Genomic DNA, 144179 nt, shown 5'->3' with positions numbered 1-144179 from the left:
TGTGTGGAAAATTATTGAAGACTGAGACTCTCCAATACAACCAAGCATTGCAGAGTTATGAGCATCCTTTCAAGCACACCCTTCTCATTAACCTGTGGTGAGTTATTCACAATTTTCGATTAACAAATACGGTTTCATATGTAAGATGGTTAAATAAAGAGCAAAATTATTGATTATTATTATTTGTGCCCTGGTCCTATAAGAGTTCTTAGTCACTTCCCACGAGCCGGGTTGTGACAAAAACTTACACTCATTCTTATGTTTAATAAATGTATCATATACTGTGTGTGTGGCAGGCTTACAATGATGGCAAAAAACTACATCTGAGAGTTTGCTGACCTTGGTGCTAGAGGGGGTATGCAGCTGGAGGTTGAATGTTTGAAGGGGTATGGGACTATAAACATTTGGGGAACCACTGCTCTACACCATCTCAATACTGAGCCAGCTAACGGTAGCTGCTAAGCTAATAGCAACCCTATAGGCTTGACAGGCTAGCGTTAGTGCAGTTAGCTTAGCGTTAGCGTATAGTCTTTCTCAATGGGTGGGGAGATGTCAGCGTCTAGAAAATATAAACAGAGTAGAAAATAAACCACCATATTACTTTAAAGGAGCTATAAATCAATAAGTCCAAATCAGAATATTAGCTGGCAACATTTTTTCTTATGGGCTGGCCTAGCTTAGCCGCAAACCCAGTCATCTCTATCCTTCTGAGACCCTGCAATTCATTTTTGTCATCTCAGTTCTGGGTCCGTATGTTTGAGCCTATACAAGTCCTGAAATGAATGTAGGAGAATATAACACATTAGATCTGGTAAAATATAATACAAACAAAATAAATGTGTTTTCGAATTAATGTTTTTGTTCCAACATCTTTGAAATGCCAAAAAAAAGAAGAAGAGAAGGCCATATATTGAATTAGATTTTGTCCACAAGATGGCAGCAAAGTGTCTGCACAGTTTCAGGCTGACAGGATGAATAATTACATCACAATATTTTGTACCAAGTTTTTTTTATTACATTTTTTATTTAACCTTTATTTAGCTAGACAAGTCAGTTAAAAACAAATTGTTATTGACAATGACGGCCTACCCCGGCCAAACCCAGATGACACTGGGCCAATTGTGCACTGCCCTATGGGAGTCTGCCAGGAGTTTGCCCAAATGTGCCGAATCTGTCAATTTATATATTTTCAAGTACATAACTATAGAGAACATACAAAAACGCTATAGTAATACACATTTTTTCACATTAAATAAGAGTTAAATAAGAGCTTGTCAAGAAATGTCTTCTGTAGTGGGCACCTGGATGCCGCAACTATGTTTTTCACCAACTCACTGACTGTAATGTACATTTTTTTTATATGTACATCCCAATGACCAACACAGAGGACAATTTTGCACTTACAATAAAATATAAATAACAATATATTAAATAAAAAAATGATTATGTTGCCTAACACCAAATGCAATTAGAAAATAATGAATCTCTACGTGTATATTGTTTTTAAATATACGCCATTCTGGAATACTTTTCAAAGCAATAAATGCATTGAACAAAAAAACAAATGTTCTGAGTGCATTTTGCATGATGAAAATACAGTTCCACATTATTACTTTTTGTATGGGGTGGGGGATTTATATACGTTATTAAAATATATAATCATATATTTTAAAATGTCTGTCACATTTATGTGTTTTAAATATATGATAATATATTTTAAAATATACATTACCAGTCAATAGTTTGGACACAGCTACTCATTCAAGGGTTTTTCTTTATTTTTACTATTTTCTACATTGTAGAATAATAGTGAAGACATCCACACTATGAAATAACATATGGAAACATGTAATAACCAAAAGTGTCAAACAAATCAAAATATATTTGAGATTCTTCAAAGTATCCACCGTTTGCCTTGATTATAGCTTTGCACACTTTTGCATTCTCTCAACCAGCTTCATGAGGTAGTCACCTGGAATGCATTTCAATTAACAAGTGTGCCTTGTTAAAAGTTAATTTGTGAAATTTATTTCCGTCTTAATGCTTTTGAGCCAATCAGTTGTGTTGTGACAAGGTAGTGGTGGTATACAGAAGATAGCCCTATTTGGTAAAAGAACAAGTCAGAAACTTTCTGTCCAAAAATGACGCAGAAAAATTAATCCATGCCTTTGTTACTTCTAGGTTGGACTACTGCAATGCTCTACTTTCCGGCTACCCGGATAAAGCACTAAATAAACTTCAGTTAGTGCTAAATACGGCTGCTAGAATCCTGACTAGAACCAAAAATTTTTATCATATTACTCCTGTGCTAGCCTCCCTACACTGGCTTCCTGTTAAGGCAAGGGCTGATTTCAAGGTTTTACTGCTAACCTACAAAGCATTACATGGGCTTGCTCCTACCTATCTTTCCGATTTGGTCCTGCCGTACATACCTACACGTACGCTACGGTCACAAGACGCGGGCCTCCTAATTGTTCCTAGAATTTCTAAGCAAACAGCTGGAGGCAGGGCTTTCTCCTATAGAGCTCCATTTTTATGGAATAGTCTGCCTACCCATGTGAGAGACGCAGACTCAGTCTCAACCTTTAAGTCTTTACTGAAGACTCATCTCTTCAGTAGGTCCTATGATTAAGTGTAGTCTGGCCCAGGAGTGTGAAGGTGAACGGAAAGGCTGGAGCAACGAACCGCACTTGCTGTCTCTGCATGGCCGGATTCCCCTCTTTCCACTGGGATTCTCTGCCTCTACCCCTATTACGGGGGCTGAGTCACTGGCTCACTGGTGTTCTTCCATGCCGTCCCTGGGAGGGGTGCGTCACTTGAGTGGGTTGAGTCACTGACGTGGTCTTCCTGTCTGGGTTGGCGCCCCCCCTTGGGCTGTGCCGTGGCGGAGATCTTTGTGGGCTATACTCGGCCTTGTCCCGGGATGGTATGTTGGTGGTTGGAGATATCCCTCCAGTGCTGTGGAGGCTGTGCTTTGGCAAAGTGGGTGGGGTTACATCCTACCTGTTTGGCCCTGTTTCATCGGATGGGGCCACAGTGTCTCCTGACCCCTCCCGTCTCAGACTCCAGTATTTATGCTGCAGTAGTTTATGTGTCGGGGGGCTAGGGTCAGTCTGTCACATCTGGAGTATTTCTCTTGTCTTTTCCGGTGTCCTGTGTGAATTTAAATATGCTCTCTCTAATTCTCTCTTTCTCTCTTTCTTTCTTTCTCTCTCTCGGAGGACCTGAGCCCTAGGACCATGCCTCAGGACTACCTGGCTTGATGACTCCTTGCTGTCCCCAGTTCACCTGGCCGTGCTGCTGCTCCAGTTCCAACTGTTCTGCCTGCAGCTATGGAACCCTGACCTGTTCACCAGACGTGCTACCTGTCCCAGACCTGCTGTCCCAGATCTGCTGGAACCCTGACCTATTGACCGGACGTGCTACCTGTCCCAGACCTGCTGTCCCAGACCTGCTGGAACCCTGACCTATTCACAGGACGTGCTACCTGTCCCAGACCTGCTGTTTTCAACTCTCTAGAGACAGCAGGAGCGGTAGAGATACTCTCAAAGATCGTCTATGAAAAAGCCAACTGACACTCTTGTGTTACTGACTTGTTGCACCCTCGACAACTACTATGATTATTATTATTTGACCATGCTGGTCATTTATGAACATTTGAACATCTAGGCCATGTGCTGTTATAATCTCCACCCGGCACAGCCAGAAGAGGACTGGCCACCCCTCATAGCCTGGTTCCTCTCTAGGTTTCTTCCTAGGTTCTGGCCTTTCTAGGGAGTTTTTCCTAGCCACCGTGCTTCTACACCTGCATTGCTTGCTGTTTGGGGTTTTAGGCTGGGTTTCTGTACAGCACTTTGAGATATCAGCTGATGTAAGAAGGGCTATATAAATACATTTGATTTGATTTGATTTGATTGGAGAACCTTCCAGAAGGACAACCATCTCTGCAGCACAACACCAATCATGCCTTTATGGTAGAGTGGCCAGATGGAAGCCACTCCTCAGTAAAAGGCCATGAGAAACAAGATTCTCTGATTTGATGAAACCGAGATTGAACTCTTTGGCCTGAATACCAAGAGTCACGTCTGAAGGAAACTTGGCACCAACTTGGCACCATCCCTACCGTGAAGCATGGTGGTGGCAGTATCATGCTGTGGGAATGTTTTTCAGTGGCAGGGACTGTGAGACTAGTCAGGATCGAGGGAAAGATGAACGGAGCAAAATACAGAGAGATCCTTGATGAAAACCTGCTACAGATTGCTCAGGACCTCAGATTGGTTCAAAGGTTCACCTTCCTACAGGTCCTCGACCCTAAGCACACAGCCATGACAATGCAGGAATGGCTTCGGGACAAGTCTCTGAATGTCCTTGAGTGGCCCAGCCAGCGCCAGGACTTGAAATCGATCAAACATCTCTGGAGACCTGAAAATAGCTGTGCAACAACTACAACAACAACTGCAGAGAAGAATGGGAGAAACTCCCCAAATACAGGTGTGCCAAGCTTGTAGCGTCATACCCAAGAACACTCAAGGCTGTAATCGCTGTCAAAGGTGCTTCAACAAAGTACTGAGTAGCTGTCTATTTACCACCACAAATCGATGCTGGCACTAAGACGGCACTCAACGAGCTGTAGAAGGCTATACGCGATCAAGAAAATGCTCATCCAGAGACGGTGCTCCTAGTGGCCAGGGACTTTAACGCAGGGAAACTTACATCTGTTTTACCTCATTTCTACCAGCATGTTAAATGTGCAACCAGAGGGAAAAAAACTCTAGACCACCTTTACTCCACACACAGAGACCCATACAAAGCTCTCCCTCGCCCTCCATTTGGCAAATCTGACCATAACTCTATCCTCCTGATTCCTGCTTACTAGCAAAAACTAAAGCAGGAAGTACCAGTGACTCGCTCAGAAAGGATGTGGTCAGATGATGCTGATGCTAAGCTAGCACAGACTGGAACATGTTCCGGGATTCTTCTGATGGCTTTGAGGAGACCACCACATCAGTCACTGGCTTTATCAATAAGTGCATCGATGACGTCGTTCCCGCAGTGACCGTACGTACATACCCCAACCAGAAGTCATGGATTACAGGCAACATCCGCACTGAGCTAAAGGTTAGAGCTGCCGGTTTCAAGGAGCGGGACTCTAACCTGGACGCTTATTAGAAATCTCACTATGCCCTTCGACGAACCATCAAATAGGCAAAGCGTCAATACAGGACTAAGATTGAATCGTACTACATTGGCTTCAACGTTCGTCGGATGTGGCAGGGCTTGCAAACTATTACAGACTACAAAGGGAAGCCCAGCCGCGAGTTGCCCAGTGACACGAGCCTACCAGACGAGCTAAATAACTTCTATGCTCGCTTCGAGGCTAGCAACACTGAAGCATGCATGAGAGCATCAGCTGTTCCGGACGACTGTGTGATCTATCTCTCCGCAGCGAATGTGAGTAAGACATTTAAACAGGTCAACATTCATAAGGCCGCAGGGCCAGACGGATTACCAGGACGTGTACTCCAAGCATACGCTGAACAACTGGCAAGTGTCTTCACTGACATTTTCAACCTGTCCCTGACCTCCCGTACTCCATTTTCGCCAATGACTGTATGGCCAAGCACAACTCCAACACCATCATTAAGTTTGCCGACAACACAACAGTGGTAAGCCTAATTACCAAAAATGATGAGACAGCCTATAGGGAGGAGGTCAGAGACCTGGAAGTGTGGTGCCAGGATAACAACCTCTCTCTAAACGTGATCAATACAAAGGAGATGATTGTGGACAACAGAAAAAGAAGGACCGAGCAGGTTGGGGCTGTAGTGGAGCGGGTTGAGAGCTTCAAGTTCCTTGGCGTCCACATCACCAACATATTATCATGGTCCAAACACACCAAGACAGTCGTGAAGAGGGCACGACAATGCCTATTCCCTCTCAGGAGACTGAAAAGTTCAACAGCTGCATCATCGAGAGCATCCTGACTGGTTGCATCACTGCCTGGCATGGCAACTGCTCGGCCTCCGACCGCAGGGCGCTACAGAGGGCAGTGCGTATGGCCCAGTACATCACTGGGGCCAAGCTTCCTGCCATCCAGGACCTCTCTGCCAGGCAGTAGAGGAAGGCCCAAAAAATTGTCAAAGACTCCAGCCACCCTGGTCATAGACTGTTCTCGCTGCTACCGCACGGCAAGCAGTACCGGAACGCCAAGTCTAGGTCCAAAGGGCTTCTTAACAGCTTCTACCCCCAAGCCATAAGACTCCTGAACAGCTAATCAAATGGCTACCCGGACTATTTGCATTGGCCCCACCCCCCATTTTTACGCTGCTGCTACTGTCTGTTTATTATCCATGCAAAGTCACTTTTTACCTCTACCTACATGTACATATTACCTCAATTACCTCGACTAACCGGTGCACATTGACTCTGTACCGGTACCCCCTGTATATAGCCTTGCTACTGTTATTTTATTGTTGCTCTTTAATTTTTTTTTTGTAAATACTTTCTTAACATTTTTCTTAACTGCATTGTTGGTTAAGGGCTTGTAAGCATTTCAGTGTAAGGTTGTATTGTATTGAATACCTGTTGTATTCGTCGAGTGTGACAAATACAATTTGAATAAAGGGTCTGAATTCTTATGTAAATGTTATATTTCCATTTTTTTTTTTAAATATAAATTTGTAAAAATGTCTAAAATACTGTTTTTGCTTTGTCATTTTGGGGTATTGTGTCTAGATTGATGACAAAAAAAACTATTTCATATATTTTAGAATAAGGCTGTAACGTAACAAGATGTGGAAAAAGTCAAGGGGTCTGAATACTTTCCGAATGCACTGAATAATCACTAAATAGATTTAGCCACTAAAAACGATGAAAATATACAGCATATGGAAATAATGACCGTTATGATAGAAGAGAGACACAACTCATGCTTCATATCCTCAAGCATGACTGATTACCTCCAACTAGTTACGGATGATCTTATTTTCCCCTTCTTGTACAACCCCTCCCCCCCACCATCCTCCTAGTCAATATGCTTACATTGCCTATGTCTCTAGTCCAAGCATTTTGCGCTGATGACAGACCCTCCAGTCTCTCACATCCATGATCAGGTCACAAGCCTGTCTCCTCGAGATAATCTACACCTTTTGCCCTGAAGTGCTGGATAAGAGCGTCTGCTAAATTACTAAATGTAAAGTGCACAGCTGACAACTTTCAAATCCCCATGTCAACTTGTGTTCCAAATTGTAGATTCTGTGTGGCTATCTTATTCCACAATAAAGCCTTTTTGGGCGTCTCCATAAGAGAGTGTATGTAATATTTCCATCCCTACTGTATCTATTATGTGGTGATGAAAGAGAACCTCAGACCAGTCCAACCAGACGACAAAGTCTGTAAGCCGCAGGAACAGGACTGGAGTCAGACTCCCACCGACTGACTGGTGTACACTTCTTGTCCTAGTAAAGCCTCGCTGGGGGGAGACCTCTGTCTCCCCTGAAACCTGCTTTTGACTCTCATCCAAGTTCCAAAATCCGTCCTCAAAATTATGTTATGAGATGTGGATTGTTACTGAGGGTAACTTTTATTTAGAGATTGATGCTATTTGACATGACCTATACAGTAAGAGAATGTAATGTGGTGGCCAACTATGACTGCCCCTTCACAGGAGTGTCTCTGAAATGTAAAGAACATAAATGGCACAGCCTACTGGGCTTATTATAGTGTGGCATACTGGAGCTCCACAATGGGCATGTGGTGTGGAGTTTTACATATTAATATAAACAATATTTCACAGGGGAATTAAACGCACAACAGCCACTCTCCAGTTAATTCCATGTCTTGAGGCATGTCTTGCTGATCATGAGGAAGATTTTATGCAAACAAATACTTAATCACAGAAATGACAGAATTAACCCAAACGGCAGCAATATTGCATACAGTAAAGAATATTCTATAAAATGAAGACTCAATTTAAAGTATTTCACAGATACAGTAATAGTACTGTGTGTACACAATACATATATACATTTAACACAGATAAAATAAAGACCTCTGTATCATCGTACATTGTGTCTCTGTTGTTCACTACACTCTTAGAAAAAAAGAGTGCTATCTAGAACCTAAAAGGGTTCTTCGGCTGTCCCCATAGGAGAACCCTTTAAAGAACTATTTTTGGTTCCAGGTAGAACCCTTTTGGGTTCCATGTAGGACCTATTCCACAGAGGGTTCTAACTGGAACCAAAAAGGGTTATCCTATGGAGACAGCTGAAGATTCCTTTTGAAACCGTGTTTCTAAGAGTGTACAGTCAAGTGATAATAGGCTAACAATACCAAGTAATACTGAATAATGCTGCTCATGTATGTCTTAGTTCACTGCCTCTTGCGCAGGTGAACATACAGGACTCCACTGAAGAGCAAGAGCGGTACACAGGACCAGGCCAGAATGAAACAGTAGCCAAAGTGGCCAATGCTCAGTTCTCTGGAGTCTTCCAAGATCTTCTTACGGTGGAATGTGAAGATGAGACAGGCGGCAAATGATGTGAAACCTGGGGGAGCAGAGCAGAAAGAGGACAGGGAGTGTAAATGCCCCTTTAGAGAACTTCTCTAGGTTAACTATAAAACCTCGCAAATAGTATACAGTAAGTACACACATGAAAGAACTGGGTGTCATAAACTGGTAAATTCTTGTCCAGTACAGTACCTGCAAAAACCTGACAGAGGCCTGTGAAATAGAAGAGCCCTCCTTTAGACATGGTGAAGAGCTGACCCAGGAAGACCAGGAAGGAGATAGAGGAGAAGACCACTGAGAGGATCATCAGGGACTGGACTGCCTGCAGCCAGTCTGGAGAAACAAGAGAGGATCAATGAGACTCCATGTCATTGGGATCAACACACAGACAAATTGAATAGGACTATACAGCCTATCGGGAGGAGGTCAGAGACCATGTGGTATCAGGAAGCAACTTCTCCCTCAACGTATTGATGAAGCCAATGATTGTGGACTACAGGAAAAAGAGGACCGAGCACGCCCCCATTCTCATTGACGTGGCTGCAGTGGAGCAGGTTGAGAGCTTCAAGTTCCTTGGTGTCCACATCACCAACAAACTAACATGGTCCAAGCACAGCAAGACAGTTGTGAAGAGGGAACGACAAAACCTATTCTGTACCAGTACCCCCGCATATAGACTCACTATTGTTATTTTACTGATGCTCTTTAATTACTTGTTACTTTTATTTCTTATTCTTATCCATATATTTTTAAACTTCATTGTTGGTTAGGGGCTTGTAAGTAAGCATTTCACTGTAAGGTCTACACCTGTTGTATTTGGCGCATGTGACTAATACAATTTGATTTGATTTATTGAAAATACAAAAACATGCACATGACCATATATTGGCATAAACAGACAGAATAATCCAAGGTTATAAAAAGAGAGATCCTCAATCTAAGTAGACTAGATATCATAAAAATAACATAATTTTCCACTTGATTTACCATTTTCGTTAGAGGCAGCACACAGCCAGTTTCCCGTTACGTTGTCATGAATGCAGTTAGACCAGAGGTCTGTGATTTCAGCATCGGACCATATCCACCAGGACTAGAGAGAGACAGGTTAAGTTCAGCTGGCAGGTTCTGTGTGCATGGCAATCTGACCAAACCATAAAACTGGGTACCCACTGTGCGATTCCATCAGAGCTTTCGAAATAATAAAATATCCATAAATCTAATTCCTGCATATTTTATAAGGTCACGCTGGGTTTTTCTTAAGCACCATAGTGCTATCAGTAGGTTGATATTCAACATGGTTGTGGTTTCTCTTCTCAGACTTTGATACTCATATTAACCTAGGCCGTCACTGTAAATAGCACGTCACTGTAAAGGCCGTCACTGTAAAGGCCGTCACTGTAAAGGCCGTCACTGTAAAGGCCGTCACTGTAAATAGCACGTCACTGTAAATAGCACGTCACTGTAAAGGCCGTCACTGTAAATAGCACGTCACTGTAAATAGCACGTCACTGTAAATAGCACGTCACTGTAAATAGCACGTCACTGTAAATAGCACGTCACTGTAAATAGCACGTCACTGTAAAGGCCGTCACTGTAAAGGCCGTCACTGTAAATAGCACGTCACTGTAAATAGCACGTCACTGTAAAGGCCGTCACTGTAAAGGCCGTCACTGTAAAGGCCGTCACTGTAAAGGCCGTCACTGTAAATAGCAAGTCATTGTAAATAGCACGTCACTGTAAATAGCACGTCACTGTAAAGGCCGTCACTGTAAAGGCCGTCACTGTAAATAGCACGTCACTGTAAATAGCACGTCACTGTAAAGGCCGTCACTGTAAATAGCACATCACTGTAAATAGCACGTCACTGTAAATAGCACGTCACTGTAAATAGCACGTCACTGTAAAGGCCGTCACTGTAAAGGCCGTCACTGTAAAGGCCGTCACTGTAAAGGCCGTCACTGTAAATAGCAAGTCATTGTAAATAGCACGTCACTGTAAATAGCACGTCACTGTAAATAGCACGTCACTGTAAATAGCACGTCACTGTAAATAGCACGTCACTGTAAATAGCACGTCACTGTAAATAGCACGTCACTGTAAATAGCACGTCACTGTAAATAGCACGTCATTGTAAATAGCACGTCATTGTAAATAGCACGTCACTGTAAATAGCCCGTCATTGTAAATAGCACGTCATTGTAAATAGCACGTCATTGTAAATAGCACGTCATTGTAAATAGCACGTCACTGTAAATAGCACGTCACTGTAAATAGCACGTCACTGTAAATAGCAAGTCATTGTAAATAGCACGTCACTGTAAATAGCACGTCACTGTAAATAGCACGTCATTGTAAATAGCACGTCACTGTAAATAGCACGTCACTGTAAATAGCACGTCACTGTAAATAGCAAGTCACTGTAAATAGCACGTCATTGTAAATAGCACGTCATTGTAAATAGCACGTCACTGTAAATAAGAATTTGTTCTTAACTGACTTGCATAGTTAAATAAAGGTTAAATAAGATCAAAATAAGCCATGAAAGGGAGTGCCACAGAGACAGATTGGCTAACAGTGGAGAGTGTCTCACCTTCTCCATGGTGGCGATGAACAGCAAGGCCAGAGTGAACAGATGAAGCACAGTCACAGACATGAGCAGAAGAACCATGATGGCTGGGAGCTTCCACTGAGGCTACACTCAGGTGTCCTGGACACAGACAGAGTTTTGAGACAGTGGCCTGAAACATCTCTCTCTCTCTCATCATGCTCCTCAACATCTGTCTGCAGTGACTATCTCTCTGCTCATCTGTCAACCCACAACAGGCATCTCAGCCAGGGGAATGTCACTCTATCTACAGAGCCAGGATTGCCTCTGAAGAACATAGCAGAGCAAACATCCTGTCTCTTGTCTGAAACCCCTGTCTGCTGCTACTATTATAATAACTGTTATCATTTAAATCAGGCTAGAAACATGTATGTAGACATGTGTTACAGAAGTCTTCTGGAGCTCAGTTGGTAGAGCATAGTGCTTTCAACACCAGTATTGTGGGTTTGATATCCACTGGGGCCACCCACATGGAAAAGGTTTGCACACACTTTGGCTAAAAGCATCTGCTAAATGGCATTTATTATGTTATATTCAGTTCCAGAATAGGGTGGACTGCACTGTTCTTCTCCTGTCTAAATCTAAGCAACTCCATTTTCCTTGTATGAAACAACAAGAGTGAGATTTGTTTCCATTAGATTGATAATGAGTATTCTAAAAGGTATGTGTCTCGTCACATTCTTCATCTGGTTTGCATTAGGCTTTTTCACCGATGAGAAAACTGTACGGTTTGTGGTACCTGGTACAAAAAGGAGCAAACATGAGGACTGAGCATAGTATGAGGGAGAGTAGTTCAGGGACATAGAATGAGGGAGAACTTTTGAGTGACAACAAAATATATTGACTCTAAAAACACTCCAGATTGAGAATAACAAAACATCTATATTTAATTATTTACTTTCACTGATTCTCAAATAATCTATTTCAAAACACACATAATAATGTTGGTATACAGTATGGCATATTTGCGTGTCTTGAATTCCATACACACTGTTCATTCCAAATCATAACAAATATTTCAATCCTCTAGATAACATTGTAACCAAAGCTTAATGAAAAATTCCAAGTACTTTTCACGCCTTTGATATTGTGACTTACCTTAAATTTCAGTTCCTGGGGAACTATGACTGGTTCTGTAACCCTCAGTACCCCTCTCTCCTCTGCCACTCCTGCTTTTCTCACAGACGCCACTCCTCCCCTTTACTCTTCCTCTACTCCCACACTATCTCCAAAGCAAAGATAAAGACAGGGGTTGGAATGCAGAGTGGGATATAGGGGGAGTTCTCAACATCTATTTTCTCTGCCCTCACCCAGTCTACAGTCCGGACAACGGACCAAAAATTACTACTGACTAGTCACTGGACTGGACCCACCCAAAGTCAGAAACAGAGTCAACCACATGAAAAATGACATGTTGTAAACATTACATTTGAAATCTGCATGATATATATACAGTACATCTGGGAATCATTAATACCTCATTTTAGACCAGTTCCATAACCCTACAGAAAATTGAAAGATTAGAAATATGGAATATACACTGAACAAAAATATAAACGCAACATGTATAGTGTTGGTCCCATGTTTCAAGAGCTGAAATAAAACATCCCAGAAATGTTCCATATGCACATAAAGCTTATTTCTCTCAAATGTTGAGCAACAATGTGTTTACATCCATGTTAGTGAGCATTTCTCCTTTGCCAATTGAAAAGTGTGGCATATCAAGAAGCTGAATAAACAGCATTATCATTACACAGGTGCACCTTGTGTTGGGGACAATAAAAGGTCACGCTAAAATGTGCGGTTTTGTCAGACAACACAATGCCACAGATGTCTCAAGTTTTGAGAGAGTGTGCAATTTGCATGCTGACTGCAGGAATGCCCACCAGAGCTGTTCCCAGAGAATATAATATTGACTCCAATGTCGTTTTAGAGAATTTGGCAGTAAGTCCAACTGGCCTCACAACCGCAGACCATGTGTATGGCGTTGTGTGGTAGAGCGTTTTGCTGATGTCAACGGTGAACAAAGTGCCCCATGGTGGTGATGGGGTATGGTATGGGCAGGCATAAGCTAAGGACAATGGAAACAATTGAATTTTATCGATGGGAATTTTAATGCACAGAGATACTGTGACAAGATGCTGAGGGGCCCATTGTCCTGCCATTCATCTGCCGCCATCACCTCATGTTTCAGCATGATAATATACGGCCCCATGTCGTAGGGATCTGTACATAATTCCTGGAAGCTGAAAACATCCCATGATCTGCATACTCACCAGACATGTCACCCATTGAGCATGTTTGGGATGCTCTGGATCAATGTGCACGACAGTGTGTTCCAGTTCCTGCCAATATCCAGCAACTTCACACAGCGATTGAAGAGGAGTGGGACAACATTCCACAATCAACAACCTGATCAATTCAATGTAAAGGAGAGGTGTTGCGCTGCATGAGGCAGATGGTTTCCTGATCCACGCCCCAAGCAATTTTTTAAAGGTATCTGTGACCAACAGATGCATAACTGTATTCCCAATCATGTGAAATCCATAGATTAGGGCCTAATGAATGTATTTCAATTGATTGATTTCCTTATATGAACTGTAACTCAATCAAATCTTTGAAATTGTTGCATATTTTTGTTCAGAATATATGTGGATTGTCCATTTTGAGCTCAAAACCCACACTCCCTCTCAGAGACTGAGCATGGTCTTAACATTCACTTTCCACAAATTACATTGAAAATCTGTCAGATTAACATACATTATTATTCCATTTGTCAACAGAAAATTACCACAGATTTGTTTTATAGAGTTGAATCCAAAGTCTACTATTCGACTATAGTCGAATAGTAGAGCAGCGGTTTAAAGTGATCCATGACTTTGATCTAGGGGCGCCTGTGTGGGAATGTGGAAGATGTACTGTACAACTCATTGTGTCAGTCTGACATACAGTCATTGGTCTGATCAGTCTCTAGTACAGTACAGTAGGCTACTGTTGCCAGGCTGGATTCCGTCAATGGGAGGAAATGACTTCTCATTAGAGACCACTTTTGATGTCTAGTGAGTGAGAGAACTTAGACCACCCAAGAAACCTAAACAAGTAGGCTAAAAGTTAATAAAATAACACAAACCATAATATTTTCACAACACAAAATGTGTTTTATTTTAATGTAAAGCCTAAGACAATATGACAAATAACAATAAAATAATCTTAAAGGAAATCAAATGTTTATTTTTCCATAAAGTGCACTTAAACTTTAACAGTGCTGCCTTGATAAAATTCAGTGTAATTCAATTCCATTAAACTGACCATTGATGTTTATATACAGTACCAGTCAAAAGTTTGGACACTGTCACGCCCTGATCTGTTTCACCTGTCTTTGTCTCCACCCCCCTCCAAGTGTCGCCCATCTTGCCCATTATCCCCTGGGTACTTATACCTGTGTTTTCGGTCTGTCGGTGCCAGTTCGTCTTTGCTATAGTCTCTGTTTTCCAGTTTCCCGGTTTTGACCTTTCCTGCCTGCCCTGACCCTGAGCCTGCCAGCCGTCCTGTACCTTTGCCTCTACTCTGGATTACTGACCTCTGCCTGCCCTGACCCTGAGCCTGCCAGCCGTCCTGTACCTTTGCCTCTACTCTGGATTACTGACCTCTGCCTGCCCTGACCCTGAGCCTGCCAGCCGTCCTGTACCTTTGCCTCTACTCTGGATTACTGACCTCTGCCTGCCTGCTGTTCCGGTGCCTTACACCTTCTCTGGATCATTGACCCCTGCCTGCCTTGACCTGTCGTTTGCCTGCCCCTGTTTAAATAATAAACGTTTGTTTCTTCAAAACTGTCTGCACCTGGGTAATACCTTAAAACGTGATAGACACACCTACTCATTCAAGGGTTTTTCTTTATTTGTACTATTTTCTACATTGCAGATTAATAGTGAAGGCATCAAAACTATGAAATAACACATATGGAATCATGTAGTAACCAAAAAAGTGTTAACCTGTTATGGCTAGGGGGCAGTATTTTCATGGCTGGATAAAAAACGTACCCGATTTAATCTGGTTACCACTCCTACCCAGTAACTAGAATATGCATATACTTATTACATATGGATAGAATGGTGTCTGTGAGTATAACAGAACTCATATGGAAGGCCAAAATCTGAGAAGGTTTCATTCAGGAAGTGGCCTGTCTGACAAGGTGTCGTTCTTCTTGTCTCTGTTTATTGAAGAGTGAGGATCTTAGCTGTCCCGTGACACTTCCTACAGCTGCCATAGGGTCTCAGAAGGCGGTAAAAAGCTGAATCGTGGCTTTGCAGGCTCTGGCTGAAAAAAAGTAGCGCGTTTGGGTAGTGGCTGGTTACAGTACTGTGAGACTCAGGCTCGTGCCCGCGTCGACCGAAAGCTTTGTTTACTTTCCTCTGTTTAGCTAAATGGACATTCCCGGTCGGAATATTATCGCTTTTTTACGAGAAAAATGGCATAAAAATGGATTTTAAACAGCGGTTGACATGCTTCGAAGTACGGTAATGGAATATTTAGATTTTTTTTGTCACGAATTGCGCCATGCGCACGACCCTTATTTACCCTTTCAGATAGTGTCTGGAACGCACGAACAAAACGCCGCAATTTGGATATAACGATGGATTATTTTGGACCAAACCAACATTTGTTATTGAAGTAGCAGTCCTGGGAGTGCATTCTGACGAAGACAACAAAAGGTAATCAAACTTTTATAATAGTAAATCTGATTTTGGTGAAGGCTAAACCTGCCGGGTGTCTAAATAGCTAGCCCGTGATGCCTGGGCTATGTACTTAGAATATTGCAAAATGTGCTTTCATCAAAAAGCTATTTTAAAATCGGACATATCGAGTGCATAGAGGAGTTCTGTATCTATAATTTTTAAAATAATTGTTATGCTTTTTGTGAACGTTTATCGTGAGTAATTTAGTAAAATGTTAGCAAATTCCTCCGGAAGTTTGCAGGGGTAAATGCTAGTTCTGAACGTCACATGCTAATGTAAAAAGCTGTTTTTTGATATAAATATGAACTTGATTGAACAAAACATGCATGTATTGTATAACATAATGTCCTAGGTGTGTCATCTGATGAAGATCATCAAAGGTTAGTGCTGCATTTAGCTGTCTTCTGGGTTTTTGTGACATTATATGCTAGCTTGAAAAATGGGTGTCTGATTATTTCTGGCTTGGTACTCTGCTGACATAATCTAATGTTTTGCTTTCGCTGTAAAGCCTTTTTGAAATCGGACAGTGTGGTTAGATAAAGGAGAGTCTTGTCTTTAAAATGCTGTGAAATAGTCATATGTTTGAAAAATGGAAGTTTTTGTATTTTTGAGGAATTTGTAATTCGCGCCACGCCTATCATTGGATATTGGAGCAGGTGTTCCGCTAGCGGAAGGTCTAGATGTAAGAGGTTAAACAACTCAATATAGAGATAATTATATATTTATTTTATACTTGAGATTATTCAAAGTAGCCACCCTTTGCCTTGATGACAGCTTTGCACACTCTTGGCATTCTCTCAACCAGCTTCACCTGGAATGCTTTTCCAACAGTCTTGAAGGAGTCCCCACATATGCTGAGCACGTGTTAGCTGCTTTCCCTTCACTCTGCGGTTCAACTCATCCCAAACCATCTCAATTGGGTTGAGGTCGAGTGATTGTGGAGGCCAGGTCATCTGATGCAGCACTCCATCACTCTCATTCTTGGTGAAACAGCCTTTACACAGCCTGGAGGTGTGCTGGGTCATTGTCCTGTTTGAAAAACAAACCCTAACCCACTAAGTGCAAACCACAAAGCACCCCCACACCCTCACACCTCCTCCTCCATGCTTCACGGTGGGAAACATTACATGCAGAGATCATCTGTTCACCTACCCTGCATCTCACAAAGACATGGCGGTTGGAACTTGTGTTTCTTGGCCCAAGCAAGTCTCTTCTTATTGGTGTCTTTTACTAGTGGTTTCTTTGCAGCAATTTGACCATGAAGGACTGATTCACACAGTCTCCTCTGAACAGTTGATGTTGAAATGTGTCTGTTACTTGAACTCTGTGAAGTATTTATCTGGGCTGAAATTTCTGAGGCTGGTAACGCTAAAGAACTTAACTCTGCGTCTTCCTTTCCTGTGGTGGTCCTCATGAGAGCCAGTTTTATCATAGAGCTTGACGGTTTTTGCGACTGCACTTCAAGAAACTTTCAAAGTTTATGATGTTTTCCGGATTGATTGAACTTCATTTCTTAAAGTAATAATGGACTGTCATTTCTCTTTGGTCTTTTACCAAATAGGGCTATCTTCTGTATACCACCCCTACCTTGACACAACACAACGCTTTAAGAAGGAAAGAAATTCCACAAATGAACTTTTAAGAAGGCACTGTCAAACCCTGATCAGTTTCACCTGTCCTCTTTATTGTCTCAACCCCCTCCAGGTGTCGCTTGTTTTCCCCAGTGTATTTATCCCTGTGTTTCCTGTCTCTCTGTGCCAGTTCGTCTTGTATGTTTCCAAATTAACCAGCGGTTTTCCCGTTCTCCTGCTTTCTGCATTCTACTTTTTCTAGTCCTCCCGGTTTTGACCCTTGCCTGTTTCTGGACTTTGTACCCGCCTGCCTGCCCATTCTGCCTGCCTTGACCACAAGCCTGTCTGCCACTCTGTACCTCCTGGACTCTGATCTGGTTTTGACCTATTTGCCTCTCCAAAACAATTCTCATGCCTACCCGTTTGGATTAATAAACATTGTAAGACTCCAACCATCTGCCTCCTGTGTCTGCATTTAGGTCTTGCCTTTAAATGCATTCCAGGTGACTACCTCATGAAGCTGGTTGAGAGAATGTCAAGAGTGTGCAAAGCTGTCATAAAGGCAAAGGGTGGCTACTTTGAATAATCTCAAATATATATATTTTTGTTGATTTTTAACACTTTTTTGGTTACTACTGTACATGATTCCATATGTGTTATTTCAGTTTTGATGTCTCACTATTATTCTACAATGTAGAAAATAGTAAAACTAAAGAAAATCCATGGAATGAGTAGGTGTGTCCAAACTTTTGACTAGTACTGTATATATAATCCTGTGTAGCACCATTAACATGAAGAAAAAAATCCCTAAACAAAAAACTATTTTTCTTTCTTCACAAAATTCAAATGACACTGCAGTTATCACCAAACTACCACTAACAGATCCCGATCATACTCATAACATATATTTTTAAATAACATAACAATGCTGTAGGTTTTTATTTTATTTTTATTTCACCTTTAATTAACCAGGTAGGCTAGTTGAGAACAAGTTCTCATTTGCAACTGTGACCTGGCCAAGATAAAGCAAAACAGTTCGACACATACAACAACACAGAGTTACACATGGAATAAACAAACACACAGTCAATAATACAGTAGAAAAAGTCTATATACAGTGTGTGCAAATGAGGTAGGATAAGAGAGGTAAGGCAATAAATAGGCCATGGTGGCGAAGTAATTACATTATAGCAATTAAACACTGGAATGGTAGATGTGCAGAAGATGAATGTGCAAGTAGAGATACTGGGGTGCAAAGGAGCAAGATAAATAAATAAATACAACATGGGGATGAGGTAGTAGGATGGGCTGTTTACAGATGGGCTATGTACAGGTGCAGTGATCTGTGAGCTGCTTTGACAGCTGGTGCTTAAAGCTAGTGAGGGAGATATGAGTCTCCAGCTTCAGAGATTTTTGCAGTTTGTTCCAGGCATTGGCAGCAGAGAACTGGAAGGAGAGAATTGGCTTTGGGGGTGACCAGTGAGATATACCTGCTGGAGCACGTGCTATGGGTGGGGGCTGCTATGGTGACCAGTGAGCTGAGATAAGGCGGGGCTTTACCTAGCAGAGACTTGTAGATGACCTGGAGCCAGTGGGTTTGGCGACGAGTATGAAGCGAGGGCCAGCCAACGAGAGCATACAGGTCGCAGTGGTGGGTAGTATATGGGGCTTTGGTGACAAAACGGATAGCACTGTGATAGACTGCATCCAATTTGTTGAGTAGAGTGTTGGAGGCTATTTTGAAATGACATCGCCAAAGTCGAGGATCGGTAGGAGAGTCAGTTTTACGAGGGTATGTTTGGCAGCATGAGTGAAGGATGCTTTGTTGCGAAATAGGAAGCCGATTCTAGATTTAATTTTGGATTGGAGATGTTTGATGTGAGTCTGGAAGGAGAATTTACAGTCTAACCAGAGACCTAGGTATTTGTAGTTGTCCACATAATCTAAGTCAGAACCGTCCAGAGTAGTGATGCTGGACGGGCGGGCAGGTGCAGGCAGCGATAGGTTGAAGAGCATGCATTTAGTTTTACTTGCATTTAAGAGCAGTTGGAGGCCACGGAAGGAGAGTTGTATGGCATTAATGCTCATCTGGAGGTTAGTTAACACAGTGTCCAAAGAATGGCCAGAGGTATACAGAATGGTGTCGTCTGCGTAGAGGTGGATCAAAGAATCACCAGCAGCGAGAGCGACATCATTGATGTATACAGAGAAGAGAGTCGGCCCGAGAATTGAACCCTGTGGCACCCCCATAGAGACTGCCAGAGGTCCGGACAACAGGCCCTGCGATTTGATATACTGAACTCTGTCTGAGAAGTAGTTGGTGAACCAAGCGAGGCAATCATTTGAGAAACCAAGGCTTTTGAGTCTGCCAATTAGAATGTTGTGATTGACAAAGTCGAAAGCCTTAGCCAGGTCGATGAAAACAGCTGCAGAGTAATGTCTCTTATCGATGGCGGTTATGATATCGTTTAGGACCTTGAGTATGGCTGAGGTGCACCCATGACCAGCTCTGAAACAAGATTGCATAGCGTAGAAGGTACGATGAGATTCGAAATGGTCGGTAATCTGTTTGTTTACTTGGCTTTCAAAGACCTTAGAAAGGCAGGGTAGAATAGATATAGGTCTGTAGCAGTTTGGGTCTAGAGTGTCTCCCCCTTTGAAGAGGGGGATGACCGCGGCAGCTTTCCAATCTATGGGAATCTCAGACGATAAGAAAGATAGGTTGAACAGGCTAGTAATAGGGGTTGCAATATTTTCGGCAGATAATTTTAGAAAGAGGGGGTCCAGATTGTCTAGCCCGGCTGATTCGTAGGAGTCCAGGTTGCTTATTTAAATGCTTATTTAAATTCTCAATTATTGTGGATTTATCGGTAGTGACAGTGTTTCCTAGCGTCAGTGCAGTGGGCAGCTGGGAGGAGGTGCTCTTATTTTCCATGGACTTTACAGTGTCCCAGAACTTTTTTGAGTTTGTTCTACAGGATGCAAATTTCTGATTGAAAAAGCTAGCCAACAGAAGCTAGTTGCTAGTTACACTGTAAAAAGGTATTTTTACAGCATTATACTGGCACCCGAGTTGCCAGCTTAATACTGTAATTTTGCTTTACAGCAGAAATGCTGTAATATATTTTACAGTACTATTTTCCTTACTGTAAAACATGACAGCATCCCTAAATGTTCACACCCCTAGTTCAACATTTGGTAATGTATTTAGGTTGACTTTTTAAGTGTTCTTCCACTTGAATTTTTTTTTTTTTACACGTGACAAATGTGTGTAGAAAAAGGCTAGGTTATTTGTACTTTATTTTACATTTTAACATTTTTAGTCATTTAGCAGACGCTCTTATCCAGAGCGACTTATAGTAGTGAATGCATACATTTCATACATTTAATTTCATGCATTTAAAAAAATATATTTTTTATTTATTTTGTTTTGTACTGCCCCCCGTGGGAATCGAACCCACAACCCTGGCATTGCACACACCATGCTGGCGTTGCAAACACCATGCTCTACCAACTGAGCCACAGTTGGTAGACCACAAACCATTCTAGAAAATACTGGATTATGTAAGAAAAACAAACAATCAAAACAGATCAATGAAAAATGGGGGGAAAAAATAACAGTCGAACAGGGAGAAAAAAAAATAAAAATAATAAAAACTGCTGGAGAGAGAGATGCCACAGAGACACGCCAACTCCATCAGGATTCCACACAGGCTCCGGGATGGCGCTAGCCAAGCATCTGCTGCCCCGACCCACATGGCAAGATTTCTGCGAGAATGAGAGATGCGAACAAGGAGGCGCGAACAAGTCTCGGTGGCATACAGATTATCACACCGATCTTTGAAACTCCAGTCCTCAGCTCTGATACCTCACCTAGGCCAAACATGGAAATACAAAGAGAGAGAGAGACAGATGAAAACAGTCAAATCAAGCTTATGTGTTCATCAGGTACTTACATATTGGAGTTTTCCCACTCAAACTACTTCAGCTCTGCGAGGAAACAGGTAAAATGGGGGTTAATTGGTGTTGGCTTCCTCTGAGCGACCTTTCCAGTCTTGCGGCTCACTCCTGCTTTCGCTGTGCACTTGGTCCATTCAGACATTATTCGAACCAGGAACCAGCATTACCTAACATAGAATATATTAAATCAGTTGAGGCATTGAACAAATAACAATAAGAAATACAATTGCAAAGTAACTGTAACACATGCTAAATGTAATTGTTGGATCAATGAATGTTCAATGCTTACCTCTGTATCAGCTCCAAGGTTACGGAGGCCGACTCCTGGTATTCTATGTTAAAAGCAAGTCCTGAAGAGCACAGAGAGGGCAGCAGCAAAGTTGGGCTGTCCAAAACACAGACCACTCTCGCCTCGATCGACACCATCCACTTTGAGGAACCCAATAGGGTATTTCCAGAAATACACAAACGGGTGTTTTTCCATACTCACTAGATATCACTAAGTAAGTACCACAATACTATATAAATCTGTTTCACCTTAAATAAAATAATTGTTTTACCAAGCATGATCAGCCTTGGGGTGTCTGGCAAAAAGATTTGCGCTTCGACATCATCCCGAGTTGCAGTGACCGAAAAATCACAAAACACATACACAACAAAAAAATTGATTCAAATAATGTGTAATAGTACAGTATTAACATAATGAATCATATATACACTTTATAAGTATAAGAAAGCTATTCCTTACATCTGCCAAGAGGAACAGATATTCCTCCTTCTCTTTGAAGTAGGTCATCAACCAAAAAATATCTGTTAGATCATCATTGCCTCTGATGTTACTGTCGATTTCATTCAGCAGGCAATGGATCTCTCCTCTCCACTTGGTATTTTGGCAATTCTCTCACCCTTGTTCAGGAGAGCTTGAGTCAGGTTACTGTCAATCTTGATGCCAGTGAGGGTATTGAAGTGGTTGCAGAGTCATAACTTGGTGAAAAGGAAAGCCCAGTGTTCCTGGAGGTCACGGATGCTTGGAGGAGGACCAGAGTTGATCATGTGGAGTTGATAAGTGTGTCAACTTCATTAGGTCATCCACTTCCCTCTTGTCTGCACCTCCGGGGCACACATAGCTGAACATATTCTCCATCCCCTGTCTCCTGTTTTCCAGGGAGTCTGGTGTTTCTCTCTGGAAGGTCCTGTGGTTGCCAGTTGATGCAGAATGGTGCAGGAGAATGGTGCCGATTTACGGGCTCCTAACCAATTATGCTATTTAGTGTGGTTTTTTTTGCGTTGTTTGTAACTTATTTTGTACATAATGTTTATACCACCGTCTCTTATGACCGAAAAGAGCTTCTGGAAATCAGAACAGCGATTACTCACCTCAAACTGAAGGAAGATTTTTTCTTTAACTTCTATGGGCCTAGTCAACAGCCAGTGGAATCGCGTGGCGCGAAATACAAATACCTAAAAAATGCTATAACTTCAATTTCTCAAACATATGACTATTTCACACCATTTTAAAGACAAGACTCTCGTTAATCTAACCACATTGTCCGATTTCAAAAAGGCTTTACAGCGAAAGCTAAACATTAGATTATGTCAGGAGAGTACCCTGCCAAAAATAATCACACAGCCATTTTCAAAGCAAGCATATATGTCACAAAAACCAAAACCACAGCTAAATGCAGCACTAACCTTTGATGATCGTCATCAGATGACACTCCTAGGACATTATGTTATACAATACATGCATGTTTTGTTCAATCAAGTTCATATTTATATCAAAAACCAGCTTTTTACATTAGCATGTCATGTTCAGAACTAGCATACCAACCGCAAACTTCCAGTGAATTTACTAAATTACTCATGATAAACGTTCACAAAATACATAACAATTATTTTAAGAATTATAGATACAGAACTCCTTATGTGTCTTCTGATCCCTCCTGTCTCAGCCTCCAGTATTTATGCTGCAGTAGTTTATGTGTCGGGGGGCTAGGGTCAGTCTGTTACATCTGGAGTATTTCTCTTGTCTTATCCGGTGTCCTGTGTGTATTTAAACATGCTCTCTCTAATTCTCTCTTTCCCTCTTTCTGTCTTTCTCTCGGAGGACCTGAGCCCTAGGACCATGCCTCAGGACTACCTGGTATGATGACTCCTTGCTGTCCCCAGTCCACCTGGCCGTGCTGCTGCTCCAGTTTCAACTGTTCTGCCTGCGGCTATGGAACCCTGACCTGTTCACCGGACGTGCTTGTTGCACCCTCGACAACTACTATGATTATTATTATTTGACCATGCTGGTCATTTATGAACATTTTAACATCTTGACCATGTTCTGTTATAATATCCACCCTGCACAGCCAGAAGAGGACTGGCCACCCCTCATAGCCTGGTTCCTCTCTAGGTTTCTTCCTAGGTTTTTGGCCTTTCTAGGGAGTTTTTCCTAGGGAGTTTTTCCTAGCCACCGTGCTTCTTTCACATGCTTTGCTTGCTGTTTGGGGTTTTAGGCTGGGTTTCTGTACAGCACTTTGAGAATATCAGCTGATGTACGAAGGGCTATATAAAAATACATTTGATTTGATTTGATTTTGATTTGACTTATGCAATCGCAGTGTCAGATTTTAAAATAGCTTTTCGGCGAAAGCACATTTTGCAATATTCTGAGTACATAGCTTGGCCATCACGGCTAGCTATTTTGACACCCACCAAGTTTGGGACAACCTAAACGCAGAAATACTAGTAGAAAAACTTGATTACCTTTGCTGTTCTTCGTCAGAATGCACTCCCAGGACTTCTACTTCAACAACAAATGTTGTTTTGGTTCCAAATAATACATAGTTATATTCAAATAGCTCCGTTTTGTTCATGCGTTCAGGTCACTATCCGAAGGGTGACGCACGAGCGCATTTCGTGACAAAAAAAATCAAAATATTCCATTACCGTACTTAGAAGCATGTCAAACGCTGTTTAAAATCAATTGTTATGCTATTTTTCTCGTAAAATAGCAATAATTGTCATGTCCTGGCCAGTATAAGGGTTAATTGTCATTGTAGTTTGGTCAGGACGTGGCAGAGGGTATTTGTTTTATGTGGTTCGGGGTGGTGTTTTGGAAAAAGGGCGTTTGATTTAGTATTTCCGGGTTTTTGGTTTATGGTCTATGTTTATGTATTTCTATGTGGAGTCTAGTGAGTGTGTTTCTATGGTTGATTAATTGGGGTTGGGACTCTCAATTGAAGGCAGGTGTTTTCTCTTTGCCTTTGATTGAGAGTCCCATATATTAGGGTGTGTTTGTCATTTGTGGGAGATTGTTCTTTGTCTAGCATGTATGAGCCTGAGAAGACTGTCAGTATATCGTGAGTTTGTTTTGTTGTTTTTGGTAATCATTTTGAGTTAATAAATGTTCAAAATGAACAAAACCAGTCCTGCTGCATATTGGTCCTCCTTTTCCGACGATGATTTCGCCATATCGTCTGACGACGACGAAATCCCTGACAATAATATTCCAACCGGGCAACGTTGTATTCATTCAAAGGCTGAAAGAAAAAAAATGGAGTAGTCTCATGAACGCGCATCTCAGTGTCACTGTCCCCAGGCTGACCACTCACAAACAGAGCTGCTGTTCTTTGCCCAGAGACAGCAGACACCCCATTCCACTTTCTGGCAGCAATGGAAGCCTTAGAAAATGTCACGTTACAGCACAGATGCTGTATTTTCGATAGAGATGCAACAGAAGGACAAGAAATTGTCAGACAGGGCACTTCCTGTATGGAATCTTCTCAGGTTTTGGCCTGCCATATGAGTTCTGTTATACTCACAGACACCATTCAAACAGTTTTAGAAACTTTAGAGTGTTTTCTATCTAAATCTGCTAATTCTATGCATATTCTCGTTTCTGGGCAAGAGTAGTAACCAGTTTAAATCGGGTATGTTTTTTATCCGGCCGTGCAAATACTGCCCCCTAGCCCAGACAGGTTAAGCTAGACATATCATGGGCTGCATCTCAATCCACCGCATCCGCCTATGGCGTCCTTCCCATCTTTTTATTTTATTTTATTTATTTATTTATTTATTTCACCTTTAGGCTAGTTGAGAACAAGTTTTCATTTACAACTGCGACCTGGATGGAAATCTGCGGTGGAAGGTGGCAGAGCTACAGCAGTGTTTGTCAGACCATGAAACATCCCGAAAATCAGTCTTCTCATGAAAACGTCTGTAGCGTCCGAACGGTTTGGTCTACAAACTATTGTGACCACTCTAAGGTTTGCTCTACGACTCCCACAAGTGCCCCAGGACTCGTCTGAAGGTAACCCATACAAACGAATGGAAGTACGGAGGTAGTTTTGTGCCAACAAAAATAGGCGTTAAATATGTGTCCAAAAAAACAAAAATATTTGTTATTTATGAATGTGTTATTCAGTATGTTTCTATGGGTTATGGTAGTAAAGGCCAAATGGTATGACAATCTTAAAACAATTCCATATGTTAGCTCTTAAGATCTTTGCAAACATCTTATATGCACAAACAATAAAAATGTCAGACAGCAAGGATATTGTCTACAAGAGGAAAAAGGTAGCAGGAGGAAAACAGGTGGTGCTCATCAGGATGGAAAGCAATGTTATTGGACTTCTGCCCTGCCATGCTAGGGGTCCTACATAAATGACCCTGAACTCTCTGGAATAGAGACTACTGATTGGCTAATATAAGAATGACTGGCGTGACTTTGGCCGATAAGAAAACTAAAGGTGATTAGAGTCTGAAAAATAGTAGACTAAGCCGCCTGACTTAACCAACAGTATCAGACGACCTCTCAATCTCATCACTATCAAACAACCTTTCAGTACGATCACTTGTTGTAACACTGGGGGTGTTGTCACTCAAGTTACCCTCTACACTAGTTTCAATAGAAATGTCAGATGTTCGCTAAACTTTGCCAGAGCTAAAACATCCACATGGAGTTTACGCCACAGTTTATGATAAGCCATAGCTAAATTACAGTAGTCCAACAAACAATCAAACTAAGTCCCATTAGCATTCATAGGTGACTAAATGATTGTGTCTTACTACCTCTTCAGCGATCGTCTTCTTCTCCACAGGGCTTGATAAACTTGAAAGTGGTTGTGCTCTGTGTTAATTATCGTAGGCTACCCATACTAATAAGGCAATCAGGTCAATCTGGTGAAGCTGTTAGACGACGTCTCGAACGGCTTGACAAGATATGTTTTTCACTAGTTTGGCAACACTTCTTGCAATGTAAATCACAAAACATAATTTGGCACCCTAGCTCTATAAATAAAAAGTCAAATTCACGAAATTAATATAAAAACCTTTACATTTGGATATTGTCTTATCCATATATACTATGAATAACATATTTATAAAACACTATCCAAAGGTAAAAGTGTATTATTAATATCATGAATATGGCATCTTATTTATTGGGCTAATGGTAACTAGTTCTAAACTCAATCATGAATGAATGAATGAATGAATGAATGATAGTATACAATTCATTGAATGTAGCCTTCATAAACCCAACCTCACTCCAAATGTACTTTCACATAGCTTGTGTAAAACAAGTTAGAGGTGTTAGTTACAACTACTCAATGTTATACAGCTAGAGCGTAACTAGTACAAATGAGTAAGGACGCTGAACAGTATCCATATGTGTTGACATGATAGCTCAGCAGAAACAAACACAGCTTGTTTCTAAAACTAAGCAGGGTACATAGAGGTAGGCATCTGAACGGTAGACTCGTTCTCACTGAAATACATTACCCCTCCTATAACAGGAGTCACTGTTTAGGCTGGTATTGTTGGACTGTGGCTTCAGATTTGATTTCAACATAGGTATCTCTTTATTTAAGTTGATGTCATGACGTTGATTCAAACATACCATTTTACTATCAACATTGAAACAAGGTCAAATAAAATGTCTAATCAAATATGAAATTCAACATAATTTCAACCACCCAATATACAGTATATTGAATATAGGAGGAAAACAGATGTTGATTAAACAGTGAGAATATGCTAAAATGTCAACATCAAAAATATGAAGAAAATGTGATGTGGAACTGATGTTGCATGTTCAACATATTTACAACAACACATGACATAAATTGTGTTGCAATTTCTATGTTTGAAAGTGAGTGAGACCATCTGTGCACTGATCTGTGGCATACAAGTTAATGAATTGGGATCAAGTTAAGGAATTGGCTGGCTGGAGAATTATTGACTGGATGCGGATTTCTCAGATGGAACAGAAAACAAGATGCCCATCTTTGCATCATAGGCTTAACCGTGATAAACAAGTGTTTTAATATGGCTTAGGATGTGTCTCAACCAATCACAATGCTTGCTGGACCAACCCGTTGTAGAATTGCTCTTTAAGATGAGGATGACTGCGATCAGTCTCATGATGTAGTATTAGACTGTAGCCACTAGGAGGGGCTACAGAATTAGTGTGAATGGGTTAGGACCTAGTCTACTGTCAATGCCAATATTCCTCTTACTTGTAAATGGAATGAACATTCAAGTTTGATAGAATAGTAACATAATATAGACCGATCTCACAACAAATTGATTAAAACCCACCTTACAATTCATTTGAAAAATCACCTTAAAATGATAATCCTCTTTTCTGACTACATTTCCTAAGAGCTGCTGGAGTGACCCAGTTCTATTTGTACTGTGTACATCCCGCACAATGACTTATTGAAAGCAGCTGTGTTTTTCATGCCTTCTGCGGGTGTTTATTTTACACAGCAGCTGGGTTGTACTGCCTTTACTTAATGTCAGCCACAATGTGTGCCACAGACAGTGTTGATGTGCATTGTTGCAGTGGGCACAGGCCTGCTGTTGATGTTGCCTGTGTACCCAAACTCCTTGCTCCGGCCAAACGCTCCGCCACACCCACAGACGTTAGTTTCTTCTCCGCAATGAGTTTGGATCTGATTACCTCCCAGACAACTGTACTGATTGGTCCCCGAAACCGATGGGTTGGGCCAGAACACACGTGGGTAAAGCATTGTTTTGAAAATGTTATTTTTGATACATTTGATACTCTGATTGGTTAAAGATCATCCAATTGCTGATTATTTGTTTTGTACAACACCCCTCATCTGACGTCACAGCAAACAACTTCAACGATGGCAGTCTCAGACTGAAGTATGTAGCGAACATAGACCAGCGGAAGAATTCAGTTTGAGTCGTCAGGCAAGTGTTGATGGTCAATGGACATCATGTGTTTTAGGCAGGGTTGGGTACGTTACTTTTTAAATGTACTCCGTTAGAGTTACTAGTTACCTGTCCAAAATTGTAATCAGTAACATAACTTTTGGATTACCCAAACTCAGTAACGTAATCTGATTACATTCAGTTACTTTTAGATTACTTTCCCCTTAAGAGGCATTAGAAGAAGACAAAAATGTATGTTACTAATTGAACAACATCTATTGCAGGATAAATCAATGTTAAAGTTTACATAGCTGGACATATATGGATGTTACATTTTACTTTATGGGTTGATTATGTAGGCTTCTTCTAACCCATCACTTTCTACTACATATAATAATACGATTCAATTATTTATTTACATTGAAAACCAAAGTCTATCAGAATTTCAGTAATTCCAATAAATGTTATACCCCTTGATCTTCTTTACCTGAGCATAACCCCAAAACAAAGGACTTATTAGCCAGCCCTACTCTGTTGTCATTGAGGACTGATTGGGCTAATTGATTCTAGTTGGAAAATAAATGCTGCACTCATGGAATGCCATGCTTTGAGCACTACTGAAAAGGGCTATTTATATGTGAAAAATGAATGCCATATGCTGCATTTGCTATAGGCCTATTGTTTAACTTTTTGTTGGTGACACTTTGATTCTTGATAATATGCAGCTGTTTAAAGGGCAAATCCACAGATGAAACAATAACAAAAAGGACACCCCGCCTCTGTTTTGTTAAAAAGCTGTGAGATGGGCCTGGAGAAATGTAACCACTCTCAGATTAATAATCAAATCAAAATCAAATCAAATTTATTTGTCACATACACATGGTTAGCAGGTGTTAATGCAAGTGTAGCGAAATGCTTGTGCTTCTAATACACAGAGCTATGGATGCAAGGACAGACCATCCATGATATCAAAATGATTGTTTTAACCATGTTATGAAGCTATACAGTGTTTATTTACAATGTTAACAAACATTGGAGAAAAACAAGCTTATATTTTGGGTTCTCATGGAGTGTGACTGTTGAACTAAGCTCATGAGGCATTTATAAGTTATATTCTTCAAGAATCAATGGATATACAGTACTAGTCAAAGGTTTGGACACCCATTCAAGGGTTTTTCTTTATATTTTCAATGTTCTACATTGTCGAAAAATAGCGAAGACATCAAAACTATGAAATAACAAATTCGAAATCATGTAGTAACCAAAAAAGGTGTTAAACAAATCAAAATAGCCAACCTTTGCCTTGATGACAGCTTTGCACACTCATGGCATTATCTCATCCAGCTTCATGAGGTAGTCACCTGGAATGCATTTCAATTAACAGGTGTGCCTTGTTAAAAGTTAACATGTGGAATTTCTTTCCTTCTTAATGCATTTGAGCCAATCAGTTGTGTTGTGACAAGGTAGGGGTTGTATACAGAATATAGCCCTAATTTGGTAAAATACCAAGTCCATATTATGGCAAGAACAGCTCAAATAAGCAAAGAGAAACGACAGTCCATCATTACATGAAGGTCAGTCAATGCGGAACATGTCAAGAACTTTCACAGTTTCTTCAAGTGCAGTCGCAAAAACCATCAAGCGCTATGATAAAACTGTCTCTCATGAGGACCACCACAGGAAAGGAAGACCCAGAGTTACCTCTGCTGCAGAGGATAAGTTCATCAGCCTCAGAAATTGCAGCTCAAAAAAATGCTTCAGAGAGTTCAAGTAACATAAACATCTCAACATCAACTGTTCAGAGGAGACTGTGTGAATCAGGCCTTCGTGGTTGAATTGCTGCAAAGAAACCCCTACTAAAGGACACCAATAATAAGAAGAGACTTTCTTGGGCGAAGAAACACGAGTTCCAACCGCCATGTTTTTGTGAGACGCAGGGTAGGTGAACGGATGATCTCCACATGTGTGGTTCCCACCGTGAAGCATGGAGGAGGAGGTGTGAGAGTGTTGTGCTGGTGACACCGTCTGTGATTTATTTAGAATTCAAGGCACACTTAACCAGCATGGCTACTACAGCATTCTGCAGCGATACGCCATCCCATCTGGTTTGCGCTTAGTGGGACTATCATTTGTTTTTCAACAGGACAATGACCCAACACACCTTCAGGCTGTGTAATGGCTATTTTACCAAGATGGAGAGCGATGGAGTGCTGCATCAGATGACCTGGCCTCCACAATCACTCAACCTCAACCCAATTGAGATGGTTTGGGATGAGTTGGACTGCAGAGTGAAGGGAAAGCAGTTAACAAGTGCTCAGCATATGTGGGAACTCCTTCAAGACTGTTGGAAAAGCATTCCAGGTTAAGCTGGTTGAGAGAATGCCAAGAGTGTGCAAAGCTGTCATCATGGCGAAGGGTGGCTACTATGAAGAATCTAAAATAGATTTTGATTTGTTTAACACTTTTTTGGTTACTGCATGATTCCATGTTTTATTTTATAGTTTTGATGTCTTCACTATTATTCTACAATATAGAAAATAGTAAAAATTAAATTAAAATAAAAACCCTTGAATGAGTAGTTTTGTCCAAACCTTTGACTGGTACTGATAAATGGATGTAGCAATTACAAAAGTGTGTGAGTTTGAGCACGTGTCCATTAGGCCTATGGATTTTTTAAAAATCAGAATGAATTAGATTGAGCAATAAAAGCCCCACTTTTATTCCATAGGCTGGGATCCACACTATGCAGCTGTTGCAAGAGCGCATTTTTCACTGGCTGTCCACTGTTCTTAAAAACAGTGATTGATAGGCACCTTAAACTTCTTGAATTCAACCATTATTGGGTTCAAATACACATTTAGATTTGTGAACAGCCATCCACAACAACCACAATCCGTAAGGCTCAAATAGCTAAATGAGAGCAGCAGTGTGATTCACATCAACTACTATGTTGATATATAGACTACACCACTGCTGTCATCCTTACCTCCAAGTGTTTATTCAGTTTGGATAAATCTTTGGATGCCGACAGCAGTCGCACAATTGGAAGACATAGCCTGGACTGTAGCCTACAAAAGCCTGCTCTTTTCCCGCAATCCATCAAACACATTTGGTATGTTCCACTCGCCCAGTTGGAACAAACATTAAACTTGCACCTTTTTTCAATGCTGATTTGAATGTCATTGAGAAAACAGAAAAGTGACAATGTATTTTTTTTGCAAACATCCTTTCTTAAGTTAAAAGCAATCCTCAAAGTAATCATCTAGTTTTTCAAAAGTATCTGTAATCTGATTACAATAGTTTTGCTGGTAACGTAACGGATTACAGCTACCGTTTTTTGTAATCCCTTACATGGAACGACATGTAATTCGTTACTCCCCAACCCTAGTTCTGGGTCATAGCTGGGGAAGAAGTGTACCTGTTTTATTCCCGTGATAGAGGAGATATTACCCTAAAAACCAGAACCTATTTAAAGCTAACATTCCACTTCATTCCCAGCTAGCACATTTGGCTCCTTGGAAGTTGTGGGAACAGATTTTTTTTTTTACGTTCTGAAAACGGAAGTGAACATTTTGCCTGTTCTGGGATCATACATTTTTAGGTTACAGGGAGGTTCCGAGAACATTTTGCTATGGGTCCCTGGAAATTTACCTAGGAGGTTTTTTTAACGTTCTGAGAACTGAAATTATAGGTTATTTGAAGGCAATTAAATAACATTCTGAGAACATGTTTCAATATGACCTTAAAAAAAGATATGCTAGCGCCGTCCTGGCAGTGTAGTACACTACTTCCATGGATAGAGAACAGAAGATCATAGGTTTGAATCTCACTGATGCCGTGCCACAATAAAAAATAAATGTTTGCATGCCTAAGCAAAATAATTTCTGAGCTCAGCTAGAAGTGTTATTAAACTCATACAAAGCTGTTAATTTTAGTCTATTCAAACAGACCCCATTTCAGAGGAAACAAGCACTCATTAAGATCAGGTGTGGCCAATTAGTGGGCGTTGCCAAGACACCTGAACACACTTAAAACTTCTTAGGGCTAGGCGTCCCGACAACATCCGATGAAATTGGAGGGCGCGCAATTCAAATAAATTACCGTAATATTAAACATTTATGAACATACAAGTATCTTATATCGGTTAAAAGATGACATTCTTGTTAATCTAACTGCATTGTCTGATGTACAATAGGCTTTACAGCGAAAGCATTCCATGCGAATGTTTGAGGATGGCGCCCCACATCAACATTTTTCAACCAGCACAGGCTTCATAAAATCACAAATAGCGATTAAATAATCACTTACTTTTTGGAAATCTTCCTCTGTTTGCAATCCAAAAGGGTCCCAGCTACAACATGCATGGTCGTTTTGTTAAAATCCTTCTTTATATACCAAAAAGTATGTTTAGTTGGCGCCATCGATTTCAGTAATCCACTCGTTCAAAATGCAGACAAAGAAATCCAAAAAGCTACCACTAAACTTTGTTAAAACAACTCAAACTACGTTTCTATTTAATCCTCAGGTACCCTAAAATGTAAATAAAATATAATATTTCATATGGAAAGAAGTATGTTCAATAGAAAAATAAAATTCGCAAGTCCTCTTCGTCTCGCGCCCACAGACTGATTTTCAACTGTGACTCCCGGTACCAAAACTCAAAATTCTTCCTTGTTTTGGAAGAAACAAGCCTGAAACCTTGAACAAAGACTGTTGACATCTAGTGGAAGCCATAGGAATTGCAATCTAGGAGCTGGAAGTGCTTAGGACACATAGCTTTCCAGTATAGCTATTCCCACCGCAAGGCAATCAAACAAGCTACGCGTCAGTATAGAGACAAAGTAGAGTCACAATTCAACGGCTCAGACACGAGAGGTATGTGGCAGGGTCTACAGTCAATCACGGACTACAAAAGAAAACCAGCCCCGTAGCGGATCACGATGCCTTACTCCCAGGCAAACTAAACAACTTCTTTGCTCACTTTGAGGACAATACAGTGCCACCGACACGGCCCGCTACCAAAACCTGCGGAGTCTCCTTCACCGCAGCCAACATGAGTAAACCATTTAAACATGTTAACCCTCGCAAGGATGCCGGTCCAGACGGCATCCCTAGCCGCGTCCTCAGAGTATGCGCAGACCAGCTGGCTGGTATGTTTACGGACATATTCAATCAATCCCTATCCCAGTCTGTTGTTCCCACATGCTTCAAGAGGGCCACCATTGTTCCTGTTCCCAAGAAAGCTAAAGTAACTGAGCTAAATGACAATCGCCCCGTAGCACTCACTTCCGTCATCATTGGGTGCTTTGAGAGACCAGTCAAGGATCACATCACCTCCACCCTACCTGACACCCTAGACCCACTCCATTTGCTTACTGCCCCAATAGGTCCACAAATGACACAATCGCAATCACACTGCCCTAACCCATCTGGACAAGAGGATTACCTATGTAAGAATGCTGTTCATCGACTACAGCTCAGCATTTAACACCATAGTACCCTCCAAACTCGTCATTAAGCTCGAGACCCTGGGTCTCAACCCCACCCTGTGCAACTGGATCCTGGACTTCCTGACGGGTGAGGGTAGGAAACAACATCTCCACCCCGCTGATCCTCAACACTGGGGCCACACAAAGGTGCGTTCTCAGTCCCCTCCTGTACTCCCTGTTCACCCACGACTGCGTGGCCATGCACGCCTCCAACTCAATCATCAAGTTTGCAGACGACACAAAAGTGGTAGGCTTGATTACCAACAACGATGAGACGGCCTACAGGGAGGAGGTGAGGGCCCTCAGAGTGTGGTGTCAGGAAAACAGCCTCACACTCAACGTCAACAAAACAAAGGAGATGATCGTGGACTTCAGGAAACAGCAGAGGGAGCAGCACCCTATCCACATCGATGGGACAGTAGTGGAGAAGGTGGAAAGTTTTAAGTTCGTCAGCGTACACATCACAGACAAACTGAAATGGTCCACCCACACAGACAGCGTGGTGAAGAAGGCGCAACAGCGCCTCTTCAACCTCAGGAGGCTTTTGAAATTTGGCTTGTCACCAAAAACACTCACTTTTATAGATGCACAACTGAGAGCATCCTGTTCGGCTGTATCACCGCCTGGTACGGCAACTGCTCCGCCCACAACAGCAAGACTCTCCAGAGGGTAGTGAGGTCTGTACAACGCATCACCGGGGGCAAACTACCTGCCCTCCAGGACACCTACACCACCCGATGTCACAGGAAGGCCAAAAAGTTCATCAAGAACAACAACCATCCGAGCCACTGCCTGTTCACCCCGCTACCATCCAGAAGGCGAGGTCAGTACAGGTGCATCAAAGCTGGGACCGAGAGACTGAAAAACAGCTTCTATCTCAAGGCCATCAGACTGTTAAACATCCATCACTAACATTGAGTGGCTGCTGCCAACATACTGACTCAAATCTCTAGCCACTTTAATAATGAAATTGGATGTAATAAATGTATCACTAGTCACTTTAAACAATGCCACTTTATATAATGTTTACATACCCTACATTACTCATCTCATATGTATATTCTGTACTCTATACCATCTACTGCATCTTGCCTATGCCGTTCGGCCATCGCTCATTCATATTTTTATATGTACATATTCTTATTCATTCCTTTACACTTGTGTGTATAAGGTAGTTGTTGTGAAATTGTTAGATTACTAGTTAGATATGACTGCGTGGTCGGAACTAGATGCACAAGCATTTCGCTACACTCGCATTAATATCTGCTAACCATGTGTATGTGACCAATAAAATTTGAACATTTGATTTGATTTTGAAGAGCATGGGATCTCCAAAAAATTAAATAATTCCGGTTGGTTTTTCTTTGGATTTTCGGCTACCATATCAATTGTCTTATAGTCTCTTATAGTCTTATAGTGGAAATTCTGAAAAAAAGGACCTTAGCCCTAAGATAGAAGATAGAGAGAGTTTTGTTGAGAACGGAATGTATATCATTTTAAATAACATTCTGAGAACACTCAACGTTACTAAAGTTGTGTTTTAAAAAAAAAAGTTTAAAAAAAATGACTTTCAATAGAACCATGAGGAGACATCATGCTTAAGTACTTTAATTCCCACAGAATAACGTTGTTTCTTAACGTTCTCTGAACTATTTGAGAACATTCCCAATGTCAAACCAGTTGGACAACGTTCCGAGAACATTAGCAAAATTGAAATTAAAAGTAACCATGTTTAAACTTTTAGGAAATGTTCTGTTAAAGTAATGAAATACCAAGAAAATGTAAATATTGTCAAGTTCCTTAATAAATGTGTTGAGAATGTTCCAGAGCCAAGCAACTATCCTGCACCATTCCCAGAACGTTGTGGTAAGGTTGTAAAATAACCAAAGGACAACCACGCTCACACAAAGCTCTAAGAAACCTATGTTTTCAGAACATTATGTGCCAGCTGGGTAAACCTTTTTTATGCTAAAATCAAGGAGTGGAATGATAGCAAAAACAGACTAGTACCCAGGCTAAAGAGATAGTTAATCCATGCTATGATTAGAAAACAACCAGTTTTTTAAATATACTCTGGGGGTATTTTTACACTTTATTGAGAGTTATGAAAATTACAGAGGGGAAGACAGGTTTGTGGGATTAACAGTTTGAAGGGTTGGAGTAGGGATTTAAACCCTGGTCTCCTGTGGGTAGAGGAGTGGGGAATTAAACCCTGGTCTCCTGTGGGTAGAGGAGTGGGGAATTAAACCCTGGTCTCCTGTGGGTAGAGGAGTGGGGAATTAAACCCTGGTCTCCTGTGGGTAGAGGAGTGGGGAATTAAACCCTGGTCTCCTGTGGGTAGAGGATTGGGGAATAAAACCCTGGTCTCCTGTGGGTAGAGGAGTGGGGAATTAACCTGTTAGGGCTAGGGGGCAGTATTGACACGGCTGGATAAAAAACGTACCCGATTTAATCTGGTTACTACTCCTGCCCAGTAACTAGAATATGCATATAATTATTAGAAAACACCCTAAAGTTTCTAAAACTGTTTGAATGGTGTCTGTGAGTATAACAGAACTCATATGGCAGGCAAAAACCTGAGAAGATTCCTTACAGGAAGTGCCCTCTCTGACAAGATCTTGTTCTTCTTGTCTCTGTTTATTGAAGACTGAGGATCTTTGCTGTAACGTGACACTTCCTACGGCTCCCATAGGCTCTCAGAGCCTGGGAAAAAGCTGAATGATATCGAGGCAGCCCCAGGCTGAAACACATTATCGCGTTTGGATAGTGGCCGGTCAGAGTACTCTGAGACTCAGGCGCGTGCACGAGGGCACGAGGTGTTTTTATTTTCTCTCTCTTTGTACGTATACACGCAGATTCCCGGTCGGAATATTATCGCTTTTTTACGAGAAAAATGGCATAAATTTTTTTTTTAAACAGCGGTTGACATGCTTCGAAGTACGGTAATGGAATATTTAGAATTTTTTTGTCACGAAATGCGCCGTGCTCGTCACCCTTATTTACCCTTTTAGATAGTGTCTTGAACGCACGAACAAAACGCCACTATTTGGATATAACAATGGATTATTTGGGACCAAACCAACATTTGTTATTGAAGTAGAAGTCCTGGGAGTGCATTCTGACGAAGAACAGCAAAGGTAATAACATTTTTCTTATAGTAAATCTGACTTTGGTGAGTGCTAAACTTGCTGGGTGTCTAAATAGCTAGCCCTGTGATGCCGGGCTATCTACTTAGAATATTGCAAAATGTGCTTTCACCGAAAAGCTATTTTAAAATCGGACATAGCGAGTGCATATAGGAGTTCTGTATCTATAATTCTTAAAATAATTGTTATGTTTTTTGTGAACGTTTATCGTGAGTAATTTAGTAAATTCACCGGAAGTGTTCGGTGGGAATGCTAGTCACATGCTAGTCACCTGCTAATGTAAAAAGCTGTTTTTTGATATAAATATGAACTTGATTGAACAGACATGCATGTATTGTATAACATAATGTCCTAAGATTGTCATCTGATGAAGATCCTCAAAGGTTAGTGCTCCATTTAGCTGTGGTTTGGGTTTATGTGACATTATATGCTAGCTTGAAAAATGGGTGTCTGATTATTTCTGGCTGGGTACTCTGCTGACATAATCTAATGTTTTGCTTTCGTTGTAAAGCCTTTTTGAAATTGGACAGTGTGGTTAGATTAACGAGAGTCTTGTCTTCAAAATGGTGTAAAATAGTCATATGTTTGAGAAATTGAAGTAATAGCATTTCTAAGGTATTTGAATAACGCGCCACGGGATTCAACTGGCTGTTGAGTAGGTGGGATGCAAGCGTCCCACCTAGCCCAGAGAGGTTAATTCCTGGTCTCCTGTGGGTAGAGGAGTGGGGAATTAAACCCTGGTCTCCTGTGGGTAGAGGAGTGGGGAATTAAACCCTGGTCTCCTGTGGGTAGAGGAGTGGGGAATTAAACCCTGGTCTCCTGTGGGTAGAGGAGTGGGGAATTAAACCCTGGTCTCCTGTGGGTAGAGGAGTGGGGAATTAAACCCTGGTCTCCTGTGGGTAGAGGAGTGGGGAATTAATCCCTGGTCTCCTGTGGGTAGAGGAGTGGGGAATTAAACCCTGCTCTCCGGTGGGTAGAGGAGTTGGGAATTAAACCCTGGTCTCCTGTGGGTAGTCAGTCTATGTCATGGAAAGACCAGGTGTGCTCATTGTTTTGTATACTCAGTGTATATGTGTCTATGCCTGGAGTGTTATCACAAGACTACAACCTCTGCACTAGAAAAACACAGTGCCACTGTTCGCCCACCATTGCCTTTATTGTTTTAGTTGTTGTTGATGAAGCAGAGGAGAGGAGTGTCTGGCAGCGTGTGGACATTTTTTGCAGAACATATTCTGGTGTTCTATCGTGCACACAATGATGTCCGAGGGGGAAAACAACAGTTGTTGTAATATCCCAAATGGATGTGGCCCTTTGCTGGGCAACTTACATGATTTAACAAGGTAAATATGGTAAAACTTGAATTAACAGCCCAGGCGTTTATTTGCTTAAATCACTGAACACAACAGGCGCTTACATAACATATCAAACATTAAACAATTCATGGTTACCTTGAAAACAATTCATTTAGCCCTGGCATTTATTTGAAACAGTTGTTCATTTTCTGAAATGTGTGCTGTTGCCCGGCTATTAAAAGGGACAGGTGGGTTTCATTGAAGTTGAATGACATTCTGCACGTGGCTAATAGGAAAGAAGAAACGAAGAAAGATGCTATGCTGATGATGATACAGTGCATTCGGAAAGTATTCAGACCCCGTTTCTTCTCATCAATCTACACACAATACCCCAAAAACAGTTGTTTTTTTTACATTTTGCAAATGTATTCAAAATAATAACTGAAATCACCCTTTACTCAGTACTTTATTGAAGCACCTTTGGCAGCTATTACAGCCTCGAGTCGTCTTGGGTATGACGCTACAAGCTTGACACACCTGTATTTGGGTAGATTATCCCATTCTTCTCTGCAGATCCTCTCAAGCTCTGTCAGGTTGGATGGGGAGTGTCACTGCACAGCTATTTTCAGGTCTCTCCAGAGTTGTTTGATCAGGTTCAAGTCCGGGCTCTGGCTGGCCCACTCAAGGACATTGAGACTTTTCCTGACTTTTCATTTTCCTGTGCTTAGGGTTGTTGTCCTGTTGGAAGGTGAACCTTCGCCCCAGTCTAGATGTCCTAAGCGCTCTGGAGCAGGTTTTCGTCAAGGATCTCCCTATACTTTGCTCCGTTCATCTTTCCCTTGAGCCTGCCTAGTCTCCCAGTTCATGCCACTGAAAAACATCCCCACAGCATGATGCTGCCACAAATGCTTCCCCATAGGGATGGTGCCAGGTTTCCTCCAGACGTGACACTTGACATTCAGTTCAAAGAGTTTCATCAGACCAGATAATCTTGTTTATCTTGGAGTCCTTTAGGTGCCTTTTGGCAAACTCCAGGAGTTGCTTCTGTCTGGCCACTCTACTATAAAGGCCAGATTGACAACCATCTCTGCAGCACTCAACCAATCTGGAAGGTTCTCCCATCTCCACAGAGAAACTCTGGAGCTCTGTCAGAGTGACCATCGGGCCCTTGGTCACCTTCCTGACCAAGGCATGTGGTGGAAATTCTAATCAACAATGAGGAGAGACAAGGTCAATCACCAATCAGGATATTACTTTTTTCAAAACGTATCAATAAGGAAAGCATAGAGTAAGTGCTTCTATAATGATGAGGCTGGTCGGCTCAACACTTCCAAGAATACAAATATATTTTATAGAAAAGATACACCCTTTTAGAGAGAGAGAGAGAGAGAGTGTGAGTTGGACAAGGTGCACAAAGGTTTTCATGATGACCAAGGTAAACGCTACAGGTCTGTAGTCGTTCAGGCCAGTCACCTTTTGTTTCTTCGGAACAGGGATGATGGTGGAGGATTTGAAACAGGCAGCTACAGTGCATAGTTCCAGAGACTGATTGAATGTCAGTGAAAACCGGGGAAAGCTGGTCAGCGCAGTGCTTTAGTGTGGTTGAGGAGACCCTTGAAGAGCTTGTTCACTTCCTGTTCTGTGTCCAGCTTGGGGAAGGCTGGACAGAGGGGAAGGTTGGGAGAGGGAAGGAGGGGGTGACATGGAAGAGACTAGTCAGGAGAGGGGTTGGGGGAGGGTGGAAGTAGATGGGATCGGGGCAGGGTAGTGGGGGGGGGGGGGGGTTGAAGGGGGGGTAGAATCCTGATGGCGGAGCGTGTTGTCAGCTGAGGGGCAAGATGGCTGAGGAGTCTTGATGGCTGAGGTCTCTGTGATTCAAAACGACAGTAGAACTCTTTCAGCTGGTTTGGCAGTAGTGAGTCGTCTGGTGCCTTGGGGGTTCTTTGTGTGTAGTTTGTGATATGCTGGAGACCCTTCCAGACAGGAAAGCAGTTGGTGGTGAAATGCTGTTCTATGCGCTCCTTTTTACAACTTTTAGCCACTTCAATCCCCTTGTTGAGCAGCTGTTTAGCAGTTCTATAGGCCTCTTTGTTGTTGCTCCTATGTGCCACCTCTTTGGCTGAGCGCAGAGCTCTGAGTTCAGCAGTGAACCAGGGTTTGTTGTTGAATTTGACAAAAGTTCTGGTTGGAATACAGTTTTCCTCAAATACACAGATTTCCCCTTCAGACCTTTTTTGTAGATGATATGGCTGCACTGTGAATGTTTATGTATATTTTCCTACATCCAATTACAACATTTCTATCAGTTTTATACCCCAAAGCATCCATTTTCGTAAGCGTTACTGTGCAATAGGAAGTAACTAAATGCACCAAAATGTCTCACATTTTCTACATTACATGTCACCATGATACCTAAATGCTATTTATCAAGTTTATTCTGCTGATCTGTGTATTTGTATTTATATTGTATACCGTTTTTCAGGTCCGTACCCCTCCCAATCCACCAGGTAGTGTATGCGACCACCCAAGCGCTTGGAGTCAAGGAGGGCTTGGACGGAATAAGCTGGTGCACCGCCAACATCAGAAGGGTGCGCCACAGGAGAATGGAGAGGGCTGTACCCCATAGGCTTGAGAAGGGACACATGGAAGGATGAGGAGATCCGGTAATGGCGGGGCAACTGGAGACGGTAGGTGACAGGATTGATGCGGTGTGTTATTTTGAAGGGACCAATGAACCGGAGACTGAACTTTTTGCAGGGGTTACGAAGCCGGATGTCCCGGATAGAGAGGCACACACGTTGCCCAGCGTGGAAGAGTGGAGTAGGTCAGGGGCGCCGGTCAGCAAACCGTTTCTGGGAGAGAGAAGCTTGATGGAGGTGCCGATGTGCAGTCTCCCAAACCTGCTCGCTCTGTCAAAACCACTCATCGACGGCAGGCACAGTTCTGGGTTCTGTCTCCCATGGGAACACGGGGGGGTTGGTATCTGAGGACACACTGAAAAGGAGTGAGATGGAGTGAGGAATGCACCAGGGAGTTCTGTGCGTATTCGGCCCAGGCTAGATAGCAACTCCACTCGTGTGGTTGGTGGGTGCAGTGTTGGCAAGGTACTTCCCTATTTCCTGATTCAGGCGTTCTGTCTGCCTGTTGGTTTGGGGATGGTATCCGGAGGATAGGCTGATGGAGACCCCCAGTCTGGGGTCCCCGATCCAAAAATGTCTTCCGGGACCCCATACAGACAAAACACCTGTTGGAACATGTACTCAGCCATTTCCATGGCATTAGGTAGATGCGCAACATTTCAATAGGCTTTGCAATTGTGTGAGAAAACAGAGTGATGGCCTCTGCTGCAAAGAGGAGGATCAGCTACCTATAGCCTAGGCCTACTATATTTATTTTTCAACAGGAGTATAGCCTACCTGGATGGCATGAAAATAAACCACGGGGAAAAGTGTCCTCCATTTGCTATTTAAGTGCATGGATGACATGTATTTTTCCTGCTGCCCCTGTTTTGACACAGGTGTATGATAATGGTCCTTTCTGATTTAAAGCAAATTTCACACATATATTATATCCAGAGCATGGAGGCGCTACCAGGAGACAGGCCAGTACATCAGGAGACGTGGAGGAGGCCGTAGGAGGGCAACAACCCAGCAGCAGGACCGCTACCTCCGCCTTTGTGCAAGGAGGAGCAGGAGGAGCACTGCCAGAGCCCTGCAAAATGACCTCCAGCAGGCCACAAATGTGCATGTGTCTGCTCAAACGGTCAGAAACAGACTCCATGAGGGTGGTATGAGGGACTGATGTCCACAGGTGGGGGTTGTGCTTACAGCCCAACACCGTGCAGGACGTTTGGCATTTGCCAGAGAACACCAAGATTGGCAAATTCGCCAGTGGCGCCCTGTGCTCTTCACAGATGAAAGCAGGTTCACACTGAGCACATGTGACAGACGTGACAGAGTCTGGAGATGCCGTGGAGAATGTTCTGCTGCCTGCAACATCCTCCAGCATGACCGGTTTGGCGGTGGGTCAGTCATGGTGTGGGGTGGCATTTCTTTGGGGGGCCGCACAGCCCTCCATGTGCTCGCCAGAGGTAGCCTGACTGCCATTAGGTACCGAGATGAGATTCTCAGACCCCTTGTGAGACCATATGCTGGTGCGGTTGGCCCTGGGTTCCTCCTAATGCAAGACAATGCTAGACCTCATGTGGCTGGAGAGTGTCAGCAGTTCCTGCAAGAGGAAGGCATTGATGCTATGGACTGGCCCACCCGTTCCCCAGACCTGAATCCAATTGAGCACATCTGGGACATCATGTCTCGCTCCATCCACCAACGCCACGTTGCACCACAGACTGTCCAGGAGTTGGCGGATGCTTTAGTCCAGGTCTGGGAGGAGATCCCTCAGGAGACCATCCGCCACCTCATCAGGACCATGCCCAGGCGTTGTAGGGAGGTCATACAGGTACGTGGAGGCCACACACACTACTGAGCCTCATTTTGACTTGTTTTAAGGACATTACATCAAAGTTGGATCAGCCTGTAGTGTGGTTTTCCACTTTAATTTTGAGTGTGACTCCAAATCCAGACCTCCATGGGTTGATAAATTGGATTTCCATTGATTATTTTTGTGTGATTTTGTTGTCAGCACATTCAACTACGTAAAGAAAAAAGTATTTAATAAGATTATTTCTTTCATTCAGATCTAGGATGTGTTGTTTAAGTGTCCCTTTATTTTTTGAGCAGTATATTAATCACTTAAGAATGATGCCCAGCATAATAAACAATGCCTTTTTTGTAACTTTTTCGATTGATAGTTGCACTCCTCATGTAGCCTGGCCCATAGGCCTATATGTTTTAATTAGGTTTGTATAATGTGAAGAAATAGCCTATTAGTTTATCAACATTTTAAGTTAAATGTTTGGATCTGTTGCGTCAGCCTTACTGCTTAAAAAGTTTTTTGATGCTAGTGGTTGTATTCATTTGGGATCTATCGCATCCCACAACTGTCCCAGACTATGTTTGAATATTTATTTCTCGCTCAGAATAGGTCAACTTTTGTACTATGGGGGATAGTAGATTGACATAGGCTAGTGCTTTTGCTGTTCGTTAGGCGTACTCATCTTGTTGGCTGACGAAAAGTAAATGTGTACAGTTCTTCAAATATCTTCAATATGAACCTTGGAATTGGATAAGGACGAGCGCCGTTGCGAGCCTGATGTGTCTGTCTTCATTTGTAGGCTGTGAGAAAGACCCAATCACGTGATGGAGTGCCCTATGAATGAGATGAGAGGTGCTTTGGAGTGGGCAGCATTTAGGTAGAAGGGCTGCAGATGGCAGATTTTTTAGGGTGTGTTATGGCCACACAAAGGGGAGACCGCCAGGAAATTCGAGGCATTATCAAGTGCTTCTCAAATTGTGAAAGAGACCGACGGTGTGTACAGCCTGCACAAAAAAACTAAGCAGAGCTCATGCCTTTCAAATCATCATTAGAGTCGCATCGTGGAGCCTTACAATGTATAAAAAATCTAAACATATAGCCCAACGTTAGTACAACTAAAGTTAAATTGATAACTCTAAATTAAGCATATAGGAGTACATATTTCTTTGTTATCCTCTCCACACAAAATAACCGCATGTGCACAGTCCCTCAAATTGTTTGGACAAAGTATCCTTTCTATTTTATTGAGCTTTGTTCAATTGTATTCTTCATACTATAAAATAATGCCACAGAATTCTAAGCTAATCCTGTCTGCTAAATGAACTAGTTGCCCACAACAATTTGGCATAACCAGGTCAGGACCTAACATAAGGACAACTGAGGGTATGCTATTCTGTTCTTCTGAAATAGTCTACATATCACTGTGGTTTCCTCTCCTCTTCCGTCACTCACCCCTTCCGCTTCTCTGCATGTGTGTGACATTTTCTGTGACATTTTCTGTGACTTCTGTTGTGCAAGCAGCTTCTCCCACTCATTTGCAAAAAGTCGCTTAATGCTATTAAAACCCTCTGACAGCCTGAAAAGTAGTCGCTAGCAATTTGAAAACTGGGTAAGGTAGTCAAGAAACAGCTCCAGTCATGTTTTACACATTTTCACGTTTCCGCAAATAGTATCCCTTAGAGCCCAGACTTATCCTGCATGCATTCTTGGTAAATGGAATTTGTTGTATGATTTAATCTAAGACCTGAAACAAAGCACATAGAGAGAAAGAGAGAATAATTGATTGTGTGTGTGTGTATGAAGATGGATAAAGTTGTGGCTGGAGAATGTTCGCTTGGGATGCAGGATGTGGTTTAAAGTGCAGGCCATTGCATGAGGTTGCAAGGGGTATTTTTGACTCATCATAATGTCTGTAAAACCACAATGAGGACATAGACCTACTGAGCAAGTTTTCATTAATCATTGGGTACATCGTACGAAGAACATCAGAGTAATCTTAAATAGGGGCATAATTTATGTTCAAATTCACAACATAACATATATAGGCATTTCATCATTAAGTCCTTTAGGAAATAATGTCTGGAGGGTGAAAATCCCCAAACATTCTCTTTTACTCAGAGTATTATTAATGTCACCTCCCCTGTCTGATATCTTAACTTTCTCTATGCCACAAACTCTAAAATATAGACATGTCATGTGTCATGACGTTGCCCTCTCTCTGGGTACAGAGAACACAGTTGACCCCCCTCCCTCTGCACCAGGCCTTTTCTATGCACCATACCTACCTCCACCCAGGCTGTGGTGAGAGGGGTCGTAAAATTCCAAAGGAGAATGTCCGGCCTTATGGCCCAGTTGAGACAGAGAGGGGTTTCATAGAGAGACAAAGGAATTCTTCCAACTCACATAATTGGGGAACCAAACAACATTTATGTTCTGGAGAATGTATAAAAGATCGGTGAAGAATCCAGCTCCGAACTGGTCCGCTTGGTACAATTATGTGATACTCATTAGAGACTATATTACCATACTAAGGTTTATATAATAGCCTCAGCTATGGGACTTGCATCTAAATGGTTGTATACAATGATTTAATAAGATTAAAGCTATTTGGAATATGCTATGTACTGATGTTAATGTGATAGAATTGTATTTCTGTTCAAAGCTTAACTCAGTCATCGGCACGCCCCCAGGGACACAGACAGGACAAGGCGTCATGTGACAGTTTTTCTACGTTCAGTATATAAGCCCACCCAGGGTTACTTTCTACAGACCAGTATACCTCAGAAGAGAGAGCCAAGGTTTGACCATGCATTCCTCTACTGAAGTTTAACCATACCACGTGGTTAACCTGTTAGGGCTAGGGGGCAGTATTGACACGGCTGGATAAAAAACATACCCGATTTAATCTGGTTACCACTCCTACCCAGTAACTAGAATATGCATATACTTATTACATATGGATAGAAAACACCCTACATTTTCTAAAACTGTTTGAATGGTGTCTGTGAGTATAACAGAACTCAAATGGCAGGTCAAAACCTGAGAGATTCCTTTACAGGAAGTGGCCTGTCTGACCATTTCTTGAACTTCTTTTCCATCTCTATCATTTACTAAGGATCTCTGCTCTAACGTGACACTTCCCACGTCGTCCATAGGCGCTCAGAGCCCGGGAAAAAACAGAATGTCGTCATTCCAGCCCCAGGCTGAAACACATTATCGCCTTTCTCAAGTGGCCGATCAAGGGACACTGGGCTTATGCGCGTGACCCCGACCGCCCCCGCCTTTGGGATTTTTTCCTCTGTTTGCCGAAAAGGAGATTCCCTGTCGGAATATTATCGCTTTTCTACGAGAAAAATGTCGTAAAAATTGATTTTAAACAGCGGTTGACATGCTTCGAAGTACGGTAATGGAATATTTAGAATTTTATTGTCACGAATTGCGCCATGCGCGCGACACTTCTTTACTATTTCGGATAGTGTCTGGAACGCACGAACAAAACGCCGCTATTCGGACAACAAAAGGTAATCAACCTTTTATAATAGTAAATATGATTATGGTGAGTGCTAAACTTGCCGGGTGTCTAAATAGCGAGCCCGTGATGCCTGGGCTATGTACTTAGAATATTGCAAAATGTGCTTTCACCAAAAAGCAATTTTAAAATCGGACATATCGAGTGCATAGAGGAGGTCTGTATCTATAATTCTTAAAATAATTGTTATGCTTTTTGTGAACGTTTATCGTGAGTAATTTAGTAAAATGTTAGCGAATTCCCCGGAAGTTTGCGGGGGGTATGCTAGTTCTGAACGTCACATGCTAATGTAAAAAGCTGGTTTTTGATATAAATATGAACTTGATTGAACAAAACATGCATGTATTGTATAACATAATGTCCTAGGGTTGTCATCTGATGAAGATCATCAAAGGTGAGTGCTGCATTTAGCTGTCTTCTGGGTTTTGGTGACATTATATGCTGGCTTGAAAAATGGGTGTCTGATTATTTCTGGCTTGGTACTCTGCTGACATAATCTAATGTTTTGCTTTCGTTGTAAAGCCTTTTTGAAATCGGACAGTGTGGTTAGATTAACGAGAGTCTTGTCTTTAAAATTGTGTAAAAATCGCGCCACAGGCTGGCAGTGGCTGTTACGTAGGTGGGACGCAAGCGTCCCACCTAGCCCATAGAGGTTAAACTTTTAGACTATACCGACAGAATAACAACAAGTCTGATATTAATTAATAGTCTGCAGCTAGAAATTTGATATCATCGAACGCGAAGACCGACGAAACATCCATTCTATAACGACATTAATGAATGTCGCTTTGAAAGATCCATTCTAACCGAGAGAGAGAGAGAGAGAGAACGCAGACAAAAACTCTCCAACAGGACAAAAACTCACCAACAAGGATCCCGACGACACACTGAGCGTAAATATATATTGATTGCAATTGTTCCCGAATGAGTGAGCATTCATGTGCAAAAGATTAGCACATCAATTGTTAATATTTATCAACTCTGTAGGGTCTTCTCAGCTGACCCCCCCTTGTTTGTTTAACAAGCCGCCATGCCGGTTTAGCCCACTAGGGCACATTACTCTACCAATTCTTTGTGACGATAACTACTGTTTGTATGCTTTCTGTGAATTACTTTGTTTAGTAAATAAATGATTTTAAGACAGTTGATGTATGGATGACTTAGTGAAGACTGGGTACGTGCAGATACAACAATTTATGACGTTTGAAATGAGACTGACGAGGTAAAGAATACACCATTTAAACCAGAAGATAATCGGTCAGATACTATAATATAATATATAATGTTATAATATAGGAAAGTTATATTAGAAAAATTATAACTTTGTAATCTGAATATTTTCCTTGGTGCCCCGATCTCCTAGTTAATTACAGTTACACGATTAATCAGTTTAATCGTGTGATATTAATTACAGGGAGTTATTTTGATAAACATGTCTTCAGTTTAATGGTGCCCAAAGATACGACACATGCTTTAGGTCATTAAAATGTACTGCGATTGGATAATCCCTGTCGTTTCTCCTGATTGAACTTTTATGTTCACTGATTCTCTGTTTGAGAGAACGAAATAGTTACACGTCAAAACATATATTCAGCCAGCTTTAGAATAAAGTTTGTTGGTGGATATTCAATAGTATCTCTGTCTCCCAAATAGTGAGCTAGGGCTGCCAATCACTAAAGGTCTTAATGATTAAATGCCTATGTATGTTGTGTTATTCCTACTTATTCTAGTTACTAGTAAGCACGCACCCATTAAGAAAAGGACTGTAAAAACTGATAAATCCCCTTGGATTGATGAGGAATTGAAAAATTGTATGGTTGAGAGGGATGAGGCAAAAAGTACGGCAATTAAGTCTGGCAGCCCAAGTGATTGGTAAACGTACTGCAAATTAAGTATTCATGTGAGTAAACAAAAAAAAATATATATATATATATATATATATATACACACACACACACTATGAAACAAAGAAATTATATAAAGAATGATAGTAAAAAGCTTTTGGGCACCTTAAATGAAATTTTGGGAAAAAAAGCCAACTCGGCGCCTTCATTCATTGAATCAGATGGCTCATTCATCACAAAGCCCACTGATATTGCAAACTACTTTAATGACTTTTTCATTCGCAAGATAAGCAAACTTAGGGATGACATGCCAGCAACAAACACTGACACTACACATCCAAGTATATCGGACCAAATTATGAAAGATAAGAATTGTACTTTTGAATTCCGTAAAGTCAGTGTGGAAGAGGTGAAAAATGTATTGTTGTCTATCAACAATGACAAGCCACCGGGGTCTGACAATCTGGATGGAAAATTACCGAGGATAATAGCAGATCATATTACCACTCCTATTTGCCACATCTTCAATTTAAGCCTACTAGAGAGCGTGTGCCCTCAGACCTGGAGGGAAGCTAAAGTCATTCCGCTACCCAAGAATAGTAAAGCCCCCTTTACTGGCTCAAATAGTCGACCAATCAGCCTGTTACCAACCCTTAGTAAACCTCTGGAAAAAATTGTATTTGACCAGATACAATGCTATTTTACAGTAAACAAATTGACAACAGAATTTCAGCATGCTTATAGGGAAGGACACTCAACAAGCACAGCACTTACACAAATGACTGAGAGAGATTGGCTGAGAGAAATTGATGATAAAATGATTGTGGGGGCTGTCTTGTTAGACTTCAGTGCAGCTTTTACATTATTGATCATAGTCTGCTGCTGGAAAAACTAATGTGTTATGGCTTTACACCCCCTGCTATAATGTGGATAAAGAGTTACTTGTCTAACAGAACACAGAGGGTGTTCTTTAATGGAAACCTCTCAAATATAATCCCGTTAGAATCAGGAATTCCCCAGGGTAGCTATTTAGGCCCCTTGCTTTTTTCAATTTTTACTGACATGCCACCTACTTTGAGTAAAGCCAAAGTGTCTATGTATGCGGATGACTCAACACTATACACGTCAGCTACTACAGCGACTGAAATGACTGCAACACTCAACAAAGTGGTGCAGTTAGTTTCAGAGTGGGTGGCAAGGAATAAGTTAGCTCTAAATATTTCTAAAACTAAAAGCACTGTATTTGGAACAAAACACTCACTAAACCCTTAAACTCAACTAAATCTTGTAATAAATAACGTGGAAACCAATGCCATGATTACTGTACATATGTGATAACCTTCGTATGCTTGCAATGCGCAATGATGGAAAATTAATGGGTAATGGAGATGTATTGCTTTAGTTCTCAGGCTGAGAACTGCCTGCACCTGCTGATAGTCACTCAGCTTCAAAGCCAAGATGTTCCCGGAAGTAGCAAAGAGCATGTGTGTTTGGTGGCTTATAGCAGAGTGAGAAACCACAGTCTAGACACGTTTTTCTCATCTTAGATACTTTGTATCTCATCCAGTGCAACAATGTTAAGGTATGATTGACTTATGCATTTGATGTAGGTTGTCCACACCAACTAGTATAAAGAATGTTGTCTGTTTCGCACACAGATCTTTACTATAGACTACTGAGGTATTCTGTATGAATCTCTGTCTGCAATTGCATTTTATTACTAAAGAGTTTTATACCAAGGTTCCTGTGTCATCTATCTGGAAGACTGATTGTTGAAGGAAACTTACATCACCCCATGTAAAGGACCATCCAACATTTGGCGAGCTTGCTAGGAGTGACCGCTGTGTTTGGATGGTCTTCGTCCCACTGTGCAGTGCATCAAAGTCTGAAATTAGAAAAAGCACTGTGTGGTTGATGACTCATTCCAGTATGTAAGTGGCACCTCACTCGTGGGGTTGATAATTACAGGAACAGTCCTAAATGTATGTACAAGCCCATATACGATGTATATGTGATAAATGACCCAGAACCCCAGGTGTAATAGTTAGAAATTCCTGAGGGTCTAATGGAACCATGTGTGAGGAACTTGGTTATAGATTAGGATGAACCAAGTCAGTACTGAGGTAATGGGTGACCTTGCCTGAGAGAAGACACTGGTTTTATGTATGGTGACCTTGCCTGAGGGAAGACACTGGTTTTATGTATGGTGACCTTGCCTGAGGGAAGACACTGGTTTTATGTATGGTGACCTTGCCTGAGGGAAGACATTGGTTTTGTTTTGATATATGTGTAATTGGTGGGATTATAGATTTGGTGTGGGACAATTGTATGAGTTGAGTGTATTTGATAACAGTGAATGAATATATGCTAGTCAATATCAAGAATTTCTATGTACTGAAATAAATCTTGACTGGTATAGACAACAAGTCTTTAACTTCTTTGTGATATGGGACAGTATTTTCACGTCCGGATGAAAAGCGTGCCCAGAGTAAACTGCCTGCTACTCAGGCCCAGAAGCTAGGATATGCATATAATTAGATTTGGATAGAAAACACTCTGAAGTTTCTAAAACTGTTTGAATGATGTCTGTGAGTATAACAGAACTCATATGGCAGGCGAAAACCTGAGAAAAATCAAACCAGGAAGTGGGAAATCTGAGGTTTGTAGTTTTTCAAGTGATTGCCTATCCAATATCCAGTGTAAATGGGGTCAGATTGCACTTCCTAAGGCTTCCACTAGATGTCAACAGTCTTTAGAAAGTTGTTTCGGGCTTCTATTCTGAAAGGGGAGAGAATAAGAGCACTCAGAGTAGGGGTCAGGCTGAAAGCCATGAGTTGTTTATCGTGCACAGCCGTGGGCGCAAGCTCCGTTCCCTTTCCTTTCTAATGACAACGCAATTGTCCGGTTGGAATATTATTGAAGATTTATGATAAAAACATCCTAAAGATTGATTATATACATCATTTGACATGTTTCTATGAACTTTAATGGAACTTTGACTTTTCGTCTGGACTTAGTGCACGCGCTAAGTGCATTTGGATTAGTGAACTAAAGCGCGAACAAAAAGGAGGTATTTGGACATAAAGATGAACTTTATCGAACAAAACAAACATTTATTGTGGAACTGGGATTCCTGGGAGTGCATTCCGATGAAGATCATCAAAGGTAAGTGAATATTTATAACGCTATTTCTGACTTTTGTTGACTCCACAACTTGGCGGGTATCTGTATGGCTTGTTTTCGTGGCTGAGTGCTGTACTCAGATTATCACATGGTGTGCTTTCGCTGTAAAGCTTTTCTGGAAATCTGACACAGCGGATGCATTAAGGAGAAGTTTATCTTTAATCCTATGTCTTTAATCCTTTCATCAAAGTTTATGATGAGTATTTCTGTAAATTGATGTGGCTCTCTGCAAATTCACCGGATGTTTTGGAGGTAAACTGAGATTTTTGGATATAAATATGAACTTTGTCATGACCTTGCCCTCTTTGGACACAGCAAGCACCATCCCCCTACCTCTGCACCATCTCCTCTGTCTCCTACACCCAGGCTGCTGTGGTCAGAGGTCGTAAATTCCTGGAGGAGACTATCTCCTAATGGCCACAGTATAGAGAGAGAGTGCGTTTTCATAGAGAGAACAAAATAATTTCTTCCACCTCACAGAACTGGAGGTCAGAACAATATTTATGATCTGGAGAATGTATTAAAGATCGGTGAAGAATCCCGCTACGAACTGGTCCGTTAGGTACAATTTTGTGAAACTCATGAGAGACAATACGGCCACATTACCATAACGCTGTTTATACAATAGCCTCAGTTATGAGGCTTACATCTAATTGTTGTACAAAATGAATGAATAAAGATGATACTATTTGTGAAATGACAGATGCTATGTAATGATGTTAATGTGAGAGAATTGTATTACTGTTTAAAGTTTCACTAAGTCATTGACACGCCCCCAGGGGCACAGACAGGACTTGGCGTCATGAGACAGCCCTTTTCGATGTTCCGAATAAAACCCCCACCTGGGTTTTCAATCACCAGACCAGCTTACCTCGATAACGAGAGGGCCAAGGTTTGAGACCAGACCGAGCTTACCTCAATTTCGAGGGGGCTAAGGGTTGAGACCAGTACATCTATCATAGAGGGAAATAAGGTTTTTTTTGTCACGAAACGCGTCGGGCGCGTCACCCTTCTTTACCCTTTCGGATAGCGTCTTGAACGCACAAACAAAACGCCGCTATTTGGATATAACTATGGATTATTTTGAACCAAACCAACATTTTTTATTGAAGTAGAAGTCCTGGGAGTGCATTCTGACAAAGAACAGCAAAGGTAATAACATTTTTCTTATAGTAAATCTGACTTTGGTCAGGGCTAAACTTGGTGGGTGTCTAAATAGCTAGCCCTGTGATGCCGGGCTATCTACTTAGAATATTGCAAAATGTGCTTTCACCGAAAAGCTATTTTAAAATCGGACATAGCGAGTGCATAGAGGAGTTCTGTATCTATAATTCTTAAAATAATTGTTGTGTTTTTTGTGAACGTTTATCGTGAGTAATTTAGTAAATTCACCGGAAGTTTGCGGGGGGTATGCGAGTTCTGAACGTCACATGCTAATGTAAAAAGCTGGTTTTTGATATAAATATGAACTTGATTGAACAAAACATGCATGTATTGTATAACATAATGTCCTAAGATTGTCATCTGATGAAGATCATCAAAGGTTAGTGCTGCATTTAGCTGTGGTTTGGGTTTATGTGACATTATATGCTAGCTTGAAAAATGGGTGTCTGATTATTTCTGGCTGGGTACTCTGCTGACATAATCTAATGTTTTGCTTTCGTTGTAAAGCCTTTTTGAAATCGGACAGTGTGGTTAGATTAACGAGAGTCTTGTCTTTAAAATTGTGTAAAATAGTCATATGTTTGAGAAATTGAAGTAATAGCATTTCTAAGGTATTTGAATAACGCGCCACGGGATTCAACTGGCTGTTGAGTAGGTGGGACGATTTCGTCCCGCCGACCCTAGAGAGGTTAATCGCGTAATAATAATTAGAGTTATTTGATAAATAAGTCTTCAGTTTTAATGATGCCAAAGACACGACAACTTTATCGAACAAAACATAAATGTATTGTGTAACATGAAGTTCTATGAGTGTCATCTGATGAAGATCAAAGCTTAGTGATTAATTTTCTCTCCATTTCTGCTTTGTGTGACTCCTCTGTTTGGCTGGAAAATGGCTGTATGTTTTTTTGTGACTAGGCGCCGACCTAACATAATCGCATGGTATGCTTTCGCCGTAAAGCCTTTTTGAAATCGGACACTGTGGTTGGATTAACAAGAAGTTTATCTTTAAAATGGTGTATAATACTTTTAATTATGTATAGGAATTTTAATTATGAGATTTCTGTTTGAATTTGGCGCCCTGCAATTTTACTGGCTGTTGTTGAGGTGGGACATTAGTGTTCCACATATCCCACTAGTACAAAAAGGGATATTGCATATTGGGAAAGACATGTTGTGAGTTTACTCTTCCATTACATCCACAAGAGAGGAGACAGGGAGACCACCGTACTTAAGTTAAAATACAAGTGAAACCAATTGTGGTTATTTACCACACGTATGTGGAACCATTTACAGTTGTGTGGTTAGTGAATAAATATAGTGATACTAAAGAAGAAGAGGGGTTAGAGAAAAAAGAACTGCCTTAGGTATATCCTCCTATCTTAGGTTCTACTACCCGTATACGGGGATAGAACTGGGGTTCTCTACAGTACCATACAGATAAGTCACTCAGTCCACATTACATAGAACCTGATTAAAACAAAATCACGCTGCACCATGACAGATTCAACCAAAGGCAGTGCAGAGACAGTGGGTCCCACACCAATGTCTAAGGCTAGGCCTGACCTCTCTGACACTGCCCTGACTGATGCTGACTTAGAGCTTTTCGTTGACGGTTCTTCATATATAGATCAAGCTACAGGGAAGAAACATGCAGGGTTTGGTATTGTGACAATTGATAGAACCACTCACATACAACAACCCTTACCAGAGACTTTCTCAGCTCAACAGGCTGTGAACTTTTGGCACTAACCACTGCCTGTAAAATGGGAGAAGGGAAAATGGTTACAATTTTCTCTGATTCTGCAATATGGGTTTGTCTCTCCTGGTGTGTTGTCTGGAGGAGTAGGGGTTTTCACAATGCTTGTGGAAGTCCTATTCATAATAGAACTATGGTTTTAGATCTCTTGAAGGCTATGATGCTGCCCTCTGCTTTGGCTATTGTGAAGGTTGCTGCTCACACTGGGGGGAAAGATTTTGTGAGTATGGGCAACGCCATGGCAGATGAGGCTGCTAAATTGGCTGCCTCCAAGTGTCATAGCCACTCCATGTTTTTCTCTGCTACTGTTGGGAAAGACACTGATGATTTGGCATCTAAACAGGCTTTGGATGTTGGTTCTCATTTGGTATGGCAACAGCAGGGTTGTAAACTTGACCCCGTTTCTAAAATTTGGAGACAGACCATGTCTGCCAGCTTGTCTTATCGCCTCTGTTTGCCAAGTGGCCCATGGTATGGCCCATTTGTCAAGGGGGATATGATAGAGGCAATTTCTTTGGATTGGTTTTGTCCAGATTTGACTCAGCATGTGAAACAGTTTCTGTTTCAATGTGCTACATGCATGCAATTTAACCTGTTAGGGATCCCTTAACCCCCACTCCCGCTCGAATCCCGGTAACGGGATTGATTTGACAACATCCAGGGAAATTGCAGTGCGCCAAATTCAAAAACAGAAAAACTCATGAGTATTCATAAAACATACAAGTGTTATACATCAAAATAAAGCTTAACTTCTTGTTAATCCAGCCGCTGTGTCAGATTTCAAAAAGGCTTTACGGCAAAAGCAGACCATGCGATTATCTGAGGACAGCATCCCGCATACAAACACATGAAAATCAGATTTCAACCAGGCAGGTGCGCGACAATAGTTGGAAATAGCGATATAATTAATCCTTACCTTTGAAGATCTTCTTCTGTTGGCACTCCAACATGTCCCAGAAACATCACAAATGGTCCTTTTGTTCGATAATGTCCTTCTTTATGTCCCAAAAATGTCCATTTATTTGGCGTGTTTGATTCAGAAATACACCAGTTTCAACTCGCCCAACATGCCTACAAAGTATCTAATAAGTTACCTGTAAACTTGGTCCAAACAACATTCCTAATCCAACCTTAGGTACCCTAAAATGTAAATAATCGATCAAATTTAAGACGGAATGAACCGTTTCTAATACCGGAAAAAAACAACGTGAAGCGCAACAAAAGAGTGTAAAATAGTCATACGTTTGAGAAATTGAAGTAATAGCATTTCTAAGGTATTTGAATAACGCGCCACGGGATTCCACTGGCTGTTACGTAGGTGGGACGAAATCGTCCCACTGGCCCTAAAGAAGTTAAACTGGTTACTAGTCTTGCCCAGAAACGAGAATATGCATATAATTAGTAGATTTGGATAGAAAACACAAAAGTTTCTAAAACTGTTTGAATGGTGTCTGTGAGTATAACAGAACTCATATGGCAGGCCAAAACCTGAGAAGATTCCATACAGGAAGTGCGCTGTCTGACAATTTGTTCTCCTTCTGTGGCATCTCTATCGAAAATACAGCATCTCTGCTGTAACGTGACATTTTCTAAGGCTTCCATTGGCTCTCAGAAGGCGCCAGAAAGTGGAATGACGTCTCTCCTGTCTCTGGGCGAAAAACAGCAGGAGATTTTGTGAGTGGTCAGGCTGAGAACAGTGACACTGGAGATGTGCGTTCATGTGAATTCTCAACAACAACAAAAAATCCGCCTTTGAATGAATACAATGTCGCTCGGTTGGAATATTATCGCTATTTTACGAGAAAAATAGCATGAACATTTATTTTAAACAGCGTTTGACATGCTTCGAAGTACGGTAATGGAATATTTTGAATTTCTTGGTCACGAAATGCGCTCGCGCGTCACCCTTCGGATACTGACCTGAACGCACGAACAAAACGGAGGTATTTGAATATAAGTATGGATTATTTGGAACCAAAACAACATTTGTTGTTGAAGTAGAAGTCCTGGGAGTGCATTCTGACGAAGAACAGCAAAGGTAATCCAATTTTTCTTATAGTAAATCTGAGTTTGGTGAGGGCCAAACTTGGTGGGTGTCAAATTAGCTAGCCGTGATGGCCGGGCTATGTACTCAGAATATTGCAAAATGTGCTTTCACCGAAAAGCTATTTTAAAATCTGACACTGCGATTGCATAAAGGAGTTCTGTATCTATAATTCTTAAAATTATTGTTATGTATTTTGTGAACGTTAATCGTGAGTAATTTAGTAAATTCACCGGAAGTTTGCGGTGGGTATGCTAGTTCTGAACATCACATGCTAATGTAAAAAGCTGGTTTTTGATATAAATATTAACTTGATTGAACAAAACATGCATGTATTGTATAACATAATGTCCTAGGAGTGTCATCTGATGACATTCATCAAAGGTTAGTGCTGCATTTAGCTGTGGTTTTTGTGACATATATGCTTGCTTTGAAAATGGCTGTGTGATTATTTTTGGCAGGGTACTCTCCTGACATAATCTAATGTTTTGCTTTCGCTGTAAAGCCTTTTTGAAATCGGACAATGTGGTTAGATTAACGAGAGTCTTGTCTTTAAAATGGTGTAAAATAGTCATATGTTTGAGAAATTGAAGTTATAGCATTTTTGAGGTATTTGTATTTCACGCCACGCGATTCCACTGGCTGTTGACTAGGTGTGACGCAAAGTCCCACCTTGCCCAGGGAGGTTAATAAAGGCCTGGGGTGTACACCACATGAAATGTTGACAGGAAGACCCATGAATGTTCCCGCACACAGACCCATGACTGACAGACAAATAGACCTCACTCTAGCTGAAGTAGAACACTTAGAGTACATGAAAGAGCTAACTACTATTGTCAGATCTCGCCACTCTCATACTAGGAAAGCTCATGAGGAGGTACCAGGTGAGGACCCTGACTACCTGCCTGTGGAGGTTGGAGACTGGGTCAAAATCCAGGTCCACAAGAGAAAATGGAACCAGCCAAGATGGATGGGGCCATTCAAGGTAACCATGGCAACGCCAACGGCGGTCAGAGTTCTGGAACGGTCCGGCTGGCACCACCTGTCCCACTGCCAGAAGGTGTTCAGCCCACAGGAGATGATGGAGCCAGACACTGAAGCAAGAGGCAGAAGCAGATGTGAGTCGAGACCAAAGACCTGAAAAAGATGAAGGGCAAGACCAAAGCCCTGAAGAACCAACTGTTTTACATGATCAGCAAGGTTATGTTGTAAATAAACAAACCCTTAGGGGGTATAAGGGAGGGTAGACGACAGCATGTGGTCGTTGGTGGTTGACTGTGTTGGCTCTATCCACACTACTTGTTTGTGTGGGTGAAGCCGGCTCTGTCAACACGTGGGTAAAGTTTATTCAAGACAGGTAGAAAAGTGTCCCCAAACGGGACTGTGGTGTTAATTTTTTGTATTTATGAGGAGGGCAAAAGACAAGCAGAGCCAGCAAAATTGTACCCTAGGACTCTTTTATGGGCATGAGATAATTGATCAGGGTAATAAGAACGTATCGAAAGGGACTGGGGGATACAAAATCTGGGGAGGGTGTTTGACAAATGGGAATCCAGAAGCTGTGGATGAAATAGGGACTGTAACTTGTGGGTTTTGGCCACGGCATAATCCCCGGGATGACGATAATTGGAAGATCGTTAGGAAAAGGCTTATGTGTACTCACCCAACGATGTATGGTTGGAGTGAAAACCTGGGGACCACTGTGGCTGAATCAATTTTAGAGAATCTAAAGGAAGAACATGTTCCACCATTATGTATCTGTAACAATGGCTCTTTGGCTGTGGGTGTAACAGTGCATTGTACATTTTATGCAGGCTACCTCCCTGAAGAAGAAGAGCGCAGGCGAAATTTTTGTACACCCTATGGGTGGCATTTAGTGGATGTCTCATATTTAATTACTAGAGTGACCCATCTTGCTCTAAACTATGGTATGGGATCACCCTGGGAGTTTATGTGGATTTGCGGCGGTAGATGTTATCTGGTAATTCCAAATAACTGGCACGGGCGTTGTTTCCACTGTGAAACTATCTTACCAAACCAGCAATGACTTGTTAAAAGAGGGCAGAATAGTATGGTGGCATTGGAGACATGCAATATCCCCAAACTGACATGTTAACATTTTTAAACAGTTTGGCCTAGATTCAATCCGTAGCACCAAAGATCCAGACTATAGCGCAATTGAAATTTAAATGCAATATTCCCGCGTTAGTGGAGAATGCAGTCACAGTAAATGCCGCATATGACGGCTAAATGTAAAATTACCTTTAAGTCATGAAAATAACGCTATAAGGTGGATCTTCCGCAGTACGGCTGAGTTCTAGTCCTTAGAGTGTGGTTGCTATGGGTGGATCAAGTTCTTTACTCAGGATGTTTTATTTATATATAAAACCAATTCCCAATACAACTTTATAAAACACATTTTTCTTCATAATCCAAAAACACAAACCATACAAAAAAAATATGTTGAATCATTTCTATAGATACCACATTAGTTCCAGACTACAAGTCACTGCACTTCTCTGGTGTGGCTCAGTTATTTGAGCATTGACTTGCAACGCCAGGGTAGTATGTTAGATTCTTAATAAATCACCACAAGGTTAAGGGAAAATTCCTGCCAGTGACAAATGAGAAGCAGGAAATTAACTACTTGATCATTTCGGGTTTAACACGCAAGCCAAATACTCCACAGTGCAATAGGCTGATATAACATAATGGGCTATTTATTGTGCTGCACTGTGAACTGTTTGAAGCTTCAGGGGCTTTTGCTCATTAGATTATTGCATACAGGTTCTGATTGCTCACTCTGTAATCCGGAGTGTGTCATATCTTTTCTTTGCCCAGAGCAGGCGGGTCACATGCATGTCACTACGGTAACCAATGTCACTGCTCCAGCAGTACTCAGGAGACAGCACTCTACTGGGCTTATGGAGCCACAGGTACTTGTTGAGGTGACTCTCGTCATGCCACAGAGCCTCCACCTGGTTCTCCTTGTCCTCCATGATGGTCTGGTAACAGGTCTCCGTAATATTTTTCACTGTCTGCCACGAGCCTCCAAACACGGCAGCATGATAGTAGAAGTCTCCAGTCTCCATGTAGGCCCTGGACCTTGGGTTGCGGTCGTAGGTGTAGAGGCTCTGTGGTCGGTGGTAGTAGTAGGCGTGGAGCAGAGCCACAGAGTCTCCCAGAGCCTCTGAGCCAAACCGACCAACAAACACCTGGTCCACGTCAAAGCAGAAGACATAGCGGCTGTATCGACGAATCTGTGACTCAATGGCGTCTGCAATGGCCCTCATACGCATCATGGAGATGTCCTGCCAGCGAGAGTGTCTCTGCACCCTCACAACTTTCAGGCTCCGCCCAGGACCAAGCTGGATGTTTGGTACCCTCTGGGGAACATCCGTGAACACATAGTATGTCACAGGTAAAGCCACCATAAAGTGACGCTCAGCAGAGAGAAGGAATGCCTCCAGGTAGGCATCTAGATACCTTGGGATGGGAAGGAGTAAAACCTCAAGTTTAAGAATAGCATCTCCAAATATGATGCTTACAGTAAGTGACAGAAGTGTTTCATAAGAATTAATAAGTTGCTAGAAAAGAAAAAAATTGGTCACCGAGATGAAAAACCGACCTGCCCACAGCGAATACAGTGAGAGAGACAGAGGAGTGGTTCCTCCTGTGCTCCTGGTCGTAATGATCTGGGTCAAACATCCCATCCCAGATCACAGGGGCTCCCCAGTCAGTGCAGGTCTGAACATCACCTCTGGACCTGGTAGGAACAGAGAGCCCAGCTAGCACATAATGTTTCTTAGAGCTGGGTGAGAGCGTGGTTGACCTATGGTTATTTTGCATACATTGGGAATGTTCTCAAATAGTTCAGAGAATGTTAAGAAACAAGGTTATTCTGTGGGAATTTCAATACTTCAGCATAACGTTTCCTACAGTTTTAATTATTGTTCTATTTAAAAGTCATGTTCACATATTGTTCTGAGAACGTTCAGAAACAACGTTCTTCTGTGGGCATTTTAGTATTCTGAAGGTTTCCTCAAGGTTTCCTCAAGGTTCTATTTAAAGCCATGTTCTCAGAACATTGAGAACTTTCCATAAAAACAACAAAACATTAGTAATGTTCAAAGTATGTTCTAAGAATGTTAAAAATATACATTCCGTTCTGTGTCAACAAAACTCTATCCTCGATCTTGTTAAATGTTTCAGGTGTGTTTTCCGCGCCCACTAATTGGTCACACCTGATCTTAATGAGTGCTTGTTTCCTTTGAAATGGGGTCTGTTTGAATAGACTAAAATTAACAGCTTTATATGAGTTTAAAAAAAACATGCCACACCAACTCCATCCAGGTGGCACAGTGGACTAATTCCATGGAACAGAAGATCATATGTTTGAATCTCACTGACGCCATGCCACAAAAATCATGTTTGCATGATTAATGCCTAAGTAAAAACTTTTTTTTATATGTTTAAAGGAAGATTTTCAAACCTCCAAATAACCTTCACATTTCATTCAAAACATGTGTAACATTTAGAGAATGTTCTCAGAATGTTATTTAATTACCTTCAAATAACCTATAATTTCAGTTCTCAGAACGTTAATAAAACCTCCCAGGTAAACTTTCAGGGAACCACAGTAAAATGATCAGAACCTCTCTGCAACCTAAATATGCAGACGACACAACAGTGGTGGGCTTGATTACCAACAACGACGAGACGGCCTACAGGGAGGAGGTGAGGGCCCTCGGAGTGTGGTGTCAGGAAAATAACCTCTCACTCAACGTCAACAAAACAAAGGAAATGATCGTGGACTTCAGGAAACAGCAGAGGGAGCACCCCCCCATCCATATCAAAGGGACAGCAGTAGACAAGATGGAAAGTTAGAAGTTCCTCGGCATACACGTCACAGACAAACTGAAATGGTCCACTCACACAGACAGTGTGGTGAAAAAGGCGCAAGAGTGCCTCTTCAACCTCAGGAGCATGAAGAAATTTGTCTTGTCACCCAAAACCCTAACAAACTTTTACAGATGCACAATCGAGAGCATCCTGTCGGGCTGTATCACAGCCTAGTACGTCAACTGCATCGCCCTCAACCGCAAGGCTCTCCATGACACCTACAGCACCCGATGTCACAGGAAGGCCAAAAAGATCATCAAGGACAACAACCACCCGAGCCACTGCCTGTTCACCCCGCTATCATCCAGAAGGCGAGGTCAGTACAGGTGCATCAAAGCTGGGACCGAGAGACTGAAAAACAGCTTCTATCTCAAGGCCATCAGACTGCTAAACAGCCATCACTAACTCAGAGAGGCTGCTGCCTACATTGACACCCAATCACTGGACTCTTTAATAAATGGATCATTAGTCACTTTATATAATGCACTCTAAATAATGACACTTTAATAATGTTTAAATATCTTACATTACTCATATCACATGTATATACACTGTATTTTATACCATCTATTGCACCTTGTTTATGCCGCTCGGCCATCGCTCATCCATATACTTACATGTACATATTCTCATTCACCCCTTTAGATTTGTGTGTATTAGGTACCTGTTAGATATTACTGTACTGTCAGAACTAGCATTTCACTACACTCGCATTAACATCTGATAACCATGTGTATGTGACAAATTACATTTGATGTTCACCTCTGTTCTCAGAACATTTACAAGTTTTACCAGTTAGAAGTTGTGGAAACCTAAGAAACAAAATGTGCTAGCTGGGAGAGCTCTGGGTTTCTGAACAAACAAGTGTGTAGTATATGAAATCAGAGAGTTCAGGGAGACAAAAAGGGGGGTATAAGAATAATAGGGTAATTAACCCCTTTTTCTACAGACAGCAGAAGAGATGAAGCAGGGTTAACATGCTGCCAATGCTCAAGGCCTTTTTCAGTGCATTTGAATAATGCTGGACTTGTATACACAAAGCACGAACAACTGATTTGACTGCTGGCTGACTGGCTAAATTCTTCCCTTTGAGCTACATACAGTGCATTCGGAAAGTATTCAGACCCCTTTAGTCATTTTTTTTTAAAGATTTGCTACAATAAAAAATAATAATAAAATAACAGTTTCTGCTGTCATTATGGAGTGCTGTGTGTAGATTGATGAGGAAAACAAATATTTAATACATTTTAGAAAAAGGCTAACATAACAAAGTGGAAAAAGTCAAGGGGTCTGAATACTTTCCAAATGCACTGTACATACACTGAGTATACAAAACATTAGGAACACCTTCCTAATACTGAGTTGCACCCCCCTTTTGCCCTCAAAACAGCCTCAATTCGTCGGGGCATGGACTCGACAAGGTGTCAAGCGTTCCACAGGGATGCTGGCCAATGTTGACCCCAATCATTCCCACAGTTGCATCAAGTTGGCTGGAAGACCATTCTTGATACACACGGGAAACTGTTGAGTGTGAAAAACCCAGCAGCGCTGCAGTTCTTGACACAAATTGGCATGCCTGGCGCCTACTACCATACCCCATTCAAAGGTACTTAAATATTTTGTTTTGCCCATTCATCCTTTGAATTGCACACATACACAATCCATGTCTCAATTGTTTCAAGGCTTAAAAATCCTTCTTTAACCTGTCTCCTCCCCTTCATCTTCACTAATTGAAGTGAATTTAGCAAGTGACATCATTAAGGGATCACAGCTTTCACCTGGATACACCTGGTCAGTCTGTCATGGAAAGAGCATGTGTCCTTAAAGTTTTGTAGTCTCAGGTCTGAAAAACATACATCGCAGCTAGCACATTTGGTTCCTTGGAAGTGGTGGGAATGTACAGTTCGAGTCAAACGTTTGGACACACCTACTCATTCCAGGGTTTTTCTTTATTTAAAATTTTTTCTAAATTGTAGAATAATATTAAATCCATCAAATCTATGAAATAACACATATGGAATCATGTAGCAACCAAAAAAGTATTAAATAAATCAAAGTATATTTTATATGAGATTCTTCAAAGTTGCCTTTGCCTTGATGACAGCTTTGCACACGCTTGGTATTCTCTCAACCAGCTTCATGAGGTATTTACCTGGAATGCATTTCAATTAATAGGTGTGCCTTATTAAGTTCATTTGTGGAATTTCTTTCCTTCTTAATGCATTTCAGATAATCAGTTGTGTTGTGACAAGGTACGGGTGGTATACAGAAGCCCTATTTGGTAAAAGACCAAGTCCACATTATGGCAAAAACAGCTCAAATAAGCAAAGAGAAATGACAGTCCATCATTACTTTAAGACATGAAGGTCAGTCAATCTGGAAAATTTGAAGAACTTTGAAAGTTTCTTCAAGTACAGTCGCAAAAACCATCAACCGCTATGATGACACTGGCTCTCATGAAGACCGCCACAGGAATGGAAGACCCAGAATTACCTCTGCTGCAGAGGATAAGTTCATCAGCCTCAGAAATTGCAACCCAAATAAATGCTTCCGAGTTAAAGTAACAGACACATCTAAACATCAATCATTCATGGTCGAATTGCTGCAAAGAAACCACTACTAAAAGGATACCAATAAGAAGAAGAGACTTGCTTTGCCCAAGAAACACGAGCAATGGACATTAGACCAGTGGAAATCTGTCTTTTGGTCTGAGATTTTTGGTTCCAACCGCCGTGTCTTTGTGAGACGCAGAGTAGGTGAACGGAGAATCTCTGCATGTGTAGTTCCCACTGTGAAGCATGGAGGAGGAGGTGTGATGGTGCTTTGCTGGTGATATTGTCAATGATTTATTTAGAATTCAAGGCTCACTTAACCAGCATGGCTACCACAGCATTCTGCAGCAATATGCCATCCCATCTGGTCTGCGCTTAGTGGGACTATCATTTGATTTTCAACAGGACAATGACCCAACACACCTCCAGGCTGTGTAAGGGCTATTTGACCAAGGAGAGTGGCTGAGTGCTGCATCAGATGACCTGGCCTCCACAATTATTTGACCTTTATTTAACTAGGCTAGTCAGTTAAGAACAAATTCTTATTTACAATGACGGCCTACCCCGGCCAAACCCCGACGACTCTGGGCCAAATGTGCGCCGCCTTATGGGACTCCCAATCACGGTCGGATGTGATGCAGTCTGGATTCGAACCAGGGACTGCATTGACTCATCTTGCATTGAGATGCAGTGCCATAGACCGCTGCGCCACTCAAGAGCCCCCTCAAGATGGTTTGGGATGAGTTGGACCGCAGAGTGAAGGAAAAGCAGCCAACAAGTGCTCGGCATATGTGGGAACTCCTTCAAGACTGTTGGAAAAACATTCCAGGTGAAGCTGGTTGAGAGAATGCCAAGTGTGTGCAAAGCTGTCATCAAGGCAAAGGGTGGCTACTTTCAAGAATCTAAAGTCTAAAATATATTTTGATTTGTTTAACTCTTTTGGTTACTACATGATTCCATGTGTTATTTCATAGTTTTGATGTCTTCACTATTATTCTACAATGTAGAAAATATTTTTTTTACATTTACATTTTAGTCATTTAGCAGACGCGCTTATCCAGAGCGTCTTACAGTAGTGAATACATAGTTTTCATTTTCATTTCATGCATTTTTTAATTTTAATTTTTGTACTGGCCCCGAGGGAATCGAACCCACAACCCTGGCGCTGCACACATCATGCTGGCGTTGCAAACACCATGCTCTACCAACTGAGCCACAGGGAAGGCGTACTTACTAAGAAAAACTCTTGAATGAGTAGGTGAGTCCAAACTTTTGACTGGTACTGTAAGTTTTTCCTTTCCAATTGTTTGTGGGAATGAAGCCATATGTTTCCTAACAGGTAAAACACAACTTTGTTTTTTAATGTTCTGAGAACATTTTTAGGTTTCAGGGAGATTCTGAGAACGTTTTACTTTGGCTCCTTGACAAGATGGTGCCAACAGATAGGGCAGCTCTGCTTCTTGCACCTAAGCAACTTTGCAGCATTTAGTTTTTTTGTGTGTTATTTCTTACATTATTAGCCCAGGACATTTTTTGTGTCATTACATTCAATCCCGGAAATAACTTCTGGTTATCAGAGTGGCGGTAACTCACCAGCATTACGACTGGGAATACGACTTTCCCGAATTGGATCCTTTGTTCGTACCCCGCAGGGTAATTGAGCTGATTCCAGAGGCTGATCCAAGACACCGCCGGCAGAGATGAGGTATTTGGAGTGAACTTCTAGTCCGACTCAGGAGGCGCGCACACCATCCACCGCTTCCGAGTATATTACTTGCCAATGTTCAGTCTCTGGATTATGAGGTAGACGAGCTCAGGGCGAGAATCTCCTTCCAGGGAGACATCAGGGATTGTAACATACTCTGTTTCACGGAAACATGACTCTCTCGGTATATACTGTTTTTGTCCATACAGCCAGCTGAGTTCTTAGTATATCACACAGACAGAAATAAAGAACTCTGGGAAGAAAAAAGGCGGGGGTGTATGTTTTCATGATTAACCCCTCATGGTGTGATAACATACAGAAATTCAAGTTATTTTGTTGGTGAGGGCCCTGGGAGTGTGGTGCCAGGAATATAACCTCTCAGTCAATGTTGACAAAACAAAAGAGCTGATTGTGGACTTCAGGAAACAGCAGAGCGAGCACACCCCTATCCACATCAACGGGACCACAGTGGAGCAGGTGGAAAGCTTCAAGCTCCTCTGCGTAGATGTCACTGACGGTCTGAAATTGTCCACCCACACAGACAGTGTGGTGAAGAAGGCGCAACAGCGCCTCTTCAACCTCAGGAGGCTGAAGAAATTTGTCTTGGCACCTAAAACCCTCAAACTTTTACAGATGCACAATCAAGAGCCTCCGGTCAGGCTGTATCACCGCCTGGTACGGCAACTGCACCACCTGCAACTGCAGGGCTCTCCAGAGGGTGGTGCGGACACCTGCAGCACCCGATGTCACAGGAAGGCCAAAAAGATAATCAAGGACAACAACCACCCGAGCCACTGCCTGTTCACCCCGCGATCATCAAGAAGGCGAGATCAGTACAGGTGCATCAAAGCGGGACAGAGAGACTGAAAACAGCTTCTATCTCAAGGCTATCAGACTGTTAAATAGCCATCAGTAGGCAGCTTCCACACAGTTATGTAACCCTGCACCTTAGAGACTGCTGCCCCATATACATAGACTTGAAATCACTGGCCACTTAATAATGGAACAATAGTCACTTTAATGATGTTTACATATTTTTGCTTTACTCATCTCATATGTACAGTTGAAGTCAGAATTTTACATACACCTTAGCCACATACATTTAAACTCAGTTTTTCACAATTTCTGACATTTTAATCCTAGTAAAAATTCCGTCTTAGGTCAGTTAGGAACACCACTTTATTTTATGAATGTGAAATGTCAGAATAATAGTATAGAGAATAATTTATTTCAGCTTTTATTTCTTTCATCACATTTCCAGTGGGTCAGAAGTTTACATACACTCAATTAGTATTTGGTAGCGTTGCCTTTAAATTGTTAAACTTGGGTCAAACAGTTTGGGTAGCCTTCCACTAGCTTCCCACAATAAGTTGGGTGAATTTTGGCCCATCCCTCCTCACAGAGGTGGTGTAACTGAGTCAGGTTTGTAGGCTTCCTTGCTCGCACACACTTTTTCAGTTCTTCCCACAAATGTTCTATGGGATTGAGGTCAGGGCTTTGTGTTGGCCACTACAATACCTTGACTTTGTTGTCCTTAAGCCATTTTTCCACAACTTTGGAAGAATGCTTGGGGTCATTGTCCATTTGGAAGACCCATTTGCGACCAGGCTTTAACTTTCTGACTGATGTCTTGAGATGTTGCTCCAATATACCACATAATTTTCTTTCCTCATGATGCCATCTATTTTGTGAAGTGCACCAGTCCCAACTGCAGCAAAGCACCCTCACAACATGATGCTGCCACCCCCGTGCTTCACGGTTGGGATGGTGTTCTTCGTCGGTGGTCATTATGGCCAAACAGTTCTATTTTTGTTTCATCAGACCAGAGGACATTTCTCCAAAAAGTCTTTGTCCATATGTGCAGTTGCAAACCGTAGTCTGGCTTTTTTAATGGTGGTTTTGGAGCAGTGGCTTCCCCCTTGCTGAGCAGCCTTTCAGGTTATGTTGATATTGGACTCATTTTACTGTGGATATAGATACTTTTCTACCCGTTTCCTCCACCATCTTCACAAGGTCCTTTGCTGTTGTTCTGGGATTGATTTGCACTTTTCACACCAAAGTACGTTCATCTTTAGGAGAAAGAACACGTCTCCTTCATGAGCGGTATGACGGCTGCGTGGTCCCATGGTGTTTATACTTGCGTACTATTGTTTGTACGGATGAACGTGGTACCTTCAGGCATTTGGAAATTGCTCCCAAGGATGAACCAGACCTGTGGAGGTCTACAATTTTTTTCTGAGGTCTTGGCTGATTTATTTTGATTTTCCCATGATGTCAAGCACTGAGGCACTAAGTTTGAAGGTAGGCCTTGAAATACATCCACAGGTACACCTCCAATTGACTCAAATGATGTCAATTAGCCTATCAGAGGCTTCTAAAGCCATGACATCATTTTCTGGAATTTTCTAAGCTGTTTAAAGGCACAGTCAACTTAGTGTATGTAAACTTCTGACCCACTGGAATTGTGTTACTGTGAATTATAAGTCAAATAATCTGTCTGTAAACTATTGATGGAAAAATGTAGTGTGTCATGCACAAAGTAGATGTCCTAACTGACTTACCAAAACTATACAGTAGTTTGTTAACAAGACATTTGTGGAGTGGTTGAAAAACAAGTTTTAATGACTCCAACCTAAGTGTATGTAAACTTCCGACTTCAACTGAATATACTGTATTCTATTCTACTGTATTTAGTCAATGCCACTCCGACATTGCTTATCCTAATATTTATATATTCCTTAATTCCATTAGTTTACTTTTAGGTTGTGTATTGTTGTGAATTGTTAGATATTACTGAACTGTTGAAGCTAGAAACACAAGCATTTCGCTACACCTGCAATAACATCTGCTAAACATGTGTATCTGACAAATAACAATTGATTTGATCGTTTTCCTGGGAGGTTTTATTAATGCTCTGAGAACAGAAATTATATGTCATTTGGAAGTTTGTCCTTAACTTTCACTGAGTGCCTCCTGAGTGGCGCAGCGGTCTAAGGCACTACATCACAGTGCTTGAGGCACAAACCCGGGTTACAAACCCGGGTTCGATCCAAGGCTGTGTCACAACCAGACGTGATCGGGAGTCCCATAGAGTGGCGCACAATTGGCCCAGCGTTGTCAGGGTTAGGGGAGGGTTTGGCCGGGGGGCCTTTATTTGGCTCATCGCGCTCTAGCGATTCTATTTCCTATATGAGGATTCTAGAATATTGAAATGAAAATCTGTTAACCAATTGGATGGAAACCTAGCTACTGCGAGCTAATTTTGGGTTCCCTTTTTTGAACTCCAAGCACAGATAAGACACATGGGCTGCGTTTCGACAAGCAGCCCGATTCTCAAATTGTTTTTACTATGTGGTCTTTGGACCAATCACATCAGATCTTTTTCAGAGCTGATCTGATTGGTGAAAATACCAATTAGTAAAAAAAAAATAATAATAATAATTGAGCTTCTTGTGTAAACACAGCCAGAGAAATGTATTTCTTTAGGCATTAACCATGCATGTATTTTTGTATTGTGACACAGCATCAGTGAGATTTGAACCTATAATCTTCCGTTCTCTATCCATGGAATTAGTCCACTGCGCCACCAGGATGAACATACTAATTCAATTTTTATGCATATAAAGCTGTTAATTTTAGTCTATTCAAACTGACCACATTTCAAAGAAAACAAGAACTCATTAACATCAGGTGGGGCCAATTAGTGGGAGTGGCCAACACACCTAAACACACACACTTAACAAGATCGCGCAGAGGTATTCAACTGTTAACCTACGAGGTCCAGCGCTTGCTGACACCTGGTGTCCCAGGTCTAAATCAGTCCCTGGTTGGAGGGGATTCATGAAAAAAAGGAACTGGCTTTGAGGTCCAGAGTTGAGTTTTAAGTTAGATAGAGGATAGAGAGTGGTTTGGTGATGCTGAGAACGGAATGTATAAGTTTTAAATAAAAATCTTAGAACGTTCTCTGACAGTTAATAAAGTTTATGGGACGTTTTCTTAACGTTCTCGGAAAAATGTGGTAACATGACTTTAAATGGAAACCTATAGGAAAATGTATGCTGAAGTACTGAAATTCCTACAGAAGAATGTTGTTTATAATCATTTTATGAACTATTTGAGAAAATTCCCAATGTCAAACCAGTTGGAGATCAGGTGGCTGCAAAAAGATAGGCAGCGCCATTGAGGCAACCTCCATTTTGAAGTAGTCAATTTTCTTAACGATTAGTTGATCCCTCCTGATGACCCGGTTGGACAGGACTCCAACAGGGTCACCAAGAGGATCAGCCAATGAAGTTGGAAGTTCTGCCCAGTTGACTACATTAAAATGGTGGAAGCCCTCAATGCCAATGCCCAGTCTAATATGGCATTTTGGTCACTAGAGACCTCTATCATGCTCTATGGAACCTCGTGGATGTATTCGTGGTGAGGAACTGTGGTGACCAATAAAAAAGCCATTAAAACGATCTTTAGATTTCATTGTCAGACTCCAACACAATATAAATAAAAGTAATGAACACAATAAAAGTAATGGCATGCTCTGAACATGATTGATATAAAAACAAAATGTCCTACCAAAGGTCTAGGGAAGCATCTATACTAATACCCAGCTTCAGCTTCTCTCCAGGGATAAGATGACATCGGTTCATAGGGATTAAGCCCTCCAAGTACCTACAACACAACAACATGCTGGGTCAAAACTTATACAACTCTTTCTGTTTCTATCTTAAATGTATGGATAGTTTCAAGTGACTGAATTCATATTGAACAACCCTATGGTCCTTCTTCCTAAACTTATGCTGCACAATAAGAAGAAAACAATTGGAGTAGGGGAACAGCAGAGGAAAGGGAAATACTTAGGAAAATACACACCTTATTGATGTAGGTGTGAAGTAGGCTACGAAGAGCAGCACAGAGGCACACCCTGTACACGTTAAAACCAGCTTTGCCTTGTAAAATACTCTGCGGGATAATAGACAAAAAGATTCCGTCAAAAAGTGCGATAGGAAGTCAATGCAAACACTGTAAGGCCTATAGTTCCATTTTCACCTGAAAAAACATAAAAGACCAGGATGTTTTTCGTTCTCTTTTCAACAGTCTTTTCTGACTATGAAATCATTGACCCGAACATTGTGAATGTTTAATTTATTGTCGTTAATGGGTTATGAGAGGGACTTTACAAAAAAAAAAAATATATATATATATATATATATCCTACGGCCTCCTCCACGTCTCCTGATGTACTGGCCTGTCTCCTGGTAGCGCCTCCATGCTCTGTACACTACACTGACAGACACATTGTGAATGTTTAATTTATTGTCGTTAATGGGTTATGAGAGGGACTTTACAAAAAAAAAATATATATATATACTGCTCAAAAAAAATAAAGAGAACACTTAAACAACACATCCTAGATCTGAATGAAAGAAATAATCTTATTAAATACTTTTTTCTTTACATAGTTGAATGTACTGACAACAAAATCACAAAAATAATCAATGGAAATCCAATTTATCAACCCATGGAGGTCTGGATTTGGAGTCACACTCAAAATTAAAGTGGAAAACCACACTACAGGCTGATCCAACTTTGATGTAATGTCCTTAAAACAAGTCAAAATGAGGCTCAGTAGTGTGTGTGGCCTCCACGTGCCTGTATGACCTCCCTACAACGCCTGGGCATGGTCCTGATGAGGTGGCGGATGGTCTCCTGAGGGATCTCCTCCCAGACCTGGACTAAAGCATCCGCCAACTCCTGGACAATCTGTGGTGCAACGTGGCGTTGGTGGATGGAGCGAGACATGATGTCCCAGATGTGCTCAATTGGATTCAAGTCTGGGGAACGGGCGGGCCAGTCCATAGCATCAATGCCTTCCTCTTGCAGGAACTGCTGACACTCTCCAGCCACATGAGGTCTAGCATTGTCTTGCATTAGGAGGAACCCAGGGCCAACCGCACCAGCATATGGTCTCACAAGGGGTCTGAGGATCTCATCTCGGTACCTAATGGCAGTCAGGCTACCTCTGGCGAGCACATGGAGGGCTGTGCGGCCCCCCAAAGAAATGCCACCCCACACCATGACTGACCCACCGCTAAACCGGTCATGCTGGAGGATTTTGCAGGCAGCAGAACGTTTTCCATGGCGTCTCCAGACTCTGTCACGTGCTCAGTGTGAACCTGCTTTCATCTGTGAAGAGCACAGGGCGCCAGTGGCGAATTTGCCAATCTTGGTGTTCTCTGGCAAATGCCAAACGTCCTGCACGGTGTTGGGCTGTAAGCACAACCCCCACCTGTGGACGTCGGGCCCTCATACCACCCTCATGGAGTCTGTTTCTGACCGTTTGAGCAGACACATGCACATTTGTGGCCTGCTGGAGGTCATTTTGCAGGGCTCTGGCAGTGCTTCTCCTGCTCCTCCTTGCACAAAGGCGGAGGTAGCGGTCCTGCTGCTGGGTTGTTGCCCTCCTACGGCCTCCTGATGTACTGGCCTGTCTCCTGTTAGTGCCTCCATGCTCTGGACACTACGCTGACAGACACAGCAAACCTTCTTGCCACAGCTCGCATTGATGTGCCATCCTGGATGAACTGCACTACCTGAGCCACTTGTGTGGGTTGTAGACTCCGTCTCATGCTACCACTAGAGTGAAAGCACCGGCAGCATTCAAAAGTGACCAAAACATCAGCCAGGAAGCATAGGAACTGAGAAGTGATCTGTGGTCACCACCTGCAGAACCACTCCTTTATTGGGGGTGTCTTGCTAATTGCCTATAATTTCCACCTGTTGTCTATTCCATTTGCACAACAGCATCTGAAATGTATTGTCAATCAGTGTTGCTTCCTAAGTGGACAGTTTGATTTCACAGAAGTGGGATTGACTTGGAGTTACATTGTGTTGTTTAAGTGTTCCCTTTATTTTTTTAAGCAGTGTATATAAAATAAACTTCATGAAACATGTTGGTAACATTTAGGCCTAATATATGAGTTTGGATTAGCATGGTTCCTGTCAAGGTGTTTTATCTTTTTAAATAAATATAAATAACTGGTCATTTCCTTGATGTTAAAATGAGTCTTATTAACATTGATGACATTGCATCATCACAGAAGCCATACCTCATTGCGTGCCTGGAACTTCTTTCCGAAGTCTGTTTCAGATGGTGAAACTGAGTGAAACGAATATGCTGAGGCAATTAAATGTACATTGTTAAGGTGAATACATGTACAGATCATCACACAGATAATTAGTTCCTTGAATTTAGGGTAATAAAATGTACTTCATTGAATAGCCTAAATGTATCATACATCAGTGATTCTACAGTAGCCTAAATACAAACTGTCTGTAAGGCACTAATATCAAGAACATATAAATTAGACAGCGTTTACACAAATGAAAAACAGTAACAATGTCATCAGGTGTAGATGGAAATGTTGTCGCCTACCTGCTTTGCTTGTTAGAACACCTAGCTTGTTGATGCGTCTATAAAACACTTAATCTCAAGACAAGTAATTTCCTGTATATTGCGAGGGGGGAATTTTTTTACACCCAAAACATGGAAGGAGAGAATCAACCCAACACCACCATCTGATCATGCGTCGGTTTGTTATGAACTCATTTTACCTGTTAGCGTTTTTCGCCATTAATCTTGTTCTGGGGGCAGCTCTGCAGAGTGGTTACTATCCGACACAGCCACGAAGTCATAAAATCACATTTTAAACTTAACCACAATGCTAACCCTAATATGTAATTAAAAACCTAAAAGCTATTTTGTTTTCATGAACAATATAGCCAACTTTGACCTTGTAGCTGGCCAATCTAAAGTGGAGAGCGCTCAGGTCTGCCTCCTGGACAAGACTCGTGACAATAAACGTTGATTTGCGAGATTGCCTTTCGAGGTTCTGACGCTGTATGCAGAGCAGAAAAGGAAAAATAAACAACAACATGCAAAACCTGATTGCGAGATATAAAAATACCAAATCACTGTGCTGAACATCGCCAGGTGTGTATCATAGACCAATTTCAAATGCTTATTGTCATCAAAAGGTCAAGGACATTTGGGAATCTTTTCATTCAGGTGTATGAGGTGACCACACCTTACTGCAGTTAAAACTTTCCACAGGTAACTGAAAAGTATGGTATCTCTAGCATCATATGCCTATTTGAAATAAGTGTGTTTGCCAAGGAACAACAGTTGATAACAAGAGCCTCTACAGGTTTTGATCTTTAATCAAATCAAAGCACATTTTATTTGTCACATGCACATGGTTAACAGTGTAGCAAAATGCTTGTGCTTCTATTTCCACCAGTGCAGTAATATCTAACAATTCCTCAACTACCTAATACACACAAATCTAAAGTGGTGAATGATAATATGTACATGTAAGTATTTGGATGAGCGATGGCCAAGTGGCATAGGCAAGGTGCAATAGATGGTATAAAATACAGTATATACATGTGATATGAGTAATGTGAGATATGTAAACATTATTAAAGTGCCATTATTTAGAGTGCATTATATAAACTGACTAGTGATCCATTTGTAAAGTGTCCAGTGACTGGGTCTCAATGTAGGCAGCAGCCTCTCTAGTGTTTGTGATTGCTATTCAGCAGTCTGATGGCCTTGAGATAGAAGCTGTTTTTCAGTCTCTCTGTCCCGGCTCTCTCCTTCTGGATGATAGCGGGGTGAACAGGCAGTGACTCGGGTGGTTGATGTCTTTGATGATCTTTTTGGCCTTCCTGTGACATCGGGTGCTGTAGGTGTCATGGAGGGCAGGTAGTTTGGAGAGCCTTGCGGTTGAGGGCGGTGCAGTTGCCGTACAAGTCTGTGATATAGCCCGACAGGATGCTCTCGATTGTGCATCCGTAAAAGTTTGTTAGGGTTTTGGGTGACAAGCTAAATTTCTTCATGCTCCTGCAGTTGAAGAGGCACTCTTGCGCCTTTTTCACCACACTGTCTGTGTGAGTGAACCATTTCGGTTTGTCTGTGACGTGTATGCCGAGGAACTTAAAACTTTCCACCTTCTCTACTGCTGTCCCTTTGATATGGATGGGGGGCTGCTCCCTCTGCTGTTTCCTGAAGTCCACGATCATCTCCTTTGTTTTGTTGACGTTGAGTGAGAGGTTGTTTTCCTGACACCACACTCCGAGGGCCCTCACCTCCTCCCTGTAGGCCGTCTCGTCGTTGTTGGTAATCAAGCCTACCACTGTAGTGTTGTCTGCAAACTTGATGATTTGAGTTGGAGGCGTGCATGGCCACGCAGTCATGGGTGAACAGGGAGTACAGGAGGGGGCTGAGCGCGCACCCTTGTGGGGCCCCAGTGTTGAGGGTCAGCGATGTGGAGATCTTGTTTCCTACCTTCACCACCTGGGGGTGGCCCGTCAGAAAGTCCAGGACCCAATTACACAGGGTGGGGTTGAGACCCAGGGCCTCCAGCTTGATGATGAGCATGGAGGGTACTATGGTGTTGAATGCTGAGCTTTAGTTAATGAGCAGCAGTCTTACATAGGTATTCCTTTTGTCCAGATGGGATAGGGCAGTGTGCAGTGTGATGGCGATTTATACATTATTATGTAAGGACCTATTGGCCAATAAAAATAATCCAAAACTATTGGAACATTTTCATACTTTTTGCTCATTCTTACACAGTCCATTCTCTCTTAGTCTTGACTGTGTGTAATTCAGCCAATATAACCTTGTATATGGTACCACAATTTAAACAAATATTTATTTAACTAGGGAAGTCATTGCAGGACAAAGGAATTTATTGTTGTTGTAATAATAGCCGGACCTATATAATAATTTACTATAGAAAAGGGGTTAACGGTTAATATAGTTTAGTATATTATTCCATGCTATAAAATCAAAATGCATAAGAGAAGCATCAATATGGGACAAATACAATGTGATGATACAATTACAATAAAGTTAAGGCTTAAATGCGTTTCAACAAAATGTTAATCATTAATATTTAGACATGAGTACAAAAGGATTACAAGATACAAGGAGGTATTTCTGTACATAAGGAAATCTACACATATTTCATGTGGACACCCAAAACAGGAATTTACTCATTTTCTATGTATACATTAAAGGGTATATAATATCCTGCAGGACATAGCTGCAAAATAAATGTACAAAATAATCACTCAGTAGAAAATCTGTTCCATGTCATTTCAGCAAGAAATGACACCCACCATCTCAGATTGTTTTGAAATTGTTTCTGTAGTTAGAAACAGATACGATTGGCATTCCTGAAGCATTATTTTCTTGATTTAATTTAATCTTAGAGAAGTTAAGCCAATTGATGGCATCCAAATTGGCCATTTTAATTTCAGTAAATATAGTACCCAACATCCAATTTGGACCAAACTTCTTCCTACCAATGAGTAAGACATGAGGAATAAAAAATCTAAAGTCACCCACAGAAACCCCATGCCAATCCCACCCCAACAAACAGTATCAGTTCTTTATTTGACAAGTAGTATGAAGCTGTGACAATGTAATTTATTCTCTGTGAATGTTAGTGAAATGTTAGAGAAATTTGTGATGGAAGTCGCTTGCATTATTTACAATAAAGTAGAGTGAAAGTACCAGGTTGACTCCTAGATGCTGCTGTTCTTACTATACCTCCACACTCTTATCAATGTTGCTGGTCTCGTGTCTATTAAATACATCACAACATTTCCTTAGATTGGTTTTCTACCCAAAATTGCTATTTGGCTCAGGATGAAAATAAATTGGTCATCCTCACAATTCAAGGAAAAGTCCTCCAGGAAAACAAATCAGTTTGTCCTTCTTTTACTCTTAATCTGTGTCCAGGAAATGGCCTCTTTGTGTTGTTCATTACCTTCAAAAATATATGGATTAGTTACTGTTAGACCATTTCTCGTTAACAATCAAATTATTAGGCTACAGCAGTTCTAATGGTTTCAATGTTATGGTCTCTAATGGTCTTCAAAGTCCCACATACAAACTGTGTAGTGTTTTGCAATTGGTGTTGGTTGTGTTGAGTTTAATGGTAAATATCAGAATACATACAGAGCTGTTTCCTGATAATGTTATTGAAAAACATAAGACTGCCATGCAATTCATTATATTATTAGGGTTGTCACAACATTTTAGTCCCTAGCCCATTTCTCCATCAAAGATTTGGGCTTGTAGGAAAAGTCTTCATATAAGAATTGCATAAGGATAGACCTCTCAGAGAGTGGCCACTTGTTGGACTATTCAAGGAGAGTTTGGTTGAAGCATTAGGTTACTAAGAGAAGGACAAACTGAATTGCTTTTATGGAGGAATTTATTTTCATAAAATCTATTGGTTAAGAACCCAAAGTTGCAAAGGAAATGTGATCTATTTAATAAACACAAGAGAACAGCAAAATAGATGTGTGCGGCAGCGGCATCTAGCGGTCAAAACATGGTACTTTCACAGTACTTTTGGGTAAATAATGCGACTTCAATTACACATTTCTCTGAGCAGGGAGAAAAAAACATAACCAGAGTCACAAGGTATACATTAGATAGTATGGAGAAGCAATACTCCAAGCCACAGCTTCATAGTACTGTCAAACAAAGAAAAATGATACTGTATACTGGTTGTTGGGGTGGGATTAACATGGGGTATGGGGATCAGTGGGTGGCTTTTTACCATTTTGTGGGGGGATTCCTCATGTCTTACTCATTGGTAGGAAGAAGTTTGGTCCAAATTGGATGTTGGGTACTATATTTATTGAATAACTGAATCCTACAAATTAAAATGTCCAGTTGGAGTGCAATCAATTAGCTACATTTCTCAGAGATTAAATGATATTTAAACAAAATAATGTTTCAGGAATGATAATCCTATCTGTTACTAATTACAGAACAATCTCAGATGGTCTGTGTCAAAATCCTCTCTTGTGCTTTTTGAGGTGCAACAACACAGTAGCTAGTGAGGAGGCAGCACATGTTGCTCTTGGCAGAGTTTCACAGTTGTAAACCTATGAAAGCCAAGGAGGTATCACATTTTGTAATGTGCCTTGCTATTTCTCTGCCATTTTCAACCAGATAGCATACCATATCCATCACTAGCAGACAGGGAAAAAATATTCTAATTCAAACAGTTAAGGATTACAATTATTTGGTTGCAAACCTGTGCATTCTTGGATTTGGCCTTTTCATCTCTACTTCATAGGTAAGATAGAAGGGAATATGAGGATACCCCTTCCCTCATCAATGTAAGTAAACAAATCTATGTAGCACACAGGAAGAGCTCATGCATGTACTTTACCACAGCATTCCAAATGGTAAAGCGGTTCATTTGGCAAGTCACATTGAAATGTTGCATATAATGGAATGTGTGATAGAAGATATTTTGTAAATTTCCATTTTTAAAATTAGTTTGTCTGCTTCATTTAAAATCTTGTTAAGTCTCTCAGTTACTGGAATGGCTTGAACCAACAAATATGTTCAGTGCATTCGGAAAGTATTTAGAGCCCTTGATTTTTTTTTTACCACATTTTGTTACGTTTCAGCCTTATTCTAAAATTGATGAAGTATTTTTTTTCCCTCATCAATCTACACACAATACCCCATAATGACAAAGTTAAACGTTTAGAAATGTGTGCAAATGTAATAAAATAAAAACTGAAATATTACATTTTACATAAGAATTCACTCTTTACTCAGTACTTTGTTGAAGCACCTTTGGCAGCGATTACAGCCTCAAGTCTTCTTGGGTATGGCGCTGCAAGCTTGGCACACCTGTACTTGGGGAGTTTCTCCCATTCTTCTCTGCAGAGCCTCTCAAGCTTTGTCAGGTTGGATGGAAGCGTTGCTGCACAGCTATTTTCAGGTCTCCCCAGAGATGTTCAAGTCCGGGCACTGGCTGGGCCACTGAAGGACATTCAGAAGCCAGTCCTGCGTTGTCTTGAATGTGTGTTTAGGGTCGTTGTCCTGTTGGAAGGTGAACCTTCACCCCAGTCTGAGGTCCTGAGCACTCTGGAGCAGATTTTCATCATGGATGTTTCTGTACTTTGCGCTGTTCATCCTTCTCTTGATCCTGACTAGTCTCCCAATCCATGCTGCTGAAAAACATCCCAACAGCATGATGCTGCCACCACCATGCTTCACTGTAGGGATGGTGCCTGGTTTCCTCCAGACGTGACGCTTGGCATTCAGGCCAAATAGTTAAATCTTGGTTTCATTAGACCAGAGAATCTTGTTTCTCATCGTCTGAGTCTAACTCTAAGCGGGCTGTCATGTGCCTTTTACTGAGGAGTGGCTTCTGTCTGGCGACTCTACCATAAAGGCCTGATTGGTGAAGTGCTGCAGAGATGGTTGTCCTTCTGGAAGGTTCTCCCATTTCCACAGAGGAACTCTGGAGCTCTGTCAGATTGACCATCGGGTTCTTGTTCACCTCCCTGAACAAGGCCCTTATCCCCCGATTGCTCAGTTTGGCTGGGCAGCCAGCTCTAGGAAGACTCTTGGTGGTTCCAAACTCCGTCCATTTAACAATGATGAAGGCAACATGGTTCTTGGATCTTCAATGCTGCAGACATTTTTTTGGTACTCTTTTCCAGATCTGTGCCTCAACACAATCCTGTCTCGACGCTCTACGGACAATTCCTTCGACCTCATGGCTTGGTTCTCGCTCTAACATGCAATGTCAACTGTGTGACCTTATATAGACAGGTGTGTGCCTTTCCAAATCATGTCCAATCAATTGAATTTACCACAGGTGTACTCCAATCAAGTTGTAGAAACATCAAGGATGATCAATGGAAACAGGATGCACCTCTGCTCAATTTCGAGTCTCATAGCAAAGAGTCTGAATAATTTGTATTTGTAATACAGTTGCTAAAATTTCTAAAAGCCTTTTTCCGCTTTGTCATTATGGGGTATTGTGTGTAGATTTTATTTAATCCATTTTAGAAAAGGCTGTAATGTAACAAAATGTGGAAAAGGGGAGGGGGTCTGAATACACTGTGTCAGTTCCATAGTGGACTATTTCATTTCTTCAATACATGGCAGTGCTTATTAATTCAGCAAACCAAAATATTGAAGTTAATACAAATACCAGCATCAGATTCAAAATATATTTTAGTGCTCTTCAGGATAGCCTTGAACAGTTTACTTTTTAATACCATGGACAATAACAAGATAAAAAAAATACAACTACAACAATAAAACATAGGTATTGACCCTCCAATTGGAAAGTATTTAGTGTGCATTGTTGTCTAAAAGACATACTTAAATGTGATAAAGCTTACTTGAGAACATTTTCTTTTTAAGTAACAAAATGATGCAAACATTGACATTAGGAGTGGTACAAGAAATGCTTGAATAAATGATTTAGCTATTCATCTTCTTGGCCTGACTAAAAGGAAGACAAAGTTCTCATTGCAAATATACTTTTGCTAAGAGTAAAGGGAGAATAACAATATAAAAATGGTCATTTAATGCTTTATAACACCTAGGGTAAATGTTTTTAGCTGCCTGGAGCAATGCTTTTTATTGTCTTAGCATAGGCCAAAAAGGGTTTTACTCCACCATGAGGCCTGAAAGTGTTGTAAAATCTTTTTTGGATGTCTGAAACATTCCCCAACCACAGATGACGAAATAAAAAATAAAAATAAAAAAAAGAGTCTTGGCACCTTTTGATAAGGTACAAATACAGTCTGGAACATTTTTGGAACCCGCACAGGGGAAAACAAACAAAGGCCAATATTTAGGATTGATTACGCTTAAGTGGAGGGGTGACCTTATACGGGGCTCCTCCATGAGGGTCAGGGGTAGGGTGTCAGGGTGAATTGCTCAGATGAGGGAGATCTGTATGGGGACATTGGGAGACTGTCCTCTGTGGAGAGTGATGGGGGTTCCTCCATGAGGGTCAGGGGTAGGGTGTCAGGGTGAATTGCTCAGATGAGGGAGATCTGTATGGGGACATTGGGAGACTGGAGAGTGATGGCTCACCAGGTGTTCCACCACCGTGTGTTTAGACATGTGCTTCATAAGGTAGGTCTCCTGAAGACAAACAAAGAAGGGTTCAGTCAACACCGAGGCTCAGCAGACAAAGAGGTATACATGCTTCACTAAAGTGACACTGTTGAGTGATGATCTGACAACATTTGTTCTTATTGCCTGAGAATGAGGAAACCAAAAAACGGTCAATTGCAAACAGCGTTGCATGGTTTCTCACATCCTGTGAAAACATCAGCTCATGCTGCACTATAGCCTACTCACTGAGGTGTAGGCTCTGTCACACATGCTGCACTATAGCCTACTCACTGAGGTGTAGGCTCTGCCACACATGCTGCAGCAGTAGGCCTTGGCGTTTTTGATGGCATGCGCAGACAAGTGAATCTGCAATGAGGCTGAGTCCGAGTAGGCACGGTAGCAGTTTGGACACTTGTAGGGCTTGTCTTTGTTGTGCTGTCTCTGGTGAGACTGGGGCAGGGAAAGAGACGGACACAGAGATTATACAATTATTCACAGACCTACAGTACCAGTCAAAAGTTTGAGTAGGTGTGTCCATTCAAGGGGTTTTCTTTATTTTTTACTATTTTCTACACTGTAGAATAATAATGAAGACATCAAAACTATGAAATAACACATGTAATCATGTAGTAACCAAAAAAGTGTTGAACAAATCAAAATATATTTTAGATTTTAGCTTCTTCAAAGTGCCATAATATGAACTTAGCCCTATTTGGTAAAAGACCCATCTTCTGCATACCATCCCTACCTTGTCACAACACAACTGATTGGCTCAAACGCATTAAGGAAAGAATTCCACAAATGTACTTTTAACATACCTGTTAATTGAAATGCATTCCAGGTGACTACCTCATGAAGCTGGTTGAGAGAATGCCAAGAGTGTGCAAAGCTGTCATCAAGTCAAAGAATGGCTACTTTGAAGAATCTCATTGTCATACCCTGATCTGTTTCACCCGTCTTTGTGCTCGTCTCCACGCCGCACCAGATGTCTCCCATCTCCCCTCATTATCACCTGTGTATTTATACCTGCATTTTCTGTTTTGTCTGTTGCCAATTCATCTTGTCCTGTCAAGTCCTACCAGCGTGTTCCCGTGTTTCCTGTGCTCTAGTTTTTCTTAGTCTTCCCAGTTCTGACCTTTCTGCCTGTCCTGACCCTGATCTTGCCCACCGTCCTGTACCTGCCTGACTCTGATTTGTATTACGACCCTTTGCCTGCCTTGACTTACCTTTTGCATGCACCTTGAACTAAACTCAGCAAAACAAGAAACGTCCTCGCACTGTCAACTGCGTTTATTTTCAGCAACCTTAACATGTGTAAATATTTGTATGAACATAACAAGATTCAACAACTGAGACATGAACTGAACAAGTTGCACAGACATGTGACGAACCGAAATGGAATAATGTGTCCCTGAACAAGGGGTGGGGGGTCAAAATCAAAAGTAACAGTCAGTATCTGGTGTGGCCACCAGCTGCATTAAATACTGCAGTGCATCTCCTCCTCATGGACTGCATCAGATTTGCGATTTCTTGCTGTGAGATGTTACTCCACTCTTCCACCAAGACACCTGCAAGTTCCCGGACATTTCTAGGGGGAATGGCCCTAGCCCTCACCCTCCGATCCAACAGGTCCCAGACGTGCTCAATGGGATTGAGATCCAGGCTCTTCACTGGCCATGGCAGAACACTGACATTCCTGTCTTGCAGGAAATCACGCACAGAATGAGCAGTATGGCTGGTGGCATTGTCATGCTGGAGGGTCATGTCAGGATGAGCCTGCAGGAAGGGTATCACATGAGGGAGGAGGATGTCTTCCCTGTAACGCACAGCATTCAGATTGCCTGCAATGGCGCCAAGCTCCGTCCGACGATGCTGGGACACACCGCCCCAGACCAAGACGGACCCTCCACCTCCAAATCGATCCTGCTCCAGAGTACAGGCCTCGGTGTAACACTCATTCCTTCGACGATAAACACAAATCCGGCCATCCCCCCTTGTGAGACAAAACCGCGACTCGTCAGTGAAGAGCACTTTTTGCCAGTCCTGTCTGGTCCAGCGACGGTGGGTTTGTGCCCATAGGCGACGTTGTTGCCGGTGATGTCTGGTGAGGACCTGCCTTACAATAGGCCTACAAGCCCTCAGTCCAGCCTCTCTCAGCCTATTGCGGACAGTCTGAGCACTGATGGAGGGATTGTACATTCCTGATGTAACTCGGGCAGTTGTTGTTGCCATCCTGTACCTGTACCGTAGGTGTGATGTTCGGATGTACCGATCCTGTGCAGGTGTTGTTACATGTGGTCTACCACTGCGAGGACGATCAGCTGTCCGTCCTGTCTCCCTGTAGCGCTGTCTTAGGCATCTCACAGTACGGACATGGCAATTTATTGCCTTGGTCACATCTACAGTCCTCATGCCTCCTTGCAGCATGCCTAAGGCATGTTCACACAGATGAGCAGGGACGCTGGGAATCTTTCTTTTGGTGTTTTTCAGAGTCAGTAGAAAGGCCTCTTTGTGTCCTAAGTTTTCATAACTGTGACCTTAATTTCCTACCGTCTGTAAGCTGTTTGTGTCTTAACGACCCCGCTGCCTCCTCCACCACCAAAGTCCCCATCAGCCTGGTGTTGAGGTTGAGAAACTTGAAGAAAGAACTGAATGACATCCGTTTTGAGTTTATGCCTGGAAGAGACTCAGCTGATGGAGTGTCTCAGGAGTTATTGTGCGTTACAGGGAAGACATCCTCCTCCCTCATGTGATACCCTTCCTACAGGTGTATGTTCATTAACTGTTCATTGAACAAGCATGGGAAACAGTGTTTAAACCCTTTACAATGAAGATCTGTGAAGTTATTTGGATTTTTACGAATTATCTTTAAAAGACAGGGTCCTGAAAAAGGGATGTTTATTTTTTTGCTGAGTTTATAGTACTAGTCTCAGAACTTATTATCTGCCTATTGTCTGCATCTGGGTCTTAACCTGAGCAATGATAAATATAAAATAGATTTTGATTTGTTTAACACTTTTTTGGTTACTACATACTACGTGTTATTTCATAGTTTTGACATCTTCACTATTATTCTACAATGTATAAAATAGTCAAAATAAAGAAACACTGGAATGAGTAGGTATCCAAACGTTTGACTGGAACTGTATTTGTCTAGACATTCAGGGTGGGGAAACACTTCCTGTCAAACCAGGCCATCATCTGACCAAAATGGAGGAAAATCATGCTGAATATGTAATGTTCAAAATCTAAAACATACTACAGTAAAAATACAATTATTTACAAAGGTTGTCAATAATTTCAGGTATAATAGCATGTGTGTGAAATATGAGGAATGAATAGCATTGTTGTCTTTGACTGTGGATTTGATATGTTATGTGCTCCTCTACTGTTAAACCAATTGTGACAAAGTTGAAACTTTTTATGCCAACCACAGCGGTAAAGAACCCAGCATCAATGCTTCAAAACTAGAACCTGAGCATGAGTTTAACTGAAAATACCTGCAGATTGGAGAGCTGGGTGAAGGCTTTTTCACAACCTGGATGGGCACATTTATAGGGCCGATCCCCAGTGTGAATTCTGTAAAAGATATAGTGTGTATATATAGTAAATGAGGCTGCAGCATCCGGCACACATGTCGACATAGGGCAGTAGGCCGGATTTGAATCTCTCTCGCTCTCGCTCTCGCTCTCTCTCTCGAAATATAGAAAAAAAGGCATCTATAAAGGTAAGTCATTAACACCAGGGTAAAAACATAACACATGAAGGGGTTCTTGGAAAGATACATCACTTCCTTTTTGATATAATCTATAAAGGCAAATAACACTAGGGTAAATAAACGTAGGACTAGATTCAATCAGATCAAGCCATTAACCGGCCGTAGCTGATGATTTGGCGTGTCGGAGCTGTCAAAATCGGTGAGTCCCACTCACGTTTGTTCAGAATGAGAAAGTGTAGGCAATATAGAAATAAAGATGTTCCAATTGAAAATCATTAAAGAAAACAATGATGGTTTCTATCAGCCTTATAGGTGTAGATTACAACTCACATTCCTGTGCCATCTTATAATCAAGACTGCATAGGATTTATCTTCATGCGACTCAGTGCATGACAGTTCTAACACAGTTCCACCTCTGACACCGCCAAAACAACTGCAGGTAGATAGAATCTATCCCTTCAAGCGTTAGGGTTCTGGGAAAGATACATCACCACACTATACGACTTATTTTCCTTTTTGGTGTTCCTGGTAGAGCACCTATACAGATCTTTATAGAGTACATGAAAACACTATCAAACTTGTGATCAAATAAGTCCATAGATTTGACCTGGTGTGCTGCTGCAGGTGGGAGAGCTGGCGGAAGCATTTCTCACAGTAAGAGCAGTGATAAGGTTTGACGCCCAGGTGTATGCGGAGGTGCTGGCCCAGGTAGGATGCGTTGGCGAAAGATTTGGAGCAGTGGGGACACTTATGCGGCTTGACCTCTGTGTGGGACTTGGAGTGGATCTGCATGTCTGACTTGGAGAAGAAGGTCAGTGGGCACAATTTACACCTGTGCAAACACACACGCAAAAGACACGGTAAGCAATCAATATGACAGTAAGACATTTGGAGTGAAATCAACATGTAGCAGTCTATAAAAGTGTAATGTGTGCTCATGCCTGTAGCATTTTCCCTCTTTGGGGATGATGGTGTGGCAGGATTGGTTGTTGCCTGAAGCGAGGATTGGGTAAGGCACCACCAACAAAGGGCCACCACTGTTCTCGGCTTTTATCTTCTTACGCCCTCGCCCCAGCAGTCCAGCAAGGCCCCCGTTACTTTTGATTTGCTCCATCCCAGGGCCACTGGCCAAGCTGGAGAGGACATGATGAGGCGAGAGGGCTCCGCCTAGCCGGCTCTGGCTGTTGGAGGTGGGTGTGGTCAGAGTGACGGAGGTGTTATGGTTGCCAGTTCGAGAGGAAAGTGCCAGACCTGGCAAGTCGAGGTGAAAATGACTTACAAACTAGATTTAACAGAAAACTGTAATGCAAGACTGAATATATACACTATATATACACAAAGGTATGCGGACACCCCTTCAAATTAGTATATTCAGCTATTTCAGCCACACCAGTTGCTGACAGGTGTATAAAATTGAGCACACAGCCATGCTATTTCCATGGACAAACATTGGAAGTATGTTGGCCTTACTGAAGAGCTCAGTAACTTTCAATGGGGCACCGTCATAGGATGCCACCTTTCCAACAAGTCAGTTCGTCAAATTTCTGCCCTGCTAGAGCTGCCTCTGTCAACTGTAAGTGCTGTTATTGTGAAGTGGAAACGTCTAACAGCAACAACAGCTCAGCCGCGAAGTGGTAAACTACACAAGCTCACAGAAGGGAACTGCCGAGTGCTGAAGCGCATATCAATTGTCTGTCCTCGGTTCCAAAACTCACTACCGAGTTCCAAACTGCCTCTGGAAGCAATGTCAGCACAAGAACTGTTCGTTGGGAGCTTCATGTAATGTGTTTCCGTGGCAGAGCAGCTGCACACAAGCCTAAGATCAACAATGCGCAATGCCAAGCGTCGGCTGGAGTGGTGTAAAGCTCGCCGCCATTGGACTCTGGAGTAGTGTAAATGCATTCTCTGGAGTGATGAATCACGCTTCACCATCTGGCAGTCAGACGGACGAATCTGGGTTTGGCGGATGCCAGGAGAACGCTACCTGCCCCAATGCATAGTGCCAACTGTAACGTTTGGTGGAGGAGCAATAATGGTCTGGGGCTGTTTTCATGGTTTGGGCTAGGCCCCTTAGTTCCAGTGAAGGGAAATCTTAATGCTACAGCATACAATGGCCAAGTTAACAAACAGATCACTGACCATTTTGAATCCCACCGTACCTTCTCCGCTGTGCAATCCGGTTTCCGAGCTGGTCAGGGGTGCACGTCAGCCACACTCAAGGTACTAAACGATATCATAACCGCCATCGATAAAAGACAGTATTGTGCAGCCGTCTTCATCGACCTGGCCAAGGCTTTCGACTCTGTCAATCACTGCATTCTTATCGGCAGACTCAACAGCCTTGGTTTCTCAAATGACTGCCTCGCCTGGTTCACCAACTACTTCTCAGAGTTTAGTGTGTCAAATCGGAGGGCCTGTTGTCCGGACCTCTGGCAGTCTCTATGGGGGTACCACAGGGTTTAATTCTCGGGCCGACTCATTTCTCTGTATATATCAACGATGTCGCTCTTGCTGCGGGTGATTCCTTGATCCAACTCTACGGCGACGACACCATTCTGTAAACATCTGGCCCTTCTTTGGACACTGTTAACAAACCTCCAAACGAGCTTCAATGCCATACAACACTCCTTCTGTGGCCTCCAACTGCTCTTAAATGCTAGTAAAACTAAATGCATGCTCTTCAACCGATCGCTGCCCGCACCCGCCCGCCCGACTAGCATCACTTCTCTGGACGGTTCTGACTTAGAATATGTGGACAACTAAAAATGCCTAGGTGTCTGGCTAGACTGTAAACTCTCCTTCCAAACTCATATTAAGCATCTCCAATCCAAAATGAAATCTAGAATCGGCCTCCTTCACTCATGCTGCCAAACATGGCCTTGTAAAACAGACTATCCTACCGATCCTCGACTTCGGCGATATCATTTACAAAATAGCCTCCAACACTCTACTCAACAAACTGGATGCAGTTTATCACAGTGCCATCTGTTTTGTCACCAAAGCCCCATATATCACCCACCACTGCGACCTGTATGCTCTCGTCGGCTGGCCCTCGCTTCATACTTGTCGCCAAACCCACTGGCTACAGGTTATCTACAAGTCTCTGCTAGGTAAAGCTCCACCTTATCTCAGCTCACTGGTCACCATAACAACACCCACCCGTAGCACAAGCTCCAGCAGGTATATCGCACTGGCCATCTCCAAAGCCAACACCCACTTTGGCTGCCTTTCCTTCCAGTTCTCTGCTGCAAATGACTGGAACGAATTGCAAAAATCGTTGAAGTTGGAGACATATCTCCCTCACTAACTTTAAGCATCAGCTATCTGAGCAGCTTACCAATTGCTGCATCTGTAAATAGCCCACCCAACTACCTACCTCATCCCCATATTGTTTTTACTATTTTTGCACACCAGTATTTCCACTTGCACATCTATCACTCCAGTGTTTATTTGCTAAATTGTAATTACTTTGCTACTATGGCCTATTTATTGCCTTACCTCTTTACTCCATTTGCACACACTGTATATAGAGTTTTATATTGTGTTATAGACTGTACTTTTGTTTATCCCACGTGTAACTCTGTTTTTTGTTGCACAGCTTTGCTTTATCTTGGCCAGGTCGCTGTTGTAAATGAGAACTTGTTCTCAACTGGCCTACCTGGTTAAATAAATAAATAAATAACAATGACATAGTAGATGATTCTGTGCTTCCAACGTTGTGGCAACAGTTTGGGGAAGGCTCTTTCCTGTTTCAGCATGTCAATGCCCCCGTGCACAAAGTGCGGCCCATACAGAAATGGTTTGTCGAGATCGGTGTGGGAAAAACTGACTGACCTGCACAGAGCCCTGACCTCAACCCCATCGAACACCTTTAGGATGAATTGGAACACTGACTGCGAGCCAGGCCTAATCACCCAACATCAGTGCCCAACTTCACTAATGCTCTTTTGGCTGAATGGAAGCAAGTCCCCGCAGAAATGTACCAACATAATTTGGAAAGCCTTCCCAGAGGAGTGGAGGCTGTTTTTATAGCAGCAAAGGGGGGCCAACTCCATATTAATGCCCATGATTCTTGAACGTTCGACCAGCAGGTGTCCACATACCTTTTTAATTACACAGACTTTTTCAGAGACAATGCTGAAAATGATTTATTGACATGTTCCCTTTTAGTTAGTCGCTCAACATTGGAATACTCTTTGTGCCTACTCCTTGGCTGAAGTAGTTTGAAATCACACCGATATGCCAAAAGTCATGTCACATTTTGAGAGGCCTGGATTAGTCTACAAGCCAACAGTACAGGATTCTGGAAAAAGGCTGTGGAAGTCTGCCTCCTTTCCATGTATGTGCCAGGAAGCACAAATGTCAAAACAATGTCATTACCTGATAGGTGATTCGTTCTAGAGGGTTGGTCAATGATTTGACGCAAATGCCAGTCTTCCCACAATCCTCTTGCTTTTAGAGCCGTCTTATCGTCCAGATTCACATTTTCATCACCAAGAATACGTCCTGTTAGAGATGTGCAGAAAATGCACAGAATTTACCAGAAATGCTTTTACAGGAAATATAAAGCCTTGGCTCATAAGACTCAATAACAATTTTCCTTATCTATCCATCCATCGAGGATAGAAAAATATAAGTATTACAATAGACAATTTACAAAAAGTGACGGGATGTGTGCCAATCATTTGATGAGACTGAGGAGGATGGGAGGGAGAGTGATCGCATGACATGCAGTAGAGATGCATTCTGATATGAACCACCTCTGAGAATGGGTGAATTTCTTGCACATCTCTAACTGAGTGAGAGGTGGTAGTCAATGGTGGTCAATGACAATGGAGTCTGGCCTGGAGAGGTGGGTGCGGTCAGGGTACCTGCGACTGAGCTGGAGGCCGTCCGGGTGTGCAGGGCAATGTCTGGCTGGGACGAGCTGTGGACATGGAGACATTGTTGCATCTGCTGCAGTTTCTGAACTGACATCTGGACTTGCTGCCCACCTGTCTGTGTAGGATTCCCCAGTAGTTGCCGTTGGGAGGGAACTGTGGAAGGCGGCAGGTGGGGTGGTCTGATCTTCTCAGCCATCAGCTGTTCCTTGATCTTGTTGATCAACACAATATTATCCATCTGACAGCAGGTAGACAACACAGAGACGAGAGAACAGTCAGTTAAATCTGACATTCTCATTTTGGAAAATACTGACTGTGACCAAAGTTATCCTACTTATGCTTGCCAGTCAATTTTGGGACTATAATTTATGTTTATGACTGCTATGGCCACATAGGCCGTTCACAACCAGACAAGTTGGTTTTTCGGTTCAGTTCCTCTAACATCTTTGAGTGGGCTTACAATTGTGCTGCTTTGGCTCCCTCCAATGGACTCAAAGGGAAATAACTCAAACAATGTAACCTAAGTACATTTACAATAATTTATGTACTCTCTTCAGGTGATCTGTAAAAATAGTGTGTACTTTACATGGAAATGTGCATGACAATCAAGCAGGCAAAATACCTCTCATTGCTCATGGGTCTCAATGTTACACTGCCTAGAATAATAATTTAAAATCTTCCCAATCTACTGCCCACTGTCATCTTCTTCATCCTCTTGTATACTAACAATCCTGTTGTTGAATGTTAGAGGGTAAAGTCTACAGTTAGTACTCACCTGCCCAGGCATGGTGGGGGTTGGAGGCCAGAAGTAGGGATTATTAAAACGAGGTTCAGCCATTCTATGAAAAACAAACCAAATAAAAAATTCTATTCTGCACAAAAACATGAAATGTTTTTATTGTGCAGTGAAATGTGTGGTTTTACAAGGTCAGTCGTAGTAGTACGGCGCCCCTTGAGCAAATGAGGGCTAAGTGCCTTGCTCAAGGGCACCGACAGATTTTTCACTTTGTCCGCTCGGGTATTCAAACTAGCGACGTTTCGGTTATTGGCCCACCGCTAGGCTACCTGCCGCTAAGCTTCCTGCCACTAGACTACCTGCCACTAGCCTGCCGCTAGCCTGCCGCTAAGCTACCTGCCACTAGCTTGCCGCTAGGATACCTGCCGCTAGCCTGCCGCTAAGCTACCTGCCACTAGGCTACTTGCCGCTAGCCTGCCGCTAAGCTACCTGCCGCCAAGCTACCTGCCACTCTGCAATAACATAGTTTATTCAGCATCATACAATTAATGCAAATGTTTTCAGCTTTGAGTTTATAAATAGTTTATAAATCTCCAATAGACTTATAGTTAATGCTTGCCATTTATCCACATGCCAAATACTGAGCTTATGTTTGTAATTGTATTGTATTCTAGCCTCACGATTTCAAAGTAAATGGAACTACTTTCTAACTTCCATTCTCTTCCTTCACCATATCCATGACAAAAGTTTGTTTCCACATGCACTGTAGCTAAGTATAGAACTTCCTCCTCACACTGTTCTGAGTCACAACTTTCTAAAGTTGCCCACAGACAGCTGAAAAGTTGCAGAGGATTCAATTCAGCAAGAAATTATTCAAAGAGAAAGCTTGTGAGTCACAGGGAACGTCTCCTAGGAATGGAAATACCCAGGAGGCCTTTATTCTCCCTCTGTCAGCTCGTCAGCAGGGTCTTTAACCACCACACTGAATGATGAGCATCTCCCCGAAGAAAACACAATCACATAACAAGATAGGCTATAGCTTGTTAAGGAACACTTGAAAGCTGCTATCTGAGAAAGCAGAAATGTTTATTATAATACAGAGACAGTAAGCAGCTCAGAGCTGAACTTCTACTGTCCATCCACCTCTATGTCAACCCAACCATGGGGTCATCAGCTAGCCTCATGGGGAACAGGATAAGCACTTTGTCTCTCTCCTCCAAATACATCAAGAACAGGACATGAATGATATCTCAAATGACGACAGGTCAGCCAAAGAAATTAGTTTGCTTTATGACAGCCAGCATACGTGATGGGAGGCCCGAGTCTAGATGGAGTCAGACAGGTTGCATAATATGTTTTTCATACAGTCTTATGAGCTAGTCCAAAAACTACACTGCTCAAAACATTAAAGGGAACATTTAAACAACACAATGTAACTCCAAGTCAATCACACTTCTGTGAAATCAAACTGTCCACTTAGGAACCTCTTCAGCATCTGATCCCGTTAGCGGGATCAAAATCCAGCGAAAAATCATATCGCCAATTAGCATTAAAAAAATATCATAATTTTTTTGTAAAAAATTTTTTTTTTTTTTTTATAGATACACCTCTCCTGAATCGACCCACGTCGTCCGATTTCAAAAAGGTTTTACAGGAAAAGCAAATCATTAGATTATATTAGATGAGTCCATCGTAAAAAGCAGCTTCATAGCCATTTTCCGACCAACCACTTGCATCACATATAATCAATAAACAGCTAAATGCAGCACTAACCTTTTACAAACTTCATCAGATGGCACCCCTAGGACATCATGTTATACAATGCATGCATTCTTTTGTTCAATAAAGGTCATATTTATATATAAAAACAGCATTTTACATCTCTGTCTGACGTTGACTACCTAATTTCCCCTCAAAAGCGTCCCGGTAAACAATGCTACATTTCAATAAATTGCTATACTATAACGATTTTTTAAATGTATATTGTCAATCTAACATTTATAGATGAATATCTCTTGAGAACACCCGTCATACCAGATTTTAAATTAACTTTACTGGGTAATCACACTTTGCGATAAAAGGAGATGCGATACTCAGAAAATGAGCTAATATACAGAGCTCGGCGCCATCTTGGACGCAACAGCATGAACCATCTCATCTTCTATAATATTGTCAATAATCGCCTACCTTTAGTTGTCTTCATCAGAAAGCATCCCAGGTCCACAACAGATGTATTTTCGGTCAAAAAGTCCATACTTCACGTTCCATTAGCCTGATGTTGGTAGCGCGTCCTATGGCTCTCTCCAAGCGCAGCTCTGAAGTTCATAATAAAAGCAATCCTCGCGCATGTAGGTTCGTTCAAACATGTCAAACGTTGTATAAAATAAATCTTCAGGGCCTCTAACACCAAGAGAGCCAATAAGATTCGAGGGGGATGATGTCATGGCCTTTAAAACCGTTTCCAAAGGTGGGGGCAGACATGGCGCCGGGCGTCATAATGGTGATGGCCCATCCCCTGTGACCAATTTCAAACTCGTGTCATTCACTGAGTTTTGACTCTATAAGGCTCAAACCACTGTGAAAGGACTGGCGACATCTAGTGGAAGCAATAGGAAGTGCTCACTGAACCATGGTTAACGGTGTGATTAATAAGGAAAGATGAGAAGTCAAGTCCACAATTCAGAATTCCACTTCTTGTTTCAATCGGTCTCGGGGTTTTGACTGCCATTTGAGTTCTGTTATACTCACAGACACCATTCAAACAGTTTTAGAAACTTTAGAGTGTTTTCTATCCATATATAATAAGTATATGCATGCCCTATCTTCTGAGTTTGATTAGTAGGCCGTTGAAAATGGGAACGATTTTTTTTCAAAATGCGCTGTGGCGCCCCCTATCCTAGGGTATCCTCAAGAGGCTTTAGGAAGCAACACTGATTGACAATAAATTTCACATGCTGTTGTGCAAATGGAATAGACAACAGGTGGAAATTATAGGCAATTAGCAAGACACCCCCAATAAAGGAGTGGTTCTGCAGGTGGGGACCACAGACCACTTCTCAGTTCCTATGCTTCCTGGCTGATGTTTTGGTCACTTTTGAATGCTGGCGGTGCTTTCACTCTAGTGGTAGCATGAGACGGAGTCTACAACCCACACAAGTGGCTCAGGTAGCGCAGCTCATCCAGGATGGCACATCAATGCGAGCTGTGGAAAGAAGGTTTGCTGTGTCTGTCAGCGTAGTGTCCAGAGCATGGAGGTGCTACCAGGAGACAGGCCAGTACATCAGGAGATGTGGAGGAGGCCGTAGGAGGGCAACAACCCAGCAGCAGGACCGCTACCTCCGCCTTTGTGCAAGGAGGAGCAGGAGAAGCACTGCCAGAGCCCTGCAAAATGACCTTCAGCAGGCCACAAATGTGCATGTGTCTGCTCAAACGGTCAGAAACAGACTCCATGAGGGTGGTATGAGGGCCCGACGTCCACAGGTGGGGGTTGTGCTTACAGCCCAATACAGTGCAGGACGTTTGGCATTTGCCAGAGAACACCAAGATTGGCAAATTCGCCACTGGCGCCCTGTGCTCTTCACAGATGAAAGGAGGTTCACACAGAGCACGTGACAGACGTGACAGAGTCTGGAGATGCCGTGGAGAACGTTCTGCTGCCTGCAATATCCTCCAGCATGACCGGTTTGGCGGTGGGTCAGTCATGGTGTGGGGTGGCATTTCTTTGGGGGGCTGCAGAGCCCTCCGTGCTCGCCAGAGGTAGCCTGACTGCCATTAGGTACCGAGATGAGATCCTCAGACCCCTTGTGAGACCATATGCTGGTGCGGTTGGCCCTGGGTTCCTCCTAATGCAAGACAATGCTAGACCTCATGTGGCTGGAGTGTGTCAGCAGTTCCTGCAAGAGGAAGGCATTGATGCTATGGAGTGACCCGCCTGTTCCCCAGACCTGAATCCAATTGAGCACATCTGGGACATCATGTCTCGCTCCATCCACCAACGCCACGTTGCAGCACAGACTGTCCAGGAGTTGGCGGATGCTTTAGTCCAGGTCTGGGAGGAGATCCCTCAGGAGACCATCCGCCACCTCATCAGGAGCATGCCCAGGCGTTGTAGGGAGGTCATACAGGCACGTGGAGGCCACACACACACTACTGAGCCTCATTTTGACTTGTTTTAATGACATTACATCAAAGTTGGATCAGCCTGTAGTGTGGTTTTCCACTTTAATTTTGAGTGTGACTCCAAATCCAGACCTCCATAGGTTGATAAATTGGATTTCCATTGATTATTTGTGTGATTTTGTTGTCAGCACATTCAACTATGTAAATAAAAAAGTATTTAATAAGACTTTTTCTTTCATTCAGATCTAGGATGTGTTGTTTAAGTGTTCCCTTTATTTTTTTGAGCAGTATATATAGAGGCATATTGGCAGTTTCCTATAACATTTTGTGATTGAAGATAGAATTGCATAAATAGTTGAGGTGTTTGAAAAAGATATGGTCTTTCTGTAGCCTAGTGTCTATGAGAATGTCGATATTTTCACAGGGGACAAAATATCCCCCATCCCCGCTTCCTGATGTTCCATTTAGAGTCTGTCATTGATTTTCATTCCAATATCTCTACAGTGGGGAGAACAAGTATTTGATACACTGCTGATTTTGCAGGTTTTCCTACTTACAAAGCATGTAGAGGTCTGTAATTTTTATCATAGGTACACTTCAACTGTGAGAGACGGAATCTAAAACAAAAATCCAGAAAATCACATTGTATGATTTTTAAGTAATTAATTTGCATTTTATTGCATGACATAAGTATTTAATACATCAGAAAAGCAGAACTTAATATTTGGTACAGAAACCTTTGTTTGCAATTACAGAGATCATACGTTTCCTGTAGTTCTTGACCAGGTTTGCACACACTGCAACAGGGATTTTGGCTCACTCCTCCATACAGACCTTCTGCAGATCCTTCAGGTTTCGGGGCTGTCGCTGGGCAATATGGACTTTCAGCTCCCTCCAAAGATTTTCTATTGGGTTCAGGTCTGGAGACTGGCTAGGCCACTCCAGGACCTTGAGATGCTTCTTACGGAGCCACTCCTTAGTTGCCCTGGCTGTGTGTTTCGGGTCATTATCATGCTGGAAGACCCAGCCACGACCCATCTTCAATGCTCTTACTGAGGGAAGGAGGTTGTTGGCCAAGATCTCGCGATACATTGCCCCATCCATCCTCCCCTCAATACGGTGCAGTCATCCTGTCCCCTTTGCAGAAAAGCATCCCCAAAGAATGATGTTTCCACCTCCATGCTTCACGGTTGGGATGGTGTTCTTGGGGTTGTACTCATCCTTCTTCTTCCTCCAAACACGGCGAGTGGAGTTTAGACCAAAAAGCTCTATTTTTGTCTCATCAGACCACATGACCTTCTCCCATTCCTCCTCTGGATCATCCAGATGGTCATTGGCAAACTTCAGACGGGCCTGGACATGCGCTGGCTTGAGCAGAGGGACCTTGCGTGCACTGCAGGATTTTAATCCATGACGGCGTAGTGTGTTACTAATGGTTTTCTTTGAGACTGTGGTCCCAGCTCTCTTCAGGTCATTGACCAGGTCCTGCCGTGTAATTCTGGGCTGATCCCTCACCTTCCTCATGATCATTGATGCCCCACGAGGTGAGATCTTGCATGGAGCCCCAGACCGAGGGTGATTGACCGTCATCTTGAACTTCTTCCATTTTCTAATAATTGCACCAACAGTTGTTGCCTTCTCACCAAGCTGCTTGCCTATTGTCCTGTAGCTCATCCCAGCCTTGTGCAGGTCTACAATTTTATCCCTGATGTCCTTACACAGCTCTCTGGTCTTGGCCATTGTGGAGAGGTTGGAGTCTGTTTGATTGAGTGTGTGGACAGGTGTCTTTTATACAGGTAACGAGTTCAAACAGGTGCAGTTAATACAGGTAATGAGTGGAGAACAGGAGGGCTTCTTAAAGAAAAACTAACAGGTCTGTGAGAGCCGGAATTCTTACTGGTTGGTAGGTGATCAAATACTTATGTCATGCAATAAAATGCATATTAATTACTTAAAAATCATAAAATGTGATTTTCTGGATTTTTGTTTTAGATTCCGTCTCTCACAGTTGAAGTGTACCTATGATAAAAATTACAGAACTCCACATGCTTTGTAAGTAGGAAAACCTGCAAAATCGGCAGTGTATCAAATACTTGTTCTCCCCACTGTATATGCAAAAGTCCAATTTGGAACTATTTGGGGGAAAGAGCATTCCTCCTCTTTGTGCCATGGTAGAGCCTGCTGCTCACTCATAGCTGTCTGAGATCTGTGGAGGTCTTTCTTTCCATTGCTTCTTTTTTCAAGCCTTATGAATTCTTTCATGACATATTGCGTGCTTTGGCACAGACCACCATTCTGATGTCTGTTTGACTTAGCAGCAGCGTTGCACAGTCCATTTGCATGAGCCAAAAGAAACAAATGATATGTCCAAGCGTATGAACCTAAACCAAGAAAATATTTCCCTAATGATGCCGACGGGTGTCCATTTCACTTCCTAGAGTTACTCTGAGTCTCCTGGGCTTCAGCTGAATATAAACTTGAGTTGATTATCTCCACCATATGACAGCTCAGTCTTTGATATGCCATGTTTGACGTTGGTGATGACAACCAGCCATCTTCTCCGGCGACAGAGAGTAGTGTCAAACTATATTAAAGTAGAGAGTCCTTTGTCCATTTCAAATACACAAAGTGTAGAGCATCATGCCTGATGGTGACTGTATTGGGATTCTTCTCAGCCATTCTTTTGTAAACCATTGGCTCAATGGACATCCAGCCTACAACAGGCATAACTGCTATATTCAACTATCTGATCAGACTGGGAAAAAAATCAGTCTTTGCCATGGCTACCCCTTGAAGACTGTATACTGTATTATCATGGTATTACCAACATATTGTAACTTGACTTTGTCTATATCAGTTCCTCTTATGTACAGTATGATGGTTGATCCCGTCATTGGACACTAAACTGACTTTCTGAGGTTATTTCAGGGATAACAGGGACATGGTGGAGAACTGAGCCCTGAATCTAATCCAGATGCAAGATCTATAAAAAGTAGTCAGTCCCTAGAATGTCCTGGGGTCCTACTGTGTATGCAATCTAAAGTTCAAACCAATTACCATTAGCAAGAGAGTAAGATTTCATCCAATTGATTATCTTAACTATTCCAGGTAACTAAACCTGCAGAGAGGATAGGTGATTACGAGTGTTTTTCAGATGGTAGTTTGCCAATCTGATATACTATGTTTGTAATTGATACTCAGCTGGAGTAAAATCCAACATAGCCCCATACTGTGGGAACCCAGGATCAATGTTGGGAAATTAAACACTTCAATCCTGTTATTGACTGAGCCACTCGAAGATATGCCTATCATCAAGGTGTGGAACAACAAAATGTTAACAACAATGGAGCAAATGTATCCCATAACCTTCTCACATGCAAATATCACTTGATTTCTATTATGTATAAGTAGTTCTTAAATTGCCATTCAAATAGAGCAATATTACTTTTTCTTTTGTTCGAAGTCTCATAACTATTCATACAGACCGTGGTTCAACATTTTTTTTTACAGTATGCAATGTTGAAACATTTCAATTGTATTGAGGAAGCAATGTCTTCAATTGAAACATTACAATATTTTGCATAGGTGAAATAGCCACGGTGGATCAGTTTATAAACTATTTGAGTCATAGCAGAAATGGCTGCATGCTGAAAACATCTGGTGAGATTGAAAAACGCCGTCTGAAATAAATGTGTCTATAATAAACCCGCAACACTGATGAAATCAATCTGAATGAATCGTTGTGTGACGCAGTAAAACCGCAAATACTCCTGTTTCGCACTCAACATTTTGTCTATTGCTGTCTAGACAGTCAGATGAACTAAGAAAACTATTCGACCACTGTAGCCTATATAAACGTATAGGGCTGGTCGTGTTTTTAAGGACATTAAAAAGAATAGGCTGCAGGCTATTAATCTTCAGGCAATTAGCGGCAAATTAGTAAATAAATCGTGCAACATTAGACCAACATCACATTTGCAGTAAAATAATATAGGCTATTATTTGCTCTATAAATCATTTTCTCAAAAACAAAGTGATCTATTACTAGGATATAACAAGGGATGACAAATCACTTGAGGATGGTCCAGACTTGTAGACTAAAACAAAAGTTACTTAACTTGTCCTTTATTCTATCGGTAAATCAGCTTTATTTCCAGATGTAAAAAAAATACCTTTAGAACCTAAGATGCAAACACATAAAAACATCCAATAAGGTGCATTTTGACTGCAGAGCAACTCCAATCCCCCCTAGCTGGTGCCTCGCTCCAATGCCTCTCCCACATTCTCAGACAGTTTTATTAAAACATTTCAGACAAAAGGAAAACAAAAATGGCAGCCTGTCTTATTTTTGTAAGGTCGGGACGCCATATTCTGCAGATCCCACATTTACAGATCCCACATTTAAAAACGAGACGAGTCTCGATGCATGCAAATTTGTCATCCGTTTATTTGTATTAAGTGTTCGAATGATTGTTTACTTAGATGTACAGGTTTGAATAGCCCGGCTCGAGGAATAAAAAAAATAAGACACTTCCCACAAAGCATGCATTGCAAAATGCAATGCGTTATGGTAACTGCTCCCTATCCAAATCCACAATTTATTCCCGAAGTAACAAGCATAACTGCATTTCATCTGCCGCATTCTTTGTGCTACATTCACAATTGAACTAGAATGTTGCCATTTTCAAAAATGGATTGGTAATACACTAGTATTATTTTTTGTTGTAACTTTTTGACGACTCAAATGGTAGCAATAACTGCTTTCAAAACAGCATTGAGGCAGCCGAACGTTTTTAGAATGCCACGCAGAATATAATCGGGAAACAAATGTATACAAACCTGACACCTCGATTGTAGATTTTATTATATTTGATTAAAGGTTATTTTTGCTTGCCTTCAGTCGGAGTTACTTCAGACCTTCCGGGTCGTCATCTGTTCACTTCTGGGTGCTGCAAGCTAGGAATTGCTTTCACTGAAGCGGTCCGTTTTAAGCAGATTTTCAGAAATAGGCCTACAAAAGTACAAATATAGATATGTTAATTTTGAATATTTACGCGATATAAACGTGGTTCAGCAGATTATGCGTAATTGTAGTGACATATTTGACAAGCCTTTGGTGTGGCAGGAAGTCAACTGTCTGTACCATAATTTCAAGGCACAGATTTACAGTATGTGATCAGGAGTGGAAAGAAAGAAGCGGCATTTAATGGATACAATTAAATAATTCTCAACAAACAATGCCCATCATGCTCTGAATTCTCGCAGATGTATACATTGTAAATTGTACAGGTCCGCTCTTTGAAGGCACGGGTCAGGGGGTTCGCATATCGTATTGGTCTTTGTGACTGGAAATCAAAATCAGTCATTGGAGGTTTCAGGTAGCAAACATCCTCATTGCTTGACGCTCAGTGTTTTTTATCTCTCATCAATAGGCTACTTCTCAAATGTAAAGGATTTGAGGATAAGTGTTGAAAATGGGGGTCTCTGTTATACTGTTCATATTACCCCTATAGCACAGAGTAGCCTATTTGGTGTTTTACCCTGAAACAATAATAATTATACCATGATAATGTATTTTTAAAATGTTGAACAGGCCTAAATATATAATAAGTATTATACCATGATATTACTATTCATTTCTGTGCTGTAATCACTTTTTCTGGTCAACCATACATTTTGCCATTTTTCATTCCATAAACTCCCTAAAGCTGGTCAAGCACAAGATATGGTAGACTAACTCTTAAAACTATATTTTCCAACTAACACTGGGGGCTATAGAGATGTAGGGTAACCTGAATCCTCTGTGCATGCTTCAGTAAGAGATGGCAGCACTGCACTATTAGATAAGAGTATCTGAGTGATGAACTTCTGATACAGACAGTAGTCTACTATCAATGGCAATGTTGCCCAACAACAAGTTGTCATTTCCAAACAGAACACATCCATCTATAAAGGATGCCAGTTGACACTAGACAAACAGATGCAGAGACGCACAAACCCACAGAAATAAAGGCCCCCCATTACAGAAGTTGTCCAACTGGTTTCCCTGTGCAAACATTGCCACACCCTCTATCTAAATGCACACATGCCCCCAAACTTACCCAGGCCAGATGAGGAGAGAGTGCCTGAAAACATCCCATGGGGGGAGGGGGGAGGGGAGGTGTACAGGAAGGATGAGAGCTGTTTGGCTCACACCGACGTGCTGTACTGCTGGAGGCTCTTGTGTGCACAGGTAAGACTCTAACTCAAACCTCAAACTTCACAACTATTTAACATAAACTCACTCCTTGATTGAAATGGTCTCATTGACCAACCACCTCTATGCAATGCCGTGGGCTGTAAATTAGATCTGTTCTGTTGTTATCAGGATTTACAGTAGGGCGGTGGAGGCTTGAGTGTTAGTTTGCATGAAGACAGAAACTGGCAGTGAAGCATAACTCCAAACAAGTCCGACATGAGAGAGGAGCGCCAGTTGGTGTGCAAGAGTTCTCATGACATTTGCATGGTGGATGATAATGCTTTAAGTTTGTTTCTCAAAAGTTGAAAGGCTAACAAAATACCCCAAAAATCATACACTGATCTAATATCTCTCTATTGACATTCCATTGAGAATGCCATGATCCAATGCTAATGTACACAAAGAGATATATTGATAAACATCATTTAGATATTACTATTTTAAAAATATTGCTTGCATAATACAGCAAATCTGCTACAGTATTTCACATGATGGGCCTTGAGTTAGTTTAAAGGCCCAGTGCAGTCAAAATTCAAATTTCCTGTGTTTTGTATCATATTGTAGTACAACAGCTGATGAAACTAACACTGTAAAAGTGTGAAAAAATGGATTAGTATTATTTTCTGATAGTTGCTCGTTGAAAAATACAATCTACTAATCAGCAGGTTTTGCATGAGTGGAGTTTTGGCTTGCCTGGTTGCATCACCAGGTAGTATCAGTTTTAATAGACCAATAACAAAGAAAGTTCCAAACCTCTGCCAATAAAAGCTAGTTTTCAGTTTTCCTCTCCCCTCCCCTCGAAACTGCCGCGCAGCCTCTCCGGGACTGCACTCAGAAATATTAGCCCACAGAGAGAAGATCGAGATTGAACTTCACTCAACTTTCTAGAGGAGTGGTCGATCGCGATCCACTGGTGATCTCGAAGGCATTCCTAGTCGATCCTCAAACATTTCTGTGAAAAACTCAGCGATAAAGCATTGTGTCCCTATTTATTTGTATTCGTTTCGGGCTGTTGGTGGTAGGTGCACCCGATTCAGCTGCGGTGCGCGCCGGGTAGACGAACTGTTGCTATTTTGAACCGTTTCATGTGTCTGAAGTTACAAAAATGCCTTCCCGGCGGGCCCAGAGAGCAAATCAAGTGCACTATAGGGTTACGGATGGCCAATCGCATTGCTCAGACGACTGTGCCTGCAGTAACGTAGCAGACAACATACCGAAACAAAACGAACTATTCAAGAGATTTTGTTGTAGGAAGAACGCATCGGAGTATGATTCTATTGCATTGACACCAGTGGGGGCTGCTGAGGGGAGGACGGCTCATAATAATGGCTGGAACGTAGCAAATGGAATTTGCATCAAACAAGGGTTTGATGTATTTGATACCATTCCACTAGTACTGCTCCAGCCATTACCACGAGCCAATCCTCCCCAATTAAGGTGCCACCAACCTCCTGTGATTGACACACTAATCAGCCCATACTCTAGACAAACTGGTGCGGCATAACCAATCAGAGCTGCAGTAGGCTTATATGCAAACTATTGCCATATATGGATCTGTGACGTTTACTTTGAACTGGACTTTTTCTTTTACAGTATGAGCGGTCATGAGTAGATGCGCTTGTTTTGAGATCAAAGCGAGAGCTGCATGTAGTCACGTGAGCACATTTTGTTCATATCTTTTGCTAGTTAGTGAGTTATTAGACCAGTTATAGATAATTTGTAGCCAGCAATAGGGGAGTAATTGCTTCCTACAAGAGCACAACATGTGTACACTTCTAGACATATTTTAAAAGCGAGTCAGGTGAAAAGCTTTTTTTGTCTTAAAGGGGCAGTGTTGTACTTTGAGACAGGCTTGAATAAGCTAAATAGCCAACAGGCAGAGGGTAGCATAATTTGTCTGATTCTCAGTAACAGTGAGTAATAATGGATTTAATTTTGTAAAGTGGTTTCTTGCATCAAACAACACAACATTTTCAGTCAAGTGGATAAACAGGTTAATGTCAAGCCCTGCATGTGTTTTTTTCTCTCTCAAGTCTCATGGAATGTACAGGAGGCATACATTGAACACCACACATTGGCTGCTACTGTAGGCTGAATGATAGAACAGCCGCTGTATGTCCATGTTAAAATGTTATGGGATGTATTTTCTCAATTGTTTTTGATGGTAGGCCTACTACATTATGATCAAATAGCCACAGTAGCCTACATGGCCACTTAAAACTGTAACTTAAATGTTCACAATGTTCAAGGTTGCGCTCAGCAGAACTCAACATTTGCCCAGTTATAAACATTTTGAGGGAAAATTGCACCTGTCTAAATTCTTGCTTGAGAAATAGTTTTTTTGCAAAAAAAATGTTTTGTTTATTTTTGACCATTTTAATGGAAAACTAACTTAAGTACTAAATTGTTACCCAGATATGATTTAATATTGAGATAAAAACAGCTGCAATCAGTCAGGAAGTTAAAGCTTGGTCGCAAATGGGTCATCCAAATTGACAAGGACCCCAAGCATACTTCCAACATTGTGGCAAAATGGCTTAAGGACAACAAAGTCAAGGTATTGGAGTGGCCATCACAAAGCCCTGACCTCAATCCCATAGACAATTTGTGGGCAGAACTGAAAAAGCATATGCGAGCAAGGCCTACAAACCTGACTCAGTTACACCAGCTCTGTCAGGAGGAATGGGCCAAAATTTCCCCCAACTTATTGTGGGAAGCTTGTGGAAGGCTACCCGAAACGTTTGACCCAAGTGTATGTAAACTTCTGACCCACTGGGAATGTGATGAAAGAAATAAAAGCTGAAATACATCATTCTCTCTACTATTATTCTGACATTTCACATTCTTAAAATAAAGTGGTGATCCTAACTGACCTAAAACAGGGATTTTCACTGAGATTAAATGTCAGGAATTGTGAAAAAAATGAGTTTAAATGTATTTTGCTAAGGAGTATGTAAACTTCCGACTTCAACTGTATGTTCCAAGCGGAAGAGTCAGTAATAATCCATTCATAATCCAATAATGGTTTGTAATATAGTCCTCTGTCTGTGTTGTTTTGTCTTAGCCATGGATGGTGTGTTAGAGGGAGCAGCTGTGGTGTGTGTGTGTGTAAACTGGCCTGCAGTCTTCTCTTCCTGCCCATGGTCACTGCTTCTCTCAGTGCAGTCAGCTTCTGCTGCAACTGCCTGCTGCTCTTCACAGACCTCATAGTCACAAGTAAGTGTCCATCTCTAACCCTATTTTTGCTGTGTGCATCAGAGCTACAACTACCTGTTAATCCTTGCAATAGGAATTTCCAGTTGAACAAAAAGGAGAGCAGACTTTGTGTCAATCAAAAAACAATGGGTCGTTCCATGAATAGAGTACATTTTGTGTCCCTTTGATATTTTAAGTAGAAATTGTGCACCAATATTGAATTTTAAAAGCCTCTTATATTAAATGAAGTGCCCTTTAATATAGACCACATGGAACATTCAATAAATCAGATTTTAAATATTAATAAAAACTTGCTAGAATCAGTATTTTGACATGCCCCTCATGTTTTTCTGACTTCTAGAAAGGTTTTAACCCACTTAACCCCAAAATGTCCAAGTTTTTACTATCATTGTAAAGCCCTAGTTATGTTATTGCTTTTACGAAGTCATTTCTAAAGATCATTATTTAATTTGTGAGAAGTGATACATTTATGTCCCTCATTCTAACGTCAACTCTCGTTTTAATATGGTGAAGTTGTTCCTTTTGAAAATATAGTTTTTAAAGAAACATTGATCAGATAGTGTAAAAGCAGGTGAGCTGGTTCTTGTGTTTTGTGGTGGAAAACTGAGTGGGTTGACCATAACACGTCAACCCTGTTATCCATAGATAGACGGGCTAGAAATATTTTAACAATCATTTTTTTGGGTGAAGCTTGCATTCAATTTCTCCATCTGTTGCACACAACAAGCTTCAATTCTCCCTGTCAAGGGGATTTATGGCTGATTTAAGATGAAAACCTCAACCCTGTTACTTAAATGGCACCAAGCTGGTATATTACAAGTTGCAAAAGGGCACAGAAGCACCCTGCGTACCCAGCACAGAAGCACCCTGCGTACCCAGCACAGAAGCAGAGAAAATGCCATTGGAAATAGGCCCTTTGTAGGAAGTGAAAACAAAAGGCAGTGAGTGACCTTGTCAGTTGTTACAGAATCACACAGTGTTCACAGGATGTCATCAATACAACAGTGAATAATCAGTGTCCTCGGTCCTTGTACATCCAGTCTGCGGTCAACTGCTATCAACAGATATGAGAATAATCCATAAGATTCAGGATGAAGTCTAGTGGCCATCAACCAGCACCTTGACTGTCACAAACACTGGAAGTCATGTATTACAGAAAGGGCAAATGTATTAACATGCTAAACATTCTGTTAATCACTCTAACTAAATATGAACTTTTGATCTTACATTTCCCCATTACACTCCTATAGTGTCCTGTGTGACTCAGTTGGTAGAGCATGGTGCTTGCAACGCCAGGGTCGTGGGTTCACTTCCCACAGGGGATCAGTACGAAAAAGTATGAAAATGTATGCACTCACTACTGTAAGGTGCTCAGGATAAGAGTGTCTGCTAAATTACTTAAATGTAAAATATCTATAGGCTATTTCAGTGTCCTAATGCTGCCAGTCCCATCCTCCACATTTCTCCATTTGATTGATTGGTCTTTGTTGTCCCCCAGCCTTCCTGGTTGTCCTCTGGTTTACAGAGCCCTGGCTACCTCCATTTTCCATGTCCACTGATGTCATCGCCCTGCGCTTCCTGCTCTTCCTCAGCTACATCTACTGGGCAGTGCTGCTGATGACCACACCTCTGGTTGCTGTGGAGACCGCCATGAGGTTGCAGTGGCCTCAAGTCTATGGTGGCGGAGCAGTGGACGGAGTAGTGGACAATCCTGCACCTCACGGCGGTGTGACACTGGAGGTAGAGAACTGGCAGAGCAGGGACACAGACACCCAGAGAGGAGGGCGAGGGGACCAGGACCAGGGAAGTTGTCTGTCCCATATCCTTGGCTTCTTCTGCTGTCTGCTGGTGTGGGCCGTCTGTGGCATCTGTGGGGGTCAGGGCTGGAGACTGGAGGTGCCGTGGGTCGAGGTCTGCCTGGAGAGGACCAGCTCCCTCACTCTGTGTCTCCCTAGCCTCCCCAACACCGTCCTGCTTGCTCTGGGTGAGCCCAGCTGGGGCCTGGCCACTGTGACCTTGGCTCTCCTGCTGGTGCTGACGGTGGGCTGGGGCTTTCTCAGACGACCCCTGGCCCACACAGAGACGGACCCACACACACCCACAACCACACAGACACACAAGGAGGAACATGGTACTGACATTCAACTACCTGTTCAAACACTCCCTGCACCACGCAAGGCTATGAAACCTGTGATGTCAGTGGCGTCAGCCCCACGGTTTGTTGACACAGAGACAACATGGTCCAGATGCTCCGTTCACAGCCCATGTTCTGGGAACAACATGCAGCTGTCACTGGGTCACTATGGAAATGCTGTCCTCTTATCCCTGGAGTTTTTGTCAGCAGACAGACTAGAGGGACACAAAGAGAAAAAAGGACTAGGAGACATACCTCTCACTGGTATTGTGGAGGAACACACAGACAGGAGCCAGCATGGGCTCGGGCGATTTCCCTGCCTGGGGGTGAATATAATGACAGGGTTAATGTGTCTGCTCACTGTCTGTGTGTTACCTCTAAACCTCAGTGTGAACATCCTACTAATCAGGCACACAGAGACAATGCTGGAGTGGAGTTTGAAGATCTTAATGTAGTTGATCATGTAAATTCAATCATTAAGGAGGTCTGAAAGGCTTGCTCACTTTATCGTCATCCACTAAGCATAATATATCGTATTGTTTCTTCTCTATGGGATAGTTGGTAGCTATTTTCAAACCATTTTCTCCTAGCAGGAGGGTCTCGATGCCAGTTGCTCCCCCACAGGGCTGACAACCTGCCATCATATCATCTGGCGAGACTATCCCCAAAACTATTTTAACACATTTTCATATTGCACTTTGTCTCTGTTGTTCATTCAGTTAGCTTGTCCTCGATTGAACTGGCTGCACCCAAAGAAGCCAAACAGAGGGGTCTCTCAGTCAATGTAACACCAGCAGAAAGTCAGTGTACTGGACAATAAACCTGGATGGTGATAGTGTTAGATACTGAGGTGTGGCTTGGGAATGGCAACTCAATATTATATACACTGACTGAATATACACAGAGTATTCCAAACATTATTTCATAGTTTTGGATTGACTGACCTTCATGTCTTAAAGTAATGATGGACTGTGGTTTCTCTTTGCTTATTTGAGCTGTTCTTGCCATAATATGGACATAGCCCTATTTGGTAAAAGACCATCTTCTGTATACCAACCCTACCTTGTCACAACACAACTGATTGGCTCAAACACATTAAGGAAAGAAATTCAACAAATGAACTTTTAACAAGGCACACCTGTTAATTGAAATGTATTCCAGGTGACTACCTCATGAAGCTGGTTGAGAGAATGCCAAGAGTGTGCAAAGCTGTCATCAAGGCAAAGGGTGGCTACTTTGAAGAATCTACAATGTAGAAAATAGTACAAATAAAGAAAAACCCTTGAATGAGTAGGTGTGTCCAAACTTTTGACTGCTACTGTGTGTGTAATATAATACATAAATATATAATTATTATACTGTACTTGTGAGTGTGTGTGGCTCTGACATACTGTGAAGAACAGGGGAGCTACTGTTAACACAGGGCAGTTTGACTCAAGAATTCAGTGATTATTTTCCTTTCTACACTAGCTAACAGAATATCAATACTGTGTCATAAATTACATATTGAAATGAATGTCAAATCAAAAAGCTTATATGGACAATGAAGTTCACAGAATGAAGTAAGGTATTACAGGTGGGAAATGCAGCTTTCATTTGACAGTACGCCAACTTCCATGATAATGTGGAAATGCACAACACTGCTATTAGGGATGTTATTGACATATACTTCTCTGGGTGGTTCATCCTCAATACACTGCCTTCTCAAAAGTTCCCCTCCAAGGCAGAATCACTCCCACGGGAAACATCTCACCAACATTGCTGCTGCAAAAGGACTGAAAATGCCCTTCAGAGGCTACGTTTATTCCAATAATCATCTGAATAATTAGCTTCTGTTCAGACCGTGCCTTTGTTCAAACTATAAGAGCATGCTGATTATGCTCAACAAAACATTATCCTTGTGAGCAGAGTTCCATTCGTCATCTTTCTCAAGGTCACTGTGTTTACTTGTATTCATATACTCCCTGATCTAAACTCTGGGCAACACTATCTGGTCTACTAATAATGTCTATGGCATAATTTGATTTTGAGTGAAGGTGCTCTCTCCAGCTCAGAGTAACTACAGTTATGGTACCTGTGCGAGAACAGCCCAACTTTACCATTAGCTCCCCATTCCTTAGTAGGGGACAGTGAAGACAACTCACACAACACTCCCACCTGAGCCACGTTACCTATATGGTGAGAGTTTCCTAACGAGGATCTCCCCCTGGGAAAAGATCTTTCAGTTTAAATGGACAACTTCCCCTGAGGTGAAGTTAGATTCATTACAGGAGTGTAACTGAAGGTAGAAAACAGAAATGTAGAAGAAAATGCTACTGAGATATCCTGGTGGTCTGACTGACTGACACGAACAAAGGCTCTCTGTTGTTGACTGCTCTGTTGCCAGGTCCACAGTTCCCCTGTAATGATGATGTGACTGGTATCAATCTGCCCCAAAATAGCATGAATAATTATGCATGAGGCTGTCAAACTACAAGCAGCTCTGCCATGATAAAGTGGCCTCTAACAACAGCATTGATGTCAAATATCTGGCTAGCTGTTGCTTCTTATTTCCGATGTTCACTTTAAACAGTTATCAAAATTATAAATGAAATCTCCCTTTTTTTTAAGAAGGCATTCTGAGATCTCCAGGCGTTCTCCCCAGATACAGGGGACAGACGGCAGACAGGGAGACAGTGCGTGAGGGATAATTCCCGGCAGACAACACAGTAAGGCTCTTCCGTGCGGTGAGGTTGTATTGTGTTCAGATTAGACAGTGTGATCCATCACGGGGTTACTCGCAGATTTCTATTCATCTAGTTGAGAAATGCCTCAGCATGTGAACGAGAGGAACGTAGAACAAAGTCTCTGGCTTGCCGTGCCGGGGAGGCTTTCATAGGGCTGGGAGTTGGCACATCTCAGCTGAAATATGCACCTTCACACAATGTATGCTAACAAGCATTGGCTTGCACAGGCAATTTCTCTCATACTGATATCTTGTAGCTGCTCTCTCCTGGAGTTCTGTTAGACATTCTGTGTAAGCATTTCACTTGCATATTGTCAAAGGACTCAACAAATGTATTAGAGCTTCATGTTAATGTACCAGTATGTGTCAGTGTGTTTCTAAAAGGACAAAGTCAATGAGACCTTGGTTTTACCCGTCTTTAATTGTACATGAAAACCTTTATGGACCTCTAGCAGCAGAAACACAGAGTATGTTCGCACAATGAAGGGTGCACAGCGGCCATCATCCAAAAGACACAATCCTCATTAAAAAGTGTTCACATAATGGTCCTTATTCTGACCCCCACCAGTTACCCACCACCACCCCACAATAATCAGCTCCTGCTTGGTGTCCATATCAGTTACCCACCACCACCCCACAATAATCAGCTCCTGCTTGGTGTCCATATCAGTTACCCACCACCACCCCACAATAATCAGCTCCTGCTTGGTGTCCATATCAGTTACCCACCACCACCCCACAATAATCAGCTCCTGCTTGGTGTCCATATCAGTTACCCACCACCACCCCACAATAATCAGCTCCTGCTTGGTGTCCATATCAGTTACCCACCACCACCCCACAATAATCAGCTCCTGCTTGGTGTCCATATCAGTTACCCACCACCACCCCACAATAATCAGCTCCTGCTTGGTGTCCATATCAGTTACCCACCACCACCCCACAATAATCAGCTCCTGCTTGGTGTCCATATCAGTTACCCACCACCACCCCACAATAATCAGCTCCTGCTTGGTGTCCATATCACAGGACAGCAGTCTTGCTTCAAATACACCCCACAGGGTTCTGCATCATACTGCACTCTTCAGAACATACCAACAAAGTAGGGAACTGCCCCAGCTCTTCAAAGTGAAGACACACACACACACACACACACACACACACACACGGCAGGGATTTAGGGGGTACAGATGTGATATTTTATCACTTCACCTCACAGACGAGGAGGCCAGAACATAGATTTAACACCAACATGCGCACACACTAACATACAGACGTAACCACACACACACACACACTCTCCTGGCGCTCTCCGTGCTGGACTTGGTTAAGGGACAAGAGCTTTTTATTATACATTCTGGAGGACTGGCCTTAAACTTGATTCATATGGGGCAGGAGCTAACATGAACTGAGCCTCAGAACATAGTGTATTCTGTTTACGCTGCAACAGCCTTATGGAACTAAATGGATGTTAGAAGAATGCCAACAGGCCAGGGCAGTATAATAATAATAATGTACTGTAATATTGTTCTCCTTGGCCATTTGTATATCCTTAAAGTATTTAGACAATCTATAAATATATTAAAAAACAGTGTCCATAGCATTTACTAGTTTCAACATATTTGAAGAAGAAAGTGAGAGAATGACTGATTAAAAACATTCTAGAGCTCATTAATTGCAGCGTCATGCTGCTCGAGTCGTAAGTGGTCTCTGCCCCATAGGCCAAGTGTAAATCAGCAGATGTCAAGATTCATTTATTGAGATTGACCTCTGACACCTACAATGCAATGACGAGATGCCATGGGAGGGAGGAGGCAGGGAGATGGAATCAGGAATGTACGAGCGCTAACACTAAGTGAATAAATAACCACAGGTACAGGACAGCTAGAGTAGAGCGCTAGCGTGCTGGAGGTGAATAAACCAACAAAGCATGACTCTGTGGGGAAGGGAGGGAGCGGTGAGGACAGCAAACACTACTACAGTGACCATCACTAGACCACACGGACCATGATTCTGCCGTTCCAACACGTCGTGGACTGACTGACTGAGTCAACGATGGAAAAGTGCACGTGTGACCTGAGGGAAAATAATCATCATTTTCATCAGTAAAGGGTACATGGAACAGCACTCACTGCCACCACCACGGGCGTTCACTCACAACGGCTAACTATGCCAAAGAAAAAGGACCATAGGGGTGTCAGACACATTCCACAAACACAGTTAAGCCAACTGCACAGGGGAAGAAAAGTGACCAGAGTCAAATGTCTGGCTACTGAGAGAGAGAGCAGCCATCTGTCAGTCTGGGTACTTGTAAGGAGAGCAGAGCCCTTGGGCTTGTGCAAGGTGGTCCTCAGACAGCAACAGCACAGAGATCCCCCCACTAAACCATTGTGGTATGACATCATCTATGCAGACAGAGTCTCTCCTTCCACCAGTGAAGAAGCGTTCCAATAGTCTTTCCCAGGTGAGAATAGTGAGGACCCACACCGACAGGCAAAAAGAGAGGACGCGCAAACCAGACAGAAAAACATTCCATAGTCATACACCCTGTTGTTTTTCTCATATTCCTTCATTTTAAAACTAGCTGTTTTTAGGATCTTAGTTATATCATCATCATCCTATTGTCAGGTTAGGGTTGAGGTGAGCGATCTGTCTACTGACACTGTGTAGCTCTTATAGACGCACGGTGTTGATTCTCAGCGGCTGGACATTCTTGCCGTTGGCGTGGCTCTGCCCGGGGCTAAAGTAGGGGCAGAGCTTGGCCGGGAATGTCTTCTCCCTGTAGGTGTACAGCCAGGACATGTCGTCAGCATTGTAGAACACCAGCAGGCCCTTGGGGTAGTCCAGGTACACGCCCACCTTCTCCAGCTTGCTCTTGACGTTGAGGCGGGTCCAGGGCTCGGTGCAGGCGCTGTACTGGTTGCCGTCGTGCATGACAATGCAGTAGAAGCCACGGCTGGGCTGGATCTGGATGCTGCCCTTGCGGCTGACCATCTCGTTGGCCACACCGATCATCCACTGTGTCTTCTCTGACACCATCACCTCCCAGTAGTGCACCCCAGAGCCGAAGCCCTCGGCCCCCAGCACAGACACCTCCACGTCGAAGCGCCGCGGGGAGTCCTGCAACGGCTGGGGGTGCAGGTTACCATAGGCTACGATGGTGCAGTCATCTGATAGGATGAGTCTCTGGTGGGCTGTGACGGGGTCTAAGGTCAAAGCTGCTGGCACTACGGGGAGAGAGAGAGAGAGAGAGAGAGAGAGAGAGAGAGAGAGAGAGAGAGAGAAGGGACACATTATGTATGGAGATACAGGGTTAACGTGGAGACACAACAGAGACAAGCAGACAGGGCTAGCCCAGATAGACAGTTACAGATAGACATCTTCTTGAAATACTGTTTGCCAAGAGAGAAACACGTATAAAATATGTTATGAGGACGCTCCCTCTCTGACAGACACTAGCTCCAGAACTGCTGTCATTTGGTGCACTCCATTTTCACTATCAACACTGTACTGTCTGAGTTCTATGCTGAGGCAGTGAAAATATCCTGGCATCCCATTTCAGCCAGTCCCTGAACTGGAGAGGGGTCCTGACGTCAAGTGGATACAAATTGATCTCCAAAACGTTCTATTTAAAAAGTTATACACCAGATGGATGGGAGAGGACCAAGGACATTTCATTTGGAAGGAGGAGCTGAGCTGTGTCAATGGCAGTCTGTCTGCAGTGGTCACTGTAGCTTCAAGCTGCCGTTTCTGCTCTAGCAAAAATGAGCTGATGCAGCTGAAGGACCCTATCAGGAACAGAATAAGGGACTGTCATTGGTGTTGGGATGACATGGTTGTAATACACCCTACATCTACTGTTATCATATTTTAGGAAATGAAGAAATCATGAAAAAGTATTTACATCAGCCATGTTTGGGACTGTTGGTTCACACACACTGACAATGCTAAAAAGTGAAAATCCCCCTGTAATTCTCACAAAAATCACAAGATGTCACAAATTTCTCAACAATTCCTCTGGCTGCCACAAGTCTTGATCAACAACAAATTTCCTGTTTCATACATTTTGTTGGTGATTTAGATCCAATAATTATTCTTTTTTTATATACATGAAGGGAAACCTTAAGATAAAGCATCCACTTGTTTAGAGAGAAAAATATTGATTGTTTTTGAGTAAAGTAGTAATATGTTAGTATGTTGGGGGCGAGATGGGCATCTCGTCCCTTTATGATTGATCATTTGTTTCTAGCTGTAATTTAGGCACTGGCTAGCCCAGTTAGCTAACTAGCAACCTCACTAGCCGAAAGTCTGAGGTGAAATAAACGCTTAGCAGCTCGTTAGCATAAGCCAATGTCTGCTAACCCCCAGTTAGCAGGATTCGGGGTCAAAGTTAGAATAAGGGCCAGGGTTAGACTGGCAGGCATAGACTGGTTTTATGGTTTCATGAAGCAGCACACAGAATTATTCATCCGTATCCCACAACATCAACCTCTGTCACATCCACCACCACAAAGCCTACCCAGCACCCACAGGTCTCCAGTGACCTTGCTCTGAACGTCAGCACCGATTTTAGGAAATATAAAGTAGTATATAGTGAGATTAGAAATAAGTGTTTACTGAACCAATACTCATGAGTTGTTTGTTTTTGTTTAAAGTACTAGTTCTACAACAACAAACAGCAGCAAAGGTCATATTGGAGTTGTCCCCCAGGCCAAGGATACAGGAGGTGAGGCCTAGGTAAAGAAAGGCTGAGTCGGCTACAGTCCTGGAGGACAAGTAAAAAAACTAAGAGAGAATGAAGAAAGCAAAGGGAGAAAAAAACCCTGACACTGGAAAACCCGGTGACACTGGAAAACCCGGTGACACTGGAAAACCCGGTGACACTGGAAAACCCGGTGACACTGGAAAACCCGGTGACACTGGAAAACCCGGTGACACTGGAAAACAGTCACCTAAATTCCTAAAAAACACATAAAAAAATTTAAATAAAAAAAAGGTCAACTGTAGCCATTTATTTTCTTTTATAGTTTGTTACCATAAGCATGGCCATCATCCACCTAAAAAAATGTTCTCCAAACTCAGCTTTTCTGTGTCAGCAGTTAGACATTGATCTTAATGGGGGGGGGTCTTACCCCATGTTAACCTACATTCAAAGTACCTTGGCCACCACTGTGTGATGTTATACTCAGTGTCATGCAAAGGTATGGAAATAGAGCTGTGGTGGGAGGTGGTCATGCAGATAGACCTTAGAGTCTACAACTCTGTGTTGGCCTGGCATGGCTGGGCTGCCAGCTACATGTAGTTAACTGTGGGTTAACTGTGGGTTAACTGTGGGTTAAGGAGTGAGTTTGGTTGTAGCACTCCACCCCTGCCTGCTCCACCACCTTGAGTTTTTTTCTTCAGTCATTATGGAAAACTGAACTAGAGGAACAATGGCGGCTTGTTCTCCTCACTCACTTCCATACATAGAGGTGGTTTAGAATAAAACAGACAGAGGGGAATTTGCCAAATCTCCCCCTTGTTCCTCGGTAGTTATATCTTACAGTATAAACAGGAGGTCTGGCCAGTAGCCAGCAGGCAGGACAATGTCTTTACTACACAATGACATTGCCAGGCAGTGTGTTTCAATCAATCCATTACAATGCCACTCTCTCTTGCACACATACAAACAAATGCATTCATACCCCCTCTCTCTCACACTCAGACACACACATGCTATTTTTCTAATTGGGAACATAGATTAAAAAAAGGCACGGGTTTGAGAGAAGAGACTTATTATTCCCCTAAACTATCATCTGATGGGATCGAAAGGCGTTGTGCTGTCACTGTGGCAGCCAGTGGTGATGGATTGGAACCGATTGTTCCATTTGGCACGCAGTCAAGGGAGGCCAAGAAACCACCCTGCCTTCTCAGCAGCTACAGGCCAAAATGGGTGAATCTATTGAAGGACTGAAATATTCCTTGGTGCATTATTTTAAATAACCTTCTCTAAGAGTGAGTGATGGCTGGGGGCTTAGGGAGAATATGAGGAGAGTGGGAGAAGAGGAGAGAGAATAGCTCATCATCAGCTCTCCTAACAGAGAAGGGCATCTCAACCCTCCAGCCACCATTTTCTCATCACGCAGTTCCTAAAGCTCAAGCATTCCATCTATTTTAATGCAGGATTAGCTCCCACTGTGTGAGTCTGTTCCCAAGGTTACTATTATTTCCTTGTTCCGTATAAGGCATCAATTTAAAGCCCAATTTAAACCTCAATCTATGCTACCCTTCCATGGTGGAAGACAACAATTTGTATCATTACTGATGGACGTGTTGAGGTATTCGGGAGTATCTAACAATTCATAAGAGGCTCCTGTTGAAGCCCATGCTGTTACACAGTTTAATTGGGTGAGGGTTAACGGTAACCATAGGTGGTGCATACCTGGTGAAATATCCTGAAATAGAGACTTCCATATTGTGTACTGCAGGGGCCCCATGTACTTGGAGGTCGGGAAATCTTCATATGTTAAATTGGTCTCATGTATCTTTCCTTTTATCCTGTGGGGGGAGAAGGACGATCAATGTCATTGTCAATAATCTACTCTTACATTCACATCTCTTTGCGCCCTCTGTGAGACGTCTCCAGTAGGCGTCTTTGCGCCCTCTGTGAGACGTCTCCAGTAGGCGTCTTTGCGCCCTCTGTGAGACGTCTCCAGTAGGCGTCTTTGCGCCCTCTGTGAGACGTCTCCAGTAGGCGTCTTTGCGCCCTCTGTGAGACGTCTCCAGTAGGCGTCTTTGCGCCCTCTGTGAGACGTCTCCAGTAGGCGTCTTTGCGCCCTCTGTGAGACGTCTCCAGTAGGCGTCTTTGCGCCCTCTGTGAGACGTCTCCAGTAGGCGTCTTTGCGCCCTCTGTGAGACGTCTCCAGTAGGCGTCTTTGCGCCCTCTGTGAGACGTCTCCAGTAGGCGTCTTTGCGCCCTCTGTGAGACGTCTCCAGTAGGCGTCTTTGCGCCCTCTGTGAGACGTCTCCAGTAGGCGTCTTTGCGCCCTCTGTGAGACGTCTCCAGTAGGCGTCTTTGCGCCCTCTGTGAGACGTCTCCAGTAGGCGTCTTTGCGCCCTCTGTGAGACGTCTCCAGTAAGCGTCTTTGCGCCCTCTGTGAGACGTCTCCAGTAGGCGTCTTTGCGCCCTCTGTGAGACGTCTCCAGTAGGCGTCTTTGCGCCCTCTGTGAGACGTCTCCAGTAAGCGTCTTTGCGCCCTCTGTGAGACGTCTCCAGTAGGCGTCTTTGCGCCCTCTGTGAGACGTCTCCAGTAGGCGTCTTTGCGCCCTCTGTGAGACGTCTCCAGTAGGCGTCTTTGCGCCCTCTGTGAGACGTCTCCAGTAAGCGTCTTTGCGCCCTCTGTGAGACGTCTCCAGTAGGCGTCTTTGCGCCCTCTGTGAGACGTCTCCAGTAAGCGTCTTTGCGCCCTCTGTGAGACGTCTCCAGTAGGCGTCTTTGCGCCCTCTGTGAGACGTCTCCAGTAAGCGTCTTTGCGCCCTCTGTGAGACGTCTCCAGTAGGCGTCTTTGCGCCCTCTGTGAGACGTCTCCAGTAGGCGTCTTTGCGCCCTCTGTGAGACGTCTCCAGTAGGCGTCTTTGCGCCCTCTGTGAGACGTCTCCAGTAAGCGTCTTTGCGCCCTCTGTGAGACGTCTCCAGTAAGCGTCTTTGCGCCCTCTGTGAGACGTCTCCAGTAGGCGTCTTTGCGCCCTCTGTGAGACGTCTCCAGTAAGCGTCTTTGCGCCCTCTGTGAGACGTCTCCAGTAGGCGTCTTTGCGCCCTCTGTGAGACGTCTCCAGTAGGCGTCTTTGCGCCCTCTGTGAGACGTCTCCAGTAGGCGTCTTTGCGCCCTCTGTGAGACGTCTCCAGTAGGCGTCTTTGCGCCCTCTGTGAGACGTCTCCAGTAACTGCACCATTTTCTCTGTTGTTATCCGTCAGACTCTGGATTCCCCAAGGCTTAATGTTCTACAGCAGTGTAGATTGACATGGGTGGGGGGGGGTCAGCTGTAATGCTATTACTGTGTCAACCCCCACATTAGTCATTCTCATCACTCCCACATGTAACCTTGGCCTCAGGCAGGAAGAGGTGGTTTTCCCACTAGGGATGTGCATCATTCCCTTTCAATAAGATTCGATATGCATCTAGATGCCTGGGCTCCGATACAGGAACAATAGCTTTCAGTCCGATTAGATTACGAATCAATGCGATTCAGTTCAATGTGATTCAAAGCACTAACATATGTTGCATAAACACCATTTTCCATTGTAAATTAAAGTCTGCTGCTGATGGAGCTCATGAGCTGGTCTTCCCTGAACTGGATCTGTAGGAGCTGACGTGTGTGTATGTATGTACTGTGTACTATATACAGTTGAAGTCGGAAGTTTACATACACCTTAGCCAAATACATTTAAACTCAGTTTTTCACAATTCCTGACATTTAATCTCAGTGAAAATCCCTGTTTTAGTTCAGTTAGGATCACCACTTTATTTTAAGAATGTGAAATGTCAGAATAATAGTAGAGAGAATGATGTATTTCAGCTTTTATTTCTTTCATCACATTCCCAGTGGGTCAGAAGTTTACATACACTCAATTAGTATTTGGTAGCATTGCCTTTAAATTGTTTAACTTGGGTCAAACGTTTCGTGTAGCCTTCCACAAGCTTCCCACAATACGTTGGGTGAATTTTGGCCCATTCCTCCTGACAGAGCTGGTGTAACTGAATCAGGTTTGTAGGCCTCCTTGCTTGCACACACTTTTCAGTTCTGCCCACAAATTGTCTATGGGATTGAGGTCAGGACTTTGTGATGGCCACTCCAACACCTTGACTTTGTTGTCCTTGAGCCATTTTGCCACAACTTTGGAAGTATGCTTGGTGTCATTGTCCATTTGGAAGACCCATTTGCGACCAAGCTTTAACTTCCTGACTGATGTCTTGAGATGTCGCTTCAATATATCCACATACTTTTTCTTCCTCATGATGCCATCTATTTTGCGAAGTGCACCAGTCCCTCCTGCAGCAAAGCACCCCCACAACATGATGCTGCCACCAGCAGCCACCCCCGTGCTTCACGGTTGGGATGGTATTCTTTGGCTTGCAAGCATTCCCATTTTTCCTCCAAACATAACGATGGTCATTATGGCCTAACAGTTCTATTTTTGTTTCATCAGACCAGAGGACATTTCTCCAAAAAGTACAATCTTTGTCCCCATGTGCAGTTGCAAACCGTAGTCTGACTTTTTTATGGCAGTTTGGCATCTTCCTTGCTGAGCGGCCTTTCAGGTTATGTCGATATAGGACTCATTTTACTGTGGATATAGATACTTTTTGTACCGGTTTCCTCCAGCATCTTCACAAGGTCCTTTGCTGTTGTTCTGGGATTGATTTGCACTTTTTGCACCAAAGTACATTCATCTCTAGGAGACAAAACGCGTCTCCTTCCTGAGCGGTATGACAGCTGGGTGGTCCCATGGTGTTTATACTTGCGTACTATTGTTTGTACAGATGAACGTGGGACCTTCAGGCGTTTGGAAATTGCTCCCAAGGATGAACCAGACTTGTGGAGGTCTACAATTGTTTTTCTGAGGTCTTGGCTGATTTCTTTTGATTTTCCCGTAATGTGAAGCAAAGACGCAAGAGTTTGAAGGTAGGCCTTAAAATATATCCACAGGTACACCTCAAATTGACTCAAATTATGTAAATTAGCCTATCAGAAGCTTCTAAAGCCATGACACAATTTTATGGAATTTTCCAAGCTTTTTAAAAGCACAGTCAACTTAGTGTATGTAAACTTCTGACCCACTGGAATTATGATACAGTGAATTATAAGTGAAATAATCTGTCTGTAAACAATTGTTGGAAAAATTACTTGTGTCATGCACAAAGTAGATGTCCTAACCAACTTGCCAAAACTATAGTTTGTTAACAAGAAATTTGTGGAGTGGTTGACAAATGAGTTTTAATAACTCCAACCTAAGTTTACATAAACTTCCGACTTCAACTGTAGATTTTCTGACTGACGCATACTAAATTTGGATTGGATTGGGGTCCACATGTTTAAGATACAAGTGCATCTGTGAATCGTTACCTTACTATTTTCACCACTTTGAAGCCCTTCTCAACCCTGCCTGGGAAAGCTAGGGCTGCACAGCTAAACACTGATCATCTTGAGGAACATTGAAAAAAAAAGAAGAAAAGAACAGGGTGTTTGGTGAGGCAAGGCTAACCATTCACCTGCTGTGCATTTAAGTGACTGTTAGCCTGAGGAGAAACCACAACCTTGTCAAGCCTGTTCTCACAAAGTTACAAAGAAGTATTGGAAAATGTGAGATGGCGAACCTGTACATCAGTTCATTCTTCACTCATTCCTGTCAATGCCCTCTGGACTGGTTGTTAGAACGCCTACTGATGCAACAACTTCCTCAGTTCACCTTATCAATCCCTCTAAGATCTTAAATACTTCAACTCTATCCCCCGGAGCTCACTCTTTCACAGATTTCAAATAATGAGCCCTGTATATCTGGCCTGTTAAGCTATCTGTCAGAGACCCGGGATAAGACTCATTGCCTAACTCTGCACTTTCACTCCAAGATATCAATATCACTATCCTGACGATGAGCAGAATGGATTACATTCAGGGGATGGTGTTATGTTAGGAGGGTAGTATAACATAACCTCAGACAGCGTACTATCTTACAAAAGTTTAGGACTGTGGCTGTTTGGAAGAAGAGCTGATCCATGGTCAGTCAGACAGTAAGCAGAGCACCTCTCGGAGGTGAGGGCAACACCCTCCAGGAAGTCATGGCGTCCCGGCTCGTTGAGGCGCTCCTGCAGGATGCCGATGCCCTCCTTGACGTCACGCAGCTGCTGGCTGAAGCGCTGGATCTTGTGCTCGATGTCGGAGAGCGTGCGCGCCGTGTCAGTCTCCAGCTCCTCTAACATGGCCTTCTGGCGCTCGCGCAGAAACCGCTGTAGATGCTCAAACACCTCGCCGATGGTCGCACGAAGGCCCTTGGCCGACGACTGGAAAGAGAGAGAGGGCGAGAGGAGACGGGGACAAGAGAGAGAGATGAGAAAGAGAAGAGGGGGATGAGAGGTTATTTATTTACAATGAAAGTGCAGGTTATGCTACAACCATTAAACATTATCAAATCAAAAATCGAATCTAACTATTTGTCACATGCGCCGAATAAAAGTGTAGACCTTACCGTGAAATGCTAACTTACAAGCCCTTAACTCTTCTTGAAGTGTTGGTTAAGAAAATATTTACCAAATAAACGAAAGTAAAAATAATAAAACACAATAACAAGGCTATATACAGGGGGTACCGGTACCGAGTCAGTGTGCGGGGATACAGGTTAGAGGTCATTTGTACATGAAGGTTGGGGTGAAGTGACTATGCATAGATAATAAACAGCAAGTAGCAGCAGTGTACAAAACAAATGTGGGGGGGGTCAATGTAAAAGTCCGGTGGCCATTCATTGTTCAGCAGTCTTATGGCTTGGGGGGTAGAAGCTTTTAAGGAGCCTTTTGGTCGTAGACTTGGCGCTCCGGTACCACTTGCCATGCGGTAGCAGAGAAAACAGTCTATGACTTTTATGGGCTTTCCTCTGACACCGCCTATTATATAGGTCCTGGATGGCAGGAAGCTTGGCCCCAGTGATGTACTGGGCCGTTCGCACTACCCTCTGTCGTGCCTTACGGTCAGATACCGAGCAGTTGCCATGCCACGCGGTGATGCAACCGGTCAGGATGCTCTCGATGATGCAGCAGTAGAACCTTTTTAGGAACTGGGGACCCATGCTAAATCTTTTCAGTCTCCTGAGAGGGAAAAGGTTTTGTCGTGCCCTCTTCACGACTGCCTTGGTGTGTTTGGACCACGATAGATTGTTGGTGATGTGGACACCAAGAAACTTGAAACTCTCGACCTGCTCAACTACAGCCCCTTGATGTTAATGGGGCCTGTTCGGCCCGCCTTTTCCTGTAGTCCACGATCAACTCCTTTGTCTTGCTCACATTGAGGGAGAGGTGGTTTCCTGGCACCACACTGCCAGTTCTCTGACCTCCTCCTTATAGGCTGTCAAATCGTTGTCGGTGATCAGACTGTTGTGTCGTCAGCAAACTTAATGGTGTTGGAGTCGTGTTTGGCCACACAGTCGTGGGTGAACAGCGAGTACAAGAGGGAACTAAGTAAACACCCCTGAGGGGCCCCAGTGTTTAGGATCAACATGGAAGACGTGTTGTTGCCTACCCTTACCACCTGGGGGCGGCCCGTCAGGAAGTCCAGGATCCAGTTGCAGAGGGAGGTGTTTAGTCCCAGGGTCCTTAGCTTAGTGATGAGCTTTGTGGGCACTATGGTGTTGAACACTGAGCTGTAGTCAATGAATAGCATTCCCACATAGGTGTTAATTTTGTCCAGGTGAGAAAGGGCAATGTGGAGTGCAATAGAGATTGCGTCATCTGTGGATCTGTTGGGGCGGTATGCAAATTGGAGCGGGTCTAGGGTGTCCGGGAGGATGCTGTTGATGTGAGCCATGACCAATTTTATTTTCCAATGATTGCATGTTAGCAAGTAGAATTGATGGCAGTGGGAGTTCTGTCTCTCCTACAGATTCTCAGAAGGCAGCCTGATCTGCTTCCTCTTTTCCTCCGGCTTTTCTTCACACAAATGACGGGGATCTGGGCCTATTCCCGGGAGAGCAGTACATCTTTCTCATCGGACTCGTTAAAGGAAAAAGCGTCTTCCAGTTTGTGGTGAGTAATCCCAGTTCTGATGTCCAGAAGTTATTTTCGGTCATAAGAGACGGTAGCAGCAACATTATGTACAAAATAGGTTTTTAAAAAAAGGAAAAAAAGATCAAATTGCACAACTGGTTACGTGCATGTACAACGGCAGCCATCATCTTCGGCGCCATCTTAACAACTGGGGGGTTTGAGCCCTGAATGCTGATTGGCTGACAGCCGTGGTATATTTGTATACCACGGGTATGACAAAACATGTATTTTTACTGCTCTAATTACATTGGTAACCAGTTTATAATATCAATAAGGCACCTCGGGGGCTGGTGGTATATGGCCAATATACTACGGCTAAGGGCTGTATCCAGGCACTCCACGTTGCGTCGTGCATAAGAACAGCCCTTAGATGTGGTTTATTGGCCATATACCACACCCCCTCGGGCCTTATTGCTTAAATAGAAAACTTATGTCTAATCAAGTGCCTCTGTCACTCTGCCTCTGCACTCTTAAGCTACTGCCTGCCACTTGACAAGATTCAGTAACCCCATGGCTTACTTAAACAATAAGGCACAAGAAGGGGTGTGGTATATGGCTAATATACCACGGCTGTGGACTGTTCTTATGTACGACGCAACGCAGAGTGCCTGGATACAGCCCTTAGCTGTTGTATATTGGTCATATACTACAAACCCCTGAGGTGCCTTATTGTTATTATAAACTGGTAACCATGGTAATTAGAACAGTAAAACATTTTTTTTGTCATACCTGTGGTATACAGTCTGATATACCACAGCCTTCAGCCAATCAGCATTCAGGGCTCGAACCACTTGGTTTATAAAAACCTTTTTAGCACCTAACTACTATGTAAATTCATTGACTGAAAAAAATCGAATAGTCAAAGGCAGGGCTTCTAGGGACAATCCCCATCTGCTGTTATAGATCATCCAACATTAAATCAATACAAAATGTGCCATCATAAGAACAGCCTATACAGAGAGCATTAGGAGTAGAATAGGGCAAAGCTCAGCCTCACTGGAAGGTTGGGACAGTGGAAGAGGCCCTAGAGCACAGTTAGTCACATTGTGCTGTTTTAATAGTGGTACTGCTTGTGAGATAGAGAGCATGTTTAAAAGGCTGATGCTGTGGGGTCGGCTGGGGACAGAAGGCAACATGTACAAGGCCAGCAGATAGTCAGTGAAAAGGATGCTGTTATGGGAAGAGCAGTGCTGTTGATGAGGGAAAAAGGAGCGGAAGCTGAGGAGAGGAGAGAGTGGGGTGAATTGATTTGTAGTCGTGGGGAAATCAAGGAGGGCGCTGGACTTGAAGAGGAAATGAATCATCTCCAATGCTAACAGCAACAGTAGCAGCAGAGACAGAACAAAGAGAGGAGATCCAAGAGGCTCAGTCCAGTAACAACTGGAGGGAGCAGCTTCTCACACAGGGCTTCTGTCTGGCTGTACAAAGGAAACATTCACTCTGTTCTAGTAGTTTCTACTCCTCTCCATCACAGGGAGCACCAGGGAGCAGCATCAGAATCTGGGTTTTATTGCTACTGCCTGCCATAAATCAATTTCCCTCCAGCAGCATGCCTGTTCCTGTAGGAACCTAGTAGCATTCCCCCTGCGCTGCTGGGAACTTTAAGCCTATTAAGATCATTTATCTCCAATACAGAGCAGGGCAGGAGTGGGATGTGAGTGTGACAGTGAGAGGAGGACAGGACTGATGAGGCCTGCAGCAATGCAGTAACCATGTGCCAGTCTTCTCCAGGCTGGGTCTCAGAGAAGCAGCACGTTAAATCAGACAAACCCCCATGGCCAGAGAATCAGACACCATGTCTGCTCTTCAGACAGGGAAGGGGATGCCCCTAAACACATGGGCCCAGGACTGGAACTAAACTAGAGCACCAGAACCAATATAAACCAATTAAGTGACAAACAGCAGTGTTAGGGGACATTTCGGTCATACCAAAACAAGGGTAATGGCAGCCTCACACCACCCTGCTCAAAGTTTCAGTTTCAACACCTTCATGTTGCCTGGGAGAGAGGGGTAGAGAGGATTATGGGTGTTTGAGGTGGGCAGTCTCGCGTTTCAGGATTACATAACATCATTTGTGGGTGCTTTGATCAGATCCTACAAATCAATTCTTCTTTGGTTTCTGTGTGTGGTCAAGCAGGAAGAGCAGGAAAACAGAGCATTTCATTGTCATCAACCTAAATGTATTGGAGAGGCAGGGAGATCGATTTAGTTCCCCTATGGGCCTTTTCCAGGCAACGCACATTTCTTCGGACAAATGGATGCAAACCTAATGAGATGGGCTGATTTCTAATGGAGGGCTAGAAGAGCTCCAACAGGCAGTCAGCTGAAGGTGATGGCAGGATGGCAGGTCTGCCTCTCTGGGCCAGAGCCAGGTTAAAGTAAAGTCCTACGGACAGGACAGGAAGACGGGAGGGCGCTGGCTGGGCTGGCGTGCCAGGGAACAGCCAGCATGTAAACAGCAGAAAGAACGACACCCTTCCACTCTGTCAGACAGCCCTGCCTTTGTGAAGTCATCAAAGGGGGAAGAGATGAGACAGAAAAGGTGACTGAGGAATATCTGTTGTATTGAGTGGCTGCTCTTACTCCTCTGATTAAAACAAGGTGTATAGATTAAAGAGATGCTCAATAAACCAATCAGTTCAGTACAGACAGGTGGAGGGTGACAGAGATGGGATGAGAGACAGACAGAAACCACTCGACCATTAACTTGGTCTCTAATGGGTAAAAAGACTCTAAGTTACCTTGGTCTAAGTGAATGTCCGTGCTTGGTGTGCTACCTTGGTCTCAGTGAGTAGTGCTTAGTGTGCTACCTTGGTCTCAGTGAGTAGTGCTTAGTGTGCTACCTTGGTCTCAGTGAGTAGTGCTTAGTGTTCTACCTTGGTCTCAGTGAGTAGTGCTTAGTGTGCTACCTTGGTCTCAGTGAGTAGTGCTTAGTGTGCTACCTTGGTCTCAGTGAGTAGTGCTTAGTGTGCTACCTTGGTCTCAGTGAGTAGTGCTTAGTGTGCTACCTTGGTCTCAGTGAGTAGTGCTTAGTGTGCTACCTTGGTCTCAGTGAGTAGTGCTTAGTGTGTTACCTTGGTCTCAGTGAGTAGTCTCTGCAGTAGCTGCAGGGCCTCTGTGTGTCCCTTCTCACTGTCCTGCAGAGTGGCCAGCTGCTCCTTCATCTCCCTCTGCAACAGAACATAGACAATATATTAGCGAGCGCGAAAGAGAACGAGCGAGAACGAAAGAGAGCGAGCCAAAATGGACTGGGTACTGGGTCTGAGGAACGGAGGTTTCCAGAGAGGGTTCCATCAGAGAGAAAGTGGGTCTCTGTGCTGCTGTCACCAACAGAGGTCCCCCGGGCCCAGTCTAGACAGAGGTCCCCCGAGCCCAATCCGCTGCACACACAGTGACTTGAATTCTAAAAGCAACATAATCCACTTAGCATTTCCAGTCATATGAGCCTGTGCCTCTAAGTGTCAGAAGTGGAGCAGGGGAACTGCAGGTGCAGGGCTTGAGAATGTGTTCAATGTCATGCTGCCAGTGAAGATCATTGCTAAGCTCTCCTCCAGTTCCAATAGTCCAGAGGGATAACAGAAGTCTAAATGGGACTGTCAGTAAAGAAGGACAGAAGGGGTCATTACAACAGCGGTCAGTCATTTAGCTGCTGCGGAAAGTACTGAGAGGAATATCAATGCAGCAATAGAACATTTCTTCCTGTTGACTATCAAATATTCAAGCCAACAGTCTTCAAATTCAGCTCTTTGGCACAGAAACAGGCCAGGCAGACGTTCAATGTACTTTGGTTTACGATGTGCTGACGGAAGAAGCCCATTTCATTGGTTATAATATTGGCTACAAAATAGATGTGGAAAAGACACATGTGGGGAGTTTCTTTCTATTCAGCTTTGAATGAGCCTTTTCAAGGACATGGACTAAGTAAAACAATCTCCCAGTGCTGAGATGGAACGTGGCTTTACATTTTAATGATAGGAAGACTGCAGTAGGATCAGCGGGTTCCATTTCTCTCAGGGCCAGCTCCAGCCTGCAATAGGTCAGAGGGCACTCTCCTCTTACAGGCTATGGACCAATCCGAAGAGAGGAGCGCCGTTTACACGGGCCTCTGCACTGCCAGGGACCTCACTCTGTTGTCTGACTGGTTGTTGTAAGCAGATCATTGTATTGGCCTATAGCATCGAATAATTAAGAATAATCTTGATCCAAGATACTAACCGAGAGAGGGGCAACACTGCCCCATGCCATTTGAAACTTCAGTCTGTCTGTTTATGGAGTCAAATCAAATCAAGCTGTATTTATACAGCACATTTCAGACAGAATGCAACACAATGTGCTTCACATAAAAAATCTAATCAAATCAAAACTTCCATATTTACTACAAAATAAACATAAGGGGATAAAAAAAAGAATAACAATAAAAAAGGAATAAAAGACTCCTCCCCCTGACCATCTCAGCAGGCGGACCAAAGTCTGATATGATATTTCCCCCAGGATGCCGAGCGGCAGGGAACAGGGTCACGGTTGGTTGGCTGATTATAAACCTAACTCATTTCTCACACACCTCCCCCTTTTCTCTCACATTAACAGCTCCAGGCTATATCTTAGAAAATGAGATCACTGCCTCACATTTCCTAAACACGCACAGGGGCTTAATATTTTCCCCAAACGTTCCTGCCAGCTGCAGGCCTTACTAATACAGCAACTTGCTTAGGAGCTAAAGAGGGTTACTGGCTTCAAACAGGCTGCCTGCTCTGAGGAAGACAGGAACAAAACAGCCCCAGTCCCAGCGTGAATGAGCATCACACAGGATGTCTGGAGTTGAACAGGTGCTAAATAAATAAATAAATATATATATACACACACTTATATTTTGTCTGGGTTTTGCATGCATACATACAGTTGAAGTCGAAAGTTTACATACACCTTAGCTAAATACATTTACACTCAGTTTTTCACAATTCCTGACATTTAATCCTAGTAAAAATTCCCTGTCTTAGGTCAGTTAGGATCACCACTTTATTTTAAGAATGTGAAATGTCAGAATAAAATTATTTCAGCTTTTATTTCTTTCATCACATTCCCAGTGGGTCAGAAGTTTACATACACTCAATTAGTATTTGGTAGCATTGCCATTAAATTGGTAAACTTCGGTCAAACGTTTCGTGTAGCCTTCCACAAGCTTCCCACAATAAGTTGGGTGAATTGTGGCCCATTCCTCCTGACAGAGCTGGTGTAACTGAGTCAGGTTTGAAGGCCTCCTTGCCAGCACACGCCTTTTCAGTTCTGCCCAAAAATGTCCTCTGGGATTGAGGTCAGGGCTTTGTGATGGCCACTCCCAATGCCTTGAATTTGTTGTCCTGAAGCCATTTTGCCTCAACTTTGGAAGTTTGCTTGGGGTCATTGTCCATTTGGAAGACCCATTTGCAACCAAGCTGTAACTTCCTGACATGTTGCTTCAATATATCCACATCATTTTTCTTCCTCATGATGAGATCCATTTTGTGAAGTGCACCAGTCTCTCCTGCAGCAGAGCACCCCCACAACATGATGCTGCCACCCCCGTGCTTCACGGTTGGGATGATGTTCTCCGTCTTGCAAGCATCCCCCTTTTTCCTCCAAACATAATGCTGGTCATTACGGCCAAACAGTTTTATTTTTGTTTCATCAGACCAGAGGACATTTCTCCAAAAAGTACGATCTTTGTCCCCATGTGCAGTTGCAAACCGTAGTCTGGCTTTTTTATGGAGGTTTTGGAGCAGTGGCTTCTTCCTTGCTGAGTGGCCTTCCAGGTTATGTCGATATAGGACTTGTTTTACTGTGAATATAGATACTTTTGTACCGGTTTCCTCCAGCATCTTCACAAGGTCCTTTGCTGTTGTTCTGGGATTGATTTGCACTTTTCGCACCAAAGTACGTTTATCTCTAGGAGACAGAATGCGTCTTCTTCCTGAGCGGTATGACGGCTGTGTGGTCCAATGGTGTTTATACTTGCATACTATTGTTTGTACAGATGAACGTGGTACCTTCAGCCGTTTGGAAATTGCTCCCAATGATGAACCAGACTTGTGGAGGTCTACAATTGTTTTTCTGAGGTCTTGGCTGATTTCTTTTGATTTTCCCATGATGTCAAGCAAAGAGGCACTGAGTTTGAAGGTAGGCCTTGAAATACATCCATAGGTACACCTCTAATTGACTCAATTAGCCTATCAGAAGCTTCTAAAGCCATGACATCATTTTCTGGAATTTTCCAAGCTGTTTAAAGGCACAGTCAACTTAGTGTATGTAAACCTCTGACCCACTGGAATTATGATACAGTGAATTATAAGTGAAATAATCTGTCTATAAACAATTGTTGGAAAAATTGCTTGTGTCATGCACAAAGTAGATGTCCTAACAGACTTGCCAAAACTATAGTTTGTTAACAAGAAATTTGTGGAGCGGTTGAAAAATAAGTTAAAATGACTCCAACCTAAGTGTATGTAAACTTCCAACTTCAGCTGTATACACACACACACACACGTATATACAGTGCTGTGAAAAAGTATTTGCCCCCTTCCTGATTTCTTATTTTTTTGCACATATGTCACACTTAAATGTTTCAGATCAAACAAATGTAAATATTACTTGGGTTAACACAAAATGCAGTTAAGTGATGATTTTATTTATTAAGGGGAAGAAAAAAAAAAAGCTATCTTAACTTCAAGGAGAGCGGTTCAATTGTTGTGAAGAAGGCTTCAGGGCGCCCAAGAAAGTCCAGGAAGCGCCAGGAACGTCTCCTAAAGTTGATTCAGCTGCGGGATCGAGGCACCACCAGTACAGAGCTTGCTCAGGAATGGCAGCAGGCAGATGTGAGTGCATCTGCACGCACAGTGAGGAGAAGACTTTTGGAGGATGGCCTGGTGTCAAGAAGGGCAGCAAAGAAGCCACTTCTCTCCAGGAAAAACATCAGGGACAGACTAATATTCTGGCCACAACTGTATGCATATGTTCATACACACACATTTGTATATATACACACACACACATATACGTATATACACACACACACACACACACATATACATATACACACACACACACACACATATATACACACACACATATATATACACACACACACACACACGTATACATACATACATATATACACACACACACACACATACATACATACACGTATATACATACACACATTTTTATATACACACACACACACACACACACACACACACACACACACACACACACACACACACACACACACACTTCTGATTCCATACACTAAAGAAAACTAAAGGCTGGTTTGTTCTGATTCCATTCACATTCACTAAAGCAAAGCCAAAAAAACTTGCTCAAGCCTGGGTCGTAATTCTGTCAGGCAGCAGACATGAAGGCTAAACACACTGCTCTGAACTGGTAGCTGGTACAGTGGTCTACAGCATGGGCCGTGGTGTGTAAATCAGTGTGAACAAGAACACAAACCTGCCGCCTAGTCTACACCGAGTCTGCTCTCAGACCCAGTTACACAGGCAGACACATACAGTGCCTCAGAAATTATTCACACCCCTTGACTTATTCCACATTTTGTTGTGTTACAGCTGGAATTCAAAATGGATTAAATATAATCGAAGTGAAAACATGTTTTTAGAAATGTTTGCAAATGTACTGAAAATGAAACACAGAAATATCTAATTTACATAAGTATTCACTCCCGTGTCAATACTTTGTAGAAGCACCTTTGGCAGCGATTACAGCTTTGAGTCGTCTAGGGTATATCTATAACAGCTTTGGGGATTCTCTCCTTTTCTTCCTGAAATATTTTTTCTCAAGCTCTGTTAAGTTAGACAGGGAATCTTCAAGTCTTGCACAGAATTCAAGTCTGGGCTTTGCCTAACCAAAGCCCAAACTTGAATTCAGGCTGTAACACAACAAAAAATGTGGAATATGCCAAGGGGTATGAATACTTTCTGAAGGCACTGTATATAGATACCTAGAACAGGTGAGTCACAGGGGTGATGACAAACTATGAGTCATGGGTTATCAGCTTAGATCTTCCAAAAAGGAAGATGGCTGCTTCCACCGTGAAAGAGGGTTTGTACACAGGAAGACAGAAAGTGTCAGACTGAAAACGATTGATTTCTGCACCTCGTCTCACACCTCTGGAAATGATGCCACAATCTAAGTGACAGAAAAATGACAATTTGTGTACACTGCCGTTGTAGGATCATAACCCTGATTTGATTGCATTTGAATAGAGTCTACATTGATAGTTGAAACTATCGTTTTGATCAGTTTAGGCAGTAAGTTTTAGCCCGTTGTTGGGGAAAGAGGCTGTATATCATTGACACGCCTGGCTGGACTGTCTGGCAGCTCTCTGCTGAAGCAGCAGGCCACTCAAGGTTTGCCAACACCCCAGATCTATTCTCCAGCCCTCTGCCAAGAAGACAGGTTCCCCACTGCCTTGCCCTACCATGTCACACTCTGTGATCATTAATATACAGCTCTATAACACTGATTCCTGGAGACCTCACTAATAGCCCTCTTTAAACTCCACTGTCCTCACACTGCATCTCTGAACTCCTCCCCTGTTCAAACAATAAGCCTTTCAACACTGTTCTCTTTCCATTAAGATGTACATTAGACGATTCAGAATTATGAGTTAGTTTCTGAAAACGGAAATCTTGTGCGAATCCCTGGTAAGGTTGTAAACTACCCTCATGTGTTTCTTCTAGTTGGAGGAGGTAGGATAGATGTGCATGCTCTCCTTGGTCTCAGCTCACTCAAGTAGAGCAGGCTGGGAACATTTATCATTCACATGACTTGACCTACATTCTAACCACTGGAGAAAGCAAGTATCACAGCTTCCTCTTTTCCTTTGAACTCTACATCGCCACAACTTTCAAAAGGGTGCTTTCACATATTCCCTTTTGATCCGGAAACGTTTGGTACCCTGATCCACGCTATAAAGCATGTGTGATACGCAAAGGAACCCTGGCTGAAATTAATCCTGGACCTGCGTGAGTTCATGGTCCAAGATCCAGGACCAGCGTACCAGGTAATGGGACACGGTGAGTTGCGCGGAACTTTTTCTGCCCATTATAAACAAGCTAACTCGCTAACGTCATGTAGAATGTACGTCTTGCTAATCGCACCCTGAAACTGTTATTTCCAGGTCTTGTGAATGCAAAACGTATTTTTCTAGAATCCTCACAAAATGCTCCAGGAAACCGAACCAGGGTACCAAATTTCATATGTGAAAACACCCAAAGTTCCGAAGGAGTTAGACCAGCTTTTGTGTAATTGGCCAAGGTCGGGTAGGCAGGTGTGTTTGTGTTGTTCGGCAAGCCACTTGTGTTGGAGCTCCATTGTCTGGTGGTAATCTCGTTAGAGGGCCTATAATCTAGTAACAAGAGCTGGGCAACCAGGGCCAGGGAGCCTGTCACAGCAGCCACAGAATGACTCCTCAGACACAGTCAGCCTGGCTCTCTCCAATCTCCCATCGGTCTGCTAGCAATTGTCAGACCACTCACTGGGCCCTCCACCTTCTTTGTATCATCTGTGAGGATGAGGTCAGAGGGGAGGAGGAATGTCCAGTGTCTGCGTGAGTGATACAGTCGCTATCGCCATCTCAGCATTGCCTAGTCACAGTCGTATACAATGACAGACACGGCTGGCTGTATGTTCATCAAAGAGTAGGTTACATGGGGTGGATGTTACCTCCAGCCTGTCTCCTTGGTCTGCACAGTCTGCTAGCTGCTGTAGCCTGCTGGTGCTGTTCACACTGCAGGGACAGGGCCTCCCCCAGAGAGGATGCAGGCTCTGCTGAGGTGAGTAGAAAATTAGTGGCTGGGATTTAAGGTACAGCTTGAGCACATTTGGATGTTTCTGAAAAACGCTGTGGTCTGACGCAGCATTTCTGTTGCTGAGAGTTGTTTGAGATTATATTTTCCCTGACTGCTTACCCCAGTGGCAGTGTATTAGCAGCAGCCAGACAGACACACAACCAAGGCACTGTTGGCATGAGGCTGCTAAGATCAGTGTAGTTTATTAACACTATTGTTTTCTGGTATTAAATTTACTATTTTTATTAGCTACTTACAAATCATGAATAAAAACACTTCATATTTTTATGATTTGGTTTGGCTAGCTTGTTATTAAAATGTTTCCCCCCACACTGACTGGACTGCATGCAGCTAGCCTCCTTGACTGTTACTTAGAATAATCATTCATGAATAAAGAAAATTAAAAAAGCATTCCTTTCCTTAGTCATGGAAAAATGGAGCTCATATCACAAGAACATATTACTGCGACTGACTGGTTGTGAAACTGATAGGCTGGAATGGTCTCCTCCTCAAGTCTTGTCAGGGCTGGGCTTCCTTTGTCATTGGGGCCAGGACGATACCAGTATCGCAATACTCATTAGTATCGTGGCAAGGAAACAAAACAAAGTGGATTTATCTTCTTTAGGAAAACAGCCCTAACAAACATTATTATGTCATCCAGAGTCATATTCATTCATTCTCCAAACTATAGCACACAATATTGTAAGTACAGCAGGTTTTTAAATGACCAAAAAGTATGGTCTGCTTTGTGTTTTAATTTTAGTCATGGAAAAATGTTAAAACATCATCACAGCCCTATTTGTGCTTGTGTTGGGATCAGTAGAAGGGTCGAGCTCCATGAAGGCATGGCAATTCCAGCCTGCTAGCTAGCTGGTGGGGTGGACTGCGTCAATTCCAGCCTGCTAGCTAGCTGGTGGGGTGGACTGCGTCAATTCCAGCCTGCTAGCTAGCTGGTGGGGTGGACTGCGTCAATTCCAGCCTGCTAGCTAGCTGGTGGGGTGGACTGCGTCAATTCCAGCCTGCTAGCTAGCTGGTGGGGTGGACTGCGTCAATTCCAGCCTGCTAGCTAGCTGGTGGGGTGGACTGCGTCAATTCCAGCCTGCTAGCTAGCTGGTGGGGTGGACTGCGTCATTTGTCCCTGTGTTATCCAGGCCATGTGTAGAAGCCATTACTTACCCTGATGTACTGTAACCTACATACTGTGTCTGTGGACCAATGTTCTGTACGTCAGCAGACAACACCCCACCGGCTATTTACAACTGACCACTGCTGTGTTCCCTCAATGTTCTGTACGTCAGCAGACAACACCCCACCGGCTATTTACAACTGACCACTGCTGTGTTCCACAGACTCAGCTAGTGAGACTTTGTTATCATACCTAAACAGGTCTTACAGATCTACAAGAATGGGAAAAGGGATACCTAGTCAGTTTCACAACTGAATGCATTGAACTGAAATGTGTCTTCCACATTTCACCCAACCCCTCAATCAGAGAGGTGCAGGGGAGGGGGCATCAAGACGCATCTCGGGCTGGGGATGGATTTGAGATTGGCCAATATACCATCTCTTGCGCTGATAAAGGTAGAGAAAAAAACGATATAGTGTAGCGCAAATTAGCTTTGTACTTTAGACATGACATAACTGAAATGCATAAGTGGTGCTCATAAATCAGTTACTAATAGTGACTCAGATAAATGTGTGTTCTGTTCCACCCACCCACGCAAAAAGAATTACACAAAACAAATGCGTAATATGTGTATGTGACCAATAAAATTTGATTTATGAAGAGGACAAGCTGAGGTTCTTACAAGCCCTTAACCAACAATGCTTTAAGAAGTCAAGCAAAAATAAGTGTTAAGTTAAAAAAAAAAGTAGATGCATGCAGAATGTGTAAGACACACAAATCTCCATGGAGAACATCCTGTCATTGCATGCAAAACAGGTGATGATTTAACAAGCTCATTTGCAAAATAAGCACTCTCATTGCACCAATGTACCTAACCATAAACATCAATGCCTTTCTTAAAATCAATACGCATCTATATATTTTTAAACCTGCATATTTAGTTAATATTGCCAGCTAACATGAATTTCTTTTAACTAGGGAAATTGTGTCACTTCTCTTGCGTTCTGTGGAAGCAGAGTCAGGGTATATGCAGCAGTTTGGGCTGCCTGGCTCGTAGCGAAGTGTGTGAAGACCATTTCTTCCTTACAAAGACCGTAATTAATTTGCTGGAATTGTACATAATTATGACATAACGTTGAAGGTTGTGCAATGTAACAGCAATATTTAGACTTAGATAAAATACGTAACGGTTCCATATTTCACTGAACGAATAAACGTTTTGTTTTCGAAATGATAGGTCATTAATATGGTAAACTCTGGAAACTAAGGCTCGTATTTCTGTGTTATATTATAATTAAGTCTATGATTTGATATTTAATAGAACAGTCTGATTGAGTGGTGGTAGGCACCAGCAGGCTCGTAAGCATTCATTCAAACAGCACTTTCCTGCATTTGCCAGCAGCTCTTCGCTGTGCTTCAAGCATTGCGCTGTTCATGACTTCAAGCCTATCAACTCCCGAGATTAGGCTGGCAATACTATAGTGCCTATAAGAACATCCAATAGTCAAAGGTATATGAAACAAATGGTATAGAGAGAAATAGTCCTATAATTCCTATAATAACTACAACCTAAAACTTCTTACCTGGGAATATTGAAGACTCATGTTAAAAGGAATCACCAGCTTTCATATGTTCTCATGTTCTGAGCAAGGAACTTAAACGTTAGCTTTTTTACATGGCACATATTGCACTTTTACTTTCTCCTCCAACACTTTGTTTTTGCATTATTTAAACCAAATGTAACATTTGAGACTAAATAGATTTTATTGATGTATTAAGTTAAAATAAGTCTTCATTCAGTATTGTTGCAATTGTCATTATTACAAATATATATACAAAAAAAAAGTCAAAAAAAGAATTAAAAAAAATTAAAAAAAAATACAAAAATAAATAAATAAAATCGGCCGATTAATCGATATCGGCTTTTTTTGGTCCTCCAAAAAAAAAAAAAAAAAAAAAAACGGTATCGCCGTTGAAAAATCATAATTGGTCGACCTCTAATCTGGAGTATTTATCCGGTGTCCTGTGTGAATTTAAGTACGCTCTCTCTAATTCTCTCTCTCGGAGGACCTGAGCCCTAGGACATGCCTCAGGACTACCTGGCATGATGACTCCTTGCGGTCCCCAGTCCACCTGGCTGTGCTGCTGCTCCAGTTTCAACTGTTCTGCCTGCGTCTATGGAACCCTGACCTGTTCACCGGACGTGCTACCTGTCCCAGACCTGTTGTTTTCAACTCTCTGGAGACAGCAGGAGCAGTAGAGATACTCAATGATCGGCTATGAAAAGCCAACTGACATTTACTCCTGAGGTGCTGACCTGTTGCAACCACTGTGATTATTATTTGACCCTGCTGGTCATCTATGAACATCTTGGCCATGTTTTGTTATAATCTCCACCCGGCACAGCCAGAAGAGGACTGGCCACCCCTCATAGCCTGGTTCCTCTCTAGGTTTCTTCCTAGGTTCTGGCCTTTCTAGGGAGTTTTTCCTAGCCACTGTGCTTCTACACCTGCATTGCTTGCTGTTTGGGGTTTTAGGCTGGGTTTCTTTACAGCACTTTGACATCAGCTGATGTAAGAAGGGCTTTATAAATACATTTGATTGATTGATGTAAACTTCTGACCCACTGGGAATGTGATGAAAGAAATACAAGCTGAAATAAATAATTCTCTACGATTATTCTGACATTTCACATTCTTAAAATAAATTGGTGATCCTAACTGACCTAAGGCAGGGAATTTTTACTAGGATTAAATGTTAGGAATTTAAATGTATTTGGCTAAGGTGTATGTAAACTTCCGACTTCAACTGTAGTTAACAACACATCCACCACGCTGATCCTCAACACAGGGGTGCGTGCTCCGCCCCATCCTGTACTCCCTGTTCACGCATGACTGCATAGTCAGGCACGACTCCAACACCATCATTCAATTTGCTGATGACAACAGTGGTAGGCCTGATCACCGACAAACGACGAGACAGCCTATAGGGAGGAGGTCAGAAAGGAGACTGAAACGATTTGGCATGGGTCCTCAGATCCTCAAAAGGTTCTACAGCTGCACCAGAGAGCATCCTGACTGGTTGCATCACTGCCTGGTATGACAACTGCTCGGCTTCTGACTGCAAGGCGCGACAGAGGGTAGTGCGAACAGCCCAGTACATCACTGGGGCCAAGCTTCCTGCCATACAGGACCTTATATACCAGGCGGTGTCAGAGGAAGGCCCTAAGAATTATCAAAGACTCCAGCCACCCTAGTCATAGACTGTTCTCTCTGTTACCACATGGCAAGCGGTAGCAGAGCGCCAAGTCTAGGTCCAAGAGGCTTCTAAACAGCTTCTACCGCCAAGCCACAAGACTCCTGAACATCTACTCAAATGGCTACCCAGACTAATTGCATGTGACTAATACAATTTGATTGCAAAGTTAGGACTACTTTTAACAATTCCCACTGGTTTTTGTTTGGCATCCATTTAAAAAGGGAAAAATCAGAGTCTCAGCATCATTCTGTTACCATGGAATTTCCATCTCTCATCCCATTGCACCTTGACTGAGAAGGGGGAGACATCAGAGTAACTGGGTAAACAGAGATAGGCCTAACCTACATTCATAACACAGAGGAAACACAGGAAGGGTAAACGACATCAACCAGACAGGCTTCCCCACTCCTGGAGCACCATTAGAGTGAAGGGGTTGGGCTGTGAGGTGTGGAGGGGTTGTGCTGTGAGGATCACTGATGGAGCAGTAATGAGGACTCCCATCAACAGTACACCTAATTAAATCATCTGGAGCTAAATCACAGACACAGGGAAGGAATCACAGGAGATTATGGCCCACACTAGCCCTGGCCCCTAAACAATGGCCTGTAATCTGGGATGCTAAATCCAAAGATAATCAGGAGCGCACAGCTCAGAGCCTTAGGGCTTGGCACGGGGTCTGAGGCTGTCGTCCACACAGCACAATAATTACAATGCGGACATGCTGCTCTAAGGAGAACTAAAGGAGGGTGGTGTATGGGCTACTACAGTCTACATACCCCACTAGACTACCATTTAATATGAACTTTTAATACTCAGATGAGGTTGTCGCAAGGACAAAATTATATCCATGTAAAATATTTCCATGCTGATCTGTTCTACAGTATCAACTAGGTGAACTAGCAGAAATGGGCCTATATAAACCCAATTACGCTGGCCTATTTCTCAAGCCTCGCACCTATCGCACCGAATGTGGATATAGCATTAATCTGCTGATTGTTCAGCGCTTTGTGTTTCAGGGATCACCAGCTGTAGAACCCTTTTCTACAGAGAGTTGGGACTGTAATAAAACAGATGTGGAGACCAAAGACTGGCCAAGATAAACGGAATGCTGGTCAATCCATCGATAAACAGCGGAGACTAATCCAAATCTGAACAGTGGAGCGACCAGTCCTTCAGTGTAATAAATTCTAGTCTCTGACCAAGAGAATGCAAAACCAGCAACAACAGTCAATGTATTATCTCAACACCTGTTCAGTTCAATGACAGTGGTAAAAAAGACAAACATGCAGTAAAATGAAGATTGAGAGGATATGGGTGAGCTTGGCATATTCCCATGGGAACCGAGAAGTCTAATTCACAACATCCGACTTGCCCATTGTAAACATACAGAAACTCCTCTATTCAAACAATACAGGGCAGCAGATGTAGGGGGTGTGTGGGTAAGTACAGTCTGAGGTCTTGTGCTTATCTGATTTGTCAGATAATAAACCCATAACAAGGTTGTAACACTTGCACTTGACGTAGCTTTTTAAAATATCTGTTTAAAAACACATTGTCTCACTGCTCAGCAAGCAGCGTCAGTGGTGGCCGCAGTGGCAAGCAGCGTCAGTGGTGGCCGCAGTGGCAAGCAGCGTCAGTGGTGGCCGCAGTGGCAAGCAGCGTCAGTGGTGGCAAGCAGCGTCAGTGGTGGCCGCAGTGGCAAGCAGCGTCAGTGGTGGCCGCAGTGGCAAGCAGCGTCAGTGGTGGCCGCAGTGGCAAGCAGCTTCAGTGGTGGCCGCAGTGGCAAGCAGCGTCAGTGGTAGCCGCAGTGGCAAGCAGCTTCAGTGGTAGCCGCAGTGGCAAGCAGCGTCAGTGGTAGCCGCAGTGGCAAGCAGCGTCAGTGGTAGCCGCAGTGGCAAGCAGCTTCAGTGGTAGCCGCAGGAGCAAGCAGCTTGAGTGGTAGCCGCAGTAGCAAGCAGCTTCAGTGGTAGCCGCAGCAGCAAGTGAAGTAGCTACTGCATCTTCATGTCTGAGGACATTATGTCTGGACACGTCTAACAGAACATGCCTGTTCTGACTTTCCCCATGGCTCGGTTTCTGCACGAATGCAAACGCTCTCTCTCTTTCTCTCTGCAATGCCACCCTGACTGACCGCTGAACTGTTCAAACATTAGCAAGTAATTTAACAATTTTTTCACTCTGTCAGGTTCTGGGAACCACCTCTCTCAGAAGAATAAGGAATGAGGAGGAAGATTAAGGACGGATAGAGAGAACAAGAAAGTAAACGAGAGTGAGAAGAGAGAGGGAGCTGGAGCAGACTGGGACAGGCCTCAGTAGAGCGCCATGGGTGCCCTTGAAATTGCCTGACTCATTACTGCAGCAATGGCCATGCATGTGGAAGGGGGGCTCAGAGAGAGCTGTGTGAGTGTGAGAGAGTGAGCGAAGGTGAGAGAGAGCCCTGGTTAACCCCTGAAGGGACACTTCAAAGGCCCATACGCTCCTCTCTTTCCCCTGCTTCAAATACCACAGTGTTACAGTGGAGCAGGTAAGGGGAAAATGGTAACACATCATTAACCTCTGTGTTCTGGACCAGATAAGGATGAAATAATAACTGGGGAGGTCTTATGGAGAATGGTGTAAAGGAGCTTCCTTTAACTGAAAGACCTTGGAGAGGTTCAACACTACAGTGCTCCCATAGACCTCATAGCAGTAGAGCAAATCGGGGGGCCGTTGGAGACTTTGCTAAAGCAAACAGATGTGCTGCACCCCTACCACAGCCTCCAGCCTATCCCTCTAAACAAAGTATCTGAAGCTCAGTCCCCAAATCCCTGTATGCATGGATAACCAGGGCTACAGAACCCTTCTCCTCTTGTCTGGGTTTCCCATCACCGCTGTCTGATGACAAGCAGAGCAGAAAGAGGTACATGTCCCTGGGGCCACTGGAAAGCAGGCAAAGGCTCTCTCTAACCCCATATACTCCTGTCCCAGTCCCCATGCTGCTCTGCACACTGACAGACCACATTACAATTAAGGGACTGGCCTTAGTGACTCCAATTTGTCTATATGGAGCAAAGCTAAATATGCTGAGAATAAAGCACACATTCACAGCGTCCGTACAGGTCTGATAAGCTGTGTGGTGAAAGATGCTGTTGAAAGAGCAATCTCCCAGCCTGTTTTAAGATGCCAACATGGAAAACAAAACCAGAGAGGTCACCATTATTGCATCAAACAAAGCTGTCCATTTACCCATAACACTTCAGACTAATAGGCAAGCAAATCAAATGAATGTTTAAATAAGGCTAAACTAATAACCAACTAAACATTATTTCCATTTGTGTACAGGGGTTGTGCTGTCCATGCCAGCCTTTATGAACAGAGGCATACAGCCCTCCTAGGCAGAGTGCAGGAGCCTTTTTCCCTCTGAATCTCTGCTTCCTCAAGCAAATGGCAGAGCTGCCAACAAATCTTTCCCTATACCACCTTAATATCCTTCACATTGATAAGCATGTGCGCAGACGGTGTGTGTACGTGCGGACAGCAGCGTGTGTCACTGAGCTGAAGTGGAGGACATGCTAGCTAGCGCATTATAGATTTGACTGCAGCATGGATCCACAGGGGTAAGGATGAGTCGGCAGCAGCAAAAGCCCCCTGACATCAACAACCTGCATGCCTGTGGTCAGAGCAGAGGAGTGACATGCCAAGCTAAGGAGATTACACCTTCTCTCACTCTCAGCCCAAAGAGTAGCTTCTGTCCTGCCTGGCAGCCACACGACAACTAAAGCCCTCGCTGGGTTCATCTGTGGGCAGTGCCTGGTCAACACTGTCAACCACATCCCTGATCCTGCTCAACATGTGGCAACAACCAGGGAATTATCATCTTTAAGGCACTCAATACAAAAGCAAACTGTTTATGCGTAAACAGCAAGGTGACCAGAGACATTTTTCTCCATCTCCCCAGTCTTCCATTAGGTGAATGGGCAATACAGCTACAGTATGCGGTAACCGAAAAGCAAGCTTCCTTGGACAAACTACTGCATTGAGATGTGAATTGAAAAGCAATGTTTTAACCCAGGGCAGTAGACCTGGTGGAGGAGTCAGTCTGTCTCTAGGCTTTTTCTCCTCCTCCTCTGTCTGACTGACTGAGAACCTCCTTAGGGAGCTGCAGTGTCATTACAGCCAGAGCGAGAACAAAAGGGAGAAAGATGTGTGTGTCCACCAAATTCCATCCCAACCAGCAACAAATACCCCTCAGTCTCACCTGACAAAACCCAAGATGAATCCCATTCAACAGAGACGTCCCACCTGGCACCACGAGTGCCCTCTGAACACTGTCTTCTGAGTTGAACATTGCTTTTAGACACCTTTGTTCATCACACCATGACACTTAACTCAGCATTACCAGGGCATGCTGTTCAAAGGGAACTTCTACGCAAAGGCAAAATCTTTGCACAATACATTTCTTTAAACCGCCCACCTGGTGTTTGTCTGCTAAAAGCATTTAACATTTATTTTATGGAACTGAAAGACCCAACCTGTTGGCCAATAACATCCTCAAAGAGCAACATTTCTGTTCCCATCATTTCACAGAGCTAAAAATTACTTAAAATTACGACTCTCAGAAAATACAATGACTTGTATTTGAAGTCACACTTATAGGGGACATGTTTGTTCCCGTCTCTTCTCTCGGGGTCCTGTAGATCGGCGCAGCTGTTTAACCTCCTGCTGTAAAGTTAATACTAAAATGTCACAACAGATCCCATTGGAAAAGGCTCCAAGGAGAGAGAGAGAGAAACTGTCCAAGAAGAACAGCATGTTGTACTAATGAATTATCTATTGAGATTACACTGCCCTGACCTTTTGAATGCTCCAAGGCAGCCTAGATGCACCAAGACAGACAGTTTCAAGGCTCCTAGAGCTCAGCATCAAGTAGACCCAATTGAACTGGAGGGAAGGACATGCAAAATAGTCTACTAAGCCTTTGATTGTCAGGTACTTTAAAACATTAAGAGAGGTTCTCTCTCCTCCTGAGTCAAGGAAAACATAAGTTCAGTATGCAATGAGGGGATAACATAAGGAACATTCAGAGCCTGCAGCCATCCCACAGACAGCCTAGCCTAATGCCTGTTGGACAGAAGAGGGATTGAGGAAATCATTTCAAAAGGCACAAGTCTGGCCTTTTTCAGAGCTCCCTCCCTGGTGTTGACCAACCACAGCGTTAAACAAGTGCTCCAGTATCACACCTCTGGTCCAACAGTGGCTCGGGACAGAGAGTGCATCTATAGCTGCCTTGAGTGTTGACGGATTTAAGGGTTTAATACACAAAACAAATGGGATTGGACTGTTATACATACTGTAACAATGGAGTGCAAAGAGAAGAGAACAGGATTAGCTACTATGCCAGAGTTATGGGATTGTGTCTCTGTAGGACTAATCACAGTATGGAAGAAAAGGCTAACGATAATCATTGACTGAGTTTGTGGTAATATTGGGAATATCAAAGGGAAATATATTGAATTGGATTGTTGCTCTACATACTCTAGCATTAGTCTATACAGAGATGCTATTCATTATTTCAGACTACATGTGTAATGCCATGATGTAACTAAATCAGCTGAATGGTTATTCTTTGTGAGTCCAAATGAAGGACAATTGTAGCGATGGAAATGTCATGGAAAGTCAGCCCATAAGGGTGGGGGAAACAGCTTGATGGGATTTCATAGTGCCTGATACAACATTGATAGAAAATAAACCACCACGTATAAAAACCTCATATGTGCTTATTCAACCTCTGTTTACTCTGCCAGAGGGGCAAAGATGGTGTGTTAATTTGCGACTCAACGGTTGGTCCTCCACCCCTTGGCAGAAGACGTTTGTTTAGCCTAAATTATAGTTTTAAAAAATTGTCTTGACTGACAATAGCGTTCCTCTGGTGTTGTTAATCTTCTGAGGTAAACATCAAGGACAATACATCAACAAGATCCCCTCTCAGAAAAGGGAACAGAGATCAATAGTCAGGTTGTTAACAGACTATCCTACCGATCCTCGACTTCGGCGATGTCATTTACAAAATAGCCTCCAACACTCTACTCAGCAAATTGGATGCTGTCTATCACAGTGCCATCTGTTTTGTCACCAAAGCCCCATGTATACTACCCACCACTGCGACCTGTACGCTCTCGTTGGCTGGCCCTCGCTTCATATCTGTCGCCAAACCCTCTGGCTCCAGGTCATCTAGAAGTCATTGCTAGGTAAAGCCCCGCCTTATCGCAGCTCACTGGTCACCATAGCAGCACCCACCCGTAGCACGCGCTCCAGCAGGTATATTTCACTGGTCATCCCCAAAGCCAATTCCTCCTTTGGCCGCCTCTCCTTCCAGTTCTCTGCTGCCAATGACTGGAACAAACCTCACTACCATATTGTTATTTATTTTGCTCCTTTGCACCCCAGTACCGCTACTTGCACACTCATCTTCTGCATATCTATCACCCCAGTGTTTAATTTGCCGTACTGTAATAATTGCCACTATGGCCTATTTATTGCCTCACCCCCCTTATCCTACCTCATTTGCACACACTGTATATAGACTTTCTCTATTGACTGCATGTCTGTTTATTCCATGTGTAACTGTGTTGTTTGTGTCGCAGTGCTTTGCTTTATCTTGGCCAGGTCGCAGTTGTAAATGAGAACTTGTTCTCAACTGGCTTACCTGGTTAAATAAAGATGAAATTAAATAAAATATGAAAATATGGAGCTCAGTTTCAAAAGGCTTTCATTCCCCCCTAATTCAACCCGAGCCCTGGCTGGACACCCCAGGGTACTAGACGAGGAGAAAGGACGTCCAGTGGAACTGACCTGTATCTCCTCGTAGGCCTCGTCAATAGTGGTGACCTGGTGTTGCTCGTGTAAAGCTGGCTCGTCACAGAAGAAGCATACCAGGCTCTTGTCGCTAAGGCAGAAGAGCTTGACCTTCTCGTGGTCCTTGCAGGGATAGGAGCTCCTCTGCGCATTGAGGATGGCGTCCAGCGGGAAGGCTGAGTAGCGCTCCACAATGTTGGACAGCTTGAGGCTTGGGGAGAGAAGAGGGTCTGCGAAGGTCCTCCTACACTCAGGACAGTCTCGGGCACCGTGGGGCTCCTGCCTGCTCCAGTGCTCAGTTATACACTTACGGCAGAAATAGTGCTCACAGCCAAAACTGACAGGGTCCTGGTAGATACTCAGGCAAATGGAACACAAAAGCTCGTCCTTCAGACAGCAAGCCATTTGCAAACATAGAGGTTGAGATGCATCTGACTGCACACTGCTTGGGAGCAGAATGCACCTGGTTATATTTTTCAATACAGTGCCCTGGCCTGAGAGATCACGTCCGGGTTTGGTTCTTGACTGTCAGTTCAATGACACCCACTTCAGAATCTTGACGACTATTCTTTGATCTTTCTGCAATGACAAAACACAGACATAGCCACTGTGGAGCAATCTAATACACAGAAAGCAGAAATTCACACGTGGGTAACGTTATGCAAAAATATATACATCAAAGTAAATCTGATAAAGGGTTTAAGCAGTAAACCGGCCATCTTTGGCATTTATCTCTTGGTAAACAATAGCCAGGAAGGATAGGCTGTGGTCGCTGGAAGTTATGATTTGACCACTTGTTAGCTAGGAAATTTGAACCACCGTCAATTCTATGGCTTTTGAATAGCATACGTGGTAAAGCAAAAAGATTGAGCTTTGTTTTAACAGCATGGTTACATTCTCATTGTCTTCTACGACGATGGTGTCGCTCAACACAGCAACTGCGGTATTTTGACCTGTCCTCCTTTGGACACTGGCCGAATTAATGTCATAAGCTAGCACGTTAGCTAGCTACGCTTTGTAGTTAGCTAACTAATATGTCCAATAATGACCCCCGGCTAAGAATCGACATCTATAAAAAAAAATATAAAAAATAAGTGAGATAACAAGCTCCCTTCATTTGCCATACAACTTATTTAACTCACGTTTGTTACCTGGCTATTTCGGCATTTTGTTTCGCTTGTCAGCTAATATTTTCAATTGCAAAACTGACAACGTTAGCTGTCTAATTCGATAGCTAGCTAACGTTAGTTGCCTTGCTGGCCAGCTGGACTTAAACATAGCTATCTGCCTCCTCCATAGGAAAGAGAAGGTGATCAACTTACCATAGCAAATCTCCTTAAATAATGTTACTTTAAATTATTGTGTTTTAAACGCAACCCTGTCTGATATTTTCCAAAATAATCAAAGAAAACCGCACCAGATCACGTTAATAATTTCAGACAACCTCACTCACACGCATTCACAGCACTGCTGCTCAGTCGATCTCACTCTCCTTCAGAAAGGAATGATACACTGCAATAGAAACAAACCAACGCCTCCACCTGCGCGAACTATGGGTGTGACACTGACACATCAAAACTCTTCGTTCAATCTGTGGTTGCGGATTCACATACACATGTTATTTGCTCGAGTTAAAATTTAAAACGCATAAATGATTACGTACATACAAGTACATAGACGGAGGAAAAACATTGGCTACTACTGGAGATAAATGTTGTACCCCTATAAACGAATGGAATCGCGCAAACTTCCACGCGCTCAGCTGAAAGACAAAGATTAGTTCCGCTAGCGCAGCAGCACTAACGTCAAACACAGAGTTTCTAAACCCAGAGGCGCAACATTGCGAGACTTCCGGGAACGCTTACGAAACAGACCAAGCAGACAAGGCTGGGGTTTGAGAAGGCAATGAGAGAAGTGAACGATTCTTCCTTAGCTGTTCATTTTCTAGAAATCTAAAGGCACAACCTAGATTCGAGCCAATGTCTGCCGAGGGG

The 144179-nt window shown here is 42.8% G+C and overlaps 5 protein-coding genes across 13 annotated transcripts; 1 reads left to right on the top strand and 4 right to left on the bottom strand.

The window, feature by feature from the left end:
- Positions 1-7821: 7821 nt before the first annotated feature.
- Positions 7822-12349, bottom strand: LOC106565704 (epithelial membrane protein 3). The gene is made up of 5 exons (XM_014133097.2): positions 12213-12349; positions 11100-11216; positions 9497-9599; positions 8702-8842; positions 7822-8546 (listed from the first exon to the last, which is right to left on the bottom strand). Exons 2-5 carry the CDS (start codon positions 11175-11177, stop codon positions 8371-8373), a joined length of 498 nt encoding a protein of 165 aa, XP_013988572.1. The 5' UTR covers positions 11178-11216; positions 12213-12349; the 3' UTR covers positions 7822-8370.
- A 46443-nt stretch (positions 12350-58792) lies between these two features.
- LOC106565705 (alpha-1,3-galactosyltransferase 2) lies at positions 58793-73423 on the bottom strand. 3 transcript variants are annotated; one of them, XM_014133099.2, is made up of 7 exons: positions 73209-73408; positions 73030-73101; positions 72704-72771; positions 70467-70556; positions 70170-70265; positions 60067-60204; positions 58793-59924 (listed from the first exon to the last, which is right to left on the bottom strand). In XM_014133099.2, the coding sequence occupies exons 3-7, from the start codon at positions 72706-72708 to the stop codon at positions 59237-59239; spliced, it is 1017 nt and encodes a 338-aa protein (XP_013988574.1). In that variant the 5' UTR covers positions 72709-72771; positions 73030-73101; positions 73209-73408; the 3' UTR covers positions 58793-59236. The 3 variants fall into 3 exon arrangements, with proteins under 3 accessions (XP_013988574.1, XP_045547814.1, XP_013988573.1); XM_045691858.1 differs by lacking the exon at positions 73030-73101 and having other exon boundaries at positions 73209-73423; XM_014133098.2 differs by having other exon boundaries at positions 73030-73408.
- Positions 73424-79650: 6227 nt separating this feature from the next.
- LOC106565706 (zinc finger protein 362) lies at positions 79651-101291 on the bottom strand. Of its 4 annotated transcripts, none has more exons than XM_014133104.2 (9): positions 101013-101291; positions 89942-90005; positions 89155-89404; positions 88664-88789; positions 85225-85534; positions 84891-85115; positions 84066-84144; positions 80857-81015; positions 79651-80592 (listed from the first exon to the last, which is right to left on the bottom strand). In XM_014133104.2, the coding sequence occupies exons 2-9, from the start codon at positions 90002-90004 to the stop codon at positions 80473-80475; spliced, it is 1332 nt and encodes a 443-aa protein (XP_013988579.1). In that variant the 5' UTR covers position 90005; positions 101013-101291; the 3' UTR covers positions 79651-80472. The 4 variants fall into 4 exon arrangements, with proteins under 4 accessions (XP_013988579.1, XP_013988577.1, XP_013988575.1 ...); XM_014133102.2 differs by lacking the exon at positions 101013-101291 and adding an exon at positions 98916-99037; XM_014133100.2 differs by lacking the exon at positions 101013-101291 and adding an exon at positions 98861-99007.
- On the top strand, positions 99186-106672 carry LOC106565707 (uncharacterized). 2 transcript variants are annotated; one of them, XM_014133107.2, is made up of 3 exons: positions 99186-100253; positions 103324-103475; positions 104974-106672. In XM_014133107.2, the coding sequence occupies exons 1-3, from the start codon at positions 100099-100101 to the stop codon at positions 106062-106064; spliced, it is 1398 nt and encodes a 465-aa protein (XP_013988582.2). In that variant the 5' UTR covers positions 99186-100098; the 3' UTR covers positions 106065-106672. The 2 variants fall into 2 exon arrangements, with proteins under 2 accessions (XP_013988582.2, XP_045547813.1); XM_045691857.1 differs by lacking the exon at positions 99186-100253 and having other exon boundaries at positions 103227-103475.
- A 2064-nt stretch (positions 106673-108736) lies between these two features.
- On the bottom strand, positions 108737-143970 carry LOC106565708 (E3 ubiquitin-protein ligase TRIM62). Of its 3 annotated transcripts, none has more exons than XM_014133109.2 (6): positions 143639-143970; positions 142183-142764; positions 124200-124295; positions 119048-119373; positions 114756-114871; positions 108737-111561 (listed from the first exon to the last, which is right to left on the bottom strand). In XM_014133109.2, exons 2-6 carry the CDS (start codon positions 142588-142590, stop codon positions 111008-111010), a joined length of 1500 nt encoding a protein of 499 aa, XP_013988584.1. In that variant the 5' UTR covers positions 142591-142764; positions 143639-143970; the 3' UTR covers positions 108737-111007. The 3 variants fall into 3 exon arrangements, with proteins under 3 accessions (XP_013988584.1, XP_013988583.1, XP_013988585.1); XM_014133108.2 differs by having other exon boundaries at positions 143508-143969; XM_014133110.2 differs by having other exon boundaries at positions 119117-119373; positions 143508-143968.
- Positions 143971-144179: the final 209 nt, after the last annotated feature.

The sequence above is a fragment of the Salmo salar genome, chromosome ssa12, assembly GCF_905237065.1.
Source record: "Salmo salar chromosome ssa12, Ssal_v3.1, whole genome shotgun sequence".
Classification (NCBI taxonomy): domain Eukaryota; kingdom Metazoa; phylum Chordata; class Actinopteri; order Salmoniformes; family Salmonidae; genus Salmo; species Salmo salar.
The sequence above is the reverse complement of the archived record's forward strand: the minus strand, read 5'-3'. Positions and strand labels throughout refer to the sequence as shown.

What these genes read in the sequence shown, in the direction of transcription:
- LOC106565704 (XM_014133097.2), bottom strand. Translation starts at nt 11,177, where the DNA reads ATGGTTCTTCTGCTCATGTCTGTGACTGTGCTTCATCTGTTCACTCTG. An exon ending in TGCTGCCTCTAACGAAAATG is followed by an intron (nt 8,843 to 9,496) that starts GTAAATCAAGTG and finishes TTGTTTCTCCAG; the next exon opens with ACTGGCTGCAGGCAGTCCAG. An exon ending in CCTCTGTCAGGTTTTTGCAG is followed by an intron (nt 8,547 to 8,701) that starts GTACTGTACTGG and finishes CTGCTCCCCCAG; the next exon opens with GTTTCACATCATTTGCCGCC.
- LOC106565707 (XM_014133107.2), top strand. Translation starts at nt 100,099, where the DNA reads ATGCACACATGCCCCCAAACTTACCCAGGCCAGATGAGGAGAGAGTGC. An exon ending in GGAGGCTCTTGTGTGCACAG is followed by an intron (nt 100,254 to 103,323) that starts GTAAGACTCTAA and finishes GTTTTGTCTTAG; the next exon opens with CCATGGATGGTGTGTTAGAG. An exon ending in CACAGACCTCATAGTCACAA is followed by an intron (nt 103,476 to 104,973) that starts GTAAGTGTCCAT and finishes GTTGTCCCCCAG; the next exon opens with CCTTCCTGGTTGTCCTCTGG.
- LOC106565708 (XM_014133109.2), bottom strand. Translation starts at nt 142,590, where the DNA reads ATGGCTTGCTGTCTGAAGGACGAGCTTTTGTGTTCCATTTGCCTGAGT. An exon ending in AGGCCTACGAGGAGATACAG is followed by an intron (nt 124,296 to 142,182) that starts GTCAGTTCCACT and finishes GTTCTGTTGCAG; the next exon opens with AGGGAGATGAAGGAGCAGCT. An exon ending in ATTTCAGGATATTTCACCAG is followed by an intron (nt 111,562 to 114,755) that starts GTATGCACCACC and finishes CTCTCCCCGTAG; the next exon opens with TGCCAGCAGCTTTGACCTTA.
- LOC106565705 (XM_045691858.1), bottom strand. An exon ending in GATGCTTCCCTAGACCTTTG is followed by an intron (nt 60,205 to 70,169) that starts GTAGGACATTTT and finishes TGTTCCTACCAG; the next exon opens with GTCCAGAGGTGATGTTCAGA. An exon ending in ACTGTATTCGCTGTGGGCAG is followed by an intron (nt 59,925 to 60,066) that starts GTCGGTTTTTCA and finishes TCCCATCCCAAG; the next exon opens with GTATCTAGATGCCTACCTGG.
- LOC106565706 (XM_014133104.2), bottom strand. Translation starts at nt 90,004, where the DNA reads ATGGCTGAACCTCGTTTTAATAATCCCTACTTCTGGCCTCCAACCCCC. An exon ending in AAAGAGGGAAAATGCTACAG is followed by an intron (nt 85,116 to 85,224) that starts GCATGAGCACAC and finishes GTGTTTGCACAG; the next exon opens with GTGTAAATTGTGCCCACTGA. An exon ending in CACCTGCAGCAGCACACCAG is followed by an intron (nt 84,145 to 84,890) that starts GTCAAATCTATG and finishes TATCTTTTACAG; the next exon opens with AATTCACACTGGGGATCGGC.